A 115,323-nucleotide genomic window follows, 5' to 3' on the forward strand; every position below is an offset into this window, starting at 1 on the left:
TTTCCTCATTGCAATCTCCATGGATCAAGGCTAAGGTTTTGTGTTTTTGTTTTGTTTTGTATTGGGTGGAGACTCATCTCTATTGCTCCCCCCTTTTTTTAAATAACCAAGTGGTTTGACATTTTGGTCATTAGCAATATAATATTTTTCACAAATTATTTTTCAGAAAAAGGAAATTGTTCTCATTAATTGAGTAGAAATGATGAATGATGCCCACAAATGTCTCTTGGAATCCATCAACTTCAAATCAGATCCATGGTATTAATAAAGTTTTACCTTTCTCATGTTTATTTTCTCACTCTGGGTTCATATGTCTCTATGTGTCTAGCTGATGTCAACAGCAGTGGAAATGAGGTCTTGTTAATATTTATTGAAGGAGCACTAATTTGATAACAATCAACAGTAAACGTTTTAGTCAAAAAATGCATCTGTGTCTACAAATATGTGTAACTTACATCACAGAAACTTTACTTCAAGAAGTAAATCAAGCTAGTCTTGAAAGATAGTAATATAATACATAGTTGTTGAAATTATCAATACAGTTTAATGATAAGTGTTTATGTGTCAGCTATCCAGCTACATGATTTACACTCATTCTCTCTCGCCATACTCATAACAACACTATGAACTCCATATTAATATTATTATTATTACTATTACCATTTTATAGGTGATAAAGCTAAATCTAGTGCAATAAAATAATATATTCAAGGTCACCCAGCTATACTGACAGAAAAGAGAAACAAAATTTAGTGACTTTTCATTGATTAAATTGTATAAACTGAGAAGTTATGCTACAAAGATTAAAATAAAATCTTAAAGGTAAAATAAAACAAGCATAGAAAAAAACCCACATGTCCTCACTTACATGTGGAGGTTGAAAAAGTTGATCTCACAGAAGTAGATTAGGACAGTGGTTGACAGACACTGGTGTGGAGGAAAATACAGGGGAAATGGAGAGAGGAAGGCCAACAGGTTTAGCTGAACAGATTAACTTCTAATATTCTAATATTCTACCTAATATTCAGTAGTGTCACTGTGGGTATCAAGAATTAATTGTGTATTAAAAATTGTTACTGAGATTTGGTATGATAAATATTTGAGGCTCAGGACATAGTGAGGATCTTGATCTACATTATTCTTTGGATCGTGAATGTCTGTCAAAGTTCTATGTGTTAAATGAAGTCTAAGTCCCCGGGATGTTGCTGTTGGAAGGTGGCAAATTCTAGTGGGAGGTCTTTGCATCACTGGGCTGTGCTCTCAAAGAGAACTTGTGGCCCCATCTCCTCCTTGGCCCTTTCCCTTCCTGAAGATGAGTCAAGCAGCCTTGCTTTGCCAGGCACACCCGCCTTGCTGTGCTGCCTCCCTACAGCCCTGGAATGAATAAAGCCAACTGAGCATGAACCAGAAGCTCCAAATCTGTGATACAAAATAAACTTCTTCTATTTGTAAGTTAATTGTCTCATATATTTTGTGATCATGACCACTCAATTAGAAATTGTTCTGTCCCCAGCACCCAGAAGGAAGCTCCCCCACTGCCATTCCACACTCCTAGGGCAGAGAAGGTGAGCCGCGCGGGCAACAGAAGCACACCCCCCCCCATGGAAATGAGAAGACATGTAAACAAGCCTCAAAAACAGACTTCCAGATCACCTACAACAACCTCAAAGGGAAACGAGATGGAACAATCTAATACTCAACCACCTGGACTCTCTGAACTAGGAACAAAAGAGGATCTGGGAAAAATAAAATCAGAAATAATTACTCAGATAAGAGCAAAAATTGTGCTCATAGTGCAAGACATGATTAATAAATCTAGAGAGAATACAAATAAAAACATGGAGGATCTGAGGAACATGATGGAATCCCAACATAGGAAACAAAAGGAACCCATAAAACAGATGCAAACAGATTTCCAGGAGATTAAAAACCCCATCAAAAGTCTGCACAGCAGAATGAACCAATGTGAGGATAGAATTTCAGATACAGAAGATAAGATTGCAATTAGTGACCAGGAAAAGAAAAATTGCTTCAAAATTGTAAGGGAACATGAGAAATCAAACCAGCAGCTGCTAGACGATGCAAAGAAGAATAACATAAGACTGATTGGAGTCAATGATGAAAGAGGAGAGAGTGCAGATGACATAAAAAAACTGTTCACAGAAGTGATGGCAGAAAACTTCCCAAGGAGGGGAAAAGAACTTGACATACAGATAAGTGAGGCATATAGGACTCCAGCTAGCCTTGATCAAAAAAAAAATCTACACATAGGCATATAATAGTTAGGATTCCAGAAATCCAACAGAAGAACAAAATTCTACAAGCAGTGACAGAAAAGAAACAAATCACATACAAAGGAAAGCCCATCAGAATCACAGCAGACTTCTCAATGCAAACTCTCAAGGCAAGAAGAGCTTGGAGTGATGTATTTCAAGCCCTAAAGGAAAACAGCCTCCAACCCAGATTGATGTACCCTGCAAAACTATCTTTCAAAATTGATGGAGAAATAAGATACTATCATGATAAAGAGCACCTCAGGAGCTTCATGAATACCAAACCAGCACTCCAAAAAATTTTAGACAATATCCTAGGAAAAGACAATGAGGATCACAACCCCAGGAAGCCCAGCAGAATGAATCCACTGGGCATGACAAATTAAATGTAAAGGGGGAGAATCCAACAAAAAGAAAAAGTCATGACAAGGCTTTTAAAACTTTTAACTTCACCTCCCTAATGAGTGTATAATAAAATCTTGTTATTGTACTGATTAGCATTTTTCTGACTCTAGAGTTGCACACCTTTCCTTGTGCTGTACTGGCTATTTATCATCTTCTTATGTCTTCTTTTTAATTGGGTTGTCTATTAATGAGCTGTAAGAGTTCTTTATATATTCTGGTCATAGGTTAAATGCATTGTAAATATGGTCTGTTTAAGGACTACTTTTCACTTTAATGATGTCGTTTAAAATTCTAAATTTTTATGGAATCTCATTTGTCAATTTTTTTCTTTTATACTTCATGTTTTTTGTATTCTAGGTAGTTCTTGCCTACCCTAAATTCATAAACATTTTCCCTTATAATTTCTTCTTAAAGTTTTATACTTTTAGGCTTTCATATTTAGGTTCATAGATCCCTTCAAGTTATTTTTATGTATGGAAATAATAGGTTGAGGTTAATTTTTTTATAAATGGATACCAGGTGTTCTAGTGCCATTTGCTGAAACCACTATCTTTTCCTCGGCTCTTGAATTGAGTTTATGTACTATAAAATGCTAATGTTAAATAATCTTTCAAAATTCAGTGGACCATATATGTGTGGTTCTATTTCTAGATTCTCTGTTTTATTCCAATGATCTACATGTCTTTCCTTACACCAGCACTCCCTTGATTCCTGTAGCTTTAGAGGAAGTCTTAAAATTAGGTACTAAACGTCTTCCAACACTGTTTTATTTTTTTTAACTTTTCTAGGTCCTCTGTACTCCTACATAACTTTTAAATTTCAATATCCAATTCTTCATTTATAGCAAGTATACATAGACCTGAATTTTTATATATACCTAGTGTTTTCTAATCCTGCTAAATTCCAATACAAGTTCTAGGGGCTCCTAGAGGTTTCTTAGTGTTTTCTCTGTAGATGATCATTTCATCTACATATAAAGATTTTGCTTCTACCTTGCCAATCCTATCCTAATTGTGTCATTTTATTGCCAGACTATTTTGGTGAGGCCTAGGTTTCAAAGTTTAATGGACAGATAAAGAGTAAGCATATCTGCCCTTGTTCCCCACCTTAAGGAGAAAGCATTGTATCTTCTCCATTCATATAAGGCATTCTCACTGGATGTATGGAGTACATGTCTTTAATCTGTTAAGAAGGTTCTGTTTTACTTCTAGTCTCCTGATAGCTTTTACCATGAACAGCTGTGGAATTTAGTCCAATACTTTTCTCTAACTAGTGACAGGATCACATGTCTTTTTCCTTTCCTCTGTTAAAATGATGACTTTTGGGGGTGGATTTTCCAATGCTGAACCAACACTGCCATCCCTATAACAAAACCATTTTCTACATACTACCAGATCTGACTTCTAATAGTTTGTTTTATTAAACAAATTTCTATCCATGTTCATACTTTTTCTTCTATTATCTTTATCCAGTTTTAGGATTAGCACAATGTTGATTTCCTAAAATGTGGGGAGAAGTGTTCCTTTTGTTTCTTCTGCTTTAAATGTTTGATATAATTTATCAGTTAAAATGTATATGAGCCTGTTGTTGTCATATAGGTAGGTTTTCAAGCTAGGAATATACTTTCTTTAATAGGTGCTATTCAAAAAAAAATTTCTGCCTACCAACTCTAGGGCATTCATTCCAGTAGAGTATTACTTTTTGTCAAGATTTCTGTGTCATTTGACAATTAGTAAACAATTTTTTGCAGGTATTATTAGGACATATTCTTTTTTAGTACTTAGCATTCATGTTTCCATTAATAATTCAATGTTACATTTTTCCAACAGATCTATACACATAAAATTTTCTTTAGTTTATTATTACTATAAATTTTATCCACTGTTATACAAATCAGCCATAATCATCATTGCCATTAACATAATTGGTAATAACTTTTCACCATTTATTAACTATTACTAACATCCATGTAATCAACATCATTAGAAACCCGCCAACTCATCAAAGTAAGACGTCCCATATAAACTGTATACATTGTAGAATCTGTTACAAAAATTTATAGCCATAAACTCATGTCTTAAATTATTTGCATCTCAATATCGGTAACATAAATATTGGACTTGCCTTCCATTCATTTTTATGTACAATTACAGTTGAGACGATAAGGTCACTAAAAGTCACCAAGACATCTCTTTACAGAACTTTTAACTACACCTTAGAAGTTATATATCCCTAACATATAAAAATTAAAAAATAATCCATTCTGAAACTATCTGAGAATATAAGATGGTTTAAAAGGTTTTCATTTACTTGACTCATAAAACTTAAATAATTGTAGCATATAATATAGTAACATAATAATCTCACATATGGTTTCATATTTTACCAACAACCTCAACACCAGAAGATCTATACTAGCACTTTAAAAATAAATTAGCACGTGCCAATACTTTAAAAGTAGGAATTCATAGAAAATTGACATTAACATTTCCTTATAAAAAGGAGCAAAGGTGTTTTACATACAATATTAGGTGGTCATAACAGGAAAAGACATTAATCAGCACTGAAAAGCTAAATTTGTCTCAAGCTAATTATTATGCAAGGCAATGAATTTTCCTTGGTAACATGTCACAAAGGGACTAAGGAATGGAAATTCTAATGATAGCTCCCCAATTTAACATGAGATTTTAATTCAGAAATCTGAAGTTTATGCACATCAGCCTGATTATTGCAGTAAAGTTTAATTCTAGAAGCATTTTATAAGTTAAAGGAATGCAATGTATTTCAATAATACAAAGTATGATTCATTATATACTGAATTTAAGAAGCAGTTACAGTATCATGCTTTGCTAAAATAAAGCAATCATTAATTTTCCCCACACTAAAGAAGGAAACAAAACATTTACAATTCCTCCACATGTCCAATGTTGAAGAATGACAGCAAACTGATGATTTACAGAGTTTATGTTGATGAAAATTGGAACCAAATCAGGAAGAATTACTGACACAGAAGTATCAGTAAGTTTGAATTTGTAACAAATAATTTCACAAATATCATTGTCTATTGATTATCAGATATATATGCCTCTACAGGTATTTGGTTCACAGAAAAAAAAGAAACCTGGACATGCACAATTTTTTTAAATCAGTATTTATCAAAAAATGAATATAATCTTCATATCAATAAGCCTAAATGTCTCAGTTATGGTACAATAAGGTTCACTAACACTTTGGTTAATAAAGTAGTTTAAATTAACATGAAAATCTGAGCATGTTGAAAAGTATAACTAATATTTCCTTTCTAACAAACTTGTATTTGTAGCCATCACCAATTTATTGCTAAGAATACTAATTATATATACAGAGTCAACCTAAATACAGAAGTTCCTCATTTGCTAATGACTTTGTGACTGCTTGTTAGAGGAGGAAGGAAGGAGGGGGGAGTAAGGGGATTAAAAAATAAAAGAAATTGTGTTAGGTACATGTCACAGCTCCTCAAGATGATATAAAATGCATGTACTGCAAACATGTACTAATAAACTATTTTTAAGTCCCTACAAAGTCAGATTTATATGGTTCAGTTTGTTTCACAAAAGAAAAACCTGCTAATTGATGAATTCTCTATATCTCTTCTGGTCTAAATTGAAACCACTCATAAAAGTAGTTCCTGTGTCTGAATATCTTTTGGAATATATGGACTATTCTAAGAGTGACAGGGAGTTTATGTGAATGGAAAGACTGAAAATGGCCCTCCTGCTAGCACACCTGAAGGGTAGACACTTCAGATGCCTACAGCTATCATTTTATGATTACAGATATGCTATTTGATCTATTGCTCCCTTTCCACACTTCATTCATATCCTTTCTTCCTTTTTAAGTTCTTGCCCAGCACAGCAGGCATGAAAAGTATTCAGAACACATGTATTATAAAGGTCTTTTAGTTTAAAAATATAAAACATTTCCACACTTATTAAAGTGATAGAAGTTGTGATTAAGAAATACAGGGAAAGCAGGACATAGGAACCATCTTAACAGAGACACAATGACTGTGGAGCTAACTGGGAGGCCTATCTCAGTGCTCCGGGAAAGCCAGAGCGGCAGACAGTCTGCATTCAGAATATAACACTCTCTTATCTGGACGAATCTACACCTGTGCTACCCAGGTACTATAGTTTGGTTCTGAAGTGTGCACCAAAGCTCATGTGTTAAAGGTCAAGGTGGCCAAGGTCCCAGTGTGGCTGATTGGGAGGTGATGGAAACTTTGAGAAGCAAGGCCTAGTGAGAGGTTGTCAAGGTTTTAAGTGTACACCTTGAAGGGGACAGTGGGATTCCAGGGTCAATTCTTCCCTCTCTGGCTGTGAGGTGAACAAATTTGCTGTAGCACACACTTTCACCGCAATGTGCAGCTTTATCACAGGCCCAAAGCACAGAGCTAGTTGACCAAAACAAACCTTTCCCCTTTATAGGTTCATTATCTCAGTTATTTATTATAATGACAAGAAGCTGACCAATATACAAAATGACTTAATGTACAAAATAAACAGAGTCTGAGATGAAATTATGTGTGCAGAATGCTCACTGGAGAGTACACTTATGAATCGACCTACGAAGAAATGAGGAAGGCCGGACTGAGAAGACGAAACACTGCAATGTGAGTATGAAGTCTTGGTTAAACCCAAGGGGAGCCCTGAAACTGGAATAGTTTTTGAATGTTGCTCTGATTTGGAATGGGTGTGTGCCTGTATCAGCCTGATACTAGCTATGTATCATTCACTGCAAAGGGACATAAGCTAGGTGAGACAATTCCCTACAAGTAGAGCTATGACCAATGAAAGATGAAGACGTGCACTGTCAGCAACCAATACTCCCAGCGGCAGGGGATGGTGTATACCTGAAGGACTACAACATTGAACACACTAGGCCCTTCTACCCCCACCTAAAAAGGAATACCTCAATTTCTGGAGCTGGATTGACTATAAACATTGGCAAGTTTTTTCTTAATGGGCCAGGTAGTAAATATTTTTGCTTTATGGACTATAGGTTGCAGTTATTAAACCCTGACCTTGTAGCAAAAATTAATCACAGGTAATGTATAAATGAATGATGTGTATGCTGCAGTAAAAGGTATGCTACAGTAAAACCATCTTTCAAAAAGGAAGTGGCAGAGTTTTGGGGTATAGTTCACTGACCACTTCATAGAGATAAAAATACAGCTTCAGAAATGAAGGAAAAATGTGTTCAGTAGGATTAAGTTCATATGAAATCTCATAAAGGAAAAGATCAGTCAAGTGAATATATTAACTTCACAATGACACATAATGACAGAAAAAAGATTTAAAAACAGGGATATACAAAGGATCAGCTACTGTCTTAGTCTGGCTTCAGCTGCTATAACACAGTATAATAGTTCCCCTTATCTGCAGTTTCACTTTCCATGATTTTAGTTACCCACAGTCAATTATTCTCCAATAGTATTAAATACAAACTTCTAGAAACAAACAATTCCTAAGTTTTAAATTGTGTGTCAATTTATGCCACCACATCTGGCTTCCTGGCTTCCAAGACTTTATCATTACTGGTTATAATTGAAACATGTGCTTGCTGATTCAGAAATCCAACTTTTAACCTATTTAATATACTTCCTAGAAACTTTGATAAAATGAGTCTCATCTCTGTATCAGAAGTAAAAATATTATTAAGAACCCATGTACATATCTGGTAATGTGTAAAGTATTACCTCATGTACTCTCTGAATCACAGCATCATTGTAGGAATTATTTTCCCATTTTACAGCTAGAAAAACTAAAACTAATGAGTTAGCATAGACTGTGTAAATAATAATTAGTAGTCATAGATAAAAGACAAAAACTCATCTTCTGGATTTATAAGCAGCATTATCCTTTAGAGCTTCACTGTATGGATGGAGTGGCTAAAGAGAAAGAAAGAAAGAAAGAAAGAAAGAAAGAAAGAAAGAAAGAAAGAAAGAAAGAAAGAAAGAAAGAAAGAAAGAAAGAAAGAAAGAAAGAAAGAAAGAAAGAAAGAAAGAAAGAAAGAAAGAAAGAAAGAGAGAAAGAAAGAAAGAAAGAAAGAAAGAAAGAAAGAAAGGGGAGGGAGGGAGGAAGGAAGAAAGAAGGAAAGAAAGAAAGAAAGAAAGAAAGAAAGAAAGAAAGAAAGAAAGAAAGAAAAAGAAAGAAAGAAAGAGAGAGTTATGTGTGTTCCACAGCTAAAAAGCATACAGTTTAGGAATATTTGAGCTATGAACTCAGTGAAAAAGAAAGAAAATAAGGACTTCAATTTGACCATTAGGACAAGTGATTGGTGGTATCATCCAAATTATTGACAGTAAATCTCAAAGGCAATACAGTAGCTCTAAATATGGTTATAATACTCAAATACGGTTATAATACTCAGAAGCCATATAATTGTGAAATGACTTAAATATCATAGTATCCAGTATCATCCTTTTAGAGAAATAGAAATGCATCCCAGAAGTTTAAATAATTTGCCCAAAATAACATCATTGATTATTGACCACTCCACTAAGCCACTCCAAATTCCATTCCAGAAAATAGAAGTTGTTAGTGCAGAAAGACAAATCCAATTTTGGCAAGTTCAGAGATTTCAGTGAAACGTGAATTATTTAGGCATTGTGATTTATGAATCTAGCCAGCTACCCAGATCACCTTATTTCAGCTGTCCTGGGAAACATGCTATTGCACGTACCTAAATTGATCTCTGTTCCACTCCATTCAGCAGTCATTGGCATCACATGAGGAAAAGGGTAAAATTACTATAACACGATGAAAAATATTGAGAACCAGTGTTAGACAGGAAATTTATATTGAGATCATTTTCCTTTGTTTGCCAGATATAAAATAAGCCATGACACTCTGTGACCACACACTGAAGGATTAAATAGAAATCGTGCCCCATTTTAAGCAAATTCTCAGCATCATATATCTCAACCATATGCACATACACATATGTACATACATACACAAGTACACTTGCTCTTATGTAAACCCACTGAAGGTAAGTGCTCCCACACATTTCCAACATCTTACTCAGTAGCTGATATTGTGGGTGTTCAATATTTATCAAATGAATGAAAAAAATGGATGAATAAGCACAAAAACAAAAAAGCATGGCTCTAAAGCCATGCCTTTTAGCTTTATGGAGGTATCTTCGACAAATAATTTTATATATTTAAAGTGCATAAAATTCATATTTTGTGAATTTAATCTCCACAGTCTTCTCTGTCATTTCTCATAGTTGCCTTTGTGTGTGTTTTTGCCTCTGCTTTTGTGTATGGTGTGTTTGTGTGTAATGAGAATATATTTATGTACCCTCTTAGCAAATTTGAAGTAGACAATAGAGTTTCATTAACTATAGATACATGATTTTTCATTGGATCTCCAGAAATTATTCATCTTGCAGAACTAAAACTTTGTAGCCTTTGTCTTCCCATCCCTCCTCTCTGTCTCCTGGCAATCACCATTTTGCTGCATGCTTTTATGAATTTGACTGTTTTAAATTCCACATATAAGTGAGATCTTAAAGTATTTACCTTTCTCTGTCTGGCTTATTTTACTTAGCATAATGACCTCTATTTTCATTCATGTTGCTGAAAATGGCAAGATTTAATTCACTTTTGTCCAAATAATATTCTCTGTGTCTGTATATAGCAACTTCTTTATACATTCACCTGTGAATAGACTTAGATTGTTGCATATCGTGTTCATTGTTAAATAATGATGCAAGAAATGCCAAAGTGCAGATAGCTCTCCCGGTGGTTGATTTCATTCCCTTTGGATTTATACTTAGAAGTGGGATTGTAATAAGTAGCTCTATTTTTAATTTTTTGAAGAGCCTCCATACTGTTTTCAATTGTACCAATTTATATTCCCTTTTCTCTAACACATCCTGACATCCTCGCTCAGTCTCTCTCTCTGTCTCTCTCTCTATATACATATATATATACACACATTTTATATATCTGTATGTATCCATCCTATATGTAATATCCATTTTATGTACATATGCTCTCTCTATATCATATATATCCTATATATCTCTACTCTATATATCACATATATATCTATATATATCCATATGTGTATATAGAGAGATATATAGAGAGAGAGACAGAGAGAATATTCACTTTAACAGGTGTGACATTTCATTGTAGATTTGCTTTGCATTTTCCTAATGATTAGTGATGTTGAGCACCTCTTCACATACCTATTGGCCGTTTCTATGTCTTCTTTAGAGTAACATCTATTCAGGTTAGTTGTCCATTTTTTATTTTGCGTACTTGAGTTTCTGCTATTGAGTTTTGTGAATTTCCTATAAATGTTGGATTTTAACTATTGATCAGATGTACAGTCTGCAAATACTTTGTCCTGTTCCATAGGTTGCATTTTCATTGTGTTGGTTGTTTCCTTTACTGTGTAGAAACTTTTAACTTTTTTTTTTTTGAACTCAAGATCTTGTGCTTATAAGGCAGGAACGGCACCAGTGAGCTAAATCCCCAGCCCTGAGAAACTTCTAACTTTGATGCAATATTACACATTCATTTTTTATTTTGTTGCCTGACATTTAGTCATCTCAAATAATTTGTGCATGGGCCTATATCAAGAAGCTATTTTTTCTGTTTTCTTCTGGTATTTTTGCTGTCTTGTGCCTTACAAGTCTAATTCATACTGAATTGATTTCTGTATATAGTGTGAGATAAGGGTCAAATTTTATTCTTCTCCATTTGGATATCTAGTTTTGCCATTTATTGAAGAGATTTTCCTTGTTGTGTTTTCTCCAATATTTCTCTTTTGTGTTTTCTTGGCATCCGTGTTGAAGATGTAGATGTGTAGATTTATTTCTAGGTTCTCTTTTCTGTTCCACTGATTTTACCTTTCTGTTTTATGCCACCAACATCCCATTTTGATTAATGTTTTGAATATATTTTGATATCAGGAAGTATAATGCCTCCAGTTTATTTTCCTTGCTGAAGATGGCACTGGCGATTCAGGACCTTGAGTTATGACATATGAATTGTAGGATTTTTTTTCCTTCTTCTTATATAATGAGTGTTGTTTGGATTTGACGTACATCACACTGAATCTGCAGATCATTTTGGGTAGGAGGAACATTTTAACACTATTCATTCTTCCAATCCATTAGTATGCGTGTCTTTCATTTATGTGTGTCTTTTTTAAAGTGTTTTTTAAAATTCCCTACATTAATTTTTCATAACTTTAAGTGTACAATTCCTTCAACTCTAGATTATCTTATTCCTAAGTAGTTCATTTTTATTACTATTTTAATTGTTTTATTAATTTGTTTTCTGGATAACTTCTTGTGTAGAGAAATGGTATTGATTTTTGTAACCTTCAACTTTACTGAATTTGTTTGTTCCAAATTGTTTTAGTTTTTGTTGAGTCTTTAGTATTTTCTGTTTACATAATCTTGCTATCTGAAAACATAGATAATTTTATATTTTTCTTTCTGATTTGAGTTTCTTCCCTAATTGTTCTGGGTAGGACTTCTGGTATTATGTTGAATGTAAGTAGTGACAGTGGGCATTCCTGCCTTGTACCATATCTTAGAGAGAAAGTTTTAATTTTTTTCCCATTGATAATGAGTTAAGTTTGGGCTTTTCACATCTTACCTGCATTAGGTTGAAGTTGTTCTTTCTTCTTTTTTTTTTCCATTATGTTTATTGGTACATTTTAGGCATAAAATGCAGTTACATTCATCATTGGGATCTTGTACCTTTACATGATGTATCTTGGTTCTTATTTTTTCCCCATTCCCCTGCCCTCCCTTCACCCCCTCCACCCTTCCCTATTTGCAAAGACTTTGTTTCCATATTTTTTTTCTCATATTTTTCTTTTCCCTTCTTTCCTTTCCCCCACCCCTCACTTCCCCTACTCCTTTAGACCTTTTCTTCCTATTTCACAATATCAATTATACATTTTGAGCCTTATTTATACTTTTAGTTTTTCACACCAGAGAAACTATTCAGTATTTACACATGTGTGTCCTATTTATTTCACTTGAGTATGGCCTCTGAAGTTGTTTCTTCTGTGCTTATTCTACTGAGAGCTTTTAACATGAATGGTTGCTTACTTTTTTCAAATGCTTTTTCTTCATTTATTAAAATGGTAATGTGGTTTTTATCTTTCAGTCAATTAATATGATGTGCTACACTGAGGCATATGTTGAATAATCTTTGCATCACAGAGATAAATCTCACTTGGTCATGGTGTATGACCCTTTTAATGTGCTATTGACTCTACAATTTCTTAATTTATTTATTAAGGGTTTTTCTGTTTATTAATCAGGGATGCTGAACTCTTGTTTTGAGGGGGCATTTTGTTTTGTTTTGCTTTGCTTTGCACTGTTTGTGGTGTCCTTGCCTGGCTTTGGTATCAGGATGAAATGAGTTTGGAAATATTTCCTTTTCTTCCACTTTTTAAGAAAAGTTTAAGAAGGATTGATACTAACTGAATTTTTGATAACCTGCTTTTTACTAAATTAGAGTAATTAATAAAGAGTATTAATATGTAACATTCACAGATTGATTTTCATGTACTAGTCATCACAGTATACTTTTTATATATTAGTCATCATGTACCATGCATATATTTTTATTTCTTTCAGTCTCATCTGAGGTTCTGCACAAAATAAGTTTATTATTTTCTAGTCTTACATAAGTCTTATATAATCTCAGACAGAAATTTTAGAATGGCAATAAGATATGTCAAGAGATTTTACATGACTTCAAGGTTTGGATTCATAATGGCATATCACAGTGCAGGAGACCAGCTTGAAACCACATTGAACAGGCTATAAAATATTATTGAATTAGCCTATAAATTGGCTTATAATTCAGCTATTGATTAAAATTATGAGTCATTCCAAGGCCTATGTGTGATTTGCTAAACAAACCTATGGCTGGTGTACGGAGACAGAATTCCCTATGCCAATGGTCACAATTGAGATCTCAATGGTCGACAAGATTGTAACATCTCTAAGAGCAAAAGACACTGCCGCTGAGGAATTATGACTGTAAAGCCATTCTCTGAGATCAAACGTTAGCTACAGATAGCACAGGTGGCTTGTTAACTGTGACCTGTCCTTCACAAGAATACATAGTTACCCCCTTTTTCAAGCCCGGCTCATTAGTGCCTTAAGTCCCGCTATTCTTTACCTCTGCCTTGGTGCCCTTTGGTATGTTGTATAATCATAAATACTGACTAATCCAGAGTTGGTGGTTTTATCCAGGAAAGACCTAAGATCAGATCCCACCCCGCTAAGAAATAAACAATTCTTTATGCTTTATTATTTTTTCTTTGCTCTGTTATTCTTTCATCCTCTGCTGTACCCTCAATAAGGCAATAGGGCATCCCCCAATAACTGGTCAGGCATTCACCCAACATCATGGTAATAATTAAATGTCAGTAATAAAGCCTTTTATACTAATAGTCATTATAGTAGATCTGAGGTTGGCTTCATTTTTTTGTGAAAGTTAAGAAGGAAATCTGAGCAAGTAAACTGATACTGTTCTCTCAAATTTTAGTCCACTTACTCAGGAAACTCATGGAGTTATCCTGTTTATTAAAAAAAAAACAAAAACAAAAAACTTTAGAACTAGAAGAACAGAAGTAAATTTTAAAATTAAATTTACTCAAGTCATCCCTGGGGCTTAATCGCACTAGTCTTTAGTGAGCAGAAGTGGATGTCCTGACATCCTAATAGACTCTACAGGAGGAAACAATTCCTTCCCAAGTATATTAAAGAGAGACAAGAAGAGAAAGGAGAGACATTGAAAACAGATGTGGAATTTACACATTTTTCATCTCTTATTAAGACACATTTACTCTGGCCAGCACAGAAGTTCTTTACATTGGATAAAGTAGTGAGTGACTCTTCCTTGCTTCAAAAGGATCAGCCATTTGTCAATATTCTGTAGTGTACATAATAAGAAAATATAAATTGAAAACAATAGGTAGCTTAGTCTCTCATTGAGAAGAAACATGTTCCTTAAATCCTTTGATAATCCACACACAACAGCCATATGAGTTAAGTACTATTCTCATTCCCCATTAGAGAAGCTGAGATTCAGAGGTGGTAAATAATTTCCTTGAGATCTCAAATCTCTAATTTCCGACCCTATGATCTTAGGTATAGTGTACTCCTCCCTCTCATAGTGATCCCATTCATTTATGTGGATTCCTTTGTGTTTCTCGAGTACTCCATTGGTATATATTACATTTCATTCCTTTTCTGCTTAGACTTTCCTCTTCACAAGGAGATCTGATGAGATAAGACCAAGAAGAGTAGGATAAGGCCAAACTCTGCAGCACCATCCAGCTGCTGTTAACTCCAATGATACTCTGAGCTTTTCATAGGAGAAAATAAATAGATATTTCCCTCTTAATTTCCACATTTCAGGGTCCTACCCAACAATCTACATTTCCTTGTTTAGAAGCCTAGAGATGAGTTTGCAAAAAATATTTGGAAAAAACTACAGGGGGGCTGGGCTTTTTCCTTATTCCTAGTGTCCTTGGACAGTGAAAAATTTTAATGTACGAAAGTGTCTGAGAATAAAAATCAAATCAATGGTGTGGTTATAATGTCTTTGAATATGACTTCCCTAATATTTAAGGCATGACCAATGACCATTACAATTACATAATCAATTTCTAGAAATCTTAAAAATACAATCTCAGAGAAAGCCTAACCCAAAAAGAGCAGTCAATATATATGTAGGGAGAGAAGTATGTTTTTAAAATAATTGTTTGCCTCTTTTTCAAACCAAGTATGTTAAATCTGATATATAGAAAAGCAAAAAAAAAAATGATTAACAATATTGTACTAGCAAAAAAATTATAAGTATGTATTAAAAGAGAAATTTGGCCCAATTATTTAAAAAAAAGACTTCTGGCTCCCCAACTCTGATCCAGCAGGAAGTAGTCCAAGGAAGCTATTCAGTCTCTCACACATCTTTTATTATTCTGATGAAACAGGGAAGATACATTCAGACAAGAAGAGAGTACAAGCCATTGAAAAGCTACAGGCAATAGACCTGGGAACTGCTTCTGCTAAGCAATAAGTACAGTAGGGTGGGAAGCAGCTTTCAAGGAGAAGTAATAGGCTTGCTCACAAAAATTCTTTTTCCAAACTAGGCACAACTGCCAACATTTCTCCCTGTGAGATTTCAGAATTGCTATGGAGGAGTGACAGCTGTACGCCTTTCTTGCTCTTCCATCTTTGAAGTGGATGTCTCTCCTGAAGTCATCCAGTCTCTGCATCACTGTGGTATGTTGATGTTGAGTGGAAGATAATGTTTCCTTTTGTGTCTTGAGATTATGGAAAAAAAGAGTCACATCTGAGCCATAACCAGATATATCACAAATCACAAAACCATAAACTTTAACCTTAATGGTATATAATTAGATGAGAATTTTTGCATCCTGGGTGAAGATATGTGGGAAGGATATATATATACATGACAGAATTTTGTGGTAGAAAAAAATATTGACCACAATTTTTTTTCTTATTTTCCTACACATACCTCTGCAGTGTGTCTTTCCAGATCCATGAAGAGATAAAACCTATTTCTTAAACCTGGCTTGGTATTGTAACATGTTAGTAACATGTATTAAGCAAAAGCCTAAGAAATATTTGCACTTGAGGATCACTCTCTTTTGCTACTTTTGGGGATATGCAACTATTATCATGAATAGAAGCCCAGGATGTCATTCTAACATACAATTGTCATATATGTCAGGTCTGTCTCACCATAGTTGCTATCTAAGAATTTACCTTACCTTTGAAAGTTAGGATGGAGTACACATCACATATTATCTAACACCTTCCACTTGTGTGTAATGTCCCATAGTAATCTGCAGTTCTGTCCTGCTCTTCTCAGGTCATGACTCACAGACTCAGGCAGGCACTCCCTGTAGGAAAGGCAGTCATAAAATAACATAGACCAGGATGCAACAGTATACCTAAGTATCATGCTTTCTCAAAAGGAAAAGCACATCCCTCATCTATTTTATCTTTATATATAAAGGTGATGTTTTGATCCTTTTGTGCATTAGTCTTTTGTCTTATCATAGCATTGGATCAGAAACTGTAAGGAGAGCCTGATATTACTGATTTGGCCCCTCATGGATTCTAACAATGAAGATGAGGCTGTAATTCCCTCTTCTACACATGCCTTTAAGACATTTGCATTAATCCCTGAAAGGACACAGGAAGACATTGATGATTTATACATTTGACAATTGTATATATCTGACTAAGCAATAATATTCATTACTCCTCAATGGCATAAGTCAAAACAGATTTATTCTATGCAAATGACAGAACTTTTAGCTGTCCATAGGAATTATCAAAAAACAAATCTGGAATTCTGATTCTGAAAAGGCAAGATTATATACCAATATCTCTTATGTAACCATTCTGAGGGATCATTAAGTTGGGTTTTTTTTCCTATACAGTACAGCATTTCTGTTCAACAATGTCACTGCCCTTGTCAGTGAGTGCATTATACAATCACTTCTACACTGCTGGAAGAGTGCAGTAAAGGTACCTGGAGTTAAAATCTTGAGATAACAAGGAAAGAATAAGAAAGACAGACAAACAAAAGGGATATAATCCATCAATGGCTGTGGCAGATGGAGGAGAGACATATGAGATATCGTTGATATAACTGGATGGAAGCAGATGTATCAGTTAGAGATAGTTACTTGTCTGTTTGTTCCTGCTGATACTCAGCACCCATAACAGTGTCTAACAGGATAAAATACAAACTAAAGAAGAAATGAAAACAAGAGATTGCTTGTGATTTGTGCTAGACTCTGATCTTACCTTGATTAGCATCCCCTGTCTGTGTCCTTAGAACAGAGACCTAATTGCATAGTTTTCCATGTCTATGGCAGGTATTTAACAAAATGACAGATACAGCAACACATCAGAAATATTCAATGATGTAATAGTTATCATTGTATTGCAATTTCTTAGACTTCCTAGAAATTAGTTATATTCCAGGGAAGTAAACAAGAAGGGATCGGGAATGTTTCCCAAAAACTTATCTTTTGGGGCACACCTAAGGAACCCCAAGCTAGAGATCCACTGATTTACGTATAGACAATTCTCAGGTAATTGCAGGGGCTTTGAGTGCTCAGACCCTTCCTCTGGCTGCCTCTTGCTTTGCTGGCACTCCAGTTGGCTGGCTACCTATGCTGATAGTGCAAGTCATGGGATTATCAGATTGACCACATGCCCTTTGCTTTTCTTTGTTTTTGTTTTGTTTTGGAACAGAGACAGGAAAGTTGACTGGGGCCCCAGAGATCCATGAAAATAAAAAAGGCAGCAAAGGAAGACGGGAGAGAAATTTGCAGTGATAAGTGATTTCTCCTGTGAAAGTCATGAGAGAGTTTGAATCTGGCAGAAGCGAACTGGCACCGTGGATCAAGAGTTAACCCACAGGGATGCCAGAATAACATCTCCTGAGACATGTCTCTAAATTACATCAAAAACTTCTATGAGGGATGTGTAAGTACTATGCAAAACATCAATTTGTATGAGTTTCGACCATATCTTTTAAACTCGTTTGCATGAACGTTGATGAATAAATTCCTCTACATTTTTTATGAATAATGTAAATAATAGCTTGCACTTCAAAAATATTTTTAATTTAGAACTATAAATAGAAAAATTCAGAAAGTATTTTCAGTTGTTCGTGTTTTACAATACCTCATCCTCTCAATTCCCTATTCAAGGAATGGGGGAAAAAAAGTTGTAGTGACTATTAAACAAACATCATTTAGTTGTTAAGATAGTGTGTACTAAGTTTAATACTGGATTTGTCATGTAATTTACCAAAAGAGGTACTGTATTTTGTAATAGTCTCATGGTTTTATTTAAAAAGATTACAGAGGAAGAGGATATTAATTGAATTTAAAGCTGTTTAAATATATATTTGATTAGTGTTATGTCCCTATTTGACTATTTCGTTTCCTACTTTAAGAGGGAAAAGGTGCAAGAAGTCTTATACTGCAGGGTTTGTGTTTGATTTGATGATGTCTCACGGCCTATCTTGCTTTAAAACTTTTGAATCTTTACTTTCTTAAATGTCATCACAAGAATATCATTTAAGATGTCCCCTCTTAGTGTTTGTTTTCAACTGCTTTTTTTCTTTCTCCTAAAATCTTAACAGCTTAAACCACCAACCGTGATTGGTCAATTCCACACCCTTTTCTTTGGATCTGTCCAGATGTTCTTCCTTGGAGTGTTAGTGTTTGTGGTTTATGGGAATGAGGCTTTGCATTTTAGCTGTGATCCAGACAAAAGAGAGATCAACCTTTTCTGTTACAATCAGTTCATCCCAATCACACCACAGGTAAATTTCTCTGTTTCCCTATAAACATTGACTCTACAATGGAAACATTTTTTTTTCCTTTTTAAATGTAAAATAATGTCATAAAGAGATGTACTTTAACATGGTTTTGAGAATTATATTACTTTTTCTTTAATTGACTGTATATTTCAGAAAAATTAATTGGAGTTGGTTAGGACCTTCTTCCAAATCCAGAATTCTGTGATATATCAAAATTACAATTATACTTCAGACTTGCATTTAAAATAAAGAGATTAGGAAGCTACAAAAATTAAGTGATTCCTCATTATCAGTAATTGATAGGCAATGATGGTAAAATATGACCATATTTTCCTTTTTAATTTTCTATATTTTCACAATAACTATGTGTTTAAATTTTAAATATATTACTGAGGTATGTTAAATATTGCTGTGCCCTTTCTATTTTTTATTGTTTATAAGACTTTTATGAAACTTGGAATTCTTGTTAGCTTTTGCTGAGAGTCTGAATTTTTATTGTATTTTTTGTTATACATTAACTAATTTTGACCCAGACATTTCTGATACACTTTAGGTATTCTGGGCATTGCAACTAGTGATTATCCTGGTTCCTGGAGCTATATTCCATGTTTATGCTGCATGTAAAAAGCATCAATCAAGAATGCATTCTTCAAAAGCCCATCTACACTGTGATTTACATTCTCTCTGTCTTGTTAAGAATTAGTCTAGAAGTGATAGCATTTTGGCTTCAGGTTCACCTCTTTGGTTTCCAAGTAAAACCTCTTTAGTTGTGTGATGCCAGTTCTCTTGGGAAAAAAAATGACTACTGTAAGATGCATGGTTCCAGAACACTTTGAAAAAACCATTTTTCTCATTGCGATGTATGCATTCACTGTAATTATAATGGTATTATGTGTTGGTGAGGTTTTTGAGATCATATTTAGAAGACTATGTTTTCTAGTTAGGCAATAACAAAGGTTGATAACCTATTGTCATGTCATAGCTATTAATCATTTTTATTTAGTTTTATCTTAGCCAAGTGTCTCAATTCCAAAACAAATATCTGTTCCTTAAACACTGAGATGTCTGAAATATATGTCTACTATAAAATAAAACAGTAAGTTCTAGGACAGGAATTGTCAGACAAACATTTCATTCTATTTTAATTTTTATCAGTTATTTTGTTTTAAAGTATACACAGAACTAATGTTAACTCATTTTTAAATAGAACTTTTACAGACTTCACTTGTGTACAACATCTAAATTGATCACAGCATTTTTTGGACAGAGAAACTTTTATTGTCTCTTTTACAGAGAGAAAAATATTGTTCAGGGATGCTCATTTACATGCAGTCATACAGCCAACTAGAATCTAAATCTTCCTATTTCCCTTTCCATTGAACCATGTAGTTTTACCTTTGAGGATATAATTATTTTTGCATTTTTGGAAAATATAACTTATTCAAGCACAAAAATTATAAATTAATTATTAAAGAATAAACCTATAGTTTGACCACTAACCTGAAAAGTTAGAACAATTACGTTTTACTATTATATTATTTCTTGAAATATTTAATATTAAATGATACAGAAATATAGTCACCATAATAAATTTAAAATGTAATGGATAATATTGTGCATGGTTTTCTTGTTTCTTATTGTACCCATAGATATCCAGGAACAATAACTACGATATTCAAGATTATTGAAATGGAAAATTATGTTTATATTACATTAACTTCCTTAATAGCTATGAAATTACTTCAAAGGCAATTTTGTATCAATTCAGTGCATTTCTATCTGCCTGCTTTACTAACAATCATCTTCATTTTATTTCCTGTAAAATCTTTATGCATTACACCTTATACTGGTGAGTTTTTAGGGAAATAATTATAGTCAGCCAAATGCTAAGGTTTTAAATTTTTTATTAAGCATTAACCAGTGTATATTTGATATCATGACTTTCTGGAGTTGGGATTTCTAAATTAATTGAGCTTTCTCCACATGAAAGCACAAGAAAAAAATCCAACTTTCTTTCATTCAACAAATAGCAACTGAGTACCTATTATATAACATGTACTACATTAAGAGTTCATATAAAGAGAATTAAAGTTTAGTATCTATATTGGATTACATTCAACTGGGTGGTCCAGGGGCAGGCCAAAGGTGTGGGGACTGGTGGAATAACCAACCCACCCTAAAGGGAAAGAATATTTATTCACTGTTTTATTTAGAAACACTGGCCCTTAGTATTGATACATAGTAACAATATTTAATCTTTTAATTATTATATCAAAATTGTATGTAGGTAATATACTCCTTCATTGTTTGCATCCAACATGGACTGCTTCTACTAGCCCTCCCCCAAATTGAGGCCTCGCCTTCATGGGTTGTGTCTTTTTTCTTGCATCTGTTCAAGATTGGTAATTATTAATTGCATGTCATACATTGTGTCTTTTATCTTGCTGGATGCTAGGCAGTTGTCTACTCATAACATTCTTATATTTTGTTATAGAATACAGTTATGTCACTTAGAAACAGATAAGCTTTGTTAAATGGCAAAAGGATAGTATATACTAATGGACTAATTTTCCATACAAGGCAAACCTTTCTGAATATCACATCAAATTCCCTTTGGTGGTAGAAAATGTTATCCTTCCACTACTCTCAAAACCTTGAGTTCCATCCTTATGCAGGTTGGATCACAGTTACACATAAACTGCTGTATCTGCATTAAGTAGGTACACATTGTGTACAGGACAGAAGGGGGAATAAAAGGATATTCTGGTTTGCTTTTCAGGATTTTTCCCAGGGAAGGACATTTTTTTTCAAATACCCCACAGCAGACTTTTGTTTAACATCATTGCCCATTCATACATAAACACTTTGATTTATTCTTGTTTGAGTCATACTTCACAGATGGCACTGTCAAAGTATGCTTCTTTTTTAAGAGATTTTCCACTCTGGCTGTTGATGATTGCAGCTATTCTCAGTCTTGTGTGAATATTGCATTTTGTTCATTTTAATCTTTTCAAGTATTTCTTTTTATGGAAATATGCTTAAAGATATTACACTGACTAAGACTCAGCTGAAAGCCCTTTGCAGATCTTTTAAGGTCTCCTGTTTTGCAAGTCTCCCCTTAACCACATCATGTCCTTTGAACTCTGGTTTCCTTTGCCTCCCTGGGATCACTTGTCATCTGACAAGATAAAAGGATGATATTTCTAAATAAAGAAAATAACTCTGCTTACTTCTGGTCCTGTTAAGAAAACAAAACGGTTGTAGTTTGAATGTATCTCCCAAAATTCACAGATTGGAAAATGAATCCCCACTGCAACAGTATTGAAAAGTGGAGAGGTCATGGGGACCCTGCCTACATGAACAGATTAATGTTATCCAGGGAGTGGGTTTCTTACCAGGAGTGTGGGTTTTCTATAAGTTAGCCTGGCCTTCTCTCTCTCTCTCTCTCTCTCTCTCTCTCTCTCTCTCTCTCTCTCTCTCTCTCTCTCTCTCTCTCTCTGCCATTATATACCTCTACAAAAAGGTTTTCAACAGAAGCAGAACCTTTACATGGGACCTCCTCAGCCTGCAGAATTATTATGAATAAATTTCTCTTCTCTATAAATTATGAGTCCATTGTATTTTGTTATAGCAACATAAAGTGGACTGAGACAAGTACATATTATTTTATCCAAAGAGAAGGGCAAGGTGAGAATTTGATTGGACAATCTTTTAAATTTCTTACTAATCTACAATTTTATATTATTATATCAGCATTGTTAGCACATAGCTATATTGTTCTGAATAATAAATTTTACATATAAAATTCAGATTCAAATATAAAAACTAATTTTCCTGACCAAAATGCAAATATAGTAAAAATTAATAAGAACATTTTTACTTAATCATGGGCTGGGGATTTAGCTCAGTGGTTCCAGTGCCTGCCTTACAAGCGCAAGGTCCAGAGTTTGAGCCCCAATACCAAAAAAGAGAGAACATTTTTACTTAAACAGATATCTGAATAATTGAAAAAGTATTTAAAATTGTTGATAAAGAAATCTTGGATCAATTAAGTAATATAGACTGAGGTTTTCTAGACTATATATAAAAAATAATAATCAGAATATTACAAATTAAAACCTATGAGATATGACCATGTAGTACAGGGAAAACTGACATCTGAAAATGCATCTGTCTTAGTTACTTCCCCATTGCTGGGACAAAATACATGACACTTACAACTTAAAGGAGAAGGGGTTCATTCTGCCTCATATTTTCAGCCCTTCACTAGCTCCAAGGCAGAAACAAGATGGGGGGGAGGAAATGGCAGAGGAAAAAGTGCTCAACCCATGACAACCAGGAAGTAGAGTGCAAAGGGAGGCTCCAGGCAAGCAGATATACCTTTCCAGGTCTCACCCTCAGTGACCACCCCTCTTCAAACCAAGCCCTACTTCCTAACAGCACATTCAGCTATGAATATAGCACTTCAGTGATCTAATCACATTCCAAAAGCACCACCTTTGAATACATGAGGGTTTTGAGGGACATTATCAATCTAAACAATAACATTCCACCTGGCCCCCAAAGAATTCATATCCATTGCTTTATGCAAAATGCATTGAGTTACTCTCTAAATGTTGCTGAAGTATCAATAGTTCCACTATTGATTAAAAGCCCAAGTTCAAAGACTACTCTGAGACTCAAGGCAAACTCTTAGCTATCAGCCCCTGTGAAAATCAAAAGGAAAGCTAAATTCTTCCAATGTACAATGCCACAGGGTAAACATTCCTTTTCCAAAAGAGAGAAATGGAGGGAAAGAAAACAATGAGGCCAAAGAAATTTATAACCAATGGAACAAACATGAAATCCCATAGCTCCATGTTCAGCACCAGGGGTAGATTACAGTGAGTTGTGAGCTCCAAAGTGCTTGGGCAGCCCCACCCCTGTGGCCTTGCCAGTTATGACCTACATGACATCTCTACTGGGCAGGTTCCACTCACCATCTGCCACTTTCCTCCACAGATGTTCTACATTCCTGGTATCTCCTAATTCCTGGCCTCTGTATTTTAGGGGTTTTTTTGTTTTGTTTTGTTTTGGTTTTACCAGGGAGTTATTTTAATATCTTTTCCTCCATGACTGAATATATAGAGACAAAGGAAATAATGTATTCTTCTGCTGTAAAGATGGGTGGAATATATCAAAATCCACTCGTTGAATTTTCTTTAAATAATCCTCTTGGAAAACTGTCTAAAGAAAGGCAGGAAATGCTTTCACGGGAACACTTTTGTGGAAGGACTTAGCATGCTTTATATGCAAGTGTGCCTGGCTGGCAATGTCATATGTCACATCTCTCACATTTTTATCTTTGTTCTTCCTCAGAAAGTCCTCTTGTGAAACAACATGCAGCATACAAATATCCATGGGAAGGAACATTTTTCTTCTGCTGCCATGATAGGGTGCTTCTCTCAAGCAAGTGACAATGCCTTATGCCTTTCCTATGTGACTGGCGGCATGATCTGCATGGAGACCCTTTATACTCAATATTTCCAGTGTTAAATACAGAAGACAGCTCTGTGTGTTTTCAGCATAATTTTCAAGTTCCTGGATATTACAATGTGCTTTGTTATCCAAATTTTTTTCTCGTTTACCAATGATTTTCATAAGCCATCTTTTAGTCAGATTATGTCTTCTGACAGCCTTCCATAGTTCAATGTCCACAGGCTGATGTGGTGGGTTGTCACAGTATATATCTTCCACAGTTTTTCTCCAAAAATGCATTCGCCTCAGTCCAATTGTTTTCTCAGAAACTGAGTCCTTTACCCGAGCCAGTTCCACATTGAAGGCCCTCAGTGCAAAAGCAGAGCTTCGGGATTCTGAAGGGAGCAGCAGGGAGCATAAATAATTTTCATAATCTCGTTTCCGCAGCAGCTCCAGGCAGTCCCCTGCCGTGCCCGGGCCGCCCGCACTGCTGACCACTGCCACACTTTGTCTGGTCTCCGCGGCCCCTGACAGCAGCTGCGCGTGCACCCACAGACCCCGGGGCAGCCGCCGGCAGCACAGACCCAGCCCACCGAGCCGCAGAGTGCCCAGCATTGTACTTTTGGTTTTACTGTAAGAGTTTCGCACACTCCCCTTTCAGAGTCCCAGTCCCTGGCCTGTCAAGCCTCCCTCTGAAATTTGGGTGAAAGCCTCCCTGACCCTATGTCTTGTATTCTGCATGCCTGTAAAATCACCACCATGTGGATGACACTTGGGTCTGCTCTCTGCTTAAGCAGTAGCTGAACTCCATTAAATCATGGCTACAGAGGCCTCTGAGTACCTGGATGGCTGAGCACTGTGAAACAAATCCCAGGGAACCAGTTCTCTAGGTCATTGTTGCAAACATTTTAGAGGTTTCAGTGATACAAACAGCCTGCTGTAGCATGCATCCCGTAGGTTCACCACCAATGCCCTAGGTGAATATTCTCTAGGAGAGAGTCCAGGAGACTCTTCCCAATGGAAAAGTTTACATTTCTGCACCCTTGAGCCCACAAAGTGTAGGGTCTTGCTGATTCTTATGATGCCTTCAAACCATTTTTCCTATTTTTCTGATCAAAGTGGTTGGCTTCTTTTTGATGCTGATCTTTTCAGTACCCATGCTTTCCAAAGCCCTAATTCTGCAAATACTTCCCTAATTGTACTAAAACTACAATCTCTTCACATCTGCTTTTTGCTCCTGATTTTCACAGAGCCTGGTTTATAATGTTCACATTCCCATCAGCATTCTAGCCTTCAGATCTCTGACCAGAATCTCCCATATTTCTCTGCTTACTCTGTTTACAGTGTTCTGAAGCTTCTCTAGCTAGCATCTCCAAAACTTTCCAAACTCTCCCTACAAATCACTTTCAAAGGCTTCTAAATCATATGGCCAACTATAGTCACAGCAATACCTCCACTTTTCTGATGTTGAAATCTGTCTTAGTCACTTTCTTATTGCAAGGACAATATATATAGCTGACACCCACAATTTAAAGAAGGAGAGGTAGGGCTGAGGATTTAGCTCAGTGGTTTCTCTGACTGCTGCGCTAGCGCAAGGACCGGAGTTCAATCCCCGGTACCAAAAAATAAAATAAAATAAAGAAGGAGAGGTATATTTTGCCTCAAGTAACTAAAACAGCTGGCCACAAGGCAGAAACAGGATGGTAGAGAGGTATAGCAGAAAAAAAAATGTGCTCAACTCTTGGCAGTCAGGAAATAGAGAGCAAAAAGAAGAGCTGGGGAGAGGGATATTCCCTTCCAGGTCTCACCCCCAGTGACTTCCCTCTTGTGAACAGGCCCTATCTCCTAACAGCGCATTTATCTATGAACTCATCCATGGGTTAATCCACTGATTAGTACAGAACCTCTATGATCCAATCACATTCCAAAAGCCCCACCTCTGAACACATGAGAATTTTGAGGGAATTTATAGATATAAATCATAACAATATCTTTTATAAACAAAGAAACAATAAAGGTAATTTGAAAGCAAACATAAGAAATTCAAAATAAAACTAAGAAAAAAATAATGTAATGGGCCAGGGATTTAGCTCAGTGGTGCCACTCCCTGCCTCACAAGCACAAGGGCCTGAGTTTGATTCCCAGTACAAAGAAAATTTAATAAGTATATAGACAGATAATTATAAGTTAGAAAATGATATAGAATAAATAAATCTATAATGGCTCTGGAAAATACTAACAAGAAAAATGATAAACCTTTAACAAATCAATTCCAGTATAGAAACATAGGACTGTAAGTTTCATAACAATATATGGAAGATTAAGTATCATTTGAGGTACAATGTGATAATTTAAAGATACACTAAAGTATACTAAAAAAAAAAAGCAACCAATAAAACATGCAACAAAATTTTCTTTAACAACAAAACCAAAAGGACTCATAAAATATTCAATTAATCTTAAAGGTTGTTGAAAAGAAAAAGAGAACAACACCAGAGAAGACAAATAGAAAACAATATCAAAAGTAGACTTAAACTTAAACATAAGAGTAGCTACAATAAACATGAAAGATCTTGGCACTCTACATAAAAACAAAGATTATCTGAATGTATGTTTTAAAAATGTACTCCAAATTATTTTTAAATTTTTTATTTTAATGTAATACAAGTTGATAATAATAAAGAAAATATAAAAACACTCTACTTACTTCTATAAAATAATAAAACAAAAGTTCATAACAAAATAGAGAATAACAATGGTTAACATTCTGTGTATTGTGATCTTTTCATAAACAAATGAAACTAACAGTAAATGAAACAAATTATCAACAGAATAAACAATTTAGAAAGTTATTTTAACTTCTACCTACTTCCCATTTGTCAGTTTCTATTTTGGATCCTCTCTCTCTGTCCATTTATCTGTTGATGGACATATATACTGTTTCTAAGATCTTGTGCTGCTATAAACATAGGTATGCATGTATTCCTATAGTATGATGACTTTAACCCAATATATATATTGGGTTATATGACTTTAACCCATATATGTATATGTATATATAACCCATATATATGTATATATACATATATGTGTATATGTAACCCATATATATATATATATATATATATATATATATACACACACATATATATGCATGTGATATTTAAGCTTGTGTGTCTGACTTATTTCACTTAACCAACAAAGAGACAATTTACAGAATGGGAAAAATTTTTTCCAACTATTCACTCGACAAAAGACTAACATCTAGAATATATAAAGAATACAAAATATTAGGACCCGCCCCCCGCAACAAAACACTCAATCAAAAAATGGGCAACTGAAATGAATAGACACTTCTCAAAAAAAGTACAAATGGCTATTAAACACATGAAAAAACGTTCAACACTGCTGATCATTAAAGAAATGCAAATTAAATCTACATAGAGGTACCACTTTACCTTAGAAAGTATGGTCATCATCATAAAGCAAATAATACCAAATGTTGGCAAGGATGTGAGGAAAATAAGAACTCCTCTACATTGCTGGTGGGAATGTAAGCTAGTACAACTACTATGGAAATCAGTGTGGAGAATCCTTTAAAAATTAAGAATAGATATTGCATTTGATCCAGCTATTCCTCTTCTAGGTATCTTCCCACATGTGTTAAAGTCATCATACTACAGGGATACATGCATACCCATGTTCACAGCAGCACAATTTATAATAGCTAGATCATAGAAATAACATATATGTCCATTAACAGATGAATGCACAAAGAAAATGTCATATACATATATATATATGCACACTGGAGTACTATTCTACCATAAAGAAATATAAACTTCAGGCATTTGTAGGCAAACGGATACAAATTAAGAACATAATGTTAGATCAAATTATTAAAAGAACCCCATTTTACATATTTTCAAATAGCTAAATATTTAATATGTAAAACATCTAAATTTGTAGATAATAAAAAATGAAAAGAATATATCATGAAACAATAAGAATCACAGAACAAAACTGGCTATATTAATATTAGGAAACACAAGTAGATTTCGGGGCGAACAAAAATGATAGACTTTAAAAAGATGTTTCCTAATGATTAAATTGTAATTGCATCAGGAAGCACAGCAATCACAATGTGTATGCCACCAGTTATTAAACATCAGGATTCATGAAGCAAAAATAAATTGAAAAGAGAAATGAATCAAATTGCAGTTAAACATTCCAACCCTTCTTCTCAGTAGTCAGTTGACAAAATAAGCAGAAAGTAAATATTAGCAATAAGTAACTTGAACTCATTTATATTTATAGAACCCTCCATCCAATGCCAGAGGAATGTACATTCTTTGTAAGTGTTATATGGAGCATTCACCAAAAAAGACCATTTGCTTTTAAGACTATTTGACTTCTTTAAGAAACTAAAATCATACAGAGTATATTTACAGATCACAATGAATTAAACTAGAAAGCAATAAAATACTAAGAATATTCCCAAATATTTAAAATAATTAACAAGACACTTTATTATAAATGTATGGATCAAAAGAAAATTACATTGGAAATTAAAAAGCATTTTAAATACAATGTTAATACAAACAATTCATCAAAACTTGTGGAAAGCATTAAAACAGTTCTGGAAAAATACTGAAAGATCTTGGTATTATGTTTGGAAAAACATAAAATTCTTTAGCCTTCTTATCTTAAGAAATTAGCAAAATAATAATTTTAAAACAAATTGAGGGCCGGGGATTTAGCTCAGTGGTTTTGCCACCTGTTGCGCAAGTGCAAGGACCCAAGTTCGATCCCCAGTACCAAAAAAACAAAAACACATCAGTTCTAAAAACAAATTGAATAGAGCCCTGGGCATGGTGGCATACTCCTGAAATCTCAGCACTCTGGGAGGCTGAAGCAGGAGACAGCAAATTCAAGCCCAACATGAGCAATTTAGCAATTTAGCAAGACCTTGTCTTAAAATAAAAAATTTAAAAAGGGATAAGGATATAGTTTAGTGCTAAGGCCCTGAGTTCAATACCCAGTAAAAAACAATTAATGGGAATACAGTAGAAAACTGAATCAAATGCATTTTTTAAAAGTTTGATTTATTCAAAGATTAGTAAAACTAATGTGTTTTCGTCTCACTGAGATAGTAAAGGAAAAAATTAAACATTACCCATATAATAAATGAAAAAGGGGACATCATGCTAGGACATTAAAATAATTCTAAGAATACCTGAACATATTGTGCCAGTAAGTTTATACTTAGGTGAAATGGAAAAATCCTTTGAAACACATATTACTAAAAATTGATTCAATGCAAAGCTAATATAAACAGAAAATATAAGGATCCCTACATCCATTAAAGTAATTATATTTGAAATTCAAGCCCTTTCCATGAGGAAAACTCCAGACCTAGATGATTTCCCTGATGAATTTCATCAAATGTTTAAGGAAGAAATAATTCTCTAATATCTATTTTAGAAATTAGGAGGGAATATTTGCCATTTCACTTAATGAGGCCAGCACCACCTTGATATGAAGAATTCTTAGCAAAAAACATATGTTCAAGTGAGGTTTATCCCAAGAGTGAAAGATTTTTTTTTTAACACTTGAAAATCGATTAATGTAACTGAACTGTACTCAAGGAATAATGAAGGAGAAGCAGGTAGCTATCTAAATAGATGCGGATATAAAAACTTTTGATTAATTTTAACACTCACTTTATGAAGAGGGAAATAAAATCTAAACATTTTACTCTAAAACGAAATTATATAAACTTCATAAAAAGCAGCTAAGCAAATCTATAGGAAATACTCATTCAATATTGAAAGGATGAACAATTTTCCCTATAATTTGGAAAAAGGTAAGTTGTCTACTTTTACTGGTTCTGTTACATCTGAAAGTCTACAAGATAAAATCAAAAACAAAGTATATATCTTGAGTAAATATTCAATAAATGTGCTAAGGACAAAATGATATACAGATTGGCAAGAGAAAATAACATTTTTACTCATAATCTAAAGGATTTAAAAAAAATTATTAGAATAGCGAAATTTATCAAAGTTAACATTTATGTAGAATACTAAAAATTGAATTTATACTTAAATAACTATCATTTACAACAGAGTCAAAAAAACATGAAATATATATAGATAAATTTTACAAAATATGTGCTAGATATGTATAATAAAAGCTGGGAATTAGTGCTGAAATTAAACATGGATTAGTAAACCATATCATGACTGTCTTAATTACTTTCTTGTTGCTAGAACACAATCCCCAACACACACAACTTAAAGAAGGAAAGGTTTATTTTGGTTTGCGATTTGTAAGGGTTTCAGTCCATAGTTGGCTGGTTCCAAGGCAGGACAGTGTGGCAGAGGGGCCGAGCAGAGGAGGCTCACTCGTGGCAAGGCAGATAGCATAGAACCAGACAGGCGGAAGGAAACATAACCTTCCAGGCCACATCCCCAAGGACTCACCTATTTCCACCAGGCTATACCTCCCAACGTGGCCCTCACCTGTAAATCCATCAGTGACTAATCCAGTGATGAATGTCACACACCCATGATTTAATTACCTCCCAAAAGCTCCACTGATGAGCACATGAGGCTGTGGGGGGGACATCTATCCCCATAAACCAACAATACTCATAATTTGAAGCCTTAGTCATTTTTACCATCAATCACTACAAAGCAATTTGTAAATTTAATTTTAATATAATCCCAGCAAATTGTTGGGGAAATCGGGAAGCTATTCCTAAAATTTAAATGGAAACACAAAAGAGCTAGAGTAGCTAACATAAATTTTAGAAAAGCAAAATGAGCTGGGACTTATATTACATACTATACATACTCTCAAGACTTCTTTAAAGATAAAATAACCCAAACAGCATGGCGCTGGCATGAGGGTAGGGATACTGAACAGGAATAAGCAAGAAACCAGACACAATTCTGCATATAAAGTTTATTATTTTTAATGTTCTCGTATAGTTCAAAGGTGATGGAACCAATAAATGCCTGTGTTAAAAATAAAAACTGCAACTTTTATAATTTCAACTTGCTACAGCCATTGATAAGGAAGTAGGCCTGTCCAAATCTTCAGGGTCTTTTTTTATTCTTCCAATGGAATATTTCAGGAAGAACTGTCTCTATTTGAGGGGACATTGTACTAATAGGATGTGAAAACACAATTAGAAATTAGAAGACAAATTTTTACCATGTGCAGGATATCAAAAAATACAGCTCTTGATTATTTATTACCCTGATTACACCAACTGATTTCCTGTCACTTACTAACAAATTAGTTCTGACCAAATTGGAACAGAAAGTTTCTTTCATGTGAGCACACATTCACATAGAGTCCAGGAGATGGTGCAAAAACTTTTAACTTTTCCTATGAAAACACCTGTTAGTTCTAGTTTCACTCCCTTTCTTCTCCCTGTAGTTTCCCCCGCTCTGTCTTGCTATGAATCTTTGCATAGCCTTCACTGTCGTAGTTCTAGATTCATTCTGAAGAGTGATATCAGATCCTTCAGAAAATGGTCTGAGCTGGATAGAATAGTTTAGGTCTTTCTTCATAACGAAACATAATAATTCCTTCATAGTAAAACAAGACAAACCAACTTCACTGTTAATATTTAGTTTGTTTTACAGCATAATTTCAATGTACCGTTATGCTAACAGTGTCTGCACTTCTCTCCATCATATCAATTATCTTCTCCTGAAGAGAGTAGAGCATTCAGAAAGAAAGAAGCAGGTATTGGTAGATGGAGTAAAATCCTTTTCTAACCATTTCATCTGCTTGTTTACTCCTTCCCTCCATCTGTCCCTAACTGGAAATGCATGCACATGAGAAAGAGATTGGCAACTCTAATCCTGAAGCTAGAAATGAAAATAACAGGAAGGTGCAGCCTTCACCAGAAAGAGGGACATTTGTTTTCCAGATTCAGAATGATGGAGTAGAAAAAAAAGATAAAATACAAGGTTACATTGGTTTACAGACACATCACAGTCAAGTAGCAATGATTAGGTACTCAGGCTCTGAAACCAAAACACCTAGATTTTGATGTCACTACCCTTACTTATGATCATTTTGTGCAAGTCTCCTAAATTCTCAGCTCTGTTTTTCTCATCTGTAAAATAATGATGATAATATTTTTATAGGTTATAGTGGACATTTAATGAATCAGTGTAAAGACCCTAGCATGTGTGTGATACAGAGATAGATGGTCAGCTAGTGCTAGGTAGATATTATTACTTTGAGCTGTGACAGAGGCAGGGTGAAAGAATTCATATCTGGTGGCCTCAATCTCAATAGCAACCCATGTCCTTGTTGAGGAAAGAGCTTCACCCGACGAGAGTGGGGTAAAGCTGGTCTTCAACCCTGGATGTACCACTAAGATTTTATGAGAACTTTTTTTTTTTTTGGTACCGGGGATCCAACTCGGGTCATTGCGCTTGCGCAGCAGGCGCCAGACCCACTGAGCTAAATCCCCGGCCCTTATGAGAACTTTTTAAAAAATATTGGTATTTAGGATCCAACCTAAACAATTAAATCAAAATTGCTAGGGATGGGCCCAGAACATGATCCTTTTTAAAAGCTTCTGAGGAAATCTTTATGGACAGCCACAGTTGAGAACCACAAAGTAATAGAAAAATAATAAATGGCAAGTTATGTGGATGGAAAGAAGAAATATATAGTATCCCAGTCTGATTTTCTTTTATTTCTCTCCTACTGCAGCAACTTATGAGTGAAAAGTCAGGATTGCAGGAGTGAGAGATAAAGCAAGCATCCATTCTCAAGTGGTAGCTAATGTGTTGCTGAGATTTGGGAAGAATACAGAACTTAATTTTATGCTGGGTAAAAAGCTAGGCCAAGGATATGATGATGAATTCTGTAAACAAGTACAGTCAAAGGATGTACAGTGGGATATGATAAAGACATAAAGTGAGATTTTTTGGGTGTGGGGAATGGGTGTAATTAGAAAATAGTAATGCTATGAGAAACCTGAGTGCTTAAGATCTGGGTTCTTGGATATAATGTATTTCAATGAAAACTAGTTCTAAGATAAATCCTCAAAACTGGGATTGAGTCAAAATAAAGATAAAGATTATCAGAGGCAGTGGATAAAATGTAAAGTCCAAAAGGATATTTTTTGATGGAGAGAAGAGAAAGAGTTGAAATCCTTAATCCTAGAAGGCAAACCTGATCCTTACTATAAAATTGTATGAATCAGCACCTCTGAATAAAGTGTCCAATACCCCATCGCGTTAAATAATGAAAGTGAAAATAAGTTGCAAATTGTTAATCATTGTCCAATAATAAGCAATCTATACATTGTTCATTTACTAAAATAAACATTGGCCACATCGGAACAAAAATTCAATTTTGCAAGCTTCATATATTTAGTGTTTAAATTAGAAAAATGCTGGTTATTTTATCTAATGTGGCACCCTAGACACTTTTAATTTAAAATTTAAACACAGTATTTCTCTTCTCGTGTAAGAATTGAAATTAAAATTTCTAAAATCAAAAGGGATACGAAGTGAAAAATCCTGAATGATGCGAAAAGCTAGTCAGTAAACATTACCTTCTTCCCTTTCCCTCTTTCCTTTTGCCATAAGCAAAATTAAAAAAAAAAAAAAAGGAAAATAAAACAAAACAAAACCCACTCACTCTTCTTCCTCCTACCAGCAGAGAGCGATGGTGCCACATGCAACACAACCGCCAAGGCGTTCAGCACTTTCTAGGTTGTAACTACCATAAACCAAACACACATAAAGATTGTGCTTACTGGGCACCCGTAGTTGACTTGACGTCGCTGAGCAACGACAGAAGGGGTGGAATTTGCCCTGAGCGCTCCGGCGCCCGACCTCCCAGACGGAAGCGGAAGTGTCTGTCTGTGGCAAGCGAGTAGGAAGTGGTGATTGTAGAGTGGAGATGGCCGCGCTGGCTCAGCTGCCCCCGTTGCCCCCACAGTTTAAGAGCATACAGCATCATCTGAGGACGGCTCAGGAGCATGACAAGCGGGACCCTGTGGTGGCCTATTACTGTGAGTCTTTACGAGTCGCCGTGCCCTTCCTTAACCGTTTGTACTCCCGGATCCTCACACCACCCTGGGCTCCTGGGGCTTGCCCCGCCCCCTGGCTTCAGCTCTGAGCTTTGACCTCTGGTCCCCTGGAACGCCTGGGTCCCAGCCCTCAGGGAGCCAGATTTCCAGTCCCCAAGAAGGCAAAAACCCCGAGGACCATATTATGCACCGTCTCTCCAGTCTTGTAGTTAAATGCCCGGAGCTCACTGCACGGGCTTATAAACTGGGAAACACACTCCCCCAAGGATTTCTTCTGTACGTATGCATAAGAGCCTTCTGTGTCCAGAAATAACCTGCATAGTCGAGTACTGTACATGTACTGTGACTGTACTGTGACATGGGATTAAAATGAAAATGAATGCTTCAGAGGTAGTAGTGATGTGGAAAAAAGAAAGGCTGCTGGAAAACATGATAATAAGTGCAAGTTAATATAAAACAGCACCCAAGACAATTCCAAAATAAATAGAAAGTATCTGCTTAAATAGATAGTATCTGCTACTAAGCAGTTGAACTTAACCACTCCTGCTTTTCCATCCGAACTGCTCTTTCTCAACAATGAGAATTTTTCGTCTTTTAATAGAATCTGGTGTTGGGAAGTTTGACAGCAATATTTCCACCGTGATTGTTGGACAATCTAAAACAGGTTACGTTTATTCAGACTGTGCTTTATAGTAGCTTACGGGAGCGATGCCAGTGGTTTCTATGTAAACTTTATTTTTATACTTTATGTACTCAATCTTTGCTGTAAATGAAAAGGTGACTGAACTACTGTCTTTTGAGGGGGATTTTTAGAAAGCTGACGCTCAGTATAATGTGTTCTGTCTTGTACACATAGTAAGGTTAGCTTGCGGTCATTGGCATCCCTGCCATACTCCACGTATGCTCCCACTTCTCAAGTGTGCAAGAATTTCTACCTTTTTTCTACATTTGCCAGTCTCCTCATGACTCAAGATTAATTCGTTTGTCACCTTTTCTGTATACTCTATGCTTTACCTAACAACTTGTTCTTCAGTTTCCTCAAGCAGCAACCATTGATTCAGCACGTATTTACTGAGCTTTTACCTTGTACTAAATACTACTGTAGCTATAGTTCCTATATTCATAGAGATAACATATTATGGAAGTACAGGGATTAAACAATAAAGTATATGTGCATATGTATATTATATACAGTATTAGAAGATAATGAAAAATAAGGCAGGAAAAGGAATAAGGAGCATCGGGAGGGTAATAGGGAATGAGGAGATTATTTCATTTATAAAGTGGTTAGAAAACATTTTGCTGAGTTGACATTTGAGCAGAGAAAGGAGTGAATGAGAAGTCTTCATGTACATTAAGGAAAGAGTATTTTTTATGGAGAGAATAAAAGTATAAAAGTCCTGAGACCTGCTTGAAAGAGGAACAAGGACACAATTGTGAGTGGAGTAGGTAAAGCCAGCGAGAAAGTGATATGATAAGAACAAAAGAGTAATCTCTCATAACAAATAGAGCCCCAAGTTCCATTCTAAAACTAACCCCTATTAATGGCCTTTGTGTTATGTACTTTTATCACTGCCCTGGGACCCTTTGTTTCCTGTGTCATTATTCTCTCTCTTGCTGCTTCTTTCCAACCCTGTCCCAGTTTACTGTACTTTAAAAAAAATCTTTTAAAAGTTTGAAAAAGGAGAAATAGAAGCTCTCTCCAGCCCTGTTTGCCCTGCCTCATAGGTAAGCTTGAATTAGTCATCTACAGTTTTCTTTACATCTGGGGTTTATGCCATTATTTCACAGAAATCGGTCTCCCAGGATATGAACAAACATTTTTACTGCAAAGTCCAGTTGGCACTTAATAAAATTTTTGTTATGAAACATATGTAAAACATATGTAACATATGAACATGTGTAAAAACACATGCATAATGTGCATGAATTTAAGACATAAAATGAACACTAATGTACTCACCACATTTGATGTTATTAGTCTCCTAATTTTTGCCAGTCTGGTGGATGTAAAAGGGTCTCATTGGAGTGATATTTGCAATTCTCTGAGTCTTAATGAGGTTCAGTATCTTTTCATATGTTAATTAACCATGTGTGAGTCTTTTGAAATTCCTTTTTATTGCTTTTGCCCACTTTTCTATGGTACTGTTTGACTCTTCTTAATAATACAAACAATCCTTTGTTTTATGCATTGTAGTTGTCTTTTTCCAGTTCAAAGTTTGATTTTAATTCTTGGAAGGCCTCATTCAGAAATTTTCAGGTTTATTTAAACTGTAGCCAGTTTATCAGTCTCTTCCTTTATGATTTACATTCTAATTTTCTAGGTCTTGATTTATTTTTGCACTTGTTTGGGACTTTGATTTCCTGACTCTGTAGATGGATATCTTTTATCACTTCTGGAAGATTACCATTATCTGTTCAAATAATGCAGCTTCTTGGTTATTTCTATTCTCTTGTGCAGTTAAATTAGATGTTTTACACTTGTTTCCTTTAACTTCCTTGTCTCTTAATTTTCTTATATTTTTCAACTCTGTCTCACTGCTGGATTCTGTGTAATTTCCTGAGGCCTGTCCTGACCTCCATATATCCTATCACTTAACCCATTTATTGAGTTTCTGCTTTTATTTTTTATTTGAGTGTTCTGTTTCTGTTTTCAAATTGACCTAGCCATTTCTGAGTTTCTTGTTACTGCTAGTATTTTTTAAGCACTTATTTCTTTGAACACTTTGAATGTTTTTTATTTGTATTTGCTGTCTGATGATTTCTGTAGCTGTTAAAATTGTGAATCAACACTGCTCAAGGTGATTTCTTTCCTCACCAGTACACTACGCATACTAAACCAGCTCTTTTCAAACTAGAGTCTCTAAAGTGCTCTTTGAATTCTAAAGAAATCAGTTTCTCAATTTATAACTTCCATGTTTTCCTTCTAAAATTGTTCTTCCTGTCCAAGGTCCCATTCTCAGGGTAGCAAAGTAATACACCTTGTCCTGAGCACGTCCTCTTCACGGTCTTCACAGTTGTCCTTCTGCTGAAACAAAGAATGGCATATTTGCATGTGTTTTTATGTTTGTTTGTTTTGATTTTTGATTTTTTGAGATAGAATCTCCTGCTCTAGAATGGCCTCAAACTCACTCTCAAGTCCAGGGTGGCCTTAAGCTCAGATCCTCCTGCCTCATCCTCCCACAATGCTAGAATTACAGGCATGAGCCAGCATGCTGAGTTCTCTCATGCTTCTTGAATATTTTTATGATGTATTGCTCTGAGGAAGAAGGAGGAAAATCCACCAGGGTGTCCAGAAAAAGAAGTCAATTCAAATTACTGATGTTAGTGAAGCCTCCATTAATTAAGGTATTAGACAGAACTTTCAATTTTTACCTGCCTTATGTGGAAGAAAATCAACTAAAGCAAATAATACATCTTTGTTTGAAAATATTGGGCATGGAAAATTCCAAAAGAATTTTCTAGTTTGAGGAAAGAGGGTGACTATTGTATAAAGGTGATGCAGAGAATCACCTGGAATTTGTCTCTTCAGGAACGATTGGTCAAGAATGATTCTCAGGAGAGGGAGGATCTCATTTTGGATTTTGTCAAGTGGACAAGGAGGAATAGTTTAGGGCCAGCGTCATGTGCAAGAGTGTGTGGGGAGGGATTAGCTATGGGGATAAGGACATAAATGGACCGGAACAGAAAATCTCTGTCTTTCAGAGTCTTTTGCATTTAGACATATGTATGTTAAGGGTAATGCTTCAGGATAAAACTACCCTGTGTTAAAAATGTGTATTAGATGACCTTATTATCAATATTAGTAAAGAGTATTGTTACTGAGTTGAGAGCAGAACAGATGAGATCGGGCGCGTTCAGGGTGGTATGGCCGTAGAGGAGAGCGGAACAAAAAGAGCCAAAGAGAGACACTTACAGCAGAAGATGCTTGTTTCATCCGAACAACAAGTTCCTCTAAACCTTTGTGGCTTATTTCTATTTTAGGATTAGAATTCCGAAGTGAGAACGTTGACATTCTAGTAGTCATATTTCCCTGAAAAAATGGCTTGGCATTAACAACTCACTTTGCCATTTATCTAGCATGGCAGATGTTTCTCCTTAAACTAAGTGAACTAAATCTTCACCTCTAAGTTTTTTACTTTTTCTTTTTTCTCTAGAAATACATTTAAAACAGGTGAAGAATAAACACATTTAAACTTATTTTAAAGTGTCATAGGCATCTTGAAATTAACAGTATTTCATTTTTCCCAGTTGTTACAATGTCCTATAGTAAACAAGAAGGCTCTGACTGAAAGCAAATGATGAATCTTTATAGTATCTTTTTTGTATACATCACATGAATTGAGAAAATGAGTAACTAGAATGATGGTATAACAAATCCTTTTCTAGTTTTTAAAGTTTGAAGCAAACCTAATTGAACTGTCTTCCAAGGTATTATTAAAATATTATTTAATGATAAGTGATTAAATGATTACTTAGCGTATAACCTGGAAGGAAATTAAAGAATTTACTGATTTTGCTGTGGCACAACTCCTTCCAGCCTCATCACTTCTTTGTGTAAATTAAGTTTCTCCTATTCATAAAAAAAAGTAGGACTAAAATCCTGATACTCTGCCCTCACTCATTATGACAAGTCATATTAATTCATAGATTCTGACTTAACTTATTATAAGGTGGATTTTAATACATTTCACATTTTATATTTAATGATTATTAAAAGACATTTGTGTTTTTTTGATCAGTTATGTATTACAGTAATTGCTAAGACAGTTCTAGAAGGATAATTTTAACACTTTGTACTTGATTTCACAGAAATTTCATAAAAGTTTGAATTTCAATTTTTATGTTTTATGTTGAGAAGTCTAATAGGATAATAAAGACTGGAGCATAAAAGTGCATTTCTTCATGATGAAATTCTATAGGGTAGGTAAATGGAAATATGAATCAAAAGAAAAAGGAACATTGTAGACTTTGTAACTCTTAAAAAAGTTTTTTATAAAGATTATTATGATTGTATATCAAAAACTATGAGTTATCCTATTGGTATGATATTTAACTTTTAATAGTATAAGTTTTAGATATTAGTCACTTTTTGGTATATGTTAAAACTTCCTGATGAAAATGTTTATATCTTCACTTAAAAATGTCTGAAGAGTACATTTCTTTCAGCAAATAAGAATTTTCTAAATTCATAGAACAGGGAAGAATATTTTAATAAAAACAAGTAATCTTGCTTACCTATTTACCTATTCATAAAAGCTCCATATTCTCTTTTACTTCTAGGGCTTTATTTATGCCCTTCTCTGCCTGTAAATTCCAATTTTAACTTCCTCTTAACTTGCCTAACTTACTTTTAATGCTTCAGTACAAATTTTACTTTTTGCTTATTGACACAAATTATTCCAGCAAGTACGTCACCTTAAACACATTGCATTATATGCATCTTTCTGCCTTTCAGTCTTCTTGATTCTCTTGGGGGACAGCATTGATATCTTGTTATAATTTGGATTCATAAATACTTAATGTATGCATTTTCTCCAGCTGTTATCAATATTCCAATAGAATGTAAACTCTCTGTGTAAGAAGTATGTCTGTATTGATAATCATTGACATTCAAATTCCAAATACAGTAATTACCTAAGACATAGTGAAAAATCTTAATTTTTTTCTGTTGATAGGATAAATTATGTAATGATTTATTACTTTTTAGCGTGCTGTCACTAATTAGTAAGAAAATGGAATGAATCCTAATACTATGTACTTTATAATTTTTAAGTTGAATATCTTTAATCTGAAATATGAAACATTTTGAGTAATGACCTGTCACCATGAGATGAAATTTTGCACTGTGAAATGTTGTTTTGTGCACAAACTATTAAAAATATTGTATAGAGCTGGAGATGTACCTCAGTGGTAGACCACTTACTTAGCATGTACAAGGCTCTGGGCTTGATTCCCAGCAACATATCCACACACATCCACACTAAAAAAAGAAAAAAAAAGTATAAAATTACCTTTAGGCTATATGTGTAAAGAGTAGTAGAGTATATGTGAAACATAAATAAATTTTGTGTTTAGACTTGAGTCCTGATGTCTAAGGCATTTCATTACTTTTACACAAATATTCCAAAATCTGAAAGCCGACAAGTCTGATCCCAAGCACTTTGGATAAAGACTGCTCAATCTATACCTTTCTATGTTTATAGTAGGTTTTGTAGTAAACTGTGTGTCATATCTTCATATATGTACTCTGCACCTCTTTCTAGTATTTCCAAAAGTGATTTATCTCTGGCCTTACTGGTCATTCTCCAGTATTTCAACATTTTTTAAATTGCCTTAATAGTCTTACATTTCTAAGTTGTTTGTTCTTTTGTTTTCCTTTTAAATCAGAAATGAATTTTTTTGAAAGGGAAAAAAACCATAATAATATTCGAATATAATAGGACTTAACCAAAGCAAAACTGAAAAGTACTTAAACATTTTTCCATATAATTTTTTAAAAAATCTCAAGCATTAACAAGACATCAGAAGATATGATTTGTTTTAGAAAGATTTTCAAAACTAATATTGCACAAATAGTGGTCTGGAGAAAAAATTCTAATTAACTAGTAGACTCCACATAGGCCAAAATTTTTTTTTGTTTAAGTTTCAATACAGTCATGTGACACATGATGGAAATATAATCTGAGAAATATGTTATTAGGCAATTTCATCCATGTGTATTGAAAAGTACCACACGGAGTGCCAACTTCTAAGTGCAAACTCAAAAGGTATACATCAATCATCTCTGATGGCCCCTTGATATTATCCAAATATGCAGTTAAACATGAGATACATGAGGCTACCACTGGCATAGCAGCACACTGTTTTACAGTAAATGCTTTTATATAAGTAGGATTATGCTCTAAAGGATGAAAAGCACAGCATGTTATGATAAGTACCTAAAACAGTAACAGTCATTTATCACACTATCAAGTACTGTGTACTGTACATAGTTGTATGTGCTTCTTCTGGAAACATACCCTCCTCTCCTTTGATCTCAGTGACTCTTCCTTCCCAACACACTGATGAGCTCCAGCCTAGTCTCTATCTACATCTCTTCCTATAGTTTTAAACACAATCTATATATAGATTCTTTCCAGATTCCAGCCTGTAACCTGATCTCTCCCCTTCCCTTCCTCCCACCCCTACCCATTTGAAACTTTTCTTCATATTTCAAATTATCCATTATTCATTTTAATCCTTAATTACACCTTCAGTTTCTCACATTAGAGAAACTATTCGGTATTTACACGTGTGTCCTATTTATTTCACTTAAGAGGATGGCCTCAATATGCATCCATTTAGCTATAAATGTCTCTAGTTTCTTGTTCTTTATGGTGGAGTAGTACTCCATTTTATATAAAAAAAAACACATCTTTATCCAGTCTCTAGTTGATGGGCACTTGGGTTGTTTCCAAGCTTTAGCTATTACAAACTTTGTCACTATAAACATGGGTGCACATATATCACTGTGGTATGATTCTTTTAATTCTTTGGGGAAAATACCCAGCAGAGGGATAGCTGGGTCAAATGAGACCTCTAAGCCTAGTTCTTTGAGGTATCTCCATACTGATTTCCACAGTGATTGCACCAGTCTGTACTCCCACAAACAATGGAGAAGGGTTCCTTTCTCCCCACAGCCCCACCAGCATTTGTTATTGGATGATTTCTTTATAACAGCCATTCTTTCTGGGGTGAGGTGGAATCTCAGTGTTGTTTTCATCTGCATCTCTCAATTAATCAGTGATGTTGAACATTTTTTCATATATTTATTTGCCGCTTTTACTTGTTTGTGTGAGAAATGTCTGTTCATTTCAGATGCCCGTTTTTGAATTGGGTCTTTGAATTTGGGGGGGGGTCTGATTTTTTTCAGTTCTTTATATATTCTAGATAATAGTCCTTTGTCAAAGGTTCAGCTGCTGAAAATTTTTTCCCATATTGTAGGTTGTCTGTTAGCTCCGTTGGTGGTTTCTCTTGCAGTGCAGAAGCTTTTTAATAAGATGAAATCTGAGTTGTTGATTCTTTGTGCTAGTTCCTGTGCTACTGAGGTTTTGTTCATAAAGTCTTCCAATGCCAATGTCTTCAAGAGTTCTACCTAACTTATCTTCCAGCAAATTTAATGTTTCTGACTTAATGTTAATATTTAAATCTTTAATCCACTTCAATCTTAGTTTAGTGCATGGTGATAGGTATGGGTCTAGTTTTAATCTCTGGCAGGTTGAAATCCAGTTTTTCCAACACTGTTTATTAAATAGGCTATCTTTCCTCCAGTGAGGATGGTTGGCTCCTTTGTCAAAGATGAGGTGGCTGAGTATGTCTGGAGTTGTTTCTGCATCTTCTAATCTGTTCCAGTGATCTTCAGGTCTGTTTCTTTGCCAGTACCATGCTGTTTTTATCACAGTAGCTTTGTAGTATAGTTTCCAGTTGGGGATTGTAATACCCCCTGCCATGTCTCTGTTGCCTAGAATTTCATTTTGCTATTCTAGGTCTCTTCTGCTTCCAGATGAATTTTTGGATTGTTTTCTCTAGTTCTGTTAAATATATTGATGGAATTTCAATCGGTATTGCATTAAATCTATATAGTAGTTTTGGAAGTATGGCCATTTTCACTATATTGATTTTTCCTATCCAGGAACAGGAACAAGGGATGTCTTTCCATTTTCTTGTATCCTCCTTGATCTCCTTTTTCAGAGTGCTGTAGTTTTCAGTGTAGAGATCTTTTGTTTCCTTTGTTAGATTGATTCCTAAATATTTCACTTTTTTGGACACTGTTGTAAAAGGAATTATTTCCCTACTTTCTCTCTGAGTCTATTATTTGTATGTAAAAACAGTGTTGTTTTTTGAGTGTTGACCTTATATCCAGCTACTCTACTGAATCTGTCAGTTAACTCAAGAAGTCTTTTGGCAGAGTATTTGGGGTCTTCTATTTAAAATATCATATCATCAGCAAATAATGACAGTGTAAATTCTTCCTTTCCTATCTTTATTACTTTTATTTCTTTCTCTTTTCTAATTGCTGTGGCCAATGTTCCCAGAACAGTATTGAACAGGAGTGGTAATAGTGGGCATCCTTGTCTTCTTCCAGATTTTAGTGTGAAAGTTTTCAGTTTTTGACCATTTAGTATGATGGTGGCTGTTGGTTTTTCAAAGATAGCCTCAATCAGGTTGAGGTAAAGACCTTCTATTACAATTTTCTGTAGGGTTTTTATCATGAATGGGTGTCGGTTTTGTTGAATGCCTTTTCTGTGTCTATTGAGATGATCATATGGTTTTTGTCCTTGACTCTGTTAATATACTGTATTACATTTATTGATTTACAAATGTTGAACCATCCTTGCATCCCTGGAATAAATCCAACTTGGTCAGGGTATATGATCTTCTTGATGATCCTTTGTATTCTGTTTGCCAGTATCTTGTTGAGGATTTTTGCATCTATGTTCATTAGGGAGATTGGCCTGTAGTTCTCTTTTTGGATTGTGTCCTTCCCTGATTTTGAAATCAAAGTAACACTTGCTTCCAGGAATGAATTTTGAAGCCTTGCTTCCCTTTCAATTTCCTTGATGAATTTAAAGAGTAATGGCGATAGTTGTTCTTAAAATGTCGTGTAGAATTCAGCAGTGAAGCCATCCAGACCTGGGCTTTTCTTTGTTGGTAAATTTTTTATTACATTTTCAATTTCACTCATTGTAATTGGGGTGTTTAGAATTTCTATGTCTTCTTCATTTAATTTTGACAATTTGTATGTATCTAGGAATCTATCCATTTCTTCTGTGTTTTACATTTTATTAGAGTACAGGTTCTGGAAATAGGTATTGATGATGCTCTGGATTTCTGCTGGGTCTGTTGTGACTTACCTTTTTCATTCTTAATTGCATGGATTAGAGTCTTTCCTTTTTTTGATAAGGTTGGCTTCCTTTTTTTGAAAAGGTTGGCTAAGGATTTATCGATTTTATTTATTCTTTTGAAAAACCAACTCTTTGATTCATTGATTTCTTGTATTGTGCTGTTAATCTCTATTGCATTGATTTCTGCTCTGATCTTTATAAATTCCTCTCTTGTAGGAGCTTTAGGTTTGTTATGCTCTTCTTTTTCTAGGAGCTTGAGGTTCTGCATTAGGTTATTTGAGTTCTCTCTGTTTTCCTAATATAGGCGTTAACTGCTATAAATTTCCCACATAGGATTACTTTTATTGTGTCCCATAGATTCCTATATGTTGTACTGGCATTATCATTTACTTGTAGAAACTGTCTAATTTTTTCTTTAATTTCCTCTGTGACCCATTGATTGTTCAGGAGGGTGTTGTTTAATTTCCATGTGTTTGTGTGAGTTTTGCAGTTTCTTATGTCATTGATCTCCAATTTTATTGCACTATGGTCTGATAATATACAGGGGGTAACTTCAATTCTTTTACATTTACTTAGGCATGTCCTATGAGGTAGCATGTGGTCTATTTTGTAGAATGACCTGTGTGCAGCCAAAAACAATTTTGTGGGTTGGAACACTCTGAAAACGTCTTTTAAGTCCATTTGTTCAATAGCTTTGTTCAGTTCTAGAATTTTGTTGTTAATTTTTTGTCTAGATGATCTGTCTATTTGTAATAGTGGGGTATTGAGTTCCCCAAGTACAGTTGTATTAGTGCTTATTTGGTTTTTCATGTCCATTAATATTTGTTTTGTGTAGTTGGGGGCATTCGTATTTGGTACATATATACTATGATTGTCATCTCTTCCTCTTGGACTGTTCCCTTCACAAGGATGTAGTGACCATCTTTGTCTCTGTTGATTAGTTTTGGTTAGAAATCTACTTTGTCTGCAAATAAAATTGCTACCCCTGCTTTTTTCTGGGTTCTTGAGGCATGGAGAACTGTTTTCTATCTTTTTACTTTCAGTCTATGAATTTCTTTTTGAGTTAAGTGTGTCTCTTGTATACAGCATATCGTTGGATTTTGCTTAATCCATTTTGTCAGTCTATTTCTTTTGATTGGTGAATTGAGACCATTAAAATTGATAGTTATAATTGATAGATATTGACTCATCCTTGTCATGATGTTTTATTATTATTGGCTCTTTTATTTCTTATTTTTTCCCTCTTTCCCTTTAGTTTCTTACCTTGCCTGGTGGCTTCCCTCTGTTGGGCCTCATGGAGTTGTGACCTTCATTGTCTTTTTCTAGCATATTGCTTAGAATTGTTTGGAGCACTGGTTTGGTGTTCATGAAATTTCTCAGATGTCCTTTGTTGTGGAAGTATCTAATTTCCCCATCGATTTTGAAAGATAATTTTGTAGGATAAAACAGTCTAGGTTGGAAGTTATTTTCTTTTAGGGCTTGAAATAGTTCACTCCAGACTCTCCTTGATTTAAAAGAAAAGAAAAAAATTAAAAATAAGAGCAAAAAAAATAGTGGTAATTTTGAAAATAACAAATAAAAGATAAAAAATGAAGGGCCTCCTTCAGGGTATATCTCTGCTGTCACAATAGACAATGTGGGCAGCAGTGTGCAGTTGTAAGTCAATGAGTCTCAGTAAGCCAGTCACAGACCCGTGAGATTCAGGCAGATTTCTGGCTGGAAGTCCCAAGTTGAGCTCCCTGTCCTCCTGCAAAGTTAAACCCTGCAAGATTCTGTTACAGGTTCCAGCTGCCTTTCCCCTGAAGATAGTCCAAGTTCAAATGGGAGGTGATGATCCCTCCCACTTACCAAGTATGCTGGTCTGGTGTGCCTTTATTGCAGAGATTCACTTCACTTTTCCAGTGGGCTTCAGTTTTCATCAGCGAGCCTGAGAGAGGCCCTCTCTCTGTTGTTCACTTCTGCATCTCAGGACAATGGCCTCTACGTCCCCCTGTGCCTCTGTAGTGTGGAACCAGGTAGCTCCACAGCCAAGAGGCCAGAGGGGGGGGGGCTGTTGTTGCAGGCAGGCGATAAGCTGGTGGCTGGTGGTCATGCCCCAGGGCGGGGGGGGGGGGCTCAGTCTCCTGGATGCAAGTGGGCGGGGCAAGCTGGACAGAGCAGGGTGCAGCCACCCAGGACCATTCTGACCTCAAGGCCAAGCTGGGGGCAGGTCCAGAAATGAATATTGAAACAATGTATATGAGATTACTTTGACTATTGATGGAGGTGCTATTATGAGTATTATTTCCCTACTTGAACTTCTCAATGTAGTAAAAACAACCTAGTAAGTCTCCTCATATTTGAACATTCCTCCAATCCAGTAAAGAATCCCATTAGTTCTTTTTTAAATCAGTATTTTTCTTTCAAGATAATTCTCAACCCACATGCAATTTTAAGAAATAATATGAAGGGACCCTGTCTTTTACTTTTGCCTTTTACCCAGTATCTTAATGACTTTCTTCATGACTGTGACAAGTACCAAACACCCACAATTTAAAGGACATGTTTAATTTGGTGCATGTTCAGCAGGCTTAAACACAGAAGCAGCATGGTAGGAGGGCCAGGGCAGAGGGAAGTGCTCACGTCATGGTGGGCAACAGAGAGAGTGAAGGAAGGAGCCAGGAAGGGAGATGCACCCTCCTCCAGCAACCCTCCCTTCCAGCTGTTTCCTACCCCTCAGTAGCACAGTGAGCACCTGGACTGACTGACTGGATGATTCCACTGATGAGGATGGCACCCTCATGGTCCAGTCATCTTCTGCAAGCTGCTCCTAGGAACACAGGAGACTTGTGGGGGAACATCCTTTTCTAAACCTAAAATGCAGTGCCCCCCCCAGTGGTAATATCTTGCAAAACTATAGTACATTATCACAACTAAAATATTGACATCATTGCAGTCCACCAGGCTTAGACTTTCCCCGATTTTTCATGTATTTGTTTATGGGTATATATCCTTAGTTCTCAGCAGTTTGGCATAATCAAGAAAGAACAATTCATAAGAAGAATTTTCTGTGTTGTGCTTTCATAGCCATGCCTGCTTTCCAGTGCACTCATATCAGTCTCCTGGCAGCCACTAACCTGTTCTACATTTCTTAAATTTTATCATTTAAAAAATGTGTAATTGAAATCATACATTACCTAAGTGCTTGGAATTGACTTTTTTTTCACTTGGTGTAATTTCTACAGATTCATCCAAGTTAGTTACTTTAGTAATAGCTGAACTACAGGGTATCTATATGCTGCATCTTAACAGTTTTAATCGTTAAAAGACATTCGAATTGTTTCCAATTTGTGAGACTATGAATAAAGCTAACACGTTCACTTAACAGTTTGTTTGTGCGCCTAAGTTTTCATTTCTCTGAAATAAAAGACCCAAAGTACAATTCCTGGATCGTATAATCATTGCATGTTAGTTTTATAAGAAACTGGTAAACTTTTCCAGATTGACTGTCATACATACATTGCTAACAACATATGAATGATGAATGATCCAGTATTTTCACATCCACACCAGCATTTTATGTGTCACTATATCTTATTTTAGTCATTCCAATGGGTGTGTGGTTTTAATTTTTATTTCTGTGGTGGTGAATGACATTGAATATCTTTGCATGTGCTTTCTTCACTATGTCATTTCAGTGAAGTGTCTCTTCATGATTTTGTCTTTTTTTTAAATCATTGAGTTTGGAGCACTATTAATGTAGTCTAGTTGCTAATCTTTTGTCAGATAACTTTTTCTGTAAATTTTTTCTCCCAGTCTTTTTTTAGCTTGTGTTTTTGTATTTATAACTGGGTCTTTCATAGACAGAAAGATTTTACTTTGGTGGTATCTAATTTATTGCTTTTTCCTTTCCTTTTTTCTCCTCTCTTTTTTTTCTCTTTCATCTTACTTTTGTTGTCAGATCTGTGTATTTTATTGTGTTTTTCTTAATGTCCTAGTCTGCTTTAATTTCTGTGTTCTCCCAAGAATGTTAAGTGAGATTAATCCACCTTTTTTTTCAAGTTATTTTGTTAACAGTGTTATGCTGGTTTCTTAAATACTGTTGAGATTATGTTTCCCATACTTGAGTTGGATTAAAAGGCAAACAGCTTTATGTCTTTCTGTAGATTTTTTTAAAAATTCAATCAAATAGGACTTAGAGCTTTTCTAGGAAGTTTGCTATATTTATTCTGTTGAAAAATTGTGAGCCATTGTTGATATGTTAAAAATTTCTACTATATTTTCAAATTTATTAGCTGGAAATTAGAAGCTGAACTTTTTCTTTCTTTCCCTCAGAACACTCAAAATCAACCACTCATCCAAATTTTTTAAATCTTTTTTTTTCCTTGGTTTCTCTGGGATCATATCCTCACTGATACCTAATTCTATTTTCAAAGCTTTATAGCTTGTACTTCAAACAAATGACCCCTGTTGCTTACTAGACAGATCTGCTTCAAACGCTTAGTGAAAAAAACCTAGAGTAAATGGTGGAATGGATTCTAAACATTTAGAAATTCTGTATGACACAAACAGTACAAATTAGTATAACAGTGTACATTTAGAAAACCTATTTCCAGTAGATGAGACAAAGGATCACTATCTCTGATACATAAAATGCTCATACATATTGATTTTTTTACATGAAGATCCCCATAAATAATAAGTAGTCAAGGACCTAATTATTAACCTCAGCTTAGTAAGTAATAAGTGCAATTTAAAATGGTATGCCATTTTTTTAGTACAGAATTTTAACTCAGTGCAAATGAGTTTGGTAAACTGCAATGACATGGTTCTGTGAATTGGTACAAAGTTTTTGAAGATACTTTGGTAAAATGTTAACTATCTATTATTCCGTAATTCTGGTTTTGGAGAACTTCTGTTTAGGAAGTAATCACAAATACAGTTAAGAACTTTATGCAGAACATCCAGAACAGTATCTATCACACATGTACAAATATATATTATTGTGGAACTGGTTGAGTGAATTCTATCTACCAGATGGAAAGTGATGTAATTACAGGGCCAGGGATTTAGCTCAGTGGTTTCACTGCCCACTGCGCAAGCACAAGGACCGGAGTTCAACCCCCGGTACCAAAAAAAAAAAAAAATCACAGAACATCTTTTATAATCCGGGAGAGTTATATGAAAATGCAGCATTTTATATATACACAGAACTGATCTGAACTTTATATATGTGTACATGTATACATGTATGTATGTATGTGTGCGATTGTAGAAAGATTATGCCTTTAGATTTATTGGTGATATTACTTTTGTTTGATTGTTTTTGTCTCTTTTAGTTTTCTATTTTCTGTATGTTTCATATTATAAAAAAGTAAGATCAATCTTTTGAAAAGGCAAAAACTTTTAAAGCCACTAGTAGTAGATAGATCTGTATGACAGTCAGAAAAAAATAAGTGCTCAGTGATCACTCATGGTTTAGATTCTGAATCCTATTTTGTAGTTTCAATCAAACAGTTTCATCTGTTCTGGGAACCTTACTTTCTCTTGTCTTTGAGTCTTGCAGTATTTTATTTTTCTTGCCTCCACACCTTTTCTTTTTCCAACTACACTGTTCTTAAGGTACTATCTTGAATGCCAGTTTTTCTGGAAGACCTTCTCTTAAGTTCCCTAGTTTTAAGATTCCTTTTCTTTTTGTCTTTGTTGTGTCACATGGCTTTACCTTAGTTGCTTGTTCATTTGCCCAGCTATTCTCTGGACTGTAAACTTAAGAGTCTTGCTCCTTGGCTGCTCTTTATTTATTTACTGTCTCAAGTAGTGCTAGGCTTTTGGAGATACTTACATGATAAAGAGTAGTTACTCAAAAAAGGTTAGCTAAATTTACCTGGATTTTAAGGTAACACTGGTCCATAGAGTACTTTGTCTCTGTGGTTGTCCCCAGAAAAAGAAGGCAGACAACTAACATTCAGGAGATTCTGGCATTTGTGAGTGTTTTCCTTCAGGATATTTGATTTGGTTTCCACAGTCATTCTCATCCTTTTGTTACTAAGTAATAAAACCACAACCTGAATGACAGATATCAGATGAGAAGCAGCTGAATGGAATATTGTGCATAATGTGTAGGTAGTAATTGGAGTTGCTGAGTGAGCAGTAGTGAGTGAGGGGAAGAGGAATAGTTAAATTGATGATAAATAAAAGGGGGCAGAAAGACAATAAAATAATCTAAGAAGGTCCTAAATGGAAAGTGCAAATGAAGGACAAGCTTCCAGTTATTAACACTGCGTCTCTTAGCTCTATGTCTCTTTTTTTTAATAAAGTCAGCAAATACTTTGAGTCCCTATTAACAGCGGACACTGTATGATAAATATTTTTACATTGCCTGGTTTGGTTCTGTAGATAAAGCTATATCCAGGATGAGCATTTCTTCCTTTTTAAGTTTGGTGTAACTACATGTGTAAAGTTTTAAATTTGTTTTTGCAAAGTTTCCTCTAGGGGGTGACCTTGTAAAATTAATAGACTTTCAGTGAAAGTATATAAATGTTCTTACGAGATTTTATTTTTCATATGATCATTAGGAAAATTACTTAGGAGGCTGAAAATGCATATGGTTATCAGTTCATAGACATTATGGGACATACAAGCAAAACTTAGCTTAAAGACTCAATAATAGATATCTTACATTAATACATAGTAAGTACATGGATATTAGCATTAATGATCAGTTATGTGTTACTTTTTGTTATTAATCACAAATTCAACTATTAAATCAGTCATATACGCTTAGCTAAGGCAATAAGGAGAAGGAGTTCTTTTCTTCATTCTTTGCTGGTTTTAGAATCTGAATGATAAATTGGAGACCATAGTCTTACTAAGTATTTACCATTGTTCTATTGTAGACCAACTCAGTCTATTCAACCTTAGCAATAACAGGCTAATAAAGACAGACAGAAGGTTGAACTACTGATTTATCTGTTAACAGTCCATTCATCTTTTCTTTTCTCAAACATATGCAGGCATGGATTGTATTTTATAAAAATAGTCTTTTTAATACCTTCCCTTTTTTTAGGTAATGTAAGTCATTTCATCTTATAGGTCTTTAGGAAAAAAAACTAAAGTTGAAGGGATTGGGTGATTGGAATCAAATAATAATCCTTAACTTTCATCAATGTAGTAGCTTTGATAAGGTTTGTTTTTATAGTAAGTATATTTGATCAGAGTGAAAACTTATACTTTTTTGAGCAACACAGGATTGTGTATAATAGGCTTTAGTAACAGTGCTTACTAAGTTCCTGTTTTTACTTCATTATGGCACTATTATATTTACTTTTTATCCCCCTGTGGCTTATCGGGGGTTTTGTTTTAGTTTTTGTTTTTTAACTTCAATTTATTATTGTTTTTTTTGGAAATACTATTAGCATCTTATAGGGACAATTATTTGTTGTTTGAACTGCACAGCACATTTCAGGATATCATTGTTCTAAATGGTAATTGTCCCCCCAGATACTCCACTAATAAGTAAAACTTAAAAAATAAACCATAAGCCTCTCCATACTCTTCTAGCTCCCTCAAGAGACAATATCGCTTTGCACACCCTTGAGAAACATTGATCTAATTAATACATGCTCATTATAGAAAATTTGGAATATATAAGAATGAATAAAGAAAATAACTACTCAGTTTCCCACTTAAATCATCATTAACATTTTGCCTCACTTCCATTCAGTTTTCTCTGGTGGGCATCATTTTCAAGATTAAAAATTATATACACATTCATACTTACTATCTGTTGTTCTATAACTTCTGGTGCCTCCTGGTCTTTTTAGGCCTCAGTTCTTGTGAGGAAAAAAAAGAAAAACTTCATAAATTATTGAGTCAATAAGATTCTGCTAGACTATCTTCTTAGTCTATGATGATCACAGATTGATCAACAGCTTCCATATGAAGGGAATAAATACTGGACTTTTTAATATGGTAGTCCAATTTATTAGAACTTAACAAATAATGACAATGTAAAAATAGACAACGATATTCTTGACAGTATTTTTTAAATAATAGATATATTGTAATTGAAAATCTAAATAACATATGGGCAAGTTCAGTTCCATTATGGTGCATTAATATAATAGAATGTTATGCAAATGACATGAAGTTTACAGTTGTTTAAAAGAGGCTTATAGTATAGTTTAAAAGATAAAAAATATATAGTCCCATCTATGTAAAATTTGTGGTTACATATAAATTTTGGATGATGTGTGAAGAGAGATGTCTTGAGGGATGCAAGGTACAATGACTGGAGCCAGACTGTACTTGAATCAAATCTAAGCCTACCACTTATTGGCTGTATGACTTTGATCAAATATACTTCACTTTGTAAGATTTAGTTTTTAGTACATTCAGGATAGTAGATAAAATTAGCTTCATAATATTTTTGGTGAATTGGTTTTTCCACTTTAAACACAGCAGTGCATGAGTCATGATAATTACTTATTTAATGTTATTATTGTTACTCTTACTCTAGTTCAGTGGAATCTTGAAGATAGTATATTGTTGAGTCTGATATTTTTATCCAGTATGACAGCCTCAGCCTTTTAATTAGACTCTGTAAAACATTTATATTTAATGTAATTATTAATGTGTTTGAGGTGAAATCTAACTTGCTGTTGGTTTTCTTTTTGACCTATTTGCTCTCATTTCTTCTTTTTCTCCTTTTTGATAATTGGAATATTTTTTCTTTAAGGTTCCATGATTCTTCCACTGTTGTGTGAGCAAGATATTTCCCTTTATGTTTTTAGAGGTCCCTGTAAGGCTTAAAATAACATTTTGCAGTCTATTGTCATATAGTATATAGTATATAACTTCATAAGAGGTAATAATTTTTTTTAGCAATCCTTTTTCTCCCTGTTTTCCTTTGGATAGTTTCTATTACTGTGTCCCAAAGTTCACTAATCATTTCTGTTTGGGTATCTGTACTTAATCATATCCAGTAATTTTTATTTCAGGTAGTTTTTCATCTCTAGAAGTTCCCTGTGAGTTCCTTTGTGTATGCTCCATTTCTCCTTTTTACTCACAGTTTTCTTTAAGCATTTTCATAATAGCTCCCAAGTTTTTAGATATCATCTGCTATTTCCATTTTTTTGGCATTATTTTATCTCCTTGAACTGTTTATTTTTGTTATAGGTAACATTTTTCTAGTGGTATCTTTAGTAATTTTAGATTGGGTGTAGGTCACTGTGCATTTTAAATTTCTGAATATCTAGTTTATGGTCATACTTTGAAAGGATTTGACCTGGCCAACACTTGAAAAAGATTATTTCAAATTCAGTTTGGCCCTTTTTTATTTTGTTTTGTTGTTTGTTTCTAGCTTTGGGAGTGGGTATAAAGTAGCCTTTGCTCTGAGCACAGGTTAATACCACTACTAAAGTATAGTATTTAAGTCTCTCCTGAGCACCCTAGGATTATGGGTGTAAGTCACCACACCTGGCTGAAATTTGCTTTTAAAATCAATGTATATCAAACTTTGTGAGTGCCACATTTAATCTAATAAAGTACCATTCTTCACCATTGATTTAATAGCCCTTTTTGTATGTGCTTATGTCCTGCTTTATATTTCTCATGGTTATACGAGATATATTATAATGTTAATGTTCAGACTGTGGAACTTTGAATAACACATACCTTCAGGATTAGTACATGTTTGTCTCCTAAATGCTTCACATTAAGTTAAGGTTAGGTTGGAAAGTATTTAATCCTTTTGCAAAAATGTCTCATTAGTCATCTTCAAATAATATTTATTCATAAAAATAAACACATTTCCATGATAAAATAAATCAGATGTATTTTCTTATAGACGACTTTAGCTGCACACTTTTTTGTTCTGCTTTACTAGGTATTTTCCATGATAGACATTAATTTTTCATCATATTTCTCTTGGTACGATGAATCACTTATATTTGAACGGAGTTCTATATGAAAGTACTCTTTTCCATCCTTATGGCAAAACTATTTTAGTGTACTTACTAATTTTCATAAGTAGATTTAAGGTCTTTTCACTTTTACTAATGTTAGAGAATGTACCTCTTGAAACATTTTCTGTACTTAACAATTGTAAACTATAAAACCTATTTAAAAATGTAAAAGCCAAACTGATTCCTGTTCTAAATCTTTTCAATTCTGAAAGGATCCAACACTTCAATTAAGAATGTTACTATATAACAATATCTCTGTAATTGCAAAGACTAGATATATATGTAAACCAAGAAAAAAAATATGAATAGGCTGACCTGATAAGCCATACTATTAAGCTATATTCCTAGTATTGTTAGACTGCTTTCTAAATGATAAGAGTTGAATGTTAATGCTTGTAGTGATGAAATGGGAACAATTTGTCTTTGCTTCAAAGGACATATGCGCACACATATTTTCTCTTTTTATTGTAAATAATGGAAATTGAAGTAACAAATTCAAAACAGAATTTTTACAATGACATAAATTGCTTTCTTATGGTGGCAAGAACATGCTGAGTTAATTTTCTGTGTTCACTTAATCCTGAAATATTTTCAAAACCAAGGTAAATCTAGGAATCAACCTCATTTCTTCACTGCCTGGGCTGTTTGTTACCTATGCTGGATGACATTTCTCCCCAAAATTTATCTACCATGTAGCTATCCTAACTATGCTCCATGGATGGTGGGCATCACATAAGTACAGTGTTCATTATGGTAAGAAAATATGATATGATGAAAGATCTCCTAGAGAAATGAAGCTGTCAGTACTATCCTAACTCAAATTGTCATGTTACCATATATCTGACATATCTGTATGTCAGTGTAAATACAGATAGCAAATAATTAATGTGTAGTAAGTTTTGTGTGTACGTATTTGTTTTAAAGACATTGAAGTGTGTTTGAAATAATCATTTGGGATGTTGGAAAGGCAAGTACTAAGCTTATTTGAGGTTGAAAATAATGATATTTACAATGATACTGATCTGCTAGTAGTTTCAGCAGCTTAGACTCAGGGATAGATGAAAAGGATAGGTAGCTGAGTTAATATATAAGTATGTTTTTTGCCAGAGGGATGTAATAAAACAATTTAGAGATAGAAGGAAATAGGACAGTAACAATATTGAAAAATACGTTGTAAGGTTAAAACTGGTTCCAGAGAGAAGTAAAAGGAGAGAAGACTGATTGTAATTCAGAATTTTAAAAATCCCCAGTGAAATGGAAGTTTATAGTAATGTGCATAGGTAAGTATTGTAAGAAAGGGAGATTCCAGAGAGTGGATACTTAATACACTTATTTTGGCTGTACAACAGTTTGAGAATGGTAATTTAATTACTGGTGACCAGTCTCTGAAGGAGAGTACATAAAACTATTGGGTTCAGTAACAATTAAGAACATGTTGCTCTGTTTACATTCAAATTAGATTTCCTTGCTTATTGCAGGAAATCTAAAATAATAGTGGCTGAGTAAAATAAGAAATTGCTCCTTTGTTTAAAGGAAAGTCTTTCATTGGCCATACCCATTGCCACTGAGCCATCTCCTTGATGTTCTTGGGGACCAAAACTCATTCTAGTTTCAAACCTACCAGTCAGTCCAATTGCTGTTTCCAGGGTTATGTGTAGTCCAAGATGAGTACTGGAGCTCGATTATCTGGAAAAGGACAGCAAACCAGAAGAGATGTTGCAGAGTATGATGACCATGAAACAATAGTTCTAGGGGACTAGGGTAGAAGGGATGTAGATGTCAAAAAGAGGCCTGAGCAAGATTAGAGCAAAAAAGTATAGGTCATAGTTGAGAGGCTTGGGAATGCAGTAGAGCAGTGATCCTCACCCTTTTTATCATGTGTCTGAGTTTTAAAACAAAACGTTAAACATAAATCTCCATATATTAGTATATTATTTATTGCACATCATGTTTCAGTATAGTGTAAGAGACACATAAAAATAGTTTTAAGAGAGGATAAAAATATCAATAGAAGTGTTAATATTTTCTTTCCATACCCCAGCCGGTTGTTTTGCGGCACCCTGGGATTATATAGGTCTCAAAGGCCTCAGCTTCAATATAGCTGAGGGCGGCGATTCTCTTAGGAGAAATAAGAGTACCTTGGCATGGAACCTGGTGTGCCACTGACCCACCCTCCACTAGAAATCTTCCTCTCCAAAATAAGAAGGAGGACACTCACCATCCTTCCGGAAATTTTGGGAATGCACAGGCATAAATTAAATTTGGAGAAAGAAAAGTGTATTATTATTTGTAGAAATCATCATGTAAGGAGATGACATTTGATTCGATATCTCAGTGAAAATAAATAGCCACAAAATATAAAAAGTGAGGGCCAGGGCTTTAGCTCAGTGGTGCCGCTGCCTGTCTTGTAAATGCAAGGTCCCGAGTTCGATCCTCATACCAAAATATAAAAAGTGAAAGTATATGAAGAAAAGAACCATAAATCATTAGGGAACGGATTATTTATTGATTTTGAAACAGATGCTAATCTCTTAGGGTGGAAGTACAAGTTAGAGTTAAATTTGAAAAAGAAAATAATTAGAAGCCAGAAAAAATTATATATAACTTAATAGTAAGCCTCTGGAGGTTATAAAAAAGCAAAAAGCTAAGCTTCAATTTGATGGAGGGAAAAAGTCACAAATAATTTTGCAAATATGAACATGCTAAGTCTCTGTATCTTGAAACAATATTCAGAAATTAAAACAGTGGGTATAGTAGTTGTAGCCAATATATTTTTTATCTCAAGAATGTGATGCATTTTAAAAAACAGAGATGCAAGTGCAACACAGACCCTGGAAAAACCAACATGGACAACTCATGAAAACGAAGTGGTCAGAGTTGTCAATTTTAAGTAAAACAGAAATTACTGAATTGCTGACCAAGTCTGGCACACATCTTGGCTAACTAAGAGATACAAGTGCTTTGAAAAGGAGGTGTGTGATGACCATGCCTTGATGAGGGTCGGAGCAATTGACTGGAATGGGAAGTGGGTTAAGAATCTAGACAACTCGCTGAAGAATATGGCTGCTTATGTAAAGAGAAGAGGAGAAAAAGGAAAGGGAAGAAAGGGGAAGAAAGGAGGGTTGATTTAGGCACATTTGTGAGCAAAGCAGTAGATATTTAAACTAAGGTGTTGAGTTTTTGTTGGTTTGTTTTGTTTGCTTCTCAAAATAGTATCTGTGTGTCAAAATAATGTCCATTGCTAGCTCGTGTGCACATGGTACTTTTCACCACATGGCAGTGAAAATCTGTAGGACACTTTTGAAACTCTTTTTCCTCTCTTAAATACCTAGATGGAACAAATCCTTAAATTTGTTATGAGGAAATAAATACATCAATAAATAAATTTCAAACTCTGTAACCTAGATAGCCCTAAAAACCTAATCATTAAAAATATTTCAAATAAAATCACTGAAATTAAAATCACAAATAGGTTCGATAAGTAGGTGACTATACACATTTTTAAAGAGGATTTTATTAGGTAGACATAACTAAACTGGAAATTCTAAAAGAACTAACATATTCTAAACTCTATTTTACAGCTCTAGTAAATAAAACAGTAGGGTAGACCATTGGGCACCATTGTCCCATGGAAACATAATATATGATAATGAATGATAAAAGTGACATTTAAATCAGTGGAGGAGAATGAGCTATTCTTTCATTCATGCATTTATCTATTCAGAAAATGCTTATTGGGAACCAAGCCTTAGCCCAGATGCCAGGAGTATATCAGCATACTAAAAGACTAGAATCCCCATTGTCATGGAGTTTAAATTCTAATTAGAAACCAAGCAGAAGTAAACAGAAGATGATTGCATGATTTTAAAAAGAAGTAGAGAGACAGGAATAGTTTCACAAAGTTCTCTACTTTATAATGTATAAAGAATTGCTACAAAGCTGTTAAAAACCAATCTAGCTAAATATTTTTATATAGCCATTTCTGATTCACAGAAAAACAGAGCTATCTAATAAATATCTAAGAACTTTTTAATAGTCCGTGGGATACCACTTTCAATCCTCAGATTGACAAGAATTTAAATTGAATAATACCAATTTTTTGTGAGCTTAAGGAAAATAAGTACTTAAATATATTATAGCTATAACTGTATATTGGTACTATTTTGAAGGGCTGTAGGGAACAGGGGATGGGGATGTTACCAGGACCTCTGCAGCAAGTCCTAGTCTCCTGCGAGCCACGGCAGCACATGGTGAATTACAGGAAAGGTAGACAAATGAGACTGAGAAGAAGCTGAGCTTTGGGTCTGATCAGTGCTGCTCTGCGCAGCACAGACAAAAACCCCTAGCTTGCAGCACCTTTTATTCAGTACATCAGGAGAAACAAATGTAACAAATGAATATGTAGATTTCAGTACTTCACATTGGGATAAACAAGGTGTAACAAAAGACTGGGGGGCGGTGGAAATCTAAGAACAATGAGGAACTGTGCAGAAGAAGATTTGGTTCCTTCCAGGAACTACACAGATGAAGATTTGGTTCCTCTCAGGGTGTCTCCCACAGGTGTGGTCTTGTCCTGGAGCATTACAGCATCACAGGATCATTGAGATCTCAGTTGTGACCCAGGCCAAAATGGAATTATGTCTTGGAATGCCATAGCTGGCCTGTAGGTGGAAGAACTAGGCCTAATCAAATGATTTTCCCCTAGAATTATCTAGCATTGCTCCCAACAAAGGGCAGTTTAGGAGTGGATTATGAAATGAAAAAAGACCTACCACGCTGGACCAGGAACTCCACCCCTTGCTATCTAGCCCAGGGAACTCTTCCATGTATGCCCAAGAAAGTAAGGTAGGGCTTTATCATTTGTAGCCATGAAAAACATCACATGTAAAAATGAAAATTTGAGAACTACCTAGATGTGTTGTAGTTAAAATGATGCATGTATATTCTGGAAATGGTAGTGCTGCTACTGATCCACAGGACATATTGTTGAATTTATGTAAGTGGTGACTTACAGACGTATCTACACAATATAACAGTAGTTACCACCAAAACTGTTCATGGATCTTATCACAAGGAAAGCTAGTAAAATGGTGGTGCTTTCACCCTCATTAGCTTTAGTCTTATTTCTAATGTTTGTATTAACTTTTTTCAAATGAGAGGCTTGTTTATTTAGAGAGAGAATATATATAAAAATGACTAAAACCTTCTCCCTAATAACCCAGGTTCAAGACTCCTTTCTCACAATTCTATGCTGTATTGGGTGTCTTTTCTTGGCAATTAAATTGTAGCCCCTTTTATTAAGGTTCTATCTGGTCTTTTTTTTTTTTTTTTTTTAATATAATGCTACAAGAGGAAGTCTTGCTTGGTGAATTGTGTTATCATGGGTAATATTTTTGTGTTCTTTCTATTTACAGATCCATGGGAAATCAAAATTTTATTTTAAATGTAGTTAAATTTTAAATTGCTTGTTAGACAAAACATGTACATATAATAAACATTCAGTCACTTGAAAGGAAGTTGTAAAATATGCTTGTTTATGTCAACTTAATTTTCTTTTCTTTGTAGGTCGGTTATATGCTATGCAAACTGGAATGAAGATTGATAGTAAAACTCCTGAATGTCGTAAATTTTTATCAAAGCTAATGGATCAATTAGAAGCTGTAAGTTAAAGATAATTTATTATCTGATTATGTCTTAAATGCTACTTTATTTTGTGTGTGTGTGTGTGTGTTGTAATTTATTTCTTTCCCTTGATTGCACTCAACAATGTCATTATACTACCAGAGGAAAACCACATAAAATTTTTAAAAAGTTACACCATATTTCTAAATTAAAGTAGCTTCAAATATCTTCTCATATATGTTATATCTTCTTCCACACTGCTGTACATGGCTTTTGGTTTATTCTTTCATAAGTGATGAATCTTTTCTCACTTTTTTCATGCAATCTCATGAATGATTGATATGGGAATTTTTAAATAGCTCTTATAATGAAATGCGTTATGTATTTGGTGAAAGAGATGATGAAGGACATGCTATCAATTGCTTGTAGCCTCTTCCTCTCTTAGTGCCAGGGCAAGATGCTCCTGTGGTCCAGGCATCCTTCCCCTCCTTGCAGGAGTGTGATGGGTGACTTGTTCCGAGTCATATTCTTAAACATGATATAACTTCACAGGTCACTGTGGAGGAGAAATTGAATGAGTTGGAGTGGATGTTGGTGCATAAAGAATGTGGTTCCCAGCCATAGTCCTCATACTTCATAATCAGGGCTCTCTCCTGTAACTCCTCTGCCTGTCTCTCCCTGGTTTCTCTCTTAGTCCACATTGGCCCATCTCCCTCCTCCAAGACTGTTAACATTGATATTGTGGCTTACTTGCTGTTTGTTCAGTTATGTAAACTACTCAGAATTAGAAACTTTAGAAACTTTTTTTGGTGGTACTGGGGATTGCACTGAGTACATCTCCAGTCCCTTTTTGTTTTTGTAAAATAGGGTCTTCCTCATCACTGAGTTGTCCAGGATGGACTGAATCTGCAGTCATCCTGCCTTAGCCTCCCACACTGCTGGGATTATAGACATTTCCTACCACACCCTGCTGAAACCTCTTTATTTGATCAGTTGTATTTTTTGCTTAGGGAAACAAAATTTAGACACATGAAATAAAAATATATATACTAGTCAACCCAGAACTTACTTTCATTGTTTTTCTTTATCACTGGAAATTTATTATTCAGATCAAGGCTCGCCCCAGGACACAACTTCCCAGGCTGGTTGTAGTGAGCAGCTGTAGGTAGTGGTTTTCTAACGTGGTGTGACTCTGGCCTCCTGACTCAGAACTCCTGTCATCAGCTAACCACCCATGGTGGCCTGGTGGCACCACTGAGGGAAGTCAGGTGCCCCTGGAGCCTGTCTGGACTTCATCTCTATGCTGCTTCTCTAGATAGACGATAAACCTGAATACTCTTTGGGGGGTTAAGTTAGGGCTGGAGGGAGAATGTATTCATGAATGCAATATATTTGTAAAATTCCAACTCCCAAAGAAATTTTAAAGAGAATATATCTCTTTATTAATTTCACAGTACCGTGTAACAGTAACAGCAAAGGCAATAACTTTGGAAAAGACAAAACTCAAACTTCTTTTATTATAGTGAACAGAGCCTAAAATCATATTTATGAGGGGACTAATCAGAAGTTGAAATAATAAGTAAAATAAGTTTATTCCCAGTGAAGACTCATCTGTCATTGGTATATTTGTTTTACAATTTAAAAACTTAAAATCCATTACGATTTTCTTGCCAGATATTTTCTATTGAAGATGAAATAACATACTTCCAATGAAATTTTTTTAGAATTAAATCTAAAATTTCATTTGTCTTCACAAATTAAATCTCTTGTAGACATTAAATTACTCTGTTTTAATTATGAGAGTGTTGGTTTTGTGAAAAATCCTGAGGCTTTTTTTTTTTTTTTTTTTTTTTTTTTTTTGAGACAGTATCTTGCTGTTTAGTTCAGGCTGGCCTTGAAGTCACTATTCACTCCAGGCTGGCTGAGACCATTTTTAAATTTAATTTTTCACTTTATAACATCTTTGATAAAAGCAATTTTTAAAAAACAATACGATGGTCAAATCTGAAATTACAGAAAATCATAACCCATTATGACAGTCGAGTAAAAAGTAGCAACTGTGTTGTTTTGAAAATACTTTAAATTATTATATATAAAGGTTTATACAAACTGGCAATTTACATAGTTGTAAATTGTGTTAATTTGAGGCATTTAAATTTAAGAAGCTTCCATAATCTGATTCTGAGTCTGTCATTTTATACCTTACTTAGAGATATATCTCTTTATTTTTTTGTTACCGGGAATTGAACTCGGGACCTTGTGCTCCAGAACCACTAAGCAAAATCCCCAGCCTGAGATATATCTCTTTTTAACACACTGGGCTCTGAGAGATAGTTTTTTATATTTGTAGAAGAAGTTGAAATGGGAATATATTAAAAACTTAAATTGTATGTGCTTAGGTAAGAACTTTTTTAAATTCCCTTTTATAGTAACAGATAATACCTGGTATATTATTATTTAGAAATATTTGTCTCATGCTACACAAGGACACCTAGATATATATTATCTTTTTATTCTTTATTTTGGTCTTCACAGCTAAATTATACTTTTAGGTTATTATAAGTTTGTTTGCTCATAGTTGTATAAGAATTTGCTTTCATTTTAAATACTTTGGGCTGAGATATAGCATCTTTATTTTGAAAGATTTCAATGATATGTCCTTCTGAAATAAATATAATTTACTTAAAATGATTATTAGACTTATTTGTGCTTAAGTAGACCATTGTGATCCTACAAACTCATATGCTGTATATGTGATTTTATTTTAGCTTAAGAAACAGTTGGGTGATAATGAAGCTATTACACAAGAAATAGTTGGTTCTGCTCATTTGGAGAATTACGCTTTGAAAATGTTTTTGTACGCAGATAATGAAGATCGTGCTGGGCGATTTCATAAGTAAGTAAAGAGGAACATAAAATTGATTTTATAAGTTTAGTTACTACTTACCTACTTTTTTTTTTTTTAATACTTTCAGAGACCCTCAGAATGATTTTGGGTCACAAATGTGGCCCTTAGTTTTTAAGGAAAATGGCTGAAGGAAGAACAACCCAGGACAACTCAGCAAATGTTCCCTCGTTAGCCATTATTTAACATTTAGTGAAATTTAAGAGTTGATTTTAGCCAAAATAAGTTTTTAAAATATTCCAACAAATTCAAATTATTGTAATAATAATATATAATTTTTTATAATTATAATATTTAAATACAAAGAAATGTGTTATGGTTTGAAATGGACTCAAACAATCTACATTTTTTAAAATCAAAACCATAAAATACAGTCATAGTATATTTGCTTGTAAATATTGTTGCTTTCTTCTAGTAACATTAGCAGAAGAGTTCCATTGTGTCCTCAAACTTAGATTTTATTGAAAACATTAACTTCAGAGTGCTTTTGTAAACATTGGAATTTTCTCTTGCATGACAGTACTGTACATTTTTAATGTTTTCATTTAAACTAGACCAGTTCTTTTTTCTCTTCCAGAAATATGATCAAGTCCTTCTACACTGCAAGCCTTTTAATAGATGTCATAACAGTATTTGGAGAACTCACCGATGAAGTGAGTGTACATTTTTTATTGTCTTAGTAGCTGAAGATAAGTAATGTTGCTTTTTATCAGTTTTCTTATTATGCTATTAGAGCAGCATGTCCATCGGAAATTGGTGGAAACAAGGTAACTAAAAATGTTTTATTAACCACTTTTAAAAACTAAAAAGAAAGAGGTGAAATATTTTTTCTCAAAGAGTATAGAAATCATATTTATTTTTTAATAATATATTTTATTTTTTATAGTAAGTTCTTTAAATCCAAGTATTTTACTCTCCCCCATATGTATGGCTACTGTTTTGGACACCACAAGTTCAGATTTTCTTAAGGGTTCGTATTGCTATTAATCCTGTGTTAAGTTTCTACACTGTTATTTGATAGACATTCCAGAAGCAAAGACATTTTAGGCCTATTTGTTCCTGCTTCATCTCTAATCAAGTACTTGGAGAGAGGAGGCTTTGTCTCATTCTTCTGGCTTCTTTGGCATTAACTATGAATCTGTATAGAGAGTGCGATCAAAATAAAATAGTGGCTAATTAGTTGATATTTCAAATGTTGCTATAGTCAGCTTTTCCTTTTTTTATCCATAGGTGGATATAATATTCAGACTGTTTACCCAGAATTTTCTTTTATAACTCTTGTAAAAAATTAGTAGATCTAAAAAAAATAAAAAATAAAAAATAATTTAGTAGATCTCATTTACAGCATTTTTCTTGGTCCATTTCCTCAGATTTTTTCCTTTCTAATTTCATATCATTGCTCATGGTTGTATAAAACTAGTCTACATTTTCTTTGGTCTTCAGCTGGGGTTTTTGTTGTTTTTAGGGGTTTTTTTGTTTGTTTTGTTTTTTGGTACCAGGGATCGAACTTGGAACCTTGCGCTTGTCAGGCAGGCGCTGGAACCACTGAGCTAAATCCCCGGCCTTGTTGTTTCTAGTTTTAAAAAACCATTTTATCTGCCATTTTTATGTTTCTTAACTCTTACTTGTGCTTTAAGTATATGTATTTATCCCTTTTATCTGTGCCTTATAAATTTTTTCTCAGTATTTTAATTAATTGGTTTTGTAAGCTTCTAATATTCCTGTGGCTGTCATGGAATCAGTAAGGTTTACAGAGAGAATCACCAGAGTACATATTACTGTTTTTAATTTTATAAAGGATGTTCAGAATACAAATACTTTATTTTCTTTCTGTAGTACCTTAGTGTATAACGTGTTTGTGATCAATGTTTTTAATAGGCTTCATTTTATTGTATTTTAGATTTATTCCAATACTAGCAATATTTCAGGAATAGATAACATTTTACCTTTTCAGTCATAATCTTTGGTAAAAGATAAATATTACTAACTTTGGAAAAATACGAAAATTGGTGGTAAAATGTAATACTGTTCTTATTTTTTGTTTCCACTAATATGGGATAGTCAGATTTGTGCCTTCATGGATGTTGTAATCTAACTTGGAGGCACAGAGTAACTGTGATGATATATGCTATATTAATGAAGAAATACAGGAAAGCTATCTACTTGCAGCACCTGCTATTTGCCTGGTACTGTGCTTACACATGTTACATATATTGTGCTTCACTTTTCATAATTCTGAATTATAGTGTAAAAATTGAAAGTCATAAAAAAAATAAGTACAGTGTCCCAGGTGCTATAGTCCAGGATAATATCACAGTTTTATCAAACTGTGATAAAGATTTATTCTTTTTAATCCTTTCTTAAATTTCTAATCCTTTGCAGATGAACAGTTTTATAAAATGTAAATTCAAGTAACAAATAAGTTACTAGAGAAGTGAAACTTTAAAAAGATATACAAAACATAAGCCTGATTTCCTATGAATTTTCTAAATACTCTTGATTTCTGTAAAACATGTTTAAATTTCCCTTATTCAAAGTGTGTAGGACCAGAGTGTTTCCAGGTTTTGGATTTTGGACTATCTACGTAGACTGTACCTCTTGAACATACCTAGTCCAAAAATTCAAAATCTGAAATGCTTCAAACTCCAAAATAATTTCAGTCTGTAATTTGAATGTGAAGCATAACTTTATTATGTAATAATGAATGGGTGAATGGGCCATGTTTTAATAATATGTATTCTGGTGTTCTGTATTTAGAAAGAATATTATCAGTGCATGAAAATTTCAAAAGAAACTGTCCTAATCAATCCTATATATTTACTTTATATTTAAATTAATTTATTCAGAAATACATAGACATTATGTATTATTGTTACTATATTTGGAAAAGTTAACCAGTCCATCTGGAGTCTGAAAAAGACAATAGAAAAAAAGGAAGAAAAGACATTTGAAAAAATAATGACAAGAGATTTTTCAAATTGGTTACAAAAAGTAGTAATAAACTTAAGAAGCTCAGTGAACCCCCAGTAAGATAAATACAAGGGAAATTACACTTCAGAACATCGAAGTGAAACGGATGAGGTCCAGTGGTAAAAGAGAAAATCCTGAAAATGCAGTCTCAGGAAACAGTACATGGCACATAGGATAACAGTGCTTTAAAGGATGCCTAACTTCTCATTTTAAAAAGTAGAGACCAGAAAAGAATGAAGTGTTACATTTCAAGTCATGAAAGAAGAATGAAAAGAACCCCTGTCAACTCAGAAATGTATCTGTAACAACAATATTATACTTCAAAGAATGAACATAAAGTAAAAGGTATTTTCTGGCCAATTAGCTCATTGATGGCAGATCTTCCCTAAAGATCTAAAGAATGGCTAAAAGTAAGTTTTTCAGTCTAAAGGAAAATGACACATAATGGAAATTTCAATCTACAGGAGTGAATATACAGTGGACATATTTTAAGTAAATATAAAAGATTTATATATGTTCTTTGTTTCTTTAAAAAATACATGACTGTGTAAGCAGAAATAATTGTATGTACATATATATTTGATAATTATATGTACATATATATTTGATAGTGTGAAAAGTATGGAAAGGAAAGAAAAAAAGATGACACAAACACAAAACAAGTAAAAAATTTAGGTTTGAGTACAACTAGGTCAATATAGCATAATAAACCAGAACTCCTGCATAAAAGTAGATTTTTAGAGTAGATGAATAAAAATGAGGCTTAACTCTATGCTGTTTACAAAAGATATTCCTTAAATACAGTGAAAATAGTGGAAAAAAGACATTTAATGCAGACAATAAGTAAACAAAATTTGAAGTGACCATAATAGTATTAAGTAGACTTTAAGATGAATGTCATTATATTGTATACCTAAAAATGTACCGATAATTAAAATGAATAATTGATAATGCAAAATAGGAAGAAAAGGTCCAAAGGGGTAGGGGAAGTGGGAGGGGTAGGGGAAAGGAAAGAAGGGAAAAGAAAAATTATGAGAAATGGAAGAAAAAAGAAACAAAGTCTTTATAAATAGGGAAGGATGGAGAGGGTGAAGGGAGGACAGGGAATAGGGAAAAAGTAAGAACCAAGATAGGTCATGTACAGGTACAAGATCCCAACGAGAAATGTAAATGTATTGTATACCTAAAATGTACCAATAAAAGAATTTAAGGAAAAAAAAGTTAATAGCAAAATGGGACATTTTTTAACAACAAAGTACTGAATCAAAAAACCATAGTTATAAATAAGCACCTAATAGCAAGAGTTTTAAATTATATGAAACAAAATTGACAGAAATTGGAAGAAAAATTCAAAAATCATTAGAGATTATAACATGCTCTCAACAGTGGATTAAGTAGTTTCAAAATGATTAATATTAACTAAAATGAATAAAGGCTGACCCTATCAAATGTCTAGAATATGGAAAAATAAGAGCTTTCCAACTTGGTGGAAATGTTAGATTTTTATAACTAGTTTGGGGAAAAAATTGGCAGGTTTTTATAAAGTTAAACATAACTCCTTCCGTTTTACTCAGCAATTCCTTTTCTGGTACTTAGCCAAGAGAAATGAAAACATATGTCCAAAAAAGACCCGTTCAGGAGTACTCATTGGAAATTTATTCAGAATAACCCAAAGCTGGGAACAATCCAGATGTCTACCAACCAGGAAATTAATAAACAAATTGTGGCATTACTCAGATATAAAAAGACGCTGACTACTGGTATAACTAAAAACATGGATGAATCTTGCAGATGTCCTAAGTAAAAGAAGAGTCAAAGAATATAGTCTGCATGATTCCCTTCTTAAATGATACTGTAACAGACAAATCTAATAAAAAAAAAATAGATAGGTTTTTTACTTTTGGAGAAATTATAGTGTAGGATGGGAGAAAACTAGATTGTGATGTTGGATTGAAATGAGAGGAATCCTATTTGTGTTTTTGAATATATTGCATTAATATATAGTGTAAATATGTATATACTGTATATGTGTGTATATATAATATATACCTTTGTGTAAATATACATACAAAGCATTGTTTCTATATCTCTATATTGAGAAGACCCAGAAGCACTGATACTCTAGTTGCAATGAGCCCTACAGGTGCCTTAATTGGGGTTCAAAATACCAGCCTTCCATAACAAGAGCCAGGACTCTTACTCAAAAGACTGAATCTTGAGTTGGGTCAGGGAAAGCATTAAGAAAAGCTTGACCTTCTTGTGTCAGAAAAATATCAGGGGACCCTGCAGCCAACTTGAAAGGATTCTGACTGTTCACGCCAGGAATAATTTTATCATCCAAGTAAGAATGATGGTAGTGGGTAATAACCCAACTGAATAAGAATACATGGGTCCTTACTGACAAGTAAAATGAATAAATGATGGAAAAGCAGAGGAGGCTCTTTACAGTAGAATTCTAATAAATGTCTTCCCTCATGTTGCCTATTAATTTCAAAGAGGAAAATAGCTTATAAGGGTTCAACTTGTCATTCACCTCTTTAACCAAGTCCTGTAGCCTAACATCACCAATATCGGGACAAGTTGGCATCGTGTGACTCCTGATAAGATGAACTGAGAAAGATAAGCATCCCTTCCATGGCAGTACTGCCAGAAATGCATAAAATGAATCTAGTCATGAAGAAACATGAGCTAAATCCAGATCAATAGACATTTTACAGCTACGTTAGTATTTTTTTTAAATCTCAAGGTCAAGAAAAACTAACAAATGACATTCCAGAGTGAAGTCTGAATGAATATCACCACTAAATAATTCATATTCCTTAGATTAGATCCAGACGTGGAGCAGATATAACTGCAGAATACATTATTGAGGCAATTGACAGAATTTACTATAACTGTAGATCAAACAGTAGCATTGTATGTTAAATTTCTTTCTGTTTTTTGATAACTGTTGTATATAAGATTGCCCTCGATCTTATAAATGTACAATGAAAGTGTAAGGGAATGCATTGTCTTCCTCTTACTCTTAAATGGTACAGAAAACAACATTTTAGCCATTAGGATAATAAATATAATTAATTCTTAATTTTCAAGCATTTCTCATGTTCCATTCCAGTGTTTCTGGAGTTACAGAAACCACTTCTTGTTTATATGTCTGGGAGAATTTAGAGACTAAGATTATAAATTTATTGCCTATGATGTCACCACCAAGTTAGAGATTATTAGTCCCTTTTATATCACTACTTTGAAAATGTTATGAAAACCACAGGTTCTGTCTTCAGTGTGTGCATTGTACTTTTGTGCATAAGTGGAGGAGTGCTCACAGATACCCTCAACCCTATCCACTAACCCTTCCATGCATGCCTAGGTCGAATGGTACCTTCAGGTTTAGTGTACATGTTTATTCACTAGCAAAAAAAGTTTGCTTTAACTTAGTGTTTTTTAAAGTGTAGTTTTGAGCCAAATTCATAATCATTTGATGTTTTTGATAAAAATATGGATTCCAGATTTTGTCCACTTGTTCATTCACCAGGTGTTTGTCAAATTCTATGTTGCAAGCATTGTTCTAGGCTCAACAGTCAGCAGTGGATAAAATGTGTGCCATTGTAGGTATCACATTCCTGTGGTAGAGAAAGAAAATTAATAATTACAAATGTATATATCATGTCATATAAGTGTCATGGAGAAGTTCAAGGTAGGAATAAGAGGGTCAATTTTTAAATAAGTTGGTTGAGGAAGACTTCACTGAGATGGTAATCTTAGCAAATTTTTTTTTTCATACTGGGGATCGAACTCAGAAGCTTGCTCTTGTGAGGCAGGCAGTGGCACCACTGAGCTAAATCCCCAGCAGCAAATCTTGAAGGAGATAAAGGATACTTGCAGATACTCCAAGAAGACACAAGAGAAGGTACAAAGTTTCTGAGATGGTACAGGCTGCTTGTTCATGTTCAGCAAGGAGCATACTTCCTAAATCCAGAGGAAGGAGGGAGAGTGTTAGGAGATGTGCACAGGGAGAGTGAGTTCAGGCATAGTTGTTCGTGTGTTTAAAATATATTGTTCTTTCTATTGAACTGGACAAGGATGGTAAAAAGGAGAGCTATTAGAACATTATTAAATAATCAGGGTGAGAGATAATAGTTGCTAAACAGGGTTTGCAGTAAGAGGCCCTGATGAGAAGTGATTGGATTCTGGATGAAGTTTGAATATGAGCTGACAGAAGCTAAGATTCATTGGTAAAGTGTGAGAGAATCAAGGACCCAAAAAGGACTCCAAAGGTTTGGGATTAAATAACTGTTAAAAAATGGAGTTGCTATATACCAATATGAGGAGGAACAGATTTAGTGGGGAAAGATGAGGAAGGTGATCAAACATATATGATGGAAGTGAAATGTCAACTTGGATATATACGTCCTGAGGTTCAGAAGAGGTCTGAAGAGAAGATACAGATTTGGAAGTTGTCAGGAAAAGGTGGTATTGAAAGCCATTAGCCTGGATGAGAGCATCAAGGTAAAGTGTGGGAAGAGAAGATGAGAAGTCTAAGAACTGAGTCTGGCACTCCCAGCCTTGACTCTGGAGAAAGAACCAGTATAAAGGACTGAAGGAATGCCAGCAAGATGAAAGAAAAAGGAGGAGACCTGGATAACCAGAAAACCGAGTGAAAAGAAGAATCAAGGCAAGAGAATGGATCAACATTTCATGCTGATAAGGTTGAAGAAATGACATCTAAGCATTGAATTTAGCAATACAGAAGTAACCTGTAGCCTTTATGAAAGGAGGTACAGTGAGTGGTTGGCATAAGACAGAGTAGGCTGGGTTCAAGAGAAAATCAAAAAGGAACAGTTGGAGGCAGCTCATATGAAACTTCAAAATGGTTCTTTGGTGTGTTATTGGAAGATGTCGTGTATCATATATTTTGTAACTTGGACCAGAATTTTTTTTTTTTTTCACTTACACCCTCATGTCATTCTTTTGTACACTGAATTTGAAAATGCTTCGTCCCTTCTATGGTGGTTAGTGTTTTCCTACCTAGTCATTCTTGGGGGTAGCAAGTGCAGATGAAATAAAAATTAAATGAAGACTTTGTATACTGCTGCTAATTCTAGTAGCTGAAATTTGCAGTTGTCAGTGATTTTCCTCAATTCAGTTGCAAAACAGGAACTTAGAGGCCAGAGACAAAAGTAAAAGTTCTTTATGCAATTCCTGTTTCCCAGAAAGGATGTCTAATCAGCCAAAAGGAGTTAATGGATTTCAAAAATATTGACATCTTGAAAATTTCCTCTTGAAGTATTGTGTAATGTCTAACATTCTGTATTTTAAAGAAAATAAACATTAAGAAGTACATTAATTTCAGGCTAACAAGTGTCAGAAATTTCTGTTAAATATTATGCATGCCTGTTTGGCCAAGTAGGGTGTCCTGGGAACTGTGAAATAAAAATCAAACTTTATTACTTTATCTGCTTTGGGGAAACCGTTTTAAGTGTGTTTACTAAAATGAATCATTTTTTCAGCTTAAGCTAATGTTTTCAACTTCATGTACTAATAAAGGAACCCAATCAATGTGGTTTAAACTTATCTACACTGCTCATACTCTGAAATTAGGACTGAAAGAACCTTCAAAAGTAATTGTAATATGACTTTCCTGATACTTCAGACAGGATTAAATTACCTCAGATTGGAGATTTTATTTTTAAAGATCTTAAAAGCAGGCAATTTAAACTTTCCTAAGCAATTTATTCATTTAGTTTCAAAATGATTGTTTATCTACCAAAATATATTCTATATCAGTATACATTTTAGTAGCTGACCTATTAAAGCCTGTTTTCCATTTAAATTACAAATTACAGTGGTAATTATAGCTTACCAAGGCAATCCTGAACCTGCTTTACTACTGAAATAGTGTGACCTTGAGTAAGTCATTTTATAGTGGCATTTCTTCATCTCTACAGAGAAGATATTGTGAACCCTGAAAGAAAAAGATAAAGTACTCTTGTGAGACTCCTGTGGTTCATAAGCATCCCCCAAAGTCCCTGTATTATTGGTTGGTCCCCAGGAAACCTCAGGGCTTCAGCATATATTCTTTGTCATCACAGAATAAAGGGAAAGAACAGTGAACTTCTAACAGTGTTGTTTCTGTGGGTCAAAAACAGTCAAACACTGGAAATTTCCAATTGTGTGTAACTATATAATGAACTTAATTGAGCTTTCTAACCCCAATATTTCATTACATACCACAGAAATTATACTCCATTATGCTATCACAGAAATAATCTGCATTATTGGACAGAATAACTTCGAACAGAATCAAGAGATCGTATGTTTCAGACATGCGTATTTGTTGAACAACTGCATACTGTGTGCTAGAACAAAGCCAAATACTTAGAATAAACAACAGGCAGACACAGACCTTGACTTTAATGCCTTTAATACCTCCTAGAGCATATGTGAACATGTATTGAGAAGTGCTCTCTAAATATACATAAAAATATATATATAATTATCCTGTTTCCGTCAAAGAATAGAGGTGTGGGTAGAGGGATGGAGGCTTGCCTGTAAATTGTGACAAATATTGTTGAAGAGAAGACTGCTGAGTAAGATTGGGAAGATCAAGAAAACCTTTTTGAAGAAAATGACATTTGATCTGTAAGAGGAATGAGTTGAGCAGGGGTGAGTTCACTTGTGAAAAAAATGGGAGGCAAAGGCAGAAAGAACGGGTTATATGGGCCTTGGGCTGTAAATATGCTCACAGAGCTGGATATTAGTGAGTAAACAGGATAGGCACATTGGAGGAGGTTGTACAATCAAGATCCAAGTAGTGCTTGTTTTAACTTTTACGTGTATTGGGAAGCCACTGAAATGATTGATATAAATGGGTTTTTATTAATATTTTAGATAGATCATGCTGAGTACTAGGTGAGGGAGATGTGACTGGAAGGGAGAAGCCAAGGATGTTTTCATACATTTGTACAAATCTTTAGTGAAAATAGTTTGATCTGTAGTTACTATCTTTTTTATTTACTCTTAAAATTCTATTTAGCCAATTTCTTGTGAATTAAAGTTCCAAATTTTATTGGAGGGACACTTCCATGCTTCAGTTGCAGACCTCTTCTGAAATGTGATGCCCTACAGGAGAATTAGGCATGTGTGTGGTGGTGGTTGTTGTTGTTGTTGTTGTTTATTATGCTTGCAAGGCAGGCAGCAGAACCACTGAGCTAAATCCCCGGCCCTAGGCATGTGTTTTAAAGACAGCTTTTCATGAAGAATGTCAAGCTCTCCATAGTTGGTACAGTGAACAGTAGGGTGGGGAGACTGTCAGATTCTTTCAGAGATGTGCAATGGAAAAATATGTTTTATCTCAGACATACTTGTTTTCTATGGTCTAATATTAATATAAAAATACTCTTTCAGAATGTGAAACACAGAAAGTACGCAAGGTGGAAGGCAACATACATCCATAATTGTTTAAAAAATGGAGAAACTCCTCAAGCAGGCCCTGTTGGAATTGAGGAAGATAATGGTATGTATTTATTTGTTTTAAGTAAATGATGTAGTAGAATTATAACTGTTCACTAGATTATTCAGAGTTTTAGAAGGAACACTATCAAATCCAAACTCCATGAAAATTAAGTATAACTATAAATTTAGGGATAGGGAACAACAAGGCTAAATTACTCTCGTATCTTTCTGTGTTAGCATAGTGGCTTGGCTATCTCCTATGTCTAACCTAATTTCATTTCTGCATACTAAAGGCAATCCATTTATAATTTATAAAATGTGTCCAAACCACAAAGAACGCGGTATTAACTTTGTATATGTATTTGATTTGTCTGGTTTGGTTTTTTTTTTGGAGGGGCCAGGTAAGTAATACATCACATGGTTGAAAAAAATTATAGAGAACATAAAAAATACAAAGTGAATTTCTGATTTGCACCACATTTGTGATCTCCATAGATCCTACCAAATCTCAAACAAGTAATTTACTTTTAGTTTTTTGTATATCTTTATAGTGATCATTTTTTATAAGTTCACAAGCAAATTGGAATATATATGTCCTCTCTCTTTTCACATAATTGGTAATATGTGTACTGTTTTGCACCTGGCTATATATATGAAAATCTCACCACACATTATGTAGGTTTTATAATATTTAATCATGAAAAAATGAACATCTTATTTCACTTGGCATTTTAGTTATTATGTCATGGAATATGTGTGATGGAAAAGAAAAGGAAAAGCATTGCTTGAACACTTAGGAAGTACAGTAAACTGTTACAAGGAGAAAACCACTGTTCTCTGAACAGAAAATTCCACATGGTGCTTGCATTTTATTATACAACTTTTAGGTGTCTGAAGATCGTCTGTAGTGCAGGGGTCAGTATACTTTTTCTTACAAGGGTCAGAAAATATTTTAAGCTTGTGGACTGTACAGTCTTGGTTGCAGTTGTACAACTCTGCTGTTAAAATGCAGACGTAGCCATAGGCAGTATGTAAACAAGTGAGCGTGATTGTGTTCCAGCAAAGCCATGTTTACAAAGCAGGCAGTGATCCACTGGCCAGAGCTGACTCCAGACAAATTCATTCCCTTAGGTCTATTAATATAGTGAATTGTGTTAAAAGGTTGCCTGATATTTTAACTTTACATTGCATAATGAGCCCCGCTTGATCTTTCTCTGTGCTTTGAAACAGACTAAATACCCTTGGAATTATCTAGTCTTTAAATCTTAGAAATCTTGGGAAGCAGCTGGCCCTGTTACTAACGATGGCCCTTTGGTATCATTCTATGAAGTCTGTCTCCATGGATAATATTTTTCTTAATCAGTGCTCATTAAATGAATGTGCACTGATGAAATAAGTGATATTTTACTTCTATATGATTTCTACATACGTGTACAGTGCTCACTGTTTTAAGTTCTACATAGGGATCTGCATATTTGTACAAGACTCCATCCACTGATGAAATGACAGCTGAGCCTTTTCACGTATCATTTAAGAATGAGTAGGTGGTACATAAGCACACAAGAAATGCTGAAATCTATAATCGTTTAGGAAAATCCGAGCCATTACATGATAACGTAGTCCATATAGGCCATGTTTGTCGGAAGGTTTTAAACCTATGAATTCAGTTTCTTCAATAGGTACAGTACTAGTCAGATCATCTCTTGGGTAAGTAGTAGTAGTTTATATCTTTCACTGAGTGTTCTCTTTCTCTTAGGTCCTCCAGGTGATTGATTTGACATTTCCTTATTCTCTTCGTTGTCTTTCTAATGTGAATAGAATGTTTATTGATAGCACCTCTTTTCTTTTGATCCTAATATTCATAATATTTGTTTTCTCTTTTTTTCTATACTCTTTATGTTTGCCTCATCCTTGTTCCTTTGTAATTATTTAATTTTATAAAATGAAGTGTTTATTTTTCTTATTAATTCTGTTTTGTCTGTTATTAAAATTAGTCACTTCATCAGTCTGCTTTTTAAAGCGTCTTCCCCATCAGCCAACAATATAGTGTATTTTAAAAGTCTGAAGTCTACATTTCAAAAGAAAGTATCTCCTCACCTCTTCTCCATAGACAACTAAATGTGAAATTTCATGCCTTTGTTTTTTCCTTTGTTGTTGTTTAACTTAATACTTTGAACAATACATAGTCGTTTAATAGCTAGTACATAGTAAATATTGAGTGAAAGGCAGCAGCCAAAAAATAGAGTTGATACTGGATAACATAAGTGTGACATGTTTGCCAGAATGTCCTTGATTTTTCATTTTAAGAAGGTTTATTTTAAAGAAAAATATACCATGTATAAAAAATTTACAAAATTGGAAAGTATTAACCTGAAAGAAGTGATAAGCCTGTTGTGGGGCACAATTAATTTTTAAGAAAATAAAGCATTTATTTTGAGAGATGGAGCCTATTTATCAACTGCAGGAAGTAGTATTGAATTTGTGAGGGGTTTTTGGGGGGTTATGTGATTATAGCAAAAAGAATACGTTTGTATTCCAATACATTTGTATTACTTTAACATTGTGTCTGTTTAATAGATATTGAAGAAAATGAAGATGCTGGCGCAGCCTCTCTGCCCACTCAGCCACCTCAGCCGTCATCCTCTTCAGCTTTTGACCCAAGCAGCATCCCATCAGGCAGCTATAGTGGAATCCAGATCCCTCCGGGTGCACACGCCCCAGCTAACACACCCGCAGAAGTGCCACACAGCACAGGTAAGACGTCCACACCCCCCTCTCGTCAGTAAGAACTGCACTTCTCTCATGTGTTCCTCATAATGATGGTCTGCAGCATAACAGAACCCTTAACCTCCTGCAAAGAACACCAAATTCTCATTGAGGCTTTACTAGTTATTGTAATCCAGTTCTTTTTGCAGTAGCAAGTATTGTAGTGCGTTAAGTTTGTTTATTAAAAAGAGTAGTTTCTACATTTTTGTATGTATTAGTTTTACTTTTTCTTTCCTTCCCTTTGCTGTCCTTCAGTGTTGTTTGAGAATAACAGTGAGGTGAGCGAGCTTCCTTGTAGGCTCTCAGTCAGGATTGCACTGTGGTGACAAGATTCGGGCCTTTATTTTGCATGAATTAAGTAACATTTAAAGGTTGTCCATTTTGATCATCTTGTTCTTCATATTTTAAAACGCTCAGCTCTGTACTATCTGTAGATAATCTCCTGTTCTGTCTTGAAAACTGGACAGCCCAGCACCGGCCGCTTGTCGTCCTTCTGGATATGCTACCTTGACATTTCAGCACCTTCTGATCTGTGAGATGACTTTCATGGGCACACCAATTTGAATTTGTTTTTTTAAGTAAAGTTTCATGGCATGCTATTTTAAATATTTTAATATCTTTTAAAAGCCTTCCAGATTTGCAACGTAGAGTAGCTAAGCGAAAGCAGTACTTTGGTTTATTTCCTTGGATGAATACATTCCCAAATACACTTGACCGTGTCAGCACTGATCCAGAATCCCAGACAGGCATTCTCATGGTGGGGTCAGCCTGGTGCTCTCAGGAGTCAATTAATGCTGTGTAGTAGTTGCTACTAAATCACATGCCGGCTGATCCACAAATTAAACTAATGTCCAACTTCTCTCAAGCTAGGTTTTTCTTTTTTCTAAATCAATCATACCTACTTTTCATAGCTATTTTAATTCTTAATGGGGAAAAAGTATAAAAATTTAATAGTAAACCTAACACAAAAATCCACAATCAGCAAATTAGCTTCTTTTCCTTTATCTCTTCCCTCTTCCTTCCAATTTTTATGCCAAAGAGAAGGTATTTAATGGCAAGTTAATAAACATTTAAAATCATTTTTTTGAATCAAGAGAAGTGTTACATTTAGGATTAAAACTTTTAAAACCTTATGGAAAGATTATCCAAGAGATATTGCCTTAGATAATATCTTTTAAGGAAGAGCTACCACATACACATTGTACATTATATGTAGTTTATGTGCTATATATAGTCTCCCCATCACCACATATATATTGGCATGTGTGGGTATTAAAGCACTTTTAGTAAAAGGGCTACACTAAGTTGATGAAATTGCTGTTTTTGTACACCAAAAATTTTTAAATACTGGTCATTTCACATGCTCAAACATAGCCAATGTGTACTGCTTGAAATATTTATGACGTAGTTATTAGGAGGCAGTAGTGTATTTCATTTTGATCCAGTTACCTTGGGCATAGGTGGTTTTATATTTCTTTCTTCCTCTCTCCCTTTCCCCTCTCTGCCTCTTCCCTGTCTCGCTTCTTCCCTCCTTCCCACTCCTCAGAGAAGGGAATAACTAAACACTTTAAAACCTTTGTAGCATGAGGACCTATCTTATTTTATACATTTAGCATATCATAGCTGTTCATACAGTTATTCTTGGAGCAACTATATTAGATATCATTCATTGTCTCTTCTTTTTAGAGTCTAAGAGATTAACACTTACCCAGGAAAACAGATATACCCAGTAAGAGAATCAGAATTTGAACTCAAGTCCAACTTAAGCTTTTGCAGCTTCCTTTCTGTGTCCCTTCCTCCAAGAAACTAAAATCCTTTCAACTTCAAACCCTGCTTTTCTGATAGTCTTTTTCCCTTCAGTGTTGGTTTGAGACGTTGAGCTCTGTCTTAGCCCTCAGATTTCTTTTCTGTTTTACTTGCAATATTTCAAAAATCAGTTCATAGTTGTCTAATAAAAAAATTGTAACATTTTTTATTTATAAATATAACAGATGTTTCCCCTCTAACTCACTTAAAGAATGATTTACTTTCTCAAATAAAAAGGTTCAGGATGCACTTTTATCAAGGGGAAATCCTTAAGATAGCCGAAAAGAATAGTTTGTACTACTTTACAGATTTCATTTCTTCCATAAAAAAGCAAAAGGGCTACATTGAGAGCGGGGATAGCAGTTGCTTAAGCACACTGTATTCACCTCTTGTGCTTTAACCACCAGGCAAATATCACGTGGAAGCAGTTATTGTGTCCTTCTTTCCTCTTGAAACACATGCTTCTTTCAGTTTACAATATTATAAAAATCTAATTAAAGAAAATAGAATTGTGTTATAATAATACTTTAATTATAAATGCAGCTCACCTTATACTAGATAGTTGGCTCTGTTATTAACACTCTGACCTATTTATTGTTTTCCCTCAGTGCTGTTCCCCATCATTAAACTGAGGTTTTCCTGAGCCCAGTCCTTCTCCTGTTCCTGTAGGTTAGCATATCTTCCTTTTTCTCTGCCTTTGTAAATCCTGCTTTCTCTCAGAGTTCTGTTTACTTTTTGTATAATCTTCTCTACTTTCCCAACCAACACCCATGTCTCCTGTTTGCCAACCCCTACATCACTTAGTCAGTACAGCAACTTAGTACTTAACTAGAAATCTTTTTAATTCTTAATATGCATTCATACCATCTAATATGCTATATATGCACCTACTTAAAAAATTAATCAGAAGTTACTTAGCACTTCATTTGTATTAAATAACAGGAAAAAGAAATCCAAACCCAATCTGCTGTCCTCCAGTAGTGTTTTTAGAGTCACATCTCTCCAGCAGACTGCAGTCTGGGGGCCATAACCCTTCTTTCCACATTATCAAATGAGACCTATCCAACTCAAAATTGAAGGAAGGAATGACTGGCTGTGGGCATTTTCACAAATAAGTAAACAGCATGTAGTAATTTAACAGGTATTTATAAGCGTGTATTGCGCCACTGCTCTAGGCTCATGAGAACAGCTGATGGCTGCCAGTGGCCTGGCCTCCGAGCCTCTAGATAAATAAGAGGCAGCATCTGCTGGCTGTGCCGCCTCAGGCGTGTGGAGCAGGCACTCAGCAGTTCTGGTTGCAGTTCAGTGATTGTCAGCGTAGGACTTAATGAGATGCAGGCTGCTTTTTCTTTTTTTTAATATTGCTCAAATGAAGTTTTACTACATAACTAAACATTTTCTCCCTGTAAATTCAATTTGTTCTTGTTAGTATTGCCTAGACAGTCACATGGAGCTGTACAAATAAGCATTTGTAAGTTAAAGCAGGCCCTGACAAAATCTATGCCTTTTCAAAACAGTCAAGTGGTTGGTTGGAAGATTTTAATTTAGGAAAAAGCACAAATTATTACCAAGTTGATATATAGGTTGAAGTTTATAAACTTCCCATTTTTAAAGAAGAACGGATCTGTGTAATGAATATCTACCATCATGTACACACATTTTAGGTACACCTGCTTCAAAACACTAGACTTTCTTTAAAGACCCTACATTCTACTTTTTAAATACTATTTTTGTATTTGAAATGTTTGTCAGGTTTTTTGGGGAAATTATTTCAAATATTTATAGTTTCAAAATGCATGTATTTGCTTAGCTCTTATCAAAATCAAGCAAAAAATCGTAAGTTGGTTAATTAAAAATTTGTATGTCTCCTGACTTTGCAGTAATATTTACATAAATTTTTTCTCTAAGTATGTCCATGTATATACCGTGTACAAGAATATTGGATGAAGTATGACCTGTGATAACAGTATCAGTAGTCTCTGTAGCAACCTAAATCCTCATCAGTAATGGATTACTTCTTGAATTATAGTGTATGCATAGAATGACATGCTAATAACCATTAAAAAGAACAAGGCGGATTGAAATGTGTTAATCTGGATTTACTGCTAAGCCATATGCGGTGAGAAGTACACATCCAGTATAGTATATTTGCAGAGCACATTACCATTTACAAAACACACACAGTATGCTTTCTTGGATAGATAAGGGGGTTTATTTAGAGGATTTTGATTTAGGAAAGAGCACAGACTTCTTAGCAAAGAACATCAGTGAAATAGATAGATAGATAGATAGATAGATAGATAGATAGATAGATAGATAGATAGATTGATTGATTTGACTAGAAACCCACAAAACCCACAGTGCCTTTAAAATGGGTAATAGCCCTAAAGTGGAGTAGGAATGAGAGACATGGCTTCAAGTACATATTTTTTGTACTGTTAAAATTTTTACTTGACTTTTCCCCTATATACCTGTATTTTTCAAGGTTTTTTGTTTAGTTTTTAGTTAAAAGGTAAAATTTTCATGACATTTAATAGTTCCAATGTCTACAAAAGAAGGTTTTGCCCTAATACAAAATTAAATGAAGTAAAATAGTTAAATAAATTTAAAGTCTTATTTTCCTTGGGTTTGGAGATGAATAGATCCTTCAAAGTCAGTGTCTCATACTAGGAAAACTATTTTACTATGTTAATCTTTGTGAAACCATCATTCTAATACTCTATTAGGATATGTATTTGTGGCTCTAGAAATTTCTTTATCTTCTGTCTTTCCTCTCTTCCCGTTTCTTCACCCATGCCTTTGCCACTTAACCTTTTCTACAAATTGCCTATTCCAGTGTAACCTGTTTGGATTTAACCTATTAGTTTGGAGCAAATGAACTTTGTTTTGAGAAGTTATTTGACTTGATTGATTTGGAATAATCAACTTTTCTTCATTTGGCTCCTGTTAAATGAACTATTTTAAGTCTTTCTTTTAAGAATATTAATACCTTTTGTTAATTTCTTTGATGAATAATAATCTTCAACTCTAATGTTAATTTCACTGCTAGTTACTCATTGAATATGACAATTTCGACAGGTTCCAGCTGAAAGTAAAAAAGAATTGCTTAATGGATCTACAGAAATACCATATTAAAGGGGTGCTAACTGGAGCCAGGCATGGTGACACAGGCCTGTAAGTTCAGTACCTTAGAAGGGTCAGGCAGGAGGATCAGAAGTTCAAACCCAGCCTGGGCAACTTAGAGACTTATCTCCAAATTAAAAATAAAAAGCTGGGTGTGGTAGCACACACCTGTAATCCCAGCACCCCAGGAACTGACACAAGATGATCGCCACACGTTCAAGATCATGACTCAAAAAACTAAAAATAAATAAATAAATTTTTAAAGGGGTGGAGTTCAGTGAAAATGCTCTATTTTCAATCAGTATGGAGGGAGTTAACTTTAAAACTTGAACTGTAAAATTTGAATTTTATGCAAAGAATGAAATAGTACTCGTAAGTTAAACTGTGTCGCAATTATGCTCCACTTTGTCCCCCAAAATATTTAATTGGCTAAGAAATTTAAAAATTGGAAGGATGTCTGTTACTTTTGCAAATATATGGTAAGCATTAATTGAAAAACAAGTTGAAGGATTATACATGACATGTAAACACTAATAATGTATTCTCCTGCATATGTTCTGTACCTTTGTCTAACATTAATTAAATGTAATTTGGAATCCATTAAGTTGTCAAAAGAATAGTGAAATAATGAAATGCCCTCATGATTCTTTCAGCTCTTTCCTAATATATAATTAAGAGATGTAACACTTGACACCCATTTGTTCTTTTCTGATCTTCAGGTGTAACGAGTAATCCTATCCAGCCTTCTCCACAGACTGTCCCCGCCATTGAGCCTGCACTGTTCAGCACAGTTTCCCAGGGTGAGTCAGCTGCCTGTGCTGAGCTCCATCATCACCCTTCAATTGGGATGTTACTCTATATTTTTATTTTGAGTACATGTATGTAAATATTCTTGATTTAAATCGGAATGTTTAGGTGATTCAAAACAGATGTCTTTGTCTATGTTCACTAGATTTCCAAGTAAACCAGGATTGCTTTATATTCTCAAAATTACCTAAATCTAAAGGTTCACTTTTATTAGCTTTTTTTTTCTGTACTACTTGATACAGTGGCACAAACATCATGCCAGGGCTACCATGAAAGCTTAATGCTAGATTAGTTTGGTTCAAGATTACTATGGGTTGTGATAATGATCTTTTTTTTAACTACACTGTTCTTAGATTATCTCAAAAGAAAGGAACTGACCATTGTTGAAATAAAAATTTCTGAGGTTGATGATTGTAGTTGGTTTATAGGCTACGTGATTGGTTTGTTGATTGTAATCTTTCCTACTTTTCTTCTGTTTTTACCTCAAGTCAGATTTTGAATTTCTTTTGATCTTTGAGTTTGTTTCTTCATATGTCTAATGAGATTTGGGTGTTTTTATATTTAAAAATCATGATTTTTTGCTTTTTTTAGTAGTTGTCACTCATTTTCTGCTGATATTATATGCACAGGTGTGTTCTCCCACTTGATTTTATGTTCTCCTTGTGTGAGTGGGATCCGGCCATGACACCTGCCCATCAGCTATGCAGTGAGCAGAGCCAATAAGGAAGGTGTAAAGCAGAGGTGAATTCCACACAACCTTGTCAGTCTCGGCACTGTCCCAGCAGTTTGTTCCACAATTTTAGGGGGCTGGCTTGTATCTTTTTTGCCCAGGGCTAAAAATGAAGTTGAAACGCTGTTAGGGTTAAGGTTGGCATGCAGAGGTTTGGAGAATTGGAAAAGATACAAAACAAGTATATTTTGTTCTTATTCTCTGTATAGATCGCCATGCTCATGCTTTATATCTGCCTCTTTACTTTCTGAGCTTTATCTAGATAAGATATCGACTCCGGAACTGAATTGAGTTTCTGAATTGAGCTTTTTTTCTGTTTATTTAATAGCCTGTATCTTCTTCCACTGGATTTCTGCTTTTCAACAAGTTTATCAGTTCTCCCTTTTCACCTTTTTTGTTACATCTCTTCTCTGCTTTTTCTTTTCAGTTTTACAGATTGATTTTCTTTTGTACCACCTTGTGATTTGACCATGGTTTCAGAAGGATGAAGTCAAGTCAGTCACATATGCTTAATCTGCATTCTAGAACCAGAGCCCTAGAGTTCTTCACATGGCCATGTTGTCAGTCCAGAGTGAGCCCACTGCACTCACTGTTGATAAGATGATGTGTCTTCAAGCACCAGGAACTGTGGAATATATTATTACTTATATTGAAGTGCATGAATTATTTTACTTTTATTTTTCCGAGTTTACCAAAAGCAAATGGTTATGAGAAGTAAAATTAAGAGCTATAATGAATTTTTTATCCTGAGAGGTGTTTCATAGGGGAACATAGTATTATGGTGTTAAGACTAGGTAAGAAACCTGTACTAAACTCTGGCACGTTACCCAGGAACATAGTGAAAGATATTTATCTCTTATGGACAAAGCTTATGTAATATGCCTTTTTTAAACTTGGTTTCCAGATTCCTGCCTATAGATGCATAGATTCCACCTGTATATGCTGTATGTAAAGTCTAACATGGAAATTTCTGAAAGAGAAATACACAAACAGATCAATAGCAAATGTAAACAAAGGGAAAGAAGCTAATGCATATTAAAGGAAACAGTCAACACAGTTAAGAACTCATGGGATGGAGAAAATATTTACTGACTGTTCTTCTGACAAAAGGTTCATATGCAGAATAAATAAGGAATACAAGCAAACCAAGTAATTCAGTTAAAAATGGACAGTTGATATGAATACATAATTCTCAAAAGAAGAAATACAAATTACCCACATATACATGAAAAAATGCTCAATATAATAGCCAAATCAAGACTACAATGAGATTGCATCTCGCTCTAGTTAGAATGGTGTAAAAAAAAAATACTAAGATACAAAGAAGGAGGAAATCTTTTATACTACTGATAGGAATATAAATTACGGCAATAATTATGGAAAACAAGGTAGAGGTTCCTCAGAACACCAAAAATAGATCTAATACAGGATTCAACTATCCCACTTCTGGGTGTATATTCAAAGGAAATTAAATCAGCATATGAAAAATACCTATAGATGTGAATAATTTGAAATTATCAGTTCTTTCTTTCATAGATTGCTATTAACATTCCATCTAAAACTTTACCACCAAACCCAGGGTCTTCTAGATTTCACCTGTAATATCTTTTAAGAGTTTTACAGTTTTGCATTTTATGTTAGGCATGTGCCACTTTAAGTTAAATTTGAGAAAGATATAAGGTCTATGTCTAGCTTCCTTTTTTTAAAATTTTTTGGCAGTAACTTCCAGCACCATTTGTTGAAAAAGTATCGTTTTGCTTTTTTTCTTGTAAAAGATCAGTAATTTATGGGTTTCTTTGCTCACTGTCTATTCTGTTCCAATGATCCTTTTTTTTTTTTCCAGAAATATCACAATGTCCTGATTAGTGTAGATTTATAGAATGTCTTCAGTCTGGAGAAGCAGTCATATCAGGTCCTCTCAAATGGAGTTGGCTACCATGAGCTTTTTGCCACTCCATACAAACTTTACAGTTATTTTGTTGATGAACACAAAGTAACAAACTGGGATTTTGATTGGAATCAGTAGATAAGGTTAGAAAGAATTGACAACCCATCTGTGAAAAATCTGGAACATTTCTCCATTTATTTACTTTTTCTTTGATTTCATTCATCAGAGTTTTATGGTTTTCCTTGTATAGATCTTGTGGATATTTTGTTAGATTTATACCCAAATTTTTCATTTTGTGTGTTGCCAATATTAATGATGTATTACTGTTGTATAAGCACAGACACAATGATACTATTCTTTTAATTTCAAATTATGCTCACAACAGCTAAGGTAGAATCAGCAGATGAGTGTGTAAAGAAAATGTGAGATATATGTGTGTGTGTGTATGTGTGTGTGTGTGTGTAAATTATTCCACCATAAGGAAGAATGAAATTCTGTCATTTGCTTTAAAATGAATGGAACTAGAGGACATAGAGATAAATAAGCTTATCAGTGGATTAAAAATTGCTGCTCAGCAAAAGGTACTGTCAAGAGAATGGAAAAATGTGCTACAGATGGGGAGAAAACATTGCGAGAGACTTAATCTGTTAAAGGACCATTATTTGAAATATATAAAGAAGTATAATCAAGAATAAGAATACAGTCTATTTGTAAATGACCAGAAGACCTTAGCAGACACAAAGAAGATACATAGCAAGCACACATACGAAAAGATGCTCCTCATCCATATGTCACAAGGCAAATGAAAAGTAAAACCACATACCCATTAGCATCACCAAGATCTGGAACACTTAACACCACCATCTGCTGTGGAAGGTTTGGAGCAACAGGAACTCTCGCTAATGGTGGGGAATCCAAACGGTACAAGCATTCTGGAAGATACTTGGACAGTTTCTTAGAAAACTAAGCATATTCATGCTGTACAGTCCTGCACCATGATCCTTGATTTTACCCAAAGAAGTTGAAAATATAATATCCACACAGAATCCTACACACAGATGTTTATGTGGCTTTGTTCATAATTGTCAAAACTTAGAAACCAACCAAGATGTCATTCAGTAAGAACTGGTCAAACTGTGGTGTGTCCAGATAAAAAATTATTATTCAGTGCTAAAAAGAAATGAGCTGTCAAGACATGAAAAGACATGGAGGAAACTAAATGCATATTACTAAGTACACTGATCTGAAAAGCTACATACTACACCAGTACAAGTAAGATTAATCATTTTCAGGGTTTGGGCAGAAATGGAAGGATGAATATAATAAGCACAGAGGAAATTATAACAGTGAAATGATTCTGTGTGCTGCCATGATGCTATATACATGTCATTATGAATTTGTCCAAATTCACAGAATAGGCAAAACCATGGGTGAACCCTAATGTTGACTCTAGGTGATAATGATGTGTTGGTGGAGGTAAATCACTTGTGACAAATGTGCCACCATTCTAGGGGGTGTTCATAATGGAACAGGCTATAAGTAGAGCCAGGGAGAATATGAGTCCTCTCTGTATCTTCTTCAATTTGATGTGAACCTAAAATCACTAAAAAATAAGTGCTTTAAAATAAAAATACTGGGTTTATAACCATTACCAATTCTACTACCACCTCCACTTCTAGTACTTCTTATACCTTTTCCTGGTCGTTTTCTCCTTAGCCTTAGTACTCACCAACTTTTAATACACATATGTTATATTAATGTGTAGAGGTGTTAATACTACTGTGTATTACTCATTTTTGCAATAAATCTGTGGCTAATTTTGAAGAGAATGGAATTGGAAAGGTAGATATTTGAAGCAGTCTTTACTTTTTTACCATGAATATATCTCTATAGTATTTGAGTGTGCATAATGACTTCCCTGAATGTTTTGTATTCATATTACTCTTGTTAATATTATTAAGTGATGTACCTTGGCAATGCCTGTGTATAAGGTTCAATTCTGTGTTTTATATTTCATCCAAGATTAACTGCATGCAGGTCAGATCACTCGCTCTCTGGTCCTCCTGTGTCCTATGCATTCAGTTTGAGGAATAAAGTACACTAGAATGAGATTATCCAAGACCCTTGACATATAAACTACTGGAAATACCTACAGAAGTTGGAAAGATTCTAAAAACACCATTTTTGATTCCTCTGTGGTGGCATTAGATAAATCAACCCTGGAAATGGTTGCTCATGTCAATCGAGCATACCTTGATTTCTCTTTTCACCAAAACGTGACGGCTCTGAGCCAGTGCTGAACCACCCTGCCTCCCTTTGCCACTGCAACAGAGATTTTGACTATTAGCTGTTGTCTGTCTGCTCTGGCCCTGCCCTGTGCAGGGGAGAAACTCGTCTATAAGGATGGTGTTGTCCACGGTTTACATGCACCTTAGCTGCACAAGTTTCAGAAGAGAGATACTGTATTAGATAAATCTAACTATTTAAACACCATTTAGATCCACACTGTGCTTTCTCTCTTGTACTAACTAATATTGACTTCTAATAAATCTTAGCGATAGGAAAAAAGCAGCTTTTATTTTGCTGTACAGAGCATGTGTTTACTGTTTGGAATATAAAATCTGATTAAATGAATTTGAACAGTTGTTCTTCTGAAATGTGTTTTCCATGTGTCTTTTCATTTTATCAAGTTTTTAAGTACTACTTTAAAGGGATCATAATTAGGTGACAGATTTTATTTTTCTTCAGTTTAAAATTTTAATCCATTTCATTATTGATTTGTTGTCTATATTTGTTAAATGAAGGAAAGCCTGGTGTGTTACAAAAGTCACCACTTGACATGATTTTTTTAAGTTCTTTAGAGTGTTGAAGTCTTAACATCTCTGGGTGTCTATAAATTACATTTTATATCTTAACTCCACAACTTGGTTATTACATGTAGTTACTATATTCTATGTATAAGTAATGTAAGTTGTTATGGATGGCTTACACTTGATATATCAATAATTTTTAGTTAAAATATTTCATTTAAAATAAATAAATAAAATGTAAAAAATAAAATATTTCATTTACATTTTCTAAAATTGAGATGTCGTTAAATTCCAATATTTGTGTTTTTAAATAGTTTTATCATTGGGGGATTAGTCTATAAAAAGTATCACTTCTCTTCGTTATAAGATTTTATCTTATTAATAAATAAGTTGATGTCAGAAAAACAGTGCTAAAGCCAGTGCTGTAAAAATAAGATTAGTGTGAACATTAGAGCTTTCTTCCAACAAGTTCAGTAAATTTTCCATGGATGCCTTTATGTGTTTAAAAGATTTCCCAAAGGTAGAAGGGTAGAATATTCAGCACAGAATGAACAGTGTTAAATTAAACTCAATTTTCTGAAATGTCTTATCTAAATGGTGCATATTCAGGTTACTAGAGCCTCTCTATTTTGAAAATCCATTCAGGGATCTGGTAGGTATTAGTTCAAGGAAAAAAAAAATATAAACTGAAGTGAGCCTATCTAAATTGTAAACAGAACTGAAGCATAGTTGTTTTTTAGGCTTAATGGATAACAAATGTCAAACTAAAATACTGAAAGAATTGTGGAGAAACTGCTTTTGGTTTTTATTATTTGATTATATTTTACTAATTGATTGATTGCATTCCTTGCTTTTTAAAAGCAAGACCAAAACTCAAAACAATTAAAATAATTTCTTTTGGAATATGTAATCTAATTCACAACAGTAAGAACCAAATTTTATATAATCTTAAATAATATTATTTCAATAAGTATTTGAAGACGTACTATATGTCACACCCTACACTAGCTGGTGTGTAAATTAGTGTATTTTCTTAATAGCTGAAATTTAATTGTTCTGTATGAGCTTTATTTTAAAATATAAGAGTCATTCAAAGTATAGACAGGATTTTCTTGTAAAGTTATTGAGCTGAGCCATGACAGGTACCTGGCACTGAGATAAAAGCTTTAGAATACACACATTGTGTCAGTACTTTTTTTGAAAATTTTAGAAAATAATAATAATTCATTAGAATTTAGTATCAGGTTATCTGGAATTGCTACCATTTATCTATGTAATATCAAAGATTTCATTTTATACTATATCTATTGATGGCAAAAATTAAAAACAACTTTAAAAAACTTATTATATTCTGTGCCCCTAGCCTTCTACTTAGTAACACTTTCCAGTTCTCATAAAAATTTCCAAAGAAAGGAGTATTTCAATAAATATACTACGTCACTTTTTGAGCTTGTCTTTAGAAATACATATTCAAGTATAATCATGTCTTAGATTAAATATATGTCAGTGGGGTTTTTTTGTTGTTTTTTTTTTGGTTTTTTGGTTTGTTGGTTTATTTTGGTGCTGCAGATCCAACTCAGGACCCTGCGCTTGCAAGGCAGGCGGTGGAACCACTCAGCCAAACCCCCGGCCCTATCAGTGTATTGTTTAACCAAATTATTCAGTTGGGCTCTTTATATATATTAATTACATGTTTAACTAGAAAACTTGCTGGGAATAAATTTTAGACAAATAATTTGTAATGGTTTTCATGTTTGTATTTCAATGATAAAAAAATTGGAGAAACAGGAAATTTTATTTGAATTGCACAAAAATGTAAAATATTTTCATTCTAAAAGTGTTAAATGATGTGCTTTTTACATAAGTGTGTGTTCACCTTTTTTTATTGAGGATTACATTTTCTGTATATTCTAGCTAAATGAAGGTTGAATGGTTTAGTCTGCATGTATTGTTCCGTGAAGAGAGAGGCTCGCTCAGTCCTTTTAGCGTAAACTTCAAAGCTACTCTTCTTTTTTCAAATAAGCTGAGTTTTTGCAGTTAATTTGCTAAAATGTAGTGACATCTAAGTTATTGCTTGGAAGTAGGAGGTCTTATTCGTACAAGTTATTTTATATTGCCATAACTGTGATTTATTTTAGTAATTAAATACTGAAAAGAATGGAGAAAATGTATCAAAATGAATGAGATTGAAAAAAACTTTGTTTTTGCATAATGTTAAATAATTTCTTTAATTTCAAAGGGAGGCACATACATAACCAAAAAGCAATTTTTACAGTCTAATAAGTATCTTAATCTTTTTCTTCTAGGGGATGTCCGTCTAACTCCAGAGGACTTTGCTAGAGCTCAGAAATACTGCAAATATGCTGGCAGTGCTTTGCAGTATGAGGACATAAGCACAGCCATACAGAATCTACAGAAAGCCCTCAAGTTACTGACAACAGGCAGAGAATGAAGCCTTTGTACGAGAGATTTGTGTATTTTTGGCATAAGAAACTAACAGTCCGTTACTCTATCATCAGCCTATCAGGAGCACAGTTTTAAGGGGGACTTCAGTTCCATTGAATGTGACAATGAAATCTGTGTCTATCTGATTCCTACTGAAGCATTCAGCAGCAGACTCAGCCAGTTTTCATTGTCTGTTTAGTGGATCCCATAATCTAAGTAAATAGGGCTCATGTTAGTTGAACCCTACTTCAAAAGTGAAAACAAACCACTATAAAATTATATTGGGAATAAGCTTTTTAATTCAGGTTCATTAAGGGACTTTTCTAAAAATCTGTAATATTTGGACAAACCACATTACTTTGCTATAAAATTCTAAATTTAACTTTTGATAAAGATGGCCAGAATATTCTAGAGATCATGTTTTTGTTTTCCTCAACATTTACAAAATACGTATGAACATCTGAAAATGATAGATAAATACAAAAGATATTATGTCAAAACCCTTAATTTACATTCATACTAGATATAACTATATTAAAAATTTAAAACTTTATGAAAAAATAAAACTGAGGTCAAGTAGTAGAGTCGCATTTAGACTCAAGAGGAACTTGGATTTCCTTACCAATTCCCTTTATCCACTGAAGCTTAAGGTGAATTGGCATTTGCTTCATTGGCAGTCTGACTGTATGTATTAAAAAATGAGAAATCATTTGTAGTAGTGCCTAGGAACTTGGTGCTTTAAGTTAAGGTTTTCCTTAGCTGCTGTGAAATGGATTCCACAGAGTACATAGATGGAATGATGCAGAAGATTATATGACTTCAGATTCTCAGTCCTTAAGTTTGTAAGTTTTGTGGGGAATTATGGACTTAATGTATCTATCACCTAAGTTTGTGCTGTATAGAAAATAAATACAAGGATTCTTTTAACTAGTTCAGCTTATTATAAAGCCAAATATTCCTTTTGATTTGCATGGTAGAATTGTCCTTTTTAAATGTGTTTATATTTAGTTATAGGAGTACAAATGTTTCTATAGTAAGAAACAGTTTTTTTAAGGTGAATTGGACAAATTTCCCTGAAGTTTATGTGTACCCTTTCATTCATGCCACTTGGATTGGAATCCTTTTAGGTGTCAGCAAGCTGTGGCCATGGCTGTTCACCTGTAGTATAAGGTTTTACTGGAATGAAACCTTACCCATTCATTTATATTTTGTCTTGTTTGCTTTGCACAAAGTTGTGTGGCTTGTGAGTCTAAAATATTTACTATCTTGCCCTTCAAGAAGAAGTGTACTGATACCTATTCTAATTGCCTGTTTGAAAGAAAATGAATCACTAACTCATAACCACTTGTGTTAATTATTCTTCACATAAATATGATGCTATTGTGCAAGGTTTGATAGAGTACATAGATTGAATGAACAATTCTAAATTATCCACAAAAAAAAAGCCCCAAAAAACATGCCTCCTGAAAAATATTCTCAGATCTTTCACAAAATACATAAACAGTTAAAGCATTCAGCATTTGTATCTAGGAACCCAGTGCTCTGTTATAGCTCTGAAGAACATCATCATAACTGAAAACCAGCTAGGACTATCTTTCTAAAAGAGGTAAACATAGTTTCACTAGTTTTATTTGAAACCTTAACATATGTGTACACTAAAACTGTTGCCTCCTATTTCATATCCTCCCTGTTGGCTCACCGGTACATTGAGAAGGCACATGAAGAGAAAGGACAGTGTGGTAACCATGGGAGCCACTGACTAGGGGGCTACATAATGTAACAGAGTCCTTTTCCCTAAAATAGAAGTGATACCACTAGCCACCTCCGTGTTTGTTATGAGAATTAAGCAACATACCGTACATGAAGTGCTTAGCACGTGGTAACATTCTACAACTGTTTATTATTGTTGTTTAATGCTAAAATAATTAATGTAAATTGTTAATAATTATTTATTTCCCAAATAACAGGAAATCCCCATTGTCTTTGTGGCCCAATGCTTAAAAATGCTTTCTTGCATGAGGGGACTAAACTATATAATGTTTTCTAACTTTCTACTTGTATTTCTTCATATAAAATCCAAGTATAAAATTAGGGTACACTTTTTGATGTAACGCTAGGATAAGCCATTTTCATTTCTTCATTCAGCTTGTATTCATTGAGCAGCTACTATGTGCCTGGCACTGTTTGCAAGAAGTAGTAGAAAACAAGAAAAACTCTGCTTCCATCGAGTTTACATTCGAATGGAGAAGAAATGGGCATATTAAATAAAAGTATATCACATGTATTTGACCAGTGGTCCTCAACAGGTGATTGTGAGGAGTGCAGTTCTCAGGCCCTAACCCTGTCTTCCTCAATCAGAAACTAGAAACGGCATCCAGCTTTTTGAATTTTCCAAGACACTTTAGGTGGTCCTGAAATTTGAGTGTGATAAGCCTTACCCAAGTCAAAAAGATTGAGAGGCTTGGAGGAGAGGTTACCCTGAAGCAGTGGTTCCCAAAGATGCCCCGAACCACTGCCATCAGCATCAGAACCTGTTAAGTTCTAGGGGCCACACTTAGGAACTTCTGAATTAGAGAATGACCAACGTTGTGGAGAAGACCAGAGCTCAGATTAGGAGATTCTTAGGTGTACGTAGACATGTACATATGTAAGCAGGGCAGGCAGGATAGTGAAGAAGCAGTGCACAGCCATGCAGGTGCATGGAGAAAGCGCATTCCTGGCAGGGGGAGGTAGAGATAAAAGTCTGAGTGTAAGTGGGACAAAGGCAGGTCGGGGATCTAAAGGCCTAGGACAATATAAGCTTTTTGTTAAGGGCTGTGACTTGAATAAGAGGTACGAAAGGGCTGGGGATTTAGCTCAGTGGCACTGCACATGTCTTGCAAGTGCAAGGTCCTGAGTTCGATCCCTGGTACAAAAACAACAACAAAATGAAAAAGTAGGAATAGTCTGATAGGACATTTAAAGGGATCACACTGGCTTCTGTGGTAAGGATAGGTCACACGATGGAGGGTGAGGGTGAGGGTGGGAGCTGGGGGCCCTGTTAAGAGTACTGCAGTCACTTTTTGAATGGAATTGGGCTGATTCATGCCAGTTCACGGAGCCACAGCTGGACCAAGTCTGAGCAGCTGTCGCCACCGCCACCAAGTTACCGCAGAGTAAGACGAGGGTCGCCCTCCAGGAGATGAAAAAATACTTGGAAAAATTATACTTGCTGGAATTAGCAAGACTTTGAGTTACGAAGAAATTTGTTAACTAGACAAATTGAAGCTTAACACCTTAAAGAGTTACAGTTACTGAACAGAAATATGGACAGATTTCTTAAACTTGGGAGGAGGTATGCCTGGACTGGGCCAGAGGCCACCTGCAAATGCTCCTGCAGTGGACACTGCAGAACAAGTCTATATCTCTTCGCTGGCACTGTTAAAAATGTTAAAGCATGGTCCTGCTGGAGTTCCAATGGAAGTTATGGATCTGATGCTTGGAGAATTTGTTGATTACACTGTCAGAGTGACTGATGTGTTTGCTGTGCCACAGTCAGGAATAGGTGTCAGTGTAGAAGCAGTTGATTCAGTATTCTAAGCCAAAATGTTAGCTATGTTGAAGCAAACAGGAAGGTCTGAGATGGTTGTTGGTTGGTATCACAGTCACCCTGGCTTTGGTTGTTGGCTTTCTGGTGTGGATATCAACACTCGGCAGAGCTTTGAAGCCTTGTCGGAGAGAGCTGTGGCAGTGGTTGTGGATCCCATTCAAAGTGTAAAAGGAAAGGTTCTTATTGATGCCTTCAGATTGATCAATGCTTATATGATGGTCTTAGGACATGACCCAAGACAAACAACTTCAGATCTTGGTCACTTAAGTAAGCCATCCATCCAGGGATTAATTCATGGACTAAACAGACATTACTCCATCACCATTAATTATTGGAAAAATGAACTGGAACAGAAGATGTTGCTAAATTTGCATGAGAAGAGTTGGATAGAAGGTTTGACACTTCAGGACTACTGTGAACATTGTAAACACAATGAATCAGTGGTAAAAGATGTTGGAATTAGCCGAGAATTATAATAAGGCTGTAGAAGAAGAAGGTAAGATGACACCTGAACACCTGGCAATAAAGAATGTTGGCAAGCAGGATCCCAAACATCACTTAGAAGAACATGTGGATGTACTTATGACTTCAAATATTGTCCAGTTTTTGGCAGCTATGTTAGACACGGTCATATTTAAATAAAAAATGCAAAAAGCTTTTAATGAAACTTTCAGTACATAGTCCTCTCTTGTTCCTAATGCTCAAAATCAAGGGACCTTGGAAGATGTGTTTGGTTAAATGTAGACGTCTGGCATCATTTGCAGCACTGTAACACCTTTAGTCTCGGTCTTTAGTCTTTACAGATTCTAAAGTTGTACAAGAACACATCAAAGTGGACAAGTTTTGTAAAGATCTCATTCAATATTTGAAGAAATCAGTAGCACAAATATATTTTGATCGTTGCTTAAAAAATAAAATACATTTACAAAAAAAAAAGAATATTGCAATAATTAGGATAAGATGTGATGGTTAGACTGCTGGTAACCATGGAGGGCTTGAGATGTAATTGGCTTCTGGCTTTTTTTTTTTTTTGTAAAGTCACAGGATTTCTGTAAACTGGATATGAAGTGTGGAAATGAAGATTGACTCCCCAGTTTTTAGCCTGAAAGCCTGGAAGGAATGAGTAGTCAATCCCAGGTGGGAAAGTTGCCAAATTCTTGTGACCATCCAAAGAAAACTGATAGCAGGGTTTTGTCAGTGTGACGGGGAAAGAAAAATAAGATAAATTTATGTGTCCATCATTGTCAGAGATATCTCACCAAGTCACTGCTGGAGGTAGAAGCAGGAATTGTTCCCATGGTTAGCACGTACATGTAGGTTTACAAACATCTAGATCACATTTAAAAAATCAGTCTTTCATTACAGGCCTTGAGAATTAATATTCTCAGATGTTAATAGAATTTATATACAACTAGTACTTCTAGAAATTGAGACTTCTGTATATACATTAGAAGTTTATATGTTATCCTTCCTAAAGAAACTTACACTGTAATAGCATGAAGCAAAAACGTATAAAAGTTGAACATCCCTAATCCTAAAGCCCCAAATGGCCAGAAATTGTCAGTAAATCCAAAATAACAAGAAATCAAAAGAATTTTGAGCATCACCATAACACTCAAAAAGTTTGGATTTTGGAGCATTTTAGATTTTGGATTTTCAGATTAGAACAACAATTCTGAAATCTAAAAAATGTCTGAAATTTGAAACAATTCTGGTCCCAAGCATTGTAAGATTTTTTAAAATAATTCTTGGCTTTCACTCAACAATTACAAGGGGAAGTAGATTTTTATTAAGAAATATGAGTAATACTAGACTCATATGGTTTTTAAGACTCTGAATAAAGCCAACCATCATTTTTTGATTTGTTTGTACAATTAGTTCCTCCTTTTCTCCTTTTGAAATGACTCCTGTGTAGGATGGCATGAAATGATCCACTGACATTGTTTTCATTGATTGGAGATGTAACTTCTTCCTGTATAAAGATTGTAAATAATGTAAATAACATGAATTTAAAGGGAAACACAGTGTTTGATTGATGAGTGATTATGTAAATACCAGTTGAGTATATATACTTACTGATCCTTTTTCAATACTGTTAAGATACAGTTTGTAAATATTCCTTGACCCTTAAAGTAAAAGCCTGTCAAACCATCAGCCTTGAAAAAAGATTGTTGTAGGTCACTGTAGCAAAAGCTCCCAGGCTAATTCATTCATTTTGGTACCATTTACAAGAAAAATCTCAGCACTGCAGGTAGAATAGCAGAGATTTTGGTAAATATGTTTGCGTATGTGTACAAATATATATCAGAATACATATGTATGTATCAGACATCCTTTTGAAAATAACGTGGAACAAAAAGCAAAGAATAATTTTCAATCCTGATCTCATCTGTTAAAGATTAATATATAAATATATGTATATGTATTTATATTTATTTATTTATTTTCCCTGCCATACGGGATAGTCTCCACAAAATGAAGCAAAGAAGATCAGGACACTTATAGTGTCCTTTGATTTGCTGAATTGAGACAGTACTCAAACCATTTCAATTCAAGCTTTGTTTAAGAAGTTAGGAAATGCAGAGCACAGTGGTATTTAATGTGAGGGCACAAAGTTTCATTAGAGGTCTTTGCTCTGTTTCCTTAAATCTATTTAGATGCACAAATGTGCACAACTAAGCAACTGAAGACATTGTTTAGGTGCTATAAAGAAAATACTAATACATTTCTATTGAAAAAAATAAACTTCTTTACCCAAAACTAGGATCGGCAGCAGGACATTTTATTGGGATTTTGGCATTTGAGCTGTACCTTGAGAATGAACAGGAATCCAGTAAAGTGATAGGGGCAGTTAACATGAAAGGGAAGCATAAAAGGGAAAACAGACTTGTAGGAAAGCACATAACTTTTTTCAATTGCAGCAAAATAGCCATCTTAGTCCTAAGGCAGATCTGCCTAACAGAGCAAGTATAGTAATTGTCACATTGAGATAGGCAGCAATCTCAAGATATTCTTTATATATCCATTCAATATATCAGTGAGTGAATTTCTGAAAAAAAATTACTCCTTTTTTGCACATTATACTAATTTGAATTTTAAAATTTAACATATCACCTTATAATCCAGACAAGCTACCAAATCAAAGTATAATACACATAAACAATAAAAATGTATTGCTCACAGTTCTTGAAGCTGGGTGCTTAAGATCAGCGTGTCACAAATGCAGTGTCTAGTTAAGGCCCATTCCCCGGTCCTCTGTAGTAAGGCTATTAGTCCCAATCCCCTTCCAAAAGGCCTGCCTTTTGATACTATTGCATCAGTGATTCATTTGTAATATATAACTTTGGGGGGCACATAGCCATTCAGACCATGACATGCCTGTGGTGGATTTTCTGTACTTCATAGCTGTTATGTCTACTACATCTGTTAATAATACTGAATATTTAAAAATGGAAAAAAATATATTAGCAGACAAGTAGAGAAGCAAAAAAAAAAAAAAAAGATGGAATGGATAAATCCAACTCTAAATCCCTTGTACTTTTATTTCATCCTAAAGCTGAGCCTGAGGGTCCCAACTTTATATAAGCTCCAGTCCTACTGATCTTCATAGACTCTGTCCTGTGCTTTACATCACTCAGGTATCGCAGTTGAAATAAAGATTAGGTTCAGAATGGAAGAGAAGGGGAGATTTGGGTTCACCACAGGGAAATGGTTCGCCATTGTGCTCCCTGTGGTAAACCCAATCTTCAGTTCCACTTGTAGGTTCAGGGTCTGACAGACCAGAAGGAGAGTAAGGTGGCAGAAGGAAATGAGAAGCAAGATAATGGGTGAAATATTCTAAGATGAAGGTAATTCAGTCTCAACAACATCCAGAAAATGCTGCCAAGTCCTGCTCAGTATCACTTGTGGTTATTGTTGCCATGACCCTGTGTTCAGAGAGTACTTCAGCTGAGTCATTAATATGCTCCAGTTCTTGTGAGAAGGTTGAAAAGTTCACAGCATGCTTTCCTTAAAAAGTGTCCAATCCCACTTTCATCTTTTCTGACCAGGATGAAGATAGCATATCACTCTAAAGTTTTTGACAAAAAGGAAAGTACTGCATCTTAGAAGAAGTGTGTTTGATAGGGTCCCAAGTTACCTTCTCAAGATGTTTTAGTGTCTGTGTACTTTAATTCTTAAACAGTTTTGAGAAGTTGAATAATCCTGGATACCTGAAATCGCTCCTAATGAAATTTTAAAAACTTTATCAGCATTGGTGAAGGTGACCTAAACTATTTGATTAACAAACTCTTAAAGATGGAGAGGGCTTAGAGATTATCTAATCCAAGTTTGCATTTTACACAGGATGGAATTGAGACCCAGGAGAGGTATAGCTTCTTGCTTAGGTTCACATCGCTGGTCAGTGGAAAAGTAGAAACGGAGACACCTCTGACTTTTAGACCAAGGATTTGTTTTCTGTATTTCATTCTGAAGACTACATCAAACAAGAAGACATTCAAATAACCAAGCACATTTTGGAAATTTGCCACTGTTGCCGAACTATGGAAGTCCGCTGTTGATCTTTAATTGGTTAGTTACTTCATAAATATTGGCTCATTATTACCTCAAAATGCCCACAAAACCACAAATTTAAAAAGATGCGTATCACTTTCAGCCTCATCAGGACAGTAAGAAACATATACATGAAAAGATACTTATCCCCCAAAGCAGTGTACGATAAAATGCCAAATTAATGAGAAAAGAACAAAACTTAACATACCATTTTGTCCTTAGAAAAATGACCAAGAAGATTTTGTGCAGAAAGCAAAGGTTAAAGATACTTGGATTTTCTGGGATTATGGAAACTCATTTACCTGCTATCCAAGAAAATGTGTATGCTGCCAATAAAATATTCTGTATTCTTGCCATTGGCAGGGCAGCACCAGTGTTTAATTTCCTGTTGTTTTCTCAGAGCAGAAGTTCTTACCCTGAAAAAAAGGTCTCTGATATTGGATAGGGAAAAAAATACATCTTTAATTTTTTTTATTCTCTAGCTGAAATTTAGCCTTTTCTATAATGAATTTAAACAATAAAAACCACAGTAATATTCACAATTTCTGTGATTGTCACCCACAGAAACTATAGCTATTTCCATACCTGATAAACCCATTGTGATTGTTACTGATTGATTGATTGATCGAAAACTCATTTATACTCATTACTATTTTGAATTTATAGGCATTCGTAGACCTACATTTTATTTAATGCACCAATAAAGACATGTTGTGTCATAATTTTATTTTTAATATATTTTTATTTCCTCATATTTTACCTTTTAAAACCTTTATTAGTACATGTTTTGTGGTACATAATAATTGCATCCATCTGGGGAAGTTGGTACATGCACATAACACCTCTTAATTCTTTTTACCCCTCCCCTCTTCCTCCCCCATCTCCCTCCATCTCTTGATCCCCTTCCCGTTTGCTAAAGATCTATCTCCCCTATATCATTTTATCCATAACCATAATAAGTAGAAACAATAGCCCCTACAGATAACCACATCCTAATCCTAAAAGCCTGTGATCCATTTCTCGTCCAAGGAAAAAACCCTGAAAACATGAGTAAGAGATTTGTGAAAAATTCTATATTCATGACCCAGTGGAAGATTACCAAATCCTAGAGCACCCCAAACACCCTGTAGAAGCTGTTCCTGATCCTTTGTTAAGGGGCAGCCTGATTACTCTTTTTTCACTACTGTCACCACGTTCTTCATCTTCCTAAACTTCCACTGAACCTTTTGTCATTAAGTTCATATTCTTGCCTCAGTTTTAATTTCTGTTACCACTGAGACAAACATTCCCATGAATCAGGAGCTGCTACTATAAAATATACATGTACTCCAAATGCATAACAGCGAAGAGTATAAGTTTTGTTTCTTCCTTGTATGAGAGTCCGGGCTGGGAGTCTTTGGGCAGAGGGTGACTGTCTTGCAGGTCGTGTTTGATGGAGGCAGGTTCCTTCCAGGTTGTGATTCCATCCTCACCCAGTGGCTTTTTTTCTTTTCCACCCCCATCCAGCTAGAGGAATGGGATAGAGAACTTGGAGGTGTTACACTATCTCCTTAAGGCTTTGCCCCAAACTTGAAAATAGCTTTCCACTTCTACTCAGACTTTATTGGGAAGAAATCGTCCCATGGCCACAGGTAAGGGCAAAGAGGAATGTGATGACAATATACTTGCATGCCTAGAAATAAGAGCAATCAGCTTTTGTAAGTGAGCTCTGCATGGTGTAATTTCTAACACTGAAATTATTTTAGGTTGATTTCATGGATGTGAGATATTTAAGTTTTTAGAAAAATAATTCTTTCTCAGTGGGAAAAATCTGAACTACAGAAAGAACAAAGAAAATTAAAAATTCTCTCAAGCCCAAAGATGATCACTTAAACATTTTGATAAATATTCCCCCTTTTTATGTATTTATATATTACTTTGCATAATATTTTATATCATGTGATACATTCATATAGATCCATATCCTGATTATTTTCACTTAGTATCTAATACACATTTTCATATCAATACTATAATACCAAATCATTAACTTTTAAGCAACATATTTAGTTTTATATGCATGAATGAAATAATTAACCTCTTCTTTTTCTGCTAATATTGACAAATATTCAATAAATACATTCGTGAATATTGCCATTAGTGTTTGTACCTTTTTTGAAAAAATTCCTAAGAGTAAGATATCTGGATTGAAGAATTTGTATAATTTGTATTTTTTTTTAATGTATTTTATATCTGGCCCCCAGAAAAGTTGTACCAAGTCACAGTCCAATGTTAGGTTGTGGGTTATTATATAGAGATTTTATTTTGCTGTGATATGTTCCTTCTTTATCTAATTTGTACACTGTTTTCATCACAAAGGGATATTTAATTGATTAAATTGCTCCCCAGCAGGTAGAATCTTGCTTCTTCCTCTGTTACCTGAGATTGAAAAAGCGGTGACAGAAGCAAGTGAACACCAGTTCCACCATTCCAGTCCAGTCTGTGGGTATTGGACTCTGCTTAGCAATGGATTTTACCATGATGGGCCTGGTACTGGGTTTCCAATCTAAACCTGGACTTTATAGTCTTTCTCTCCCCCTAGTGGTGGATGGGCTATTTGAAAGGATGGCACATGGTTAGTACTCAACACATACTAAATAAATTGTTTAGATTTTCTAGAACTCCATGCCAGAGACCTTCAGCGAATTCAAATAACACCAGCCCATTACAACTGGGTCCCTCAAATGACTACTCTGGGCTTTCTCTCTGACTCATTTCTTGCTCTATCCCATAGGCTACAGTGAACCGTCTTCTAGTTTTATTACTCAAGCCACCATTTCAGAATGTCCTTGGCATTTCTATTGGGATGGCTCTAAAAGTATACAAATTCAAAACTGATGAGTGTCTCAGGGAATGACCAGTGCACCTTCCCAGTTATTTACATTGTGTAACCTGGGAGTCATGTTCAGTACATATTTCCCTTAACATCAAACCTATTAAACTCCGTATGTTTGAACTCTTAGTATCTAAGCTGTGCATATCTTCTCTGTAGCACCACACTAATCCTCTCTCACCTGGACAATTCAGCAGCATCTAACTATTCTGTATACATCCTCTGCTTCCCTTGCCAGCCCACTTTTTACAAGAATCAGAGTCACTTGATTTTTCCCTTTTTTGGGGGCGGGGGGGGGTACTGGGGATTGAACTTGGAACTCTGTGCTTACAAGGCAGGTGGCAGAACCACTAAGCCAAATCCCAGGCTAAAGCTTTTTTTTTTTTTTTTTTTTTTTTGGTACCAGGGATCGAACTGGGGACCTTGCACTTGCGAGGCAGACAGCAGGCAGGCAGTGGCACCACTAAGTGAAATCCCCAGCACTTGTTAAAAGGCTGTATATGGAGCCGAGCCAGGCAGGCCACCAACAGCACTACCCCTTGGGACCCCCCCCCCAACTTTGGCTGCTGGGCCACACTGGTACCTGGATCCACACCACAGAGGCACAGGGGGTCATAAAGACCATTGTTCTGAGCTCCAGACGATAGAGTAGAAGTGCAACAGAGAGAGGGCCATTCTGAGGTTCTTAATGAAAATTGAAGCCCACTGAAAAAGTGAAGAAAATCTCTGCAGTAAAGGCACATCAGACCACCACAGTTGGTAAGTTGGAGGGATCACCACCTCCCATCAGAACCTGGACTGTCTTCAGGCGAAAGGCAACTGAAACCTGCAGTAGAACCTTGCAGAGTTCAATCCAGCAAGAGGTCACGGAGCTCAGCTTGGGCTATGCAGCCAGAAATCAACCTGAATCTCAGTGAATTGCTGCTGACTTGCTGAGACTAATTGACTTAGATCTGTACACTGCTGCCCACACTGTCTATTGTAACAGCAGAGACATACCAAGAAGGAGGCCTTTTATTTTTATTTTTTCAAAGTTATTTTTAATTTTTTTCAAATTTATTTTTTCTCCTTATTTCCTGTTACTTTTTTCCTCTCTCTCCCTCCCTCCCTCCCCCCCACCTGTTCTTCATCACTCTCCCTTTTTGTTCCTCTTCCTGTCCTAATTCAGATTTCTTTTTTCTATTTCTTTCTTTTTCCTTCTCTTGATTGGCATTAGTTTTATAGGAAAGTGAATATGGTTTCTAGCTTCCCTATTGCTGTTTGTTCTGTTCTTGTCTTTGTTCTTTCATTCTGTCTTTTCCTCTTGTCTTCAACAATTTTCCAAAGTTTTCATGATCTTCCTGTGTTCTCTGGCCTCATTTCTAACCTTTCCCTATCCTTCTACCTATCTATCCCTCCCTCCACAACTTCTAAGTCCTCATCCCAAAGGGTAAAGTTGCTATAATAAAGAATTTATTCACTATAAACATATTTTGGGCTAATCCTTGATTTTGATTTAATTCACATGGTTAAAGGTGATAGATTAATAGCTTCCACAAATTGTTATTTTCTAAGCTGTGCTTGATGCTATTGTTGTGGCTGATTGTATCACTGGTCTAAGGTGTTGTGATTGATCTAATCAGTTGTTCTCCCTGGTATACTGAAAGTGAGATTTCCTAAGAATCATTAGAGACTCAAAGCCTAAAGACCAGCTATACCTGGAAGACAACTATGAGAAGCAAGCATTCTATAAGGGTGCTAAATACAAGCAAGAAAGATACTTACAAGTATCAATACAGGAATTAAACAAAAAATATCACTCACAACAAAAATAGAAATGAGAAGACACCTAAGCAAGGTGCAAACCCAGATGTCCAGCTCACCAAAGGCAAATTCTGAGGAAGATGAGGTAGAAAAATCTGATAACCACCTGAACACCCTGAACTGAGGGCACAGGAAATAACAAAACAGATGAACTAGGCTCTAGAAAAATTCAAAACAGAAACAATTTCCCAGATAACTACAGAGATAGTGAGCAGAATGAAAGACATGATTAGAGACTCTAGAATAGAAATAGATTAAAAAAAAAAAAAAAAAAAAAAAAAAAAGATGAGCTCAGGACCATGATGGAAGCCATGAATGCCCAGTATAGGAAAGAAATGGAAACCACGAAACAGATTCAAACAGATATCCAGGAGATTAAAAACTCTATTAAAAGTATTCACAGCAGAGTGATCCAATATAAAAACAATATCAGATATAGAAGACAAGATTACAGTTAGTGACAATGGAAAGAGAGATCACTTAAAAATAGTAAGGGACCATGAGAAATTGATCCAGAAGTTCCTAGATGACCCAAAGAAGAGTAACATAAAACTAATAGGAGTACACAAAAAAGCAGAAGAAAGTACAAATGATATAAAAAAAAAGTTCACAGAATTAATGACAGAAAACTTCCCAAACAGAGCAAAAGAATTTGACATACACATAAGTGAGGCATATAGGACTCCAAATAGCCATAATCAAAAAAAAATCTACACCTACACATATACTAGTCAAGATCCCAAAAACCCAACAGAAGAACAAAATACTATAAGCATTTAGAGAAAAGAAACAAATCACATACAAAAGAAAGCCCATCAAAATCACAACATACTTTTCAACACAAACTCTCAAGTCAAGGAGAGCCTTCAGTGAGGTATTTTAAGCCCTAAAAGAAAACAACCTCCAACTTAGATTGATGTATCCTGCAAAACTATCTTTCACATTTGATGGGGAAATAAGATACTTTCATGACAAAGAGCACCTGAAGAACTTCATGAATACCAAATAATTCTAAACAATATCCTAGAAAAAGACAATGAAGATCACAACTCCATGAGACCCAACAGACCAAAGCCATCAGGCAAGGCAAGACATTAAAGGGAGAGGAGGGAAAAATAAAAAAATAAAAGAGCCAACAACAGGAAAATAACATGACAAGGATAAATCAACACATATCAGTTATAACCATCAATGTTAATGGCCTCAATTCACCAATCAAAAGAAATAGAATGGTGGAAGGGATTAAGAAGCAAAATCCAACATATGCTGTATACAAGAAACACACCTAGTTCAAAAAAAATTTTGTACACTGAAAGTAAAAGGATGGAAAACAGTTCTACATGTGACAGGAAGAAGAAAAAAGCAGGGGTAGCTATCTTATTGCAGACAAAGTAGATTTTAAACCAAAACTAATTAAGATGGACAAAGAAGATCACTACATCCTTGTGAAGGGAACAATCCAAGAGGAAGAGGTGACAATCATAAATATATATGCACCAAATACAAATGCCCCCAAATATACAAAACAAATATAAATGGACATGAAAAGCCAAATAAGCACTAATACAGTTTTAGTGGGGGACCTCAATACCCCCACTGTCATAATTGAACAGATAACCTAGACAAAAAATCAACAACGAAATACTAGAACTGAACCAAGCTTTTGAACAAATGGACTTAATAGATGTCTACAGAGTGTTCCACCCCCACAAAATCAGATTATACATTCTTTTCAGCTGCACATGGGTCATTCTCCAAAATAGACCACATGCTAGATCATAGAACATGTTTAAGTAAATGCAAAGGAATTAAAGTTATCCCCTGTATATTATCTGACCATAGTGCAATTAAATTGCAGATAAGTAGCATAAGAAACCACAAGAACTCCACAAACACATGGAAATTAAATAATGCTCTCCGGAACAACCAATGGGTCACAGAGGAAATTAAAGAAAAAATTACACAGTTTCTACAATTAAATGATAATGCCAATATAAAATACAGAAATCTGTCAGACACAATGGAAGCAACCTTATGAGGGAAATTCATAGCAGTAAATGCCCATACTAGGAAAATAGAGTAAGATTAAATAACAACCTAATGCTGAACCTCAAGCTTCTAGAAAAGAAAGAAGAAGACAAACTCAAAGCTCGTACAAGGGAGAAAATTATGAAGATAAGAGCAGAAATCAATGCAATGGAGACTAAGAGAATGATACACAAAATGATACAAGAAAATCAATGAATGAAAAAGTTGGTCTTTTCAAAGAATAAATAAAATCCATAAACCCTTAGCCAACCTTATCAAAAAGAGGAAAGAAAAGGCTTAAATCCATGCAATTAGGAATGCAAAGGATGAAATTAAAATGGATCCAGCAGAAATCCAGAGGATCATCAATACCTACTTTGAGAACCTATATGCCAATAAGATGGAAAACACAGAAGAAATTGACAGATTCCTAGACATGTATGAATTACCAAAGTTGAATGAAGAAGACCTAAAAATTCTAAACAGCCCAATATCAATCAATGAAATTGAAAACATAATTAAAAACTTACCCACTGAGAAAAGCCCAGGTCCTGATCGCTTCACTGCTGAATTCTACGAGACATTTAGAGTGGAACTACTGCCACTACTGTTTAAACTCTTCAATAAAATTGAAAGGGAAGCAATACTCCCAAATTCATTCCTGGAAGCAAGCATCACCTTGATCCCCAAAGCAGAGAAAGACTCAACCAAAAAGGAGAACTATAGGCCAATCTCACTTATGAATATAGATGCAAAACTCCTTAAAAAGATACTGGCAAATAGAATGCAGAAGATCATCAAGAAGATCGTACATCCTGACCAAGATTGATTCATCCCAGGGATTCAGGGATGGTTCAACATATGCAAATCAATCAATGTAATACACTACATCAGTAGAACCAAGGACAAAAACCATATGACCATCTCAATAGATGCAGAAAAAGCATTTGACAAAATCCAACATGCATTTATAGGAAAAACCCTACAAAAAATCAGAATAGATGGTCTCTACCTCAATCTGATAAAAGCCATCTATGAAAAACCAACAGCCAATATCATACTAAATGGTCAAAAAGTGAAATCCTTCACACTAAAATCAGAAACAAGACAAGGATGTCCACTATCACCAATCCTGTTCAATGTAGTCTTGAAAACATTAGCCATGGCAATTAGACAAGAGAAAGAAGTAAAAGGAATAAAAATAGAAAATGAAGAAGTTAAATTGTCATTATTTGCAGATGACATGATACTCTATATAGAAGACCCCAAGAACTCCACCAAAAGTCTTCTAGACTTAATAACCAAATTCAGTTAAGTAGCTGGATACAAGGTCAACACACAAAAATCAATAGCTTTCCTCTACACAAACAACAGACTCACTGAGAGAGAAATAGGGCAAACAGTTCCTTTCACAATAGCATACAAAAAACTGAAATACCTAGGAATCAACCTAACAAAAGAAATCAAAGACCTCTTCTCTGAAAACTATAGCACTCTGAAAAGAGAGATTGAAGACGATATCAGAAAATGGAAAGACATCCCTTGCTCCTGGGTAGGAAGGATCAACGTAGTGAAAATGGCCATACTTCCCAAACTGCTATACAGGTTCAATGCAATCCCAATTGAAATTCCAGCATCATACTTCATGGACCTTGAAAAAACAATCCAAAAATTCATTTGGAACAAGAAGAAACCCAGAATAGCAAAAGCAATTCTAGGTAACAGAGACATGGCATAGGGTAGGTATTACAACCCCCAACTTGAAATTATACAACAAAGCTACTGTGAAAAAAACCAGCATGGTTCTGGCAAAGAAACAGCCCTGAAGACTAGTGAAATAGATTAGAATATGCAGAAACAACTCCAGACACACTCAGCCACCTCATCTTCTACGAAGGAGCCAAACACCCTCACTGGAGGAAAGATAGCCTCTTTAATAAATGGTGCTGGAAAAATTGGGTTTCAACTTGTCAAAGACTAAAACTAGACCTGTATTTCTCACCATGCTCTAAACTAAAATCTAAATGGATTAAAGATCTAAATATTAAAACAGAAATTAAACCGGCTGGAAAAGAGTTTAGGAAGAGCTCTTGAAGACATCGGTGTAGGGAACGATTTTATGAACAAAACCTCAGTTGCTCATGAACTAGCACAAACAATCAACAAGTGGGATCTCTTCTAACTAAAAGGCTTCTGCACAGCAAGAGAGACCACCAGCAGTGTGAAGGGACAACCCTCAATGTGGGAAAAATTTTTCACCAGCTCCCCCTCAGACAAAGGTCTACTATCTCGAATCTATAAAGAACTTTAAAAAATAAGACCTCACAAATTTAAAGACCCAATCCAAAAATAGGCATCTGAAATTAACAAACATTTCTCAGACAAAGACATAGAAATAGAAAATAAACATATGAAAAAATGTTCAACATCACTAGTCATTCGAGAGATGCAAATGAGAACAACGCTACGATTCCACCTCACCCCAGAAAGAATGGCTGCTATCAAGAAATCAACCAATAACAAATGTTGGGAAGGTTGTGGGGAGAAAGGAATCCTTCTCCGTTGTTGGTGGGAGAGCAGACTGGTGAAACCACTGTGGAAATCAATATGGAGATACCTCAAACAACTAGGATTAGAGATCCCATTTGACCCAGCTATTCTTCTGCAGGCTATCTTCCCAAAAGATTTAAGAGAATCATATCACAGCAATGTATGTGCACACATGTTTATAACGGCACAGTTCGTAATAGCTAGAGCATGGAAACAGCCCAATTGCCCATCAACTGGAGACTGAGTAAGAAGATGTGTTGTTGTTTTTTGTATATATAAAAAATGAAGTACTACTCAGTCATAAAGAACAAGATAGAGACATGTATAGCTAAATGGATGCACACTGGGGCCATACTCTTCAGTGAAATAAATAGGACACCCATGTGTAAACACCAAATAGTTTCTCTGATGTGAGAAACTAAAAGTGTAAATAAGCATAAAAATGTATAAATGATAATGTGAAATATGAAGAAAAGGTCTAAATTGGTAGGGGAAGTGGAATAGGTAGGAGAAAGAAAAGAAGGGAAAAGAAAAATATGAGAAAAGGAATAAAATGGAAACAAAGTCTTTGTAAATAGGGAGGGGTGGAGGGGTTGATGGGAGGGCAGGGGAATGGGGAAAAAATAAGAACCACGATACATCATGTAAAGGTACAAGTTCCCAACAATGAATTTAACTATTGTATACCTACAATGTACCAAGAAACTTAATGAAAAAATGTTTATATATCATTCTTCTCTACTATTATTTAATATTTTCTCAATATGATTCCATTATCCTCTGCATAGAGAGTGAAATGTTTCACTTTTCATCAAAGGTTCTCTGTCATCTGGTCTACACTCATATTTTAACTGGTCTTACATCATTCTCTCCCTTGCTATCTATGTTTAAGCCACTCTAAGTTTTTATCAGTTTCCCGAAAGTCATTTTTTCCCTCCTGCCCAAGGACTTTGACACATACTAGGACTCTTGAAAATATTCTCTCACTTAACCTCATTCTATGTATTACCTAGTTCCACCTTTCTGACCTTTCACCTCATTTTTGTTATTTTATTTAATGAAAAAATAAGACAAAGTTTCATAGCAAAATAATGATAATTAAGTTAATACTGAATAGTGTGTATCATTATTTTCAAAATAATTATTCAGAGTACAAGACATAGACCAGAAATATTCTTAAAAAGAAAAAAGAAATAGATAATAACACAAAACTTTCTTTGCAATAAACTAAGGTGAACTAATAGTATAAATGAAATAAATTAGAGTATCATATTAAAAAGCTTCTACACAGCAAAGGAAACAACCAACAGAGTCAAGAGACAATCTACAGAATGGGAAAAAAATTTGCCAGCTATTCCTCAGACAGGACTAGCATGAAGAATATATAAAGAACTAAAAAATTTAGACACCCCAAAATAAAAGTCTCAAAAAATGGGCAACTGAAATGAATAGACATTTCTCAGAGGAAGCACAAATGGCCAATAATACAGGAATAAAATGCTCGTTGTTGCTGGCCATCAGAGAAATGTAAATTGAAACTACACTAAAATACCCAAGAAGAAATGGCTATCATCAAAATACAAAGTATTGACCTCATTTTTTGACCTACTGCATACTTAAACATGCTTATTTTAATCACTTTTTTTTAAAAGGAAGGATCCTCCAGTTTTATATTTTAGTTATTTGAAAACTTGCTATAAGACATGCATATTAGCCAGCTTTTGTCTTGCTAGGATAAAATACTGACAACCATAACTTAAAGGCAAAGAGACTTATTCTGGCTTGTAGATTCAGAAGGTTCAGTCCATGGCTGTCCTGCTCTGGGGAAGAAATAACACAGTGGAAATGCATAGAAAAGGAAAGCTGCTCAACACATGGCAGCCAGGAGGCAGTGAGTGAGGAAGAACCAGAGAGATACAACCTTCAAAGGCATGACCTCAGTAACACATCTCTTCCAATAGGACCCTGTCTCCTAACATTACATTCAGCTATGACCTCATCAATAGATTAATCTACTGATGAGTGTAGTACCTCCATGACCCAATTGCATTCTGAAAGCTCCATTTCCAAGAACATGAAGGGGGGTGGGGATTTTAGGTCTAAAACATAGCAACATGTGTTTTATTTTTTATTTATTTATTTATTTTTGGTACTGGGGATCGAACTCGGGTCCTTGTGCCTGCACAGCAGGCGGCGAAACCACTGAACTAAATCCCCAGCCAACATGTGTTTTATTAATAATTCTTTTCTGTCCTTTATTACCTATGCAAGTAAAGTTTGCCTATATTATAGAAATTAAGAACAACATAATTAAGAATATATAACAATATATTTAAGAACAACAATAATATATTTACTTTTAAAAAGGCACCCTTTCATTGGTACAAATTATCACTGATTTTGTCACATTTCTAAAGAATGCTGCCCTTGCAAGAGAACTTAAGAACTTTATATCATAGGAATGAGAACAACAAACTGTGTTGTGTAAGCCAAATCTGATGTACTTCCAGGATTTATCAATGAAGTGTTATTGGAACACAGCCATTCATTAATGTATGGTCTGTCGCTGCTTTCATGTTGCAATGTGAGTAGTTGACCAGTTGTGACACAGAGTACATGGTCTATTAAGCCCAAAATATTGCCTTTCTGGCCCATTAGAGAAAAAGTTTTCTGACCCATGTCATGAAATTCTTGATAAAAATTTTAACCTAGAGAGTTTATTGCTATGTAGTACCCGTAATCTTGAGAGGTCTTCATTATGAATTCTTTAGAATATCTGATTTAAATTGCAGCTGAGTCTGATGGACCTGCCAGAAGTTATACGCAGAAAGTTTCCAACTACAGAGTCAATTGATTTGTCTGAAAAATCATTTGGAATAATAATGAAAACTTATTTAGAGTATCAGAAATGTGTATAAAATGCCTACCTCAGTTACTATGTGGAGTAGATACTCTGTGTAATAGATATAATGATATAATTATGCTTTTGAGGTTTTATTCATTCATTCATGTATTCACTTACTCATTTTGGCAGAATAGTGTGTTGCTCAGGCAAAGTGAAAAGTTAAAAGTCTGAATATTATTCTTGACACACATTTTATTGCTGTCTACCTGCAGAAGTTTCTCCAGATGGAAGTATATATCAGTGTAGAACGGCCACTGAATAGCCCAGAGCAGTTTGAACAAGTTGTTTATCTACAAAGCTAGGAGGCTACACTTTCATTAGGATAAGTATGCATGTAGTTCTAGCTAAGAGTTCTTAAGATTTCACATTGTAAAAAAGCATCACACTAGCCATAGAATGCAAAGGGCTGGCATAATCTGAAAGTATAAATCACAAAGGCAGCAAAAAAATTGCTGTTTCTAAATTTTAAGAGCTCAATTCTATGGGGAATAAAATGATAAGCATGCAATAACCCTAGTGTATTTGTTTTCAAAAATGTAATAAACATACATTGTAGGAATCTATATTCTCAAAGCCTCTGAATAAAACTTTAACATAAATAGAATTCTTGCTAGATGCAGGAAGTACTCAAATAAGACTCAGCAGTGTCATTTTGAGATTTTTTGTGTGTAGGAGGGCCTTAGGCCCAGCTGCTTGAAAGGAAAGCCAGACAGACTTGTCTTGAAACTCTGTTTCCTGTGCAGTAATTTCATTTGGGGTGATTTTGGTGCCCATCTGGAAAATGTGAAGGAAATTTAAGTACAATCTCTATTCGCTACTCTTTCCCCATGACCCCATGGCTCTGGGATCTGAAATCTGGGCTTTAGAGTTGATTTTACCCTTATGCTGGGAACATCAAGATAATGTTTGATTCTTGAATATATATGAAGTAGCTTGTTGGTAAAGACATGATATCTTCTCCCAAGGGGCACAGTATTCAGTCTATGGAATAAAGACCCCAGAACCCCATTACAGCATTGTGATAAGCATCCAACTGGACTTATTTCTTTCTAAATTGCTATAAATGCAGTGGAAATCAGATTTCATCCAGCATAGTCAGAGTAACATCACAGAACTGGGGTTGTTAAAACCTGAAGAAAATCTTTCTCTACTATTCAATTTCTATTAAAAAGAAGTCCCCTTTAAAGACTCATGTTTTCTATAAATATTATATTCACTAATAAATTCACAAAATCATTCACAATACAAAGTATTTTCTCAAAATTATCCTGAGGATCTCACAGGTTGAAAAAGAAACATTTTTTTCTTAATGTGTGTCTTCACATTACTTCAGAGGAAAAAAGATTTTTCACTTTGCATAGCTAATTTTATCAGTGGCCAGTAAAAGCCAGATTTTACTTTATGTTGAAAATGTCTAGTAGTTAACATGAGCTAAAGACAGGGCTACGTGATTTACATATATTATCGCTATCAGAATTTCACAGCATACTTCTTTGGAACTGGGGATCAAACTCGAGTCCTTGCGCTTGCGCAGCAGGCAATGAAAACACTGAGATAAATCCCTGGCTAGCATACTTCTTATTACAAATTTAAACTGAGTGCCCTAGTATTCCCAGTAATAGTTTTTATGTTTAGGAATATATTTCCTTTTATGTACCAAACATCATTCCAAAGGCAAGAATTTGAGAAGCAAGATCATATAAAGCTTAATTTCCTTTGGTTTTGATCTGTGTGAGATCATAAATATTTGGTTTAAAATTGATACCTTCTATTGTGCTTGAAAAGACTATTATTCTAATGTGAATCTAACTAAACAATTTTTTGGAGGCTTCAGGTTTATAATACTGACCTTGTAAAGAAATGAATTCGACATAAGTATAAATATGTTTTTCTCTTTTGCCCAATAAGTATTTGGCAAGAAATGTTCAATGATACATCAAATATATTTCTTTGTGTCTCAAGTTTATTCAACACCAAAATCATGTACACAACATACCATGTACTGTGATGAATAGAAGGCCCAGCTAGCCCAGGCTGCTGCTCTGTAGATGAGGAAACCAAAACAGATGAGGAACTTCCAGTGACATTTTGCCTCTTGAGGATAAATGCAGCTAAGGCTAGAATATTGCTCTTTGCACTCTATTCCACTACCATTTCCATTGCATCTTTACTTGTTGCTGGTGTATAGGGCATTTGTGTGCAGAGGCCCCAAGGACAGCTTTATCGATGTGTGATGCCAACTATACTTCTACACTTCACTCATCCAACTTTTATGTGCCTGTGAAACTAAATGAAGTTCACTCAAAAAATAGTCTTTACTATAAAAACATGCCACCATTTTTCAACAGCAAGAACCCTTTTATCCTGTGGAATATTGTAGAATGCAAAATTTTAATAAAAGTAACAAGTAACTCATTAAAAACTGAGATAATACATGACTAGAGTTAGCAGGATGACAGGCATGCCATCTATGGGAACCTCTAATAGTTGATAATGGCATAAGTTCAAAATTGCATGTCCCAGTTTCCATTAATTGACAGAGACAAACAATTAAAGTAACAAATAGTATTTCAGTTATCAAATTCAAGTTTCTTTAGCTTTATTGGTTGTTTTGTGTTCATTTATTTTGTTTATTATAATATTTTATATAATTGAGTGTATATTAGTCACCTTTCTCATTACTTGGACAAAATACCCAATACCCACAATTTAAAGGTTTATTTTGGCTCACAATTTCAGTGGTTTCAGTCCATGGTCAGCTGGCTTCAAGGCAGAAATGGCATGGTGAAAGTGGATGGTGGAGGAAAACTGCACACCCCATGGCAGCCAGGAAATATGAGAGAAGAAAGGAGCCAGGGTTGAAAATACACTCTTCCAAGTCTTGTCCTCAGTGACCTGCCCCTTCTGACTCGTGCCACCTCCCCTGAATGTGAGACCTTTGAGGGGTGTTTTAGATCCAAATCACAATATTGTGCCTTAAAAGGCACATTTCTGTCTCATTATGCAAAATGCATTTAGTCTATAACCAAGAGTCACTAATCTTAACAGTTCCAGCATTGCTGAAAAATCCAAATACAAAGTCTCCACTGACATTCAAGGCAAACTCTTAGCTGTGAGCCTTTGTAAAAATAAAAGAGAAGGTTAAATACTTCCAATGTACAATGACACAGGGTAAACATTCCCATAACAAAAGAGAGGAATGGGGGATAGTAATGAATGGGACCAAAGCAAGACCAAAAACTAGCAAACATTAAATCCTGCATTCTATGTCCAGCATCTGGAGCAAAGTATAGTAAAATGGGTGGTCCAAAGGGCTTGGGCAGCTTCTCCTCTATGACCTTGCAGGTTGCAGACCAAATGGTCTCTTTCTTGGGCTGACTCCACTTGCCACATGCGGTGTTCTTCAGTAAACATTCCACGTTTGGCATCTCCAACTTTCCCCAGTGGAAACTCACTGAACCTTCATCTTCATTTTCACACCTTCACACACTGTCCTTTCAAGGCACCCTGGATGACCTCCCAGACCTTCTTTTGAAATCAGAGTAGAAGTCTCCTGACCCCATAACCCTTACCTTCTGCATGCCTGTAAAACTAGCTCCACATGGGTGACACCAAAACCTATTGCCAGCTCCAGAAGTAGACAGGTCCCCTTGGGTGTCTGGATGGCTCACAATGGTGAAATGTATCCCAGGGAACCAGTTCCCAAAGTGGCCCTTCTTCATCAGTGGACACAGGGGCTTTCTTCTCAAATGCAAAGTTTACACTTTTGCACATTTGAGCCTGTGATAGGTGAGTCTTGCTGATTGCTGAGATACCTTCAATTTATGCCCTATTGTACTGATGCAAAGTACTTGGCTTCTTTTCAATGCTAATATGTTCAGCAATAATACTCTCCTTTGCTCCAACCTTACAGGAGGCTTCTTTTATACAGAAACTGCAAACTTTACAAATCATTCAGTACTGCTGTCTGCTCCTAACCCACTGTAGATCTGGCTGAAAGCAAACAGTGGTATTCATGACACAACCTGAAGGTTGGACTTCCTTGAGATTTCTTCTACCAAATTAATTACTTCACTACCCTTAATCTCAGTCTCTTGCAAAGTCTCAGGACATGGGCAAAATGTTGACAAATTTTCTGCCAAGGAATAACATAATATGGCCTCTAGTTCAACTACCAATGAAGTCCTCGTTCCTAGTCAAAACCTCCTGAGGTTGGCCATGACTGTCTAAATTCCTATTAGCATTCTGGTCTTCTGAGCTCTCATCAGCATCACACACTAAGCAATGTTTGCAACATTCTAGGGTTTCTCTAACTCCTACCCCTAAACTCTCCCAAACTCTTCCTGCAAACCAATTTCAGTGGCTTCTGAACCACTTGGTCAGGTGTGGTCAATCCCAGTACTAATTTTTATATTAGTCAGCTTTACCGTCACTGGGACAAAACACCCAACACCCACAACTTAAAGTAGAAGATATTTACTTTGGCTCATAGTTTTGGTGAGTTCAGTCCATGGTCAGCTGGTTCCAAGGCAGAAATGGCATGGTGGAAGAAAGCTCTCTCCTCATGGTAGCCAAGAAGCAGAGATAAAGAAGGAGCTAGGTGTAAGAATATACTTCCAAGTCATCTCACCAGTGACCCACCCCTTCTGACCAAACCCTACCTTTGAACATTAGACTTTTGAAGGGCATTTACATCAAAACTACAACAACTTTACTGTAAAGAAACAGACTCAGACTGGCTTGGCCAGGTGATCAAGCTTAACATCAACTATGATGTCATGTTGATGGTTTGAATCCTTGGTATATTGTGATGAATACATATCTTCTCTAATGTTCTTCCCTAAACCTATAAGCTAGACTAAACATGAGATAAATCACAATGGAGGGACATTCTACACTATCCCTATACACGCAATATCCCTCAAATTTCCAAGGCTACCAAATTCAAGGAAAGTTGAGAAAATGTCACAGCCACAAAGAGCCTAAGAAGACATAACTAAATGTAATATATTACCCAGAATGGAATCTGGGAACAGGAAAATGATGTTTGATAACAACTAAGAAAATCTTTTTTTTTTTTTTGGTACCGGGGATCAAACTCAGGACCTTGCGCTTGCGAGGCAGGCAGTAGAACCACTGAGCTACATCCCTGGCCCAACAACTAAGAAAATCTGAGTATAGTTTGAACTTTAGTTAATATATCAATATTGGTTCATTATTCATGACAATTATACCACACTAATTCAAGA

General features: G+C 34.9%; 2 protein-coding genes, 1 long non-coding RNA gene and 2 pseudogenes across 3 annotated transcripts; 3 read left to right on the forward strand and 2 right to left on the reverse strand.

Annotated features, from left to right (window-relative positions):
• Positions 1 to 15,666: 15,666 nt before the first annotated feature.
• On the reverse strand, positions 15,667 to 34,328 carry LOC110349485 (uncharacterized). Its single transcript, XR_002395469.2, has 3 exons — positions 34,228 to 34,328; positions 16,511 to 16,642; positions 15,667 to 16,039 (listed from the first exon to the last, which is right to left on the reverse strand). It is a non-coding gene; the product is annotated as an uncharacterized LOC110349485 (long non-coding RNA).
• Gje1 (gap junction protein epsilon 1) lies at positions 17,993 to 20,675 on the forward strand. The gene is given in 5 exon segments (XM_087190289.1): positions 17,993 to 18,245; positions 18,910 to 19,092; positions 19,643 to 19,711; positions 19,713 to 19,901; positions 19,903 to 20,675. Coding segments are annotated over 5 exon segments (618 nt in total). The 5' UTR covers positions 17,993 to 18,206; the 3' UTR covers positions 20,041 to 20,675.
• On the reverse strand, positions 24,134 to 25,093 carry LOC101697719 (NADH dehydrogenase (ubiquinone) complex I, assembly factor 6 pseudogene; annotated as a pseudogene).
• A 37-nt stretch (positions 34,329 to 34,365) lies between the features above and the next one.
• Positions 34,366 to 91,823, forward strand: Vta1 (vesicle trafficking 1). The gene is made up of 8 exons (XM_004846050.4): positions 34,366 to 34,603; positions 60,018 to 60,112; positions 62,843 to 62,970; positions 63,557 to 63,632; positions 73,354 to 73,462; positions 75,979 to 76,155; positions 81,816 to 81,896; positions 89,638 to 91,823. Exons 1-8 carry the CDS (start codon positions 34,492 to 34,494, stop codon positions 89,781 to 89,783), a joined length of 924 nt encoding a protein of 307 aa, XP_004846107.2. The 5' UTR covers positions 34,366 to 34,491; the 3' UTR covers positions 89,784 to 91,823.
• Positions 91,824 to 92,253: 430 nt separating this feature from the next.
• On the forward strand, positions 92,254 to 96,950 carry LOC101696599 (ubiquitin C-terminal hydrolase PSMD14 pseudogene; annotated as a pseudogene).
• The last annotated feature ends 18,373 nt before the right edge of the window (positions 96,951 to 115,323 follow it).

Source organism: Heterocephalus glaber, unplaced genomic scaffold (genome assembly GCF_053883595.1).
Source record: "Heterocephalus glaber isolate CG9 unplaced genomic scaffold, H.glaber_assembly_v1.0 deba00001550, whole genome shotgun sequence".
Classification (NCBI taxonomy): Eukaryota; Metazoa; Chordata; class Mammalia; order Rodentia; family Bathyergidae; genus Heterocephalus; species Heterocephalus glaber.

What these genes read in the sequence shown, in the direction of transcription:
- Vta1 (XM_004846050.4), top strand. Translation starts at nt 34,492, where the DNA reads ATGGCCGCGCTGGCTCAGCTGCCCCCGTTGCCCCCACAGTTTAAGAGC. An exon ending in TTGGAGAACTCACCGATGAA is followed by an intron (nt 63,633 to 73,353) that starts GTGAGTGTACAT and finishes ATACTCTTTCAG; the next exon opens with AATGTGAAACACAGAAAGTA. An exon ending in AGAAGTGCCACACAGCACAG is followed by an intron (nt 76,156 to 81,815) that starts GTAAGACGTCCA and finishes TCTGATCTTCAG; the next exon opens with GTGTAACGAGTAATCCTATC.